This window comes from Hylobates moloch, unplaced genomic scaffold (genome assembly GCF_009828535.3).
Source record: "Hylobates moloch isolate HMO894 unplaced genomic scaffold, HMol_V3 SCAFFOLD_6, whole genome shotgun sequence".
Taxonomy (NCBI): Eukaryota; Metazoa; Chordata; class Mammalia; order Primates; family Hylobatidae; genus Hylobates; species Hylobates moloch.
This window is the reverse complement of record NW_026652281.1, coordinates 17990959-18135137: the sequence shown is the minus strand read 5'-3', so window position 1 is coordinate 18135137 and position 144179 is coordinate 17990959. Positions and strand designations below refer to the sequence as shown.

Here is a 144179-nt window from a genome sequence, read left to right as displayed (position 1 = left end):
AACAAAGGTCAATTCATCTGAGATTTAAGGAAAAAAAATGAGACAACCTAGGCAAAGAGCACATAAATCTCCTGATACATTTCCAAAATCTGGTGGTTTACCAGGGTAAGAGTTTTTAACAGGATGTTTGAGTTGAAGAGTAAATTAAAGATGGTCAGATCCAGTGGCAGAAAATCAGTAAGGACACAGCTGAACCCAACAATGCTATCGATCAGCTGGATATAATTGACATGTATAGACTACTTCATTCAACAACAGCAGGAATACACATCCTTTTCAGGCTCCCATGGGACGTTCATCAAGCTAGGCCATATTCTGGGCCATAAAACATACCTTATCAAATTTAAAATAATAGAAATGATACAGTGTCTGCTTTCAAACCTCTATGGAGTTAATCAATAACAGAAAGACAATATAAAAATCATAAAATACACAGAGATTAAACAACACACTTCTAAGCAATAAATGGGTCAAGAAAGAAATATCAAAAGAAAAATTAAAAGATTTTGAACTAAGTAAAAATGAAAACATGACTTACCAAAATTTGTAGAATGTAGCAAAAGCATTGCTTAAAGGGAAATTTGTGTCATTGAATGCAGATATTAAAAAAGAAGCAATATCTGGCCGGGTATGGTGGCTCATGCCTGTAATCCCAGCACTTTGGAAGGCCAAGGCGGGTGGATCACCTGAGGTCAGGAGTTCAACATCAGCCTGACCAACATGGTGAAACCCCGTCTCTACTAAAAATACAAAAATTAGCCGGGTATGGTGGTAGGTGACTGTAATTCCAGCTACTCGGGAGGTTGAGGCAGGAGAATAACTTGAACCCGGGAGGTGGAGGTTACAGTGAGTCGAGATCATGCCACTGCACTCCGTCTTGGGAGATGGAGTGAGACTCCATCTCAAAAAAAAAAGCAGAAATACCTAAAATTAGTCACGTAAGTGTCCACCTTATAAAACTAGAAAAAGAAGAACAAACTAAATCCAAGGTGAGCAGAAAAAAAGAAATAATACACATTAGAGAATAAATTAATGAAGTTGAAACCAGGAAATCAATAAATAAAGTAGACAAAACCAAAAATTGGTTCTTTGAAAAGATCAATAAATGTGATAAGTTTCTAGCCAGGCTAACTAGGAACCAAAAGCACAAATTACTAATATCAGAAATGACAGAAGGGACATCACTACATAAGTGAAAGTATCATAAAGGAATAACATTAACAACTTAATGGCCACAAGTTTGAAAACTAAAATGACATGGACAAATTCCTGGAAAGACACAATCTGCAAAAACTCACACAAGAAGAAATAAATGATCTAAATAGATCTACATTATTAAAGAAATTGAATCAAGAATTAATAACCTTCCAAAACAGAAAATATTAGGCCCAGATATGTTCGCTGGTGAATTCTACCAAATATTTATGGTAGAAATTATATCAATTCTCTTCAATATTTTTTGGAAAATAAAAACGTAGGGAATACTTCCTCATTTATTCTATGAGGACAGAATTTCCCTAACACCATAACCAGACAAAAATTACAAGAAAACTATAGACCAGTATCTCTCATGAACATAGATGCAAAAACTCCTCAAAAACTTTGGCAAATCAAATCCAACAATGTATACAAAGAATTGTACACCATAACCAATTAGTGTTTATCCCAGGTAGGTGAGGCTGATTCAACATTCAAAAAGAATTAATGTAATTCATCACATCAATAGGCTAAAGAAGAAAAATTGGCTGGCACCATGGCTCACACCTGTAATTCCAGCACTTTGGAAGGCCAAGGCGGGCGGATCATGAGGTCAGGAGATTGAGACCATCCTGGCTAACCCAGTGAAAGCCCGCCCGTACTAAAAATACAAAAATTATCCGGGCGTGGTGGCGGGCACTTGTAGTCCCAGCTACTTGGGAAGCTGAGGCAGGAGAATGGTTTGAACCCAGGAGGCAGAGCTTGCAGTGAGCTGAGATGGTGCCACTGCACTCCAGCCTGGGCGACAGAGAAGGACTCTGTCTCAAAAAAAAAAAAAAAAAGGAAAAAAAAAAAAACCTATTTGACAAAATTCAACACCCATTCATAATTTTTAAAGAAATCTCACTAAACTAGAAATAGAGGGGAGCTTCCTCAACTTGATAAAGAATATTTTTTAGACACTGACAGCTAACATATTTAATGGTGAGAAACTAGAAACTTTCTCACCAAGACCACGAACAAAGTAAGGATGTTCCTTCTTACCACACCCTTTCAACATTATACTGGAAATCCTAGATAATGCAATAAAACAGGGAAAGGAAATAAATGGTATACAGATTTAGAAGGAAGAAATAATCTTTTTTAGCAGACAATATGATTGCCTATGTTAAAAATTTGAAAAAATGACAAAAATTCTTCTGGAATGAATAAATGGCTATAACAAGACTGCACAATATATAAGGTTCATTTACTAAAAAAAAGTTGCTTTTCTACATACCAGCAATGAATAAGTAATATTTGACATTACAAACACAAAAAAGAAAAATTATAAAACTCTGTTGAGAAAAATCAAAGAAGCAAATAAGTGAAGAACTATTCCATACTCATAGGTAGGAAGATTCAGTATTGCCAGGATGTCCCTACTTTCCAATTTGATCTGTAGGTTCAGTACAATCCCAGTCAAAATCATCCCAAGTTATTTTGTGGATATTGAAAAACTAATTCTAAAGTTTATATGGACAGGCAAAAGACCCAGGATGACCAACACAATATTGAAGAATTTGTGTTGGGGAACTGACACTAACTGATTTCAAGACTTACTATAAAGATACTGTAATAAAGACTGGGATATTGTTAAAAGAACAGATAAATATATCAGTGAAATAGAAGAGAATAAACCCACGTGAATATCACCGACTAATCTTTGACAAAGAAGAACAAGTAATGTGGAGAAAAGATAGTCATTTTAACAAAATGGAACTGGAAAATTTAAATATTCATGTGCAAAAAAAAAAATGAATCTAGACACGCATCTTAAACCCTTCACAAAAATTAACTTAAAATGGGTCACAGATCTTTATTAGTAATTTCTGAAAGCTAGAGGCAGCCAAGATTTCCTTCAGTAGGTAACCTAATAAATCAACTGTGATACATCCAGACAATGGAAGATTATTCAGTGATTTAAAAATGAGCTATCAAGTCATAAAAAAGACATGAAGGAAACTTAAATGCATATTACTAAGTGAAAGAAGCCAATCTGAAAAGCCTATGTGTACTGCATGATTCCAACTATATGACACTCTGGAAAAGGCAAAAGTGTGTCGACAGTAAAAAGTTTAGTGGTTGCCAGGACTTGGAGGCTTGGAGTTATGAATATGCAGAGTACAGAGGATTTTTAGGACATTGAAAATACTCTGTATTTTACTATAGTGGTGGATACATGTCTTTTAACATTTGTCTAAGCTCATAGAATGTATAACACTATGGGTAAATCCTAATGCAAACTATGGACTTTAGGTGACAATGGGATGTCAACATAGGTTCATCAACTGTAATGCATGTACCACTCTGGTGGGGGATGTTGATAATGGAGGAGGCTATGCATATGTGGGGAAAAGGGGTATACGGAGTATCTCTTTACCCTCCTCTCAGTTTTGCTGTGAACCTAAAACTACTCTTTAAAAAATATTTTAAGTGAATTAAAATAGTACCTTCAAAATATGGGAGGCCAGATTTTGAACAAAATATCTGTGAAAGCCAGTAACTTAGCAGACTTTTTTTAATAACATGAGCCAGTTGAACAAGTTTTTGCAAACCACTGAAGAAAATGTTTTGACTTCACTTAACAAATTTGTTAGCTCAAAACAAAATAGAATCTTTAGGGGAAAAATGCAGCAAAAGGAAATCTTAAAAGGCTTCCACAGCTTCTTGGGATTGAGAGTGGGAAAGATATCAGCAAGTCTCAAGTCATATAAAAAACCACCTGGAAAAACTGAAAAACAAATCTAGATGGTGGTTTCCCTCTCATTCAACATAAATGTATGGTTAGGTGAGGGATCATTTTTCTTAATCTTATGCTGATACTGACTTTGAGCAAGAGAAAGCACTTTATGAGATGCAGCTAATCATACATTCAAGACAAGATTTATTGATTTTTACCCTAGATGAGTTCTAGATTTCTGTGAAAGAAGCATTTCTTGCCATTTGTAAGAAAACAGTGGACATTTTTGCTGTGGTTTTCAACCTCTTTCATGTGGGAGGAACAGTTTGCTTACTTATAAAAATCAAGAGCAAGAACAGAATAAACTCATTTCAGTACGAAATGTGTAGTTTTGTCATGTTTGATTATAAAATAAACTGATCAGTAACTATGTACAGGTTTTATGTGACAGAGTAACATATTTTTAGTTTTAGTTTCAAAAACAGTGTTTTATACGCATGCATAAGTCAAACAGACATCATTTAAAAATATATATGTTAATATCACACAATATTAAAATATTTAATATTATTAACCCCGAGGTACGTATTTGAACCTCATCATGTTACTCACAAAGGTATTATTTTTACAAAGTCCTATATGAAATTTTGTCTTTGGCCACATTTAATTCATATTTATTTGCTTACTATTTGTTAGTATTACTATTTATACTTTGCTGATAAATTTTAATGCAATAAATTAATTTACTTTATTTTAAATCTAATAGGCATAATTGTAAAAACTAAAATTTCACTTTAGCTTAAGCCAGTTATTTAACAAATTTATTTGTCTTGTGGATTTCCAAGTTTTATGAAAATAGAAAGATTTCATGAAAGTAAGCTATGTCTCCAATATACATAAAGCAAAAACTGAAAGAATTCTGAAAATGACTATTCAACAGTGTTAACTGGGGACTTTAGTACCTCATTCTAAATAATGGGTACACCAAAAAAAGGATATAGAAATAACACCTATCTTTATAGAGCACTCTAGGCAATAAGTGGAATTTATATTCTACTGAAGCACAAATTGAACATTCTACTTGGATAGACTACATGCTATGCCATAAAATAAGTTGCAATAAATAAAGGACTAAAATCAAGCAAAGAATATTTTCCAACTACAACAGAATTAAATTTGAAATCAACAACAGAGGGAAATTTTGGAAGTTTGTGAATGTGTGGATATTAATAACACACTCCTAAGTAACCAAAACACAAGAAATAATAAGATAAATTAGAAAACACTGTAAGATGAAATAAAACAAAATTACAGCATGCTAAAAATATGAGATACAACTAAATCAGTGTTTAGATAGAAATCTGTACTTTTAAACACTTTAAAGAGAAGGTAGATCTTAAAATAACTTCTACCATATGAAACTGGAAAAAAAAAGAAGAGCAAACTAAACTCAAAGCAAGTTAAACAGAGGATATACTAAGGACAAGAGAAGAAATAAATGATAGAGATAAAATAAAAAGAATAAACTTTTTAAAAAACGGTTCTTTGAAAGATCAACAAAACTGATAAAACTTCAACCAGATTCACCAAGATTAAAGAAGAGAAAACATGAACCACTAAATCAGAAACAAAAGACAGGAACATCACTAATTATCTTAAATAATAACATATTAGTAACATGTTACTATGAACTACTATTTGTCAACAAATTAGATGATTCTGATGAAAAGGTCAAATTTATAGAAGGACACAAATAATCTAAACGGACTCAAGAAGAAACAGGAAATCTAAATAGATCTATATAGCAAGTAAAGAGATTAAGTAATTATATATATAACAGCAAAGAAAATTTTAGGACCAGAGGACTTCACTGTTGAATTCCATAAAACACAAAAGACTAATGAATAGCAATCCTTCCAAAACTCTTCGTCAAAACAGAAAAGGAGGCAACATATCTCAAGTCAATTTATTGAAACCAGTATTATTCAAATTCCAAAAACAAAGGCATCACAAGAAAGCAAAATACAGATTAATTTCTTTCTTTTTTTTTTTTATTATTATACTTTAGGGTTTTAGGGTACATGTGCACAATGTGCAGGTTTGTTACATATGTATCCATGTGCCATGTTGATCGGGAAATCAACATGGAAAACAGATTAATTTCTTATAAATGAAGTGCAAAAATCCTAAATAAATTACTAGCAAACTCAATCCAGCAACACATAAAAACACCATGATCATGTGGGATTGATCTCAGGAATGCAAGACAGCTCAATACGTGAAAATCAATCAATGTAATATATCACCTTAATAGAAGCAAAGGATAAAAACCGCCTGATTATCTCAAGAGATACAGTATTTTACAAAATTCAATGCCCTTTCATGATTAAAACAACAACATTCAACAAATTAGGAAAAGAAGGGAACTTCCTCAACCTAAAAAAAAGAAATATGTGGAAAAGCTACAGCTAATATCACAGTTAGTGGTGAAAGAGTGAATATTTTTCACAAAGATCAGAAACAGAACAAGCATATTTGCTTTCACTACTGCTATTAAACTTGTTTGTCTGTTTGTTTCTTTTTTGAGATGGAGTCTTGCTCTGTCGCCCAGGCTGGAGTGCAGCGGCAGGATCTCGGCTCACTGCAAGCTCCACCTCCCGGGTTCACGCCATTCTCCTGCCTCAGCCTCCCGTGTAGCTGGGACTACAGGCGCCCACTACCATGCCCAGCTAATTTTTTGTATTTTATTAGAGACAGGGTTTCACCGTGTTAGCCAGGATGGTCTCAATCTCCTGACATCGTGATCCGCCCACCTCAGCCTCCCAGCTCATGCTGGGATTACAAGCATGAGCCATCTGCCCGGCCAGTTTTTGTTTGTTTGTTTGAGATGGAGTCTCGCTCTGTCTCCCAGGCTGGGGTGCAGTGGCATGGTCTTGGCTCACTGCAACCTCCGCCTCCCAGGTTCAAGCGATTCTCCTGCCTCAGCCTCCTGAGTAGCTGGGATTACAGGCTAGGCACCACCATGCCCGGCTAATTTTTGTATTTTTTGTAGTGATGGGGTTTCGCCATGTTGGTGAGGCTGGTCTCAAGCTCCTGACCTCGTGATCCCCCTGCCTTGGCCTCCCAAAGTATTGGGATTACAGGCATGAGCCACCGCGCCGGGACTACTATTAAACTTTTTAACTGGAGAGCCTAATCACAGCAATTGGGTAAGAAAATGAAATAAAGGCATCCGTTATCTTGTATACAGATAATCCTAAGGAATCTACAAAAATAATTACTAGAGCTAATAAACCCATTTGCCAAAGTTGCCTGACAATCAATATACAAAAAAATAGTGATATTTTTATACACTTGCAATGAAGCATCCAAAAATAAAACTAAAAACACAATTCCATTTATAATGGCATTAAAAGGATAAAAGACTCAGGGATAAATTTAACAAAATAATTGTAAAATGTGTCCACAATTAAGAATTAAGTTTTTTAACTAATTAAGGATTAAGTTTTTAAAATATTGTTGAAATAGATTTTAAAAATCGTAAATAAATGGAAAGATATCCTATGTTTTTGGATTAAAGACAACATTTTTAAGATGACAACATTCCACAAATTGATCAACAGATTCAATGCAAACATAACAAATTTCCAACTGCCTTTTTTGCAGAAATTGATCAGTTCATTTTAAAAGTCATATGGAAATGCAAGAACTCAGCATAGCCAAAACAATCTTGAAAAACAGAGGAATAAATTGTGTAGGGAGACTTCCTGAAACTATTGCTACAGAATAAAAGATGAAATGCTCATGATTATTGTAAATACAAAATTGCATGCAGGATTGTGTAAAGACAATGCCAGGTTGGACTGCCAGAATGAGCCAACAGCGCGTGATGTGCTTCCCCCTGCAGAGAGCCTATGAATGGATGTGCAGTCAGGGAGGTTTCACATCACCAAGATTCCTATCCTAGAAAAGCAGATATTCATAGCTCTGGGAATGGAATGAGACCCTTGTGGACAGCCTATAAACGGATGCATGGCGGGGCGCCTGACCATATGGATAAGATAGGGCTATAAATGCCCTCATCTTGCCACGGCTCTTCTAGGCCTCTTTAGGGTTAAGGCATACTCCCTTCTGAAAATTTCTGGTCTAACCAGTTGTCTAGCTTCACGTCCTGTTTCCATGGATTGTTTGTAACCAGCTTTTGTTGCAATTGTTACTGCTGATCAATATCTTGCTAATCATAGGTTATGGAAAGATTGTGTTTCTGTTTTAAGGCTCTGTTAGAAATTACTGATGCACACACTATATTGTAAATTCTTATCTCTGTATACTGTACTTCTACATACAAATGTACTGTACTTCTACATACAAATGTTATGTTAAAGAATTACTTCATCCCCATGTGACCATCTCACCTCACAATCAAATGACCCTAAATCCCTCATTAACCTACCCCCACCCTCACTAAACTTAATAATAAATGCTGGTATATCCAGTGCATTGTTGGCACCACAGGACCAGAAGGCGGTGACCCCCCCTGGACCCAGCTTTCACTATCTTGTGTGTGTCTATTATTTCTCAACCTGCCGATCTGCCTGGGAACAAAGAGAGAGCCCCGTTGCATTGCAGGCTGCTGGCCAGATCTCGCAATAAAATTGGAGGACTCAAACTTCCCAAATTCAAAACTTACGTCAAAGATAGAGTTAATGAAGCATAAAGCATACATAAAGCACAAATGACAAAGAAAAAAACTAGATAATTTAGATAAACAGAACTTATTCAAACTTAAAACCCCTTCTGTTTGAAAGGACAATATCAATACAGTTAAAAGACAACCCACAGAATGGGACAAAATATTGCAAATTATATATCTGACAAGAAACTTGAATTGGAATGTATAAATGATTCTTGCAACTTGGCAATACAAGGACAATTAATCCAATTTTAAAATGGTCAAGATCTAAACTGACATTTCTTCAAAAGAGATATGGAAATGGTCAATAAATACAAGAATGATGCCCAAAATATTACTTGATATAGTTTGGATGTTTGTCCCCTCCAAATATCATGTTGAAATGTAATCCCCAGTGTTGGTAGTGGGATCTGGTGGGAGGTGTTTTTACACTGAAATCAGCTGTATTTATTTTTTATCCACTTTTCATGAGCTTGAAAAAGTGTCCAGTTCTTACATGTTTTCTGACATTCAATTTTGGTGATACATTCAATATTTCTACCTGGGTAGCAACATAACGTAATTAGAATAGATTACTTTTTAATGTTTTGAATTGAATACATAATACAGAAAAGTGTGTATAAGATATGTCAGGTATAAAGAAACGTAATGGAAAACATTCACATGTCCATCCTGTTTTTTAAAAAAAATTTACGTAATCTTTAGAGTTCTTCGCATTCTTCCTCATCCTATATTTCATCTACAATTTTTGCAGTACGTTTTCAAGTTTTTGTGTAGTGTTTACATTGTTCCCTTCTGTAAATTCATAATCTCCTGTATTAACTTTTAAAGATTGTACAATTTTTTGTTTTATGTTTAAATGTTTATGATTTATGTTTAAATCTCCAATTGCCCAAAATAGTTGTTTGCATATTTTATGTAGTATGGGACTTGATCTTATTTTTCACTACCCAACTAACCATTGTTTTACTAACATTTATTGAAAATTCAATTTTCCACTTATCTGCAATATCAGCTATTTTCTAAATCACTTCCATGTTCATATTTAATCAGTCAATATATTTATTCCCATACCAACACTACACTCAATAGTTTATTAATATAACTTTATAGAGTTTTTTAAATATCTGATAAAGCAAGTCTCCTGCGTACACATAGCTTATTGGTTCACATTCAAGAATTGTATTGCCAATCTCTTTGGCATGTTGATTTCCTTTCTTTTGGTTATATACCCGGCAGTGGGATTGCTGGGTCATATGCTACTTCGAATCTTAATTTTTTGAGAAACCCTCATGCTGTTCTCCATAGTGGCTAAACTAATTTATATTTCCACCAACAGTGTACAAGTGTTCCCCATTCTCCAGATCCTCATCAGCTTCAATATTGCCTGTCTTTTGGATCTGCCATTTTAACTGGGGTGAGATGATATCTTAATATAGATTTGATTTTCATTGCTCTGATTAATGATGCACTGTTCATATACCTGTTGGTCACTCATATGTCTTTTTTGAGAAAAGTCTATTCAGATCTTTGTCCATTTTAAATCAGATTATTTGACATTTTCCTATTGAGTTGTCTGAGCTTCTTATATATTCTATCAATCCATTGTCAGATGACTAGTTTGCAAATATTTTCTCCCATTCTGTGGGTTTTCTCTTCCCTTTGTTAATTGTTTCCTTTACTGTGTAGAGGCTTTTTAAATTTATGTGAGTCCATTTGTCTATTTTTGTTCAGTTAACTATGCTTTTGAGGTGTTACACAAGAAATCTTTGCCCAGACAATTTCCTGAAGAGTTTCTCCAATGTTTTCTTTTAGTAATTTTATAGTTTCAGGTGTTAGATTTAAGTCTTTAATCCATTTTGATTTGATTTTTGTGTACAGCAAGAGACAAGAGTCTAGTTTTATTCTTCTGCATATAGATATCCAGTTTATGCAACATTATTTATTGCAGAGACTATCCTTTCCCCGCTGTATGTTCTTGGCACCTTTGTTGAAAATGAATTCTTTGTAGATGTGTGGATTTATTTCTGGGTTCTCTATTCTGTTCCAATAGTCTATGAGTCTGTTATTATGACAGTGCCATACTGTTTTGATTACTATAGCTCTGCAGTATATAATTTGGAATCAAGTAATGTGTTTCCTTCAGTTTTGCTATTTTTATTCAAGATGGTTTTGGCTATTCTGGGTCTTTTGTGGTTCCATATAAATTTTAGGATTGTTTTTCCTATTTATTTGAAGAATGTCATTGGTATTTTGATAGGAATTTCACTGAATCGGTAGATTGGTTTGTATACTATGGACATTTTAACAATATTGTTTCTTCCAATCCATGGACATAGACTATCATTCCATTTGTGTGTGTGTTTTCTTTTTTTCTTTCATCAATGCTTTATAGTTTTCTTTGTAGAGCTCTTTCATTTATTTGGTTAAGTTTATTCCTTGGTATTTTATTTACAGCTTTCATAAAAGGCATTACTTTCATGATTTATTTTTCAGATTGTTCACTGTTGGCATATAATATAGAAATGCTCTGAATGCCTGGAGATCTGCCTGGTTGTGAAGCAGAGAAAGACCCCTTGCACCCTTTCTGCACAGAAATGGTAGAGGGCCTCATGTTGCTAGTCCATGTGAATGGGTGCTTCAAATGCCTGGAGATCTGTCTGGATGTGAAGTGGAGAGGGCTCCACTGCACCATGATCTATGCACAGGAAGGGTGGATGGCTTACACTGCTGATTTGAGTGAGGGAGTGCTCCAAATGCCTGGAGATCTGCCTGGGTGTGGAGCGAAGAGGACATCACTGTACCACAATCTATGTATAGCAAGAGTGGGACAGCTCAGGCTGCTGTTCCAGGGAAGTGTGTGCTCCTAATGCCTGGAGTTCTGTCTGGGGGTGGAGTGAAGAGGGCCTTGCTGCTCTACCATATCCGGGGAGCAGGCTGAGGCACCCAGCAATGACACATGCAGATCAGTTTCACATCTCTAAGCTGGCCATGGCTGCAAGTCTCACTACCGAGGAGAAACTGCAGCCATTGCAGCACTCCTCCTGTCCCAGGCCTGAGACGGGAGAGAGCACAGTTCCAGTGCCTACTGCTGAGGTGCTTTCCACAATTCTGGCTGTGCAGGCCCCTAACCTGCTCTGGAGCAAGTGCTCCCATTCCTGCCCCAAGGCAGAATGCCTGCATGGCCATTCTTTGTCTGGGTTGCCAAAGAGCAACTGACCTTTTATGTCCCTTGGATTAACAATGGCACACTGCTCTAAATCCTGGGTCTGGGAAAATGCCTGCACCTTTTCCTGGTGTCTTTTTCTCTCAGTGCCTCCAAGCCTCTCACCATGTTATCTCTCCAAGCCTTGAGAGAAACAAAATGCTCTCCGTAGGCCTAGGTTGCTCCAGATCCCCAGAAAGACGGTGAGTCACAGAGGAAGGCTCTCTGCCTCTCTCACGTACTGGGACTTCAATCATTTTTATCAGCCAGATGCTGTGATGCGGGTTGTTTGCCTAGGTTCTGTTCCTTGGGATCTGGGGTGTCATCCACAGTTCTGGTGGATTCTGATTTTCCATCTTGAATTAAAGCTCAAAGTGATCTTTATGCAATATCTTGCTATTTCCAAGTGTCTGAGGCATGCTAAAAACCTCTAATCAGACATCTTATGGAAAAAAGAAAAAAAAATACTCTCTTTCCTCCTTCCTTGCTTCTTATCATCCTTTGTGTAAAAGTGATTTTCTCTGGTAGTGTTTTAATTTCTTGCTTTTTATTTTTAGTGTGTCTGTTTTACGTTTTTCACCATGAGGCTTGCAAATAACATAATTGGCTACATTATTACTGATTACAACTTAATTCTGGTTATAAAAAAACAAACAGAGAAAACTAAACAAAAAAACTACACTTTTCATTCCATGCTCCCCCCACCACTTTTTGACTTTTTGTTGTTTCTATCTTTTTGCACTATCTCTCTCTTAAAAAGTTGTAATTATTTTTGATAGGTTTGTCTTTTAGTCTTCCTACTCAAGATATGAGTAGTTTGCACACCACAGTTACAGTGTTAGAGTATTCTGTATTTGTCTATGTACTTATTGTTAACGGTGAGTTTTGTATCTGTGGATGATTTCTAATTGCTTGTTAACATCCATTTCTTTCAGATTGAAGATGTCCCTTTAGCATTTCTTGTAGAACAGGTCTGGTATTGACAAAATCCCCCACCTTTTGTTTGTCTGGGAAGGAATTTTTGCCAGGTATAAAAGGATAATTTTTTTTCCTTCAGCACTTTCAGTATGTCATGCCACTCCCTCCTGCCTATAAAGCTCCTCTCTTTGTCTTCTTCTGCATTATCTTTTAAAATTTCTCCATTAATATCATAATGTATATTCATTTTTTTAAAAAACTTAATGGTCACTATTGGTTTTATTGTCTAAAATCAATAATAACTTTATCTTCCTTTTGAAAATCTTAGAACACTGTTGTTCCTGAACTCTTTATCAATTTACGTGCTATCTTATTGCTGTTTGTGTTTGTTCCAAATTGGTTTTTATCTCTTAAGGTGTTTTACATTTTTATTTTATATTTAGATATCAGTGTTTATATATATTTTTTAACATACTAACCACTTTCTCAACTCTTCCTTTTATATTGTGTCTCAGATCTCCCATCTGGGAATCTCTTTTTCTTCTGACAGAAGTGTATGTTTAAATAGTCTTTTAATGAGAATTTTCTACTGGAACACAATTTTTCTTTGTCTGAAATTTTTTTTTACATTTACAATATTAAAAGATATTTTGTTGGATATAGAATTCTGTGTGGACAACTACTTCTCTCAGCATGTTGAAGGTGACATGCCACTGACATTTAGCTTCCAAGTGATGTTTTAAAATTAACTCATCCTTCATCTCTAGCTACATTTTATAACTTATCTTTGCATTAGAAATTTGGCAGTTTTATTTTTAATGACTTTATTTTTATTTTTCTAGCTTTATATAATTAGGCTTAATTCTGTACCTCCAAAAATATTCTTAGCCATTGGCTCCTCAAATATTGCCTCTACTGCATTTTCTCTCTCTTCTCTTTCTAAAACTCCTACTATGGTATTGGGCAACCTACAGTCCATAACCACTGACAAAGATTCTCTCCTTGAGGCAACTAATCACAATCCTCTGGGCTCTTTTACAGACTAGGCCCCGTCCTTAAGAGTCCGATTTTAACAAGAATACTGTTAAGTCCATTTAGCCAGAATCCCTTATCCTTGACATCTGATCATTCTCAATATCTGACCAAATTCCTCATACCCTACCATCTCCAAGGTCTGATCACACTGGCTTGCCTTGAGCAAGTATCATGCTAGATAGGTTTAGCAGAATCCCCGCCCCCAAACTTACCCTGTTGTTTCCACTTAGTAATGACAACTCCCTCCTGCTCACACCTGCACACTCTGCTCCTTGGCTATTAATTCTCATTTTTCTTTGTTGTACTGAGAGTTGAGACCGATCTTTCCACCCTACTGCAAAGCCCCATTTCAGTAGTTTCTTTAATAATGATAGCCCTGAATAAAGCCTGCCATGCCATTTTAACAAGTATCAGAATAATTTTTTCTTTCACACCACCTATGTAGTGTGAATTTTGGTAGCAATATATGTGAGGAGCAGCTTGTAGTTATGAATTCTGAGAGTTTTTTTCCTCCTACACTCAGTGCCAGAGTTTGAGACAGGAAATTTTCTTTAAGGGTAAAATTTACATTTAGACTGTATGTGTAGCACTTAGAGGTATCATTTTAATGGTGATGATCTTCCACTAGACACCTCAAATTTAGTGGGCCCTGAGCTTGGCTTTCTAACCCCTGAATTCTAAAATGCTTCAAACTAAAACTCGATTTAAATTTATTTGGTAAATGTTCTTAACAGAAAAAAAATCAGCTTTCATATTTCATTTACCTTTATCAGCATATTATTATTGCCTACTTTTTTGACAGTTCTTGGATTCATATAAAATGATTATAAAATAAATTTTTTTAGAATTTTTTAGTTGCATACAGTTGTTAGATCTGTTCAGAGAATATGCTGCTATACTGTTGGCAGGTCATTCATGACTTGATAAAAAGGCTTTATCAAATATCAGACAAAATTTACATACATGCTGTTCATCTGATCTGTCAATCTGGAAACTATGTTTACCAAACAAATTATTTTAATTTTTCATCACATTCTAACTCAATTCACCCTCATTCCTAGAAAATGCATTTTTATTTAAAGTTCATAAACCATCTGCACAAAAATCTTTTTCTGGAATTTGCCTAAGTGTACTTTAAATGTATTTAACAGTAGTATATGAAATCCCCCTCTTCTGTGTCTGAAAATCTGGGACAACATGTGCTAGTGTTTAGATATCTGGCGGATGTTTTATAACCAATGGATTCCTCAAACCTACTAAAAATACTTGTGTTCAAATCTGATGAATATATTTTCTTGATACTCCTCTGTAACTGACTTAAATTATCTGAATACAGGTGCTTTTTCATTTACAAAGTTGTACTATCTCACTGTTCTATATAGTAGCTCATGTTTTAATCATTCCAAAATAGTTGTAATATCTGTTCTATTCCTTCTAATTTGAAGATAATTCTACTAGATGGGGAAGATAGAAGTAAATACAGCTTGTACAGTATTCCTTTTTCTTCTCTGCCTTCACCAAATTTATAAAACACTGAGTTGGTCCCTTCTATTTTATTTAATTCACTCATATACTATAAATCATCTTTTGTTTCCCTAGTTTTTTTTCACATGCTATAAAATATTTTCACCACTGGTCTAATGAATTTTAACTTCAAACATTGAATGTTTGCCTCTAACATTGGTGATGCTTTTTCATGAGGTGCCTTCTATTTCCTAATTTTAAACCTTAGGTTATCAGCAATTTTCTCATTTGGGCAATTTTTTAAAAATTGTTTGCTTCTTATCCTCATGTGTGTTTTATAAAACTTTATTTTAAGACTTTAGAGGTTTTTTGTCATGAGAAAAAATAATAACTTTTCTCATATTTTAAAAAAACTGATTTCCTAACACCTAGTATACATTTACCCATATCTGACTGTGTTAATTACTCAATTAATTTTATGGTCAGAATCATCAAAATTCTATGTTTATTTTCTCTCAAACTTTCTATTACTTTCACATCATTAGCCATTTCTCCTTTAATTCCAGAAATAAGTCCAGATTAACAATAACCCTTGCTCCTTTTTCTAATTTCTAAAATCAATTTTGGTTAAAGATTACCATTAGATGTCCAGATACTTGGCACATTTTAGTCACTGTTTTGTTTTGCTGCTATAATTATCCATATTCTCTAAGTGTCTAGAATATCTGTAGCCTATTTATTTCCCCAACATTATTACTTCTTTCTTCTCAGTGTATACTTGCCTGTAGGCTGTCAGCCCCTTCGCCTACTCTTCCCAACAAGTTCTTGAATTGTCGTGCACATATTTTTAACCTCTAGTGCCAATTTATTTTCAATTTTTATAATCAATCCATAAATAGTGCTTCAAAAGTCTCAAATATACTCATAAAAATTTGAATTTTGTTATTTTAAAAATCAATCTTACTCTATCACGTACAATCTATGCAATTAAGTACAAATACATCTATGACATAGGTATTGTAAGTATATATCTATGGCATATATATGACATATGAACATTGTCCTGTTTATCATCTTTAGTTTCTCTCTGATAATTACTAAAGTTTTTTATACAATTTTTTTATTCCTAGTTACAATACAACTTTATCCTATATAGTATGTGGTTGTCCAGTATAAGTCAGGATTGTGTTCTTCTCTTGGATTCATATTTCACTTTAATGCTTTGATGAATTCAATATATTGCCTGCCAAATGTTAATTCTAATTTTCTAAAGAGCACCTTGACTCTTGGCTGTAGACCACCACTCAATATTTTAGTCATCATCTATGAAATAATCTTTTCTGCAATGTCAAGTATATATTATTTGAGTTATTAGTTCAACACCTATGAAGTAGTTTCTGGGGATGAAGTGCTGTCAACACTCACAGGATTTCTACCCTAATGGTGGGCAACTACTATGAGGGAGACAGTAAATGACTAATCACATACAGTAATTACATAATGTGACTAGAGCTATAAGGAAATACACAAAAAGATGTTACAGGGAGAAACCAAAAAAGAAGAAATTATATGAGACATGGATATAACTGTAAAAAGTAGACCTCAAGTAGAATAAAATATTTTTTAAAAATTATTGTTCTTCATCCACTCTGTTTCCTTTCCACTGTTTAAAGAAGACTAGGGATCCATCAGGTCAGCCCAAAAACTCCTTAACCTGATAAGCAACTTCAGCAAATTTCAGGATACAAAATCAATGCGCAAAACCCACAAACATCCCTATACGCCAACAACAGACAAGCAGAGAGCAAAATCATGAGTGAACTCCCATTCACAATTGCTACAAAGAGAATATAATACCTAGGAATACAAATTACAAGGGACATGAAGGACCTCTTCAAAGAGAACTACAAACCACTGCTCAAGGAAATAAGAGAGGACACAAACAAATGGAAAAATATTCCATGCTCATGGATAAGAATAATCAATATCATGAAAGTGTCCATATTTCCCAAAGTAATTTATAGATTCAATGCTATTTCCATCAAGTTACCATTGATTTTCTTCAGAGAATTAGGAAAAAACTACTTTAAATTTCATATGGAACTGAAAAAGAGCCTGTATAGCCAAGACAATCCTAAGCAAAAAGAACAAAGATGGAGGCGTCACACTACCTGACTTCAAACTATACTACAAGGATACAGTAACCAAAACAGCATGGTACTGGTACCAAAACAGACATATAGACCAATGGAACAGAACAGAGACCTCAGAAATAACACCACATATCTACAACCATTTGATCTTTGACAAACCTGACAAAAACAAGCAATGGGGAAAGGATTCCCTATTTAATAAATGGTGCTGGAAAAACTGGCTAGCTGTATGCAGAAAAATGAAATGGGATGCCTTCCTTACACCTTATACAAAAATTAACCCAAGATGGATTAAAGACTTAAATGTATAATCCAAAACCATAAAAACCTTGAAGAAAACCTAGGAATAACATTCAGGACATAGGCATTGGGAAAGACTTCATGACTACAACACCAAAAGCAATTGCAACAAAAACCAAAATTGACAAATGGGATCTAATCAAACTAAAGAACTTCTGCACAGCAAAATAAACTATCATCAGAATGAACAGGCACCCTACAGAATGGGAGAAAATCTGTGCAAGCTACACATCTAACAAAGGGCTAATATCCAGAACCTACAAGGAACTTAAACAAATTTACAAGAAAAAAAAAAAAACAACAACACCATCAAAAAGTGGGCAAAGGATATGAACAGACACTTCTCAAAAGAAGTCATTTATGTGGCCAACAAACATACAAAAAAAAGCTTATCATCATTGGTCTTTAGAGAAATGCAAATCAAAACCACAATGAGATACCACCTCACTCCAGTTAGAATAGTGATTATTAAAATGTAAGGAAACAACAGATGACAGAGAGGATGTGAAGAAACAGAAACACTTTTACACTGTTCGTGAGAGTGTAAATTAATTCAACCATTGTGGAAGACAGTGTGGTGATTCCTTAAGGATCTAAAACAAGAAATACCATTTGACCCAGCAATCCTATTACAGAGTATATACCAAAAGGATTATAAATCATTCTACTATGAAGACACACGCATGCATATGTTTATTGCAGCACTATTTACAATAGCAAGACTTGGAACCAACCCAACTGCCCATCAATGATAGACTGGATAAAGAAAATGTGGCACATATACACCATGGAATACTATGCTATGCAGCCACAAAAAACAATGAGTTTATGTCCTTTGCAGCAACATGGATGAAGCTGGAAACCATCATTCTCAGCAAACTAACACAGAAACAGAAAACCAAACACCACATGTTCTCACTCATAAGTAGCAATTGAACAATGAGAAAACATGGACACAGGGAGGGGAATATCACACACCAGGGCCTGTCGGAGGGTGGGGGTGGTGGATGGGGGAAAAGTGGAGGGAGAGCATTAGGATAAATACCTATGCATGTGGGGCTTAAAACCTACATGATGTGTTGATAGGTGCAGCAAACCACCATAGCATATGTATATGTAACAAACCTGCATGTTCTGCATATGTATCCCAGTACTTAAAGTAAAATAACATTATAAAAATAATAATAAAGGCCAGGCATGGTGGCTCATGCCTGTAATCCCAGCATTTTGGGAGGCCGAGGTGGGCGGATCACCTGAGATCGGAAGTTCAAGACCAGCCTGGCCAACACGGAGAAACCCTGTCTCTACTAAAAATACAAAATTAGCTGGGCATGGTGGCACATGTCTGTAATCCCAGCTACTCGGGAGGATGAGGTAGGAGAATTGCTTGAATCCAGGAGGCGGAGGTTGCGGTGAGCTGAGATCACGCCATTGCACTCCAGCCTGGGCAACAAGAGCGAAACTCCATCTCAAAAAGAATAATAATAATAATAATAAAATTTAAAAGACTAGGTATACATTTGTTCCCATATGAGTTAGTTGAAGCCAAAGAGTTTGAAAATTTTAGAAGGGCTCTTGAATACATCAGTAACAAAGACAATAACCACCACTGATGAATCTACATATATTTCCATATCTACATTAGAGACTCAATAACCACGAAAATTCATTTTTCTCCATGGGGCTGTTAGAAGGAGTCACCCATTTTTAATGTGCACCCATTTGCTCATCTTAAGCTTACATTGGATACTTTTTGATATTATTTCCTCAGAATATCCAAATTTACTGTCCTGTTCAATGGGTAAAAATGGCTCAAATAGTGATTTTTTCCCCTTCTCTTTCTTCTCCATTATGTTATTTCATTCATCAGCCACTTTGACACATTTTTTATTCCTTTAGACTACTTCTTTTGTAAAGTCTCTTCCATCTTGTCTAGTAAAACTTATCATGCTTTTTTAAAAAGTAAAAAATAGGCGTTTTTCAAGATCAATAATTATACTCACAGTGTTTAGTAATTCTCCTCCCAGTCTAGTGTAGGAGGCTCATAGAAAAACATCTACCCTGGCCAGGCGCAGTGGCTCACATCTGTAATCCCAGCACTTTGGGAGGCCGAGGTGGGCATATCAGGAGGTCAAGAGATCAAGACCATGTGGTCAACATGGTGAAACCTTGTCTCTACTAAAAATACAAAAATTAGCTGGGCATGGCCCAGTGCAGTGGCTCACACCTGTAATCCCAGCACTTCGGGAGGCCGAGGTGGGCAGATCACGAGGTCATGAGATCGAGACCATCCTGGCTAACACGGTGAAACCCCGTCTCTATTAAAAATACAAAAAAATTAGCTGGGCATGGTGGTGGGCACCTGCAGTCCCAGCTACTTGGGAGGCTGAGGCAGGAGAATCACTTGAACCCAGGAGGCTGAGGTTTCAGTGAGCCGAGATCACGCCATTGCACTCCAGCCTGGCGACAGAGCAAGACTCTATCTCAAAAAAAAAAAGAAAAGAAAAAAGAGAAAAAAGAAAAACATCTACCCTGATGGGTCCATGCATTCAACTCTCCAGAGGACAACCAGTCAAGTGATTGAACAAGAACTAAAATTAAGTCTTAGAATTCCAAGTCAAGTGATCTTTCCAATATACAACAGAATGAAATGGAAATTTGATAAGTTGCCAGGTTGTCAGAGTTCATACTGAAACTTGATGTTCCCTCATACTCACTTTTATTAGTTTATAGGCAAATTGATCAAGTACAATGGTGATTTCCAAACTTTATAAAGTTTATGCAATGTAGGAAGAGTCTAGGGCTAACAAAAAAAAATGGCATAACATGTAACAATTAAAATAATTAACCAAACATTTAGTAAACATTCTAAAATTATTATGATTCAACAAATATGTCAATGTATAGTTTCAAGTAGTTGATATGATCATAAATGAAAAGGCTTAATTATCTCTCTTAATATCAATGCTTTTACATTTCATACTTCTTACAGCTTTTGTTAAATATCCCTGGAGATGGATGGTAACATGGAATTATGCACTTCAAACGTAAAGCCTAATATGGTTTGGCTGGGTCCTCACCCAGAATCTCATCTTGAATTGTAATCCCCACAACCCCTATGGTCCCCAAGTGTCAAGGGCAGGACCAAGGGTGGAGGTAATTAGAACATGGGGGTGGTTTTCCCCAAGCTGTTCTCATCATAGTGAGTGAGTCTCACAAGATCTGATGGTTTTATAAGCATCTGGCATTTCCACTGCTTGCACTTCTCCATCCTGTCATCCTGTGAAGAAGGTGCCTGCTTGTCCTGTGCCTTCTGCCATGACTGTATGTTTCCTGAGGCCTCCCCAGCAAAGTGGAACTGTGAGCCAATTAAATTTTTTCCCTTTATAAATTACTTAGTCTCGGTTATTTCTTCATACCACTGTGAGAAGGGAGTAATACAAAGCCACAGTGCTTTCTCCCAATCTATCAATATTATACCCGTATATCTAAAAGTTGAAATTTTAAAAATTAAGTAACAGGTATAAATATTAGGAAAACATTTTTCAATATTAAACTATTTTATATTTTACCAGTGGAAATGTGAAGTTCTATAGATAATGAGCTAATCGTTTCTTTCCTATAATAAGCACTAGGTAAATTCACTCTTTTACTGCTTTGGAGATTTTGCATAAAATCTTGATAGCTATGATATAATTTTGCTCTGATGTATATTATTTTCTCAGGTTATGTTTCCAAATTATTTGGGGGGAATTTTAGTCATAACTTTCAGTAAAATAATAAAATAGGTTATCTACTAGTCATAGATTAATAATAGAAAGTTGGAAAATTTAATGTTTCTCACTATGAAGGAAAAAAATAAACTTAATTAGCACATTAAATTGTTTTTGAAAATTAATTAGTGAACTAATTTGGCAAAGGCTTTCCCATCTTTTCAGAAAATCAGGCATGATGACAGATGAATATATACCTGTAGAAAACTTGATTTTATTATTTATTTTACATGCTATTATCTCTCCAAATTCCCCCCATTTTAGAATAGCAAAACAGCATATAAAAGTGACTAGTGTTGAACTTAGTGGCATGTCAGGATGCTTAATGGAAAAGACAGAATGACAGGGGCACAATATGCAAGCAAGCTTTCTAGAGGCCTGTGTAAGTCCATATTCATGCTGCTGAAAAAGACATACCCAAGACTGGGAAGAAAAAGACGTTTAATTGGACTTAAGAGTTCCACATGGCTAGGGAGGCCTCAGTTCATGGAGGCAGGTAAAAGGAACTTCTTGTATGGAAGCAGCAAGGGAAAATGAGGAAGCAAAAGTGGAAACCCCTGATAAACCCATCAGATCTTGTGAGACTTATTCACTATCATGAGAATAGCACAGGAAACTCTGGGCCCCATGATTCAGTTACCTCCTCCAGGTCCTTCCCACAACACGTGGGAATTCTGGGAGATACAATTCAAGTTGAGATTTGGGTGAGGACACAGCCAAACCGTATCATTCTGCCCCTGGCCCCTCCCAAATCTCATGTCCTCACATTTCAAAACCAATCATGCCTTCCCAACAGTCCCCCAAAGCCTTAACTCATTTCAACATTAACTCAAAAGTCCACAGTCCAAAGTCTCATTTGAGACAAGGTAAGTCCCTTCCGCCTATGAGCCTGTAAAATCAAAAGCAAGCTAGTTACATGCTAGATACAATGAGGGCACAGGTATTGGGTAAATACAGCCACTCCAAATAGGAGAAATTAGCCAAGACAAAGGGGTTACAGGGCCCATGCAAGTCCAAAATAAAAATGGGGCAGTAAAATTTTAAAGCCCCAAAATTATCTCCTTTTACTCCAGGTCTCATATCCAGGTCACACTGATGCAAGAGGTGGGTTCCCATGGCCTTGGCCAGCTCCACCCCTGTGGCTTTGCAGGGTACAGCCTCCCTCCCAGCTGCTTTCACGGGCTGGCATTGAGTGTCTGCAGCTTTTCCAGGTGGACAGTGTAAGCTGTTGGTGGATCTACCATTCTGGGGTCTGTAGGACGGTGGTCCTCTTCTCATAGCTCCACTAGGCAGTGCCTGAATAGGGACTCTGTATGGGGGCTCCAGCCCCATATTTTTCTTCTGCACTTCCCTAGCAGAGGTTCTCCATGAAGGATCTAACTCTGTAGCAAACTTCTGCTTGGGCATCCAGGCGTTTCCATACATCTTCTGAAATCTAGGCGGAGGTTCTCAAACCTCAATTCTTGACTTCTGTGTACCCACAGGCTCAACACCATGTGGAAGCTGCCAAGGCTTGGGACTTCCACCCTCTAAAGCCACAGCCCAAGCTGTATGTTGGCCTCTTTCAGCCACAGCTGGAGCAGCTGGGACACAAGGCAACAAGTCCCTAGGCTGCAGACAGAATGGGGACTCTGGGCCTGGCCCACAAAACCACTTTTTCCTCTTGGGCTTCCTGGCCGGTGATTAGAAGGGCTTCTTTGAAAGTCTCTGACATGGTCTGGAGACATTTCTTCATGGTCTTGGGGATTAACATAAGGCTCCTTGCTACTTATGCAAATTTCTGCAGCCAGCTTGAATTTCTCCCCAGAAAATGGGTTTTTCTTTTATTTCACATTGTGAGATTACAAATTTTCCAAACTTTCATGCTATACTTCCCTTATAAAACTGAATGCCTTTAACAGTACCCAAGTCACCTCTTGAATGCTTTGCTGCTTAGAAATTTCTTCCAGCAAATACCCTAAATCATCTTTCTCAAGTTCAAAGTTCCACAAATCTCTAGGGCAGGGGCAAAATGCCACCAGTCTCTTTGTTAAAACATAACAAGAGTGACTTTTATTCTAGTTCCCAACAAATTCCTTATCTCCATGTGAGACCACCTCAGCCTGGACCTTATTGTCCATATTCCTACCAGCATTTTGGGCAAAGCCATTCAACAAGTCTCTAGGAAGTTCCAAACCTCGCCACATTTTTCTCTCTTCTTCTGGACCCTATGAACTGTTCCAACCTCTGCCTGTTACCAGTTCCAAAGTTGCTTCCACATTTTTGTGTATCTTTTCAGCAACACCCCACTCCCAGTACCAATTTACTGTATTACTCCGTTTTCACACTGCTGATAAAGACATACCCAAGACCGGGAAGCAAAAGATGTTTAATGGACTTACAGTTCCACATGGCTGGGGAGGCCTCAGAATCATTGTGGGAGGTGAAAGGAACTTCTTGCATGGCAGCAGGAAGAGAAAATGAGGAAGAAGCAAAAGTGGAAACCCCTGATAAACCCATCATATCTTGTGAGACTTATTCACTATCATGAGAATATCAAGGGAAAGACTAGTCCCATGATTCAATTACCTCCCCTTGGGTCCCTCCCATAACACATGAGAATTCTGGGAGATACAATTCAAGTTGAGTTTTGGGTGGGGACACGGTCATATCAAGACCACTGTTTGTGAGTATGCAAGAACAGCTGGTATAAACTCTCAGACTTGTTTTTCTTGCTCTACTTTATTCAGATAAGTTCTACAAAAAGAATATGATTTCTATAGGTCAAAAAGGTCAAAAGCATTAGGCTCCATCAGGCTAGTAAGTACACTGAAATATAAGGTTTCTTGAGTACTAACAACTTTTTTCAATATTGAAACAAATGTTAGTAAACAATCACACATGCTTTCTTAGTCCATTTTCATGCTGCTAATAAAGACATACCCAAGACTGGGTAATTTATACAGGAAAGAGGATTAATGAACTCACAGTTCCACATGGCTGGGAAGGCTTCACAACTATGGCAGAAGGCAAGAAGGAGCAAGTTACATCTTATATGGATGGCAGCAGGCAAAGAGAGAGCTTGTGTAGGGAAACTCCCCCTTATAAAAATATCAGATCTCATGGGACTTTTCACTATCATGAGACCAGGATGGGAAATACCTGCCCCCATGATTCAATTACCATCCACAGGGTCCCTCCCCCAACACATGGGAATTTTAGGAGCTACAATTCACGAGATTTGGGTGGGGACACAGCCAAACCACATCACATGCAAATTAATCTTCATAATTTTATGATTTATAATTATATCACTAACAATGTTACATGCTCCTTATGGATAACTGGAAAATATACTATAGGCAAAATTTAAAAACTTAAATCTCTTAATATTACCAACTAGAGATGTCATTTTAGTGTATATTTGCAATGGACCGAACAATTACATCCCCCTAAAACTCGTAGTTTGAAATCCTATCCCCCAAGGTGATGGTGTGAGGAGATGGGGCCTTTATGAAGTCTTTATAAAATTATATTAGTGCTCTTATAAAAGGAACCCTAGATACATCCATCGTCCCTTCTACCACATGAGGATGCAATGAGAAGGTGCCAGTTGTGAACTAGAAAACAGGCCCTTAAGATACTGAATCTGCCTAGGATTTGATCTTCGACTTTCCATTCCCTGGAACTGTAAGAAATAAATTTATGCTGTTTATGAGCTACACAGTTTATGACATTTTATTATAACAGCCTGAACAGACTAAGATAATTTTTTTCTATTTTTTGAAATATAATTTAAAATTGTCACCACAAAGTGTTGTTTTCTTTAACCTCATCCTTGCTCCTCTTTTTCTCTTTCAGTAAAAATGTCTGTGCTGTGTGAAAAGATAAAAAAAAAAAAATGCAGGTAAGAAAATCATGTTCCATGGTTGATGATAGAACATAAAGCATTTTTTAAGCCACAAAATTGTGACAACACTTTCTGAAATGATATTTGATAATTACTCATCAGACACCTCCTAGAAATAGGAGCCAATCAAAAGTCCATGCACTTAGTTTATTGTCTAGTCAAATTTGAGTCAATAAGGTTTTGGAAAACCTTTCTGAAATTAATTGCTCTAAGTCTTTTCTACTTTAAACCCATCAAAATGATGACAGTGATGATAGTAATTTTACCAGGCAATAAATGTAAACCATGGTTTCTTTATTTTACTTATAAATAATAAATGCCTTCCTTTGTAATATAATTGTCAGTATGGGGCCGTTTATTACTAAGCACTGAGATACAAAAGTTTTATGAGCCAAAAGCAAAACAATCTGTGTGCTCTGTTGGTCAAATTACTCTTGAACGTTCAATGGATTTCCTTGAATTTCAGAAAGCTTAATGAGTTATCAGAGTTATCAGAATCATAAAATGAACACAACCATCAAATTGCAAATACAATTTAAAAACAGAACTTTATCTTTACTTCACAAACCTCATGTCCCTTCCCAGTAACTAATAATCTTACCACCCTTTCCATTCTTCAATTGTATTCTGACACCTGACACCAAAAATTAGTTCTGAACTTTATGTCAATGGAATCTAACACATATTTTCTTCTTCATTTTCTCATATTATATGTGTAAGTTTCATCCAAATTGCTCTACATAGCAGTAGACTATTCAATTTCATTGCTGAGTAGCATTCACTTATATAAATATACCACAATCTACATATTAATTCCAGTATGAATATGCTGCTGTAAATATTCTAGTATATGTCATTTGACCCACACATGCACTCATTCTTTTGAATATTTAGTTAAGAGTGAAATTGTTGAATCATAGGTTATGTTATATGCTCAAATTAGTAAATTCTGACAAAAAGTTTTCCAAACTAGTTGTACTAACTTACACTGCCAACAGCAGTACAAGAACGTCTTAGTTGCTTGACATATTTACCAAGATTTTTGTCAGCATTTTAATTTTATTTTTAAAAATACATTGTCAGTATTTTTAAATCTTAGTAATTATCATGGGTGTATTTCATATGAATTTTAATTATCATTTCCTGATAACTATCTGGGTTGAGAATGCTTTCACATTTGTTGGCAATTTTGTTGTTTTTGTAAAGTGTCTGTTCATATATTTTTCTGTTTTTCTATTGGGGTGTCAATCTTTTTTCATAATGATCTGGTAAAAGAGATTATTGCGGATTGTATGGTTTGCAAATATCTTCTCCCATTACACACCTTGACTTTTCACTGGTTTAATGGTGGCTCTTTATGAACAGATTTTCCTAACTTTAATGTAGTTCAGTTAATCAGTCATGATTTTTATACGTTTTATGCTTTGTATGTCCTGTTTAAGAAATTTTCAGACATCCCCAAATCAAGAAGGTTTTTTGTGTATGTTGTGTTCTAGGTGCATTATTATTTCTCTTTTATATTTAGATGTATAATTCTCCTGCAATTAACTTTTGTATATAACACAAATAATGGGTAATATTTAATACTTTTTTCTTTTTGGATGTCTAGTTTATCCAGGCTTTTATTTTTTATTTTTATTATTATACTTTAGGTTTTAGGGTATATGTACACAATCCACTGCCTGGCAGTAGCACCCTTATCATAAATCTAATGTTTATAAATGTGTTCATTTATAATTAGAATATATTCCATCCTATTGGATAATCTGACTGTCCCTATAGAAACACCAAAATATTTTTAAATAATGTGGGCTTTTCAATAAAACTTGCTATCCAGTAGCATGCATCTCTAATTTTGTTCTCCTTTAAGAATATATTTACTATGCTTAGCTCTTTATATTTCCATATAAATTTTAGAAATTGTATGTTAGTTTTCACCAAAAGACCTACTAAAATTTTGAATGAGATTGCATTAGAGATCAATCCTGAGACTTTTTTTTTTTTACCATATTGAATCTTTCACTTCATGAACAAGGTAGTCAGGTAAAGCCCAAAAATGTCACCTGGCCTAATTTTCTGGGCCATCACCCTTCCTCCACTGTGTACTAAAAATTATTCCATCACAGGCATTTGTCTTATGGTCAGGACTGAAAATATAAAATGCTAAAACTGAGCACATTCAGCCTCTGTTCAATATAATTGTGCTTTTAAGAAAACTTACAAGGGCAAACATCAAGTTGCAAAATCTGTCATTTCAGTGGGTTAAAGGCTAAGAGAGTTTCAGATTTGCAATAACATAGTAATTTTCCCTGTTTTAATTTCAAATGTGAAAGGTATTTGTATAGTTCAAAATGTTGAACTATAAAAAGCAAACATCACTATTAGGTAATCAGTTATCTGATTACACAAAGCTTTTGCTCAGGAATTATGGACTCAATTTTTCTACCACCATAACAATACAACGTTAGCATAGTGCCTGTTATCAGCTCTGTTATCCATTGAAATGATAAACACAGACAAAGTCATTGGGACAAAGCAACTTTGTTTCAAATGAAACATTTTTCTTAACATATTGTTAGCTTTTGATCTTGAAGCTTTATTTCATGCATATATTCAACAAATATTTATTGACTACTTACACCAATTCTAGCAACGTCATAAAATGAAAACACGGTTACTAGTTTGGCTGGGAAGATAAAATTCACAGATGTGAACTTTATAAACATGAAAAAAGTAACAAATAACGGTTTTCTTTGATTAAGTTACCTCACATTGGTCTCCTCCTTTTTTATTATTTAGGCTGCTTTATCCACTGCCATGGAAGTATGCTGTAATCATGCTTACCTCTATACTTGTACACAATGCCTCTCATTTCTACTTCCAAACACAAAAAAATAATCCCACCATCATGTCTGAAATACTGAGTTCAACGAATCCACTTATAAGCATCCTCTATGCTGAGCTTCGTTTCCCCATAACCACATACCAGAATGAGCTCATTAGATTTACATGTAGGCTTGTGTACATTCTACAGTTTCTATGTGAGTGCATAAGAAAACTCTACAAACCAGAAACACAGAATTGAATATGGACACTTTTTATCCTCTCATTCCAATACTACCACTCTAATGGTTTTCACCTTCACCATTACTTCTTTTTATCACTGAGTGATATGTATGTAAACAGAAACTGATATAAAAACTAGAGAAAGTCTTTGACACTATGCTTTTTTAACTTCTGGTTCTCATTCCTTCCAACATTCAAACTGCATTTTCATTAATTGACACTGGAAGACACCTCGGTCTTTGACACAGACTAGCTAAGGATGACTTCTGTTCTTTAAAATCAAATAATTCTACCTACTCTATGTTTCAGATATATTGAACTACAGTTTTTCTCTATGACCACTGTTTTTATACAAATGCATTATAGCACCTATAAAAGAGTTGTATTTTTCTTTGTTCATGATTCTCTATCCATCACAAAATTCTACTAAATTTCTTGAGGAAAATTATTAAGTCCGGTTAATTTCTGTGGCTTCAGCATATGCCACAGAGTTCAGTAAACATTTGTTTAATTGATGAATGAGTGGGTAAATGTATACCCACTCAATTTAAACTATTTTTACTGTAATCTTTCCTGGTGTTTTTATAATGTTTTACTCCATTATTTGAGCAAAGAATATGTATCATCTGTTTTCTTCATCAAATAATATCTCAAAACATTTTTTCTTTCATTATATTTCCTCATCTCTCTTTTCACTTCTTGGGCCAATACAAGTAAAAAATATTTCCATTTTTCACAGGGATTCAAACAGTGTCATATACAGAGGAAATAAACATATGGAATTTATCAAATAATTCTTAATTAGATAAGAATCACAGGATTTAAAACTGCATAAGTATATAGTCATATTTTAGTTACTTATAAACACTTGAATGGATTCCATAAAGTGCCTCGTCTAAGGAAACACAGCTTATTCATAGGGTTGAGCTAAGATCGAAAATCAGCCAAGTTCAACAATTATAATCAGCTGAATGAGGGCAAAATACAGGCTTTCTTATAACGTTATTTTTAGTCGGTAGCTATGATTTAACTTGTGCTTCATGTAAGTTATGCTTGAAACTTAATTTATGGCTTGATAGTTGACATGGTTTGGCTGTTCCCACCCAAATCTCATCTTGAATTCCCACATGTTGTGGGAGCAACTCAATGGGAGGTAATTAATCATGGGGGCAGGTCTTTCCCATGCTGTTCTCATCATAGTGAATAAGTGTCATGAGATCTGATGGTATATAAGGGGAAGTTTCCCTGCACAAGCTCTCTCTCTTTGCCTACTGCCATCCATATAAGACATGACTTGCTCCTCCTTGCCTTCTGCCATGATTATGAGGTCTTCTCAGCTATGTGAAACTGTAAGCCCATTAAACCTCTCTTTCTTTTGTAAATCGTGCAGTCTCGGGTATATCTTTATCAGCAGCATGAAAACAACTAATACAGTAAATTAATACCAGTAGACTGGGGAACTGCTAAAAAGATACCTGAAAATGTGGAAGCATCTTTGGAACTGGGTAGCAGGCAGAGGCTGTAACAGTTTGTAGGGCTCAGAAGAAGGCAGAAAAATGTGGGAAAGTATGGAACTTCCTAGAGACTTGTGGAATGGCTTTGACCAAAATGCTGATAAGAATATGGACAATGAAATATAGGCTGAGGTAGTATCAGATGGAGATGAGGAACTTGTTGAGAACTAAAGCAAAGGTGATCCTTATTATGTTTTAGCAAAGAGACTGGTGGCATTTTGCTGCTTCCCTAGAGATCTGTGGAACTTTGAACTTGAGAGAGATTATTTAGGGTATCTGGTGGAAGAAATTTCTAGGCAACAAAGCATTCAAGAGGTGACTTGGGTGCTGTTAAAGGCATTCAGTTTTAAAAGGGAAACACAGCAAAAAAGTTTGGAAATTTTGCAGCCTGACAATGTGATAGAAAAGAAAATCCCATTTTCTGAGGAGAAATTCAAGCCAGGTGCAAAAATTTGCATAAGTAACAAGAAGCCAAATGTTAGTCCCCAAGACAATCGGGAAAATGTCTCCAAGGCATATCAGGGGTCTTCATAGCAGCCTCCCCCATCACAGGCCCAGAGGCCTAGGAGGAAAAAATGGTTTCCTGGACCAGCCCCTTGGTCTGCGACTATGTGCAGCCTAGGAGCTTGGTGCCCTGAGTCCCAGCTGCTCTAGCTGTGGCTGAAAGGGGCCAACGCAGAGCTTGAGTTGTGGCTTCAGAGGGTGCAAGCCTCAAGACTTGGCAGCTTCCACATGGTATTGAGCCTGCAAGTGTACAGAAGTCAAGAACTGGGGCTTGGGAATCTCCACCTAGATTTCAGAAGATGTATGGAAATGCCTGGATATCCAGGAATAAGTTTGCTGGAGGGGCAGGGCCCTCATATAGAACCTCTGCTAGGGCAATGTGGAAGGCAAATGTGGGATGGGAACCCCACAAAGAGTCCTCACTGGGACATGTGCCCTGGGTCCCAGCTGCTTCAGCTCCAGCTGTAGCTAATGGGGCCAACATACAGCTCAGACTGTTACTTCACAGGGTACAAGCCCCAAGCCTTGGCAGTTTACATGTGGTGTTGGGCCTGTGGGTACACAGAAGTCAAGAATTGACGTTTGAGAACCTCAGCCTAGATTTCAGAGGATGTATGGCAATGCTTGATGTCCAGATAGAAGATTGCTGCAAGGGTAGGGCCCTCATGGAGAATCTATGCTAGGGGAATGTAAAAGGGAAACATGGGGTTGGAGCCCCCACACAGAGTCTCCACTTGGGCACTACCTAGTGGAGCTGTGAGAAGAGGGTCACTGTCCTCCAGACCCCAGAATGGTAGATCCACTGACAGCTTGTACTGTGCATCTGGAAAAGCCACAGACACTCATCATCAGCCCACAAAACCAGCTGGCAGGGAGGCTGTACCCTGAAAGCCAGAGAGGCAGAGTTGCTTAAGACCATGGGAACCCACCTCTTGCATCAGTGTGACCTGTATGTGAGACATGCAGTCAAAGAAGGTCATTTGGAGCTTTAAGATTTGACTGCCCTGATGGATTTTGGACTTATGGAGGCTGAAGCCCCTTTGTTTTGGACAATTTTTCCCATTTGGAATGGCTGCATTTACCCAATACCTGTACCCCACTGTATCTAGGAAGTAACTAACTTGCTTTTGATTTTACAGGCTCATAGGCAGAAGGGACTCCAATGTCTCAGATGAGACTTTGGACTGTGGACTTTTGAGTTAATGCTGAAATGACTTAAGACTTTGGGAGACTGTTCGGAAGGCATGATTGGTTTTGAAATGTGAGAACATGATGATATTTGGAAGGGGCCCGGGGCAGATGTTATGGTTTGGCTGTGTCCCCACCCAAATCTCAACTTGAATTCCCACATGTTTGAGAGGGGCCCAGTGGGAGGTAATTGAATCATGAGAGCAGGTCTTTCCCATGCCATTTTTGTGATAGTGAATAAGTCTCATGATATCTGATGATTGTATAAGGGGGAGTTTCCCTACACAAGCTCTCTCTCTCTTTGCTTGCTGCTGTCCGTATAAGACATGACTTGCTCCTCCTTGCTTTGTGCCATGATTGTGAGGCTTCTGCAGCCACATGAAACTGTAAGTCCATTAAGCCTCTCTTTCTTTTGTAAATTGTGCAGTCTCAGGTATGTCTTTATCAGCAGCCTAAAAATGGACTAATACAATAGGAAACATGAAGTTAAGCTGCTCTTGTTCTGGAAAAGGAGGGAGATGGTGAATACCCAGCAATGAATTGTCTCAACTAACACAAAAGAAGAGAGCAAAAAGAAAGCAGAGCTTATAAAAGGAGGAACTCAGATAACTAAAATCTGTAAAAAAAAAAAAAAAATTAAAGTCAAGAAATAATTCTCTCTTAAATGGATTAAAAATCACAGGTAATGTGTTCATAAATAGTCCATGGAGATTTGGCCATTGGCAAGTACTGATTATTAATACTAGTTTGAGATAGGAAAGATTCAAAGGGCCCTGAGGTTGCTGCTTAAAATAAATTAAAATAAATTTCCTATATATTATTCACAACTTATAAATGAGCATAGTCCTGCAGGCCAAATCTGAGAAAACATCAGGTCAGGCATAAAAAAAAATCAAATTGCAAGCATGAACAGTTTTCAATAATAATTGAAAACACAATTTAGTACCAATCCTTTGGGCTACTGATGTTTGCTGCCAAATTATGTGTCATTTGTATGGATCTCATTTTTTTATTGGAAGAGCTTTTTTATTGTTGAATTTTACATGGTAGAAGATAGATTTGTGGGTAAAGTTTAATTATTTTAAAAAGTGTTGGAAAGGGAAAAATGCTTAAAAAATAAGCTATCCAAAGTATCATGTGGACATTATGAATATCTTAAAATGTACATTTGGGAAACCAGGAATAAAAGATTGGGGACAAGCATGCTCAAAGGAATTTTACACTGAAATTTCCTATGAGGGCCTTATGTTTTCCTTTGCACTCAATATTCTTCATATATCTGCTATTTACAGCTGTGGGATCTGTGGGATCTTATCAATGTTTGTTATTTGACCCTTCTTCTGGTTTTCATATTGTCAGCTATACTATTAACTACTACTACTAAATGACCTTACATGCCCCCAATAAAACATAAGAAAAATGAAATATTCTGTCACTTCTCACCTCATTGTCCTTCTCCATCAAAGTCTGCTATGATGAATGTGGTTCTTCTGCTTTTCTTTTATCCTGCCTTCACAGTCATAAAACCTAGTTCATCATGTTTCCTTGGGGCTCAACCCAGGATTTGGAACACAGCACATGAACATAATAAATATTATGAATCCTCAGATTAAGATGATAAACTCAAGATTTAGATTAGATTAGATTAAGATGATAAACTCTTCCTTCTGCACATTTAAAATATAAGAAAAGGGAAGATAAAAAAATAAATAACATTTTATAACACTATTAGAAAAAAAGAAACAGTGCTGTCAGAGGAACAGAAAATGTGTAGATGACTGGAAAGATAGAAATTTAATAGATTGCTTTCAGTTTTGGCAACATGGCTGACTAAGCTAATGTGGAATTCCTTAGAATGAACTGGACCCCTATGTTTCACCATATATAAAAATTAACTCAAGGTGGATAAGGAATTAAATATAACACCTCAGGCTATAAAAATTCCCAAAAAAAAACATAGGAAATACCATGTTGAATTGGCCTTGGCAAAGAATTCATAACTAAGTCCCCAAAAGCACTTGCAACAAAAACAAAAACTGACAAGCAGGACCTAAACTAAAGAGTTTATGCACAGCAAAAGAAACTATCAACAGAGTAAACAGCCTACAGAGCGGGAGAAAACATTAGCCAACTATACATCCAACAAAGGTCTAATATCCAGAATCTATAAGAAACTTAAACAATTTGACAAAAAAAAAACAAAGAACCCCATTAAAAAAATGGTCAAAGGACATGAACAGACATTTCTCAAAAGAAGACATAAATGCAGCCAACAAATATGTGAAAAAAAGCTACGCATCATGAATTATTACAGAAATTCAAATCAAAAACACAATAAGAACCATCTTATACCAGCCAGAAAGGCTATTATTAAAAACTCAAAAAATAACAGATGTTGGTGAGGCTGCAGAGATAAAAGAATGCCTATATACCACTGCTGGGAGTGTTAGTTCAGACACTGTGGGAAGCAGTTTGAAGACTTCTCAAAGAACTTAAAACAGAACCACTATTTGGCCCAGCAATCCCATTACTTGGTATATACCAAAAGGAAAATAAATAATTCTACCAAAAAGACACATGCACTCACATGTTTATTATAGCATTATTCATAATAGCAAAGACATGGAATTAACCTAGATGTTTATCAACGGTGGACTGGATAAAGAAAATGTGGTGTATATATATATATATACCAGGAAATGCTACACAGCCATAAATAGAAAGAAATCATGTCCTTTGCAGCAATATGCATGCAGCTAGAGGTCATTATCGTAAATGAATTAATGCATAAACAGAAAACAAAATACTGCATGTTCTCACTTTTAAGTGTGAATTAGACATTGAATACACATGGTCATAAAGACAAGAACAGTAGAAACTGGTAACTACCAGAGAGTGGAGTGTCAGAGACAAAGGTTGAAAAACTGCCTATCACTACCTATCAGGTACTATGCTCTCTATCTGAGTGATGGGATCATTCATACCACAAACCTCAGTGACATGCAGTTTGCCCACAAACCTGTACATGTACTCCCTGGACATAAAAGCTGAAATATATATGGTGTATATATATATAGATAGATAGATAGATACAGTCATTAAAATATATATATTTATAAAATATATAATATAAAATGTTTATAAAATATATATTATATATTATTATATATATAAATATATAATTTATAGTTATAACATATATAATATATAAATAAATATGTATTACATATAACATGTAATATATATAAATATATAGAGAGAGATATGGTGGTTAAAATATTTCTAAAAAATTATATATGTCCATCTGCGTATGGTGGCTCATGCCTGTAATCCCAGACTTTGGGAGGCCGAGGCGGGTGGATCACGAGGTCGACAGATCAAGACCATCCTGGCCAATATGGTGAAACCCTGTCTCTACTAAAAATACAAAAATTAGCTGGGTATGGTGGCACGCACCTGTAGTTCCAGCTACTTGGGAGGCTGAGGCAGGAGAATCGCTTGAACCCAGGAGGCGGAGGTTGCAGTGACCTGAGATCATGCCATTGCACTCCAGCCTGGGTGACAAGAGCAAGACTCCATCTCAAAAAAAAATTATATATGTCCATAGCTCAGATAGCTCAGCTCAAAAAACAAAACAAAACAAAACAAAAAAAGAAAGAAGAATTTCCAAGTGCTAGAATAAAAGAAGACACTGCTAACAGGAGAGTTCATCTTTTTTCCATGATTATCAAATCAATGCACAGGGATTTTAAGAAAATATTATGAAACAATATAAACAGTGATTGAAAAATCCCTATTATTCTTGGTCATCAGAAATAAATTCTTTTGGCAGTTTTGGAAATATTCCATTTGATCTTATTCTTTCCTGCATTTGGTAACATTTCTATTTATTTACTCACATACAATAATGCATGACTTATAATTCCAGATATGTAAAATTTGTAAATAGACAAAACCTAAACTAATTACAAAAACTAAAAACTGATTCCAAAAATAGTTCATGCAATGTATACTTCTTTGCAAGTTACTTTTTTCACTTAGTAACTCTTGGATTTCTTCTATATCTGTCCCTATAGAACTACCTGATTATCTTAACAGTTATTTAATATTTGCAGGGAATATTAGGAATCAACTTTTCATTTAATTTAAAACTCACAATAGATTTTATGTGCAATACTTTCAGTGGCCAAATTAGAGTTAATGTTCTGAAAATTATTCAGCAAAACATTTCTCATTTTCATATAATTACATTTATCGCTTCAGTTATCTCTTGTGAAGTTTTCAAGTGAAACAACTTCTCAGAAGGCATATGTAAAAATTTAAATTTTATATACTTTAAATTTCTTTTTAAAATAAACTTTTTATCAAAGTAAAATATACATACATAAGAGTACATAAATTGTAATTGTTCAGTGAAGTGAATATTTTTTAACTTTAATGTTCAGGGTATAAGTGCAGGTGTGCTACATAGGTAAATTTATGTCACGGAGTTTGTTGTACAGATTATTTCATCACCCAGGTATTAAGCTTAGTACCCCTTAGTTATTTTTCCTGATTCTCTTTCTCCTCTCACCCTCCACCCTCTGAAAGGTTCCAGTGTGTGTTATTCCCCTCCATTTGTGCATATGTTCTTATTATTTAGCTGCCACTTATAAATGAGAAGATGAAGTGATTTTTTACCATGTAAACATTATCATGAAAACTGTCATTCCTATAAAGACATAGAATATTACCAGCACCCTCAGAACTCCTATCCAGTTACCAGAAAGTTAACTATGAAAGTAAAAGCACTCAATTAGTCATGTCTGCAATCATTTTTAATTTGAACATCTGGGAACAGAAAGCAAAAGTCTGGCTGCATTTCTATTTTGATATACGTACATGAATTAATGAATAGCTCTTAAAATTGTCTGGAAGAATTATTCTCAGGGCTCACTATAAAGTAGGAGGAATCACAGTAGCCACAGAGAGAGAGAGAGAGAGAGAGAGAGATGCCAGACCCATGAGGAACAACCTATGATATAACATTTTAGAAGCAAGAATAGGCATGTAGTCCAATAATCTTCAAGAAGTTTTAGTTGATGCACTACCCTTCCAATGAAATTGTATTATATGTGTAGAAGATGAGATAGAGCACTCAGTTCAAGATGGTACATGGACTACACGTACATCTGTCTCTCATTACTTCTGGAATTATCTTAATTCCACAATAAAAGAATTAAAAAAGAAATGAAAGCCACCCATTTGGAAAACTTTTCTTTATCTGCACAATGTGAGAGCTAAACTAGATGTTCTCTAATATCCTATCTTGCTTTAATATTGAATTTTATTATTTTTCTAAAGCTATGATTTATATTCATATTGCTATGGAAAATAAGTGGGCATTATTTTATGTGAATAGGTAAAAGCATTGGTGACAAGGGAAAGGTGTGAGGAAATATTGTGTTGAATCATTTTATGTGCATGGTCAAAAAAATCTTATGAGTAAGTTTTTCACACATTATTAAAATCAAAATTAAAAGCATTCATACTTACCTGATAATGAAAGTAAAATTTCTAATTTTCAAAGTAGCTTGAATCTATCTATCCGTTTATCCATTAATTACCGAAAAAGAAATCTCAGTGTTGACCGTGCAGGGAACTTAACAATATAGGTAAGAGAGGTCAATTGGGAGAGTAATGAGGGCAAATGAGTGAGAGAGAGAGAGAGAAAAGGAGAGACAGAGACAGAGACAACTTCCCTAAAATATATTTTGTGTCAAATGCATTTATTCTAGTTTACAGTAGAAAATGTCTCACGATCTAAAAATCCTATGTCATTCTCTCTTTTCCCAGTAATCTGTATACACATTGCTTTACAGGAATTATATAATTTATTCATCATAAGGGCCAATGAAATAGCTTTTGCATTTCATTGCTGAATAAAGTAGAGGAGTACCATCGACAAAATGGCAGAATAAAACTTTTCAACATTTGTCCTATTGCAGAAACATAAATTTGAACAATTATCCATGTACAAGAGTTAAGGATATAGGTGAGAGATTACAGCACAAAAACAAGAAAAGACACATTGAAGAGGGCAGAAAGTACACACCGACATTACCTGTGTCACCCCTCCCCCAAGCCCTGGCAGCAGTAGGGTAAGAAATACTCTCCATGTGGGGGATGGAGAGTAAAGTCAGCACTTCACTTTGCCAGGAACTCCAGCACCAGGCCCACACAAGTGAATCTTGATGTCAGTCTAGCCCCAGTAGACCCAGTCTCCAGGCAAGCTCCTGCAGCCCCAGACTTCAGAGAGCACCCACAAACACAGACTGGAGGCCAGCCCCCATGGATACAGGTTCCAGCCTGCCCAGACTCCAAGCTTCCCCCTATGGCCCGCATTTAGTAGACCCAGGTTCCAGGCCTGCTCCAGTAAACAGTGGCTGTAGCGTGCCAATATAGCCACTGCAGACCCAGGATACAGGCCTGCCACGTCACCAGGCTGGCTACCAAGTCCCAGACTCCAGACCAGTCATGTTCCCAAGTTCCAGGTCCACTCCAGCAGATCCAAGATTTGATCCACCTGATAGACTCCAATGCTGGTTTAGCCCCTGTGGTCCCAGGCTCCGGTACTGCCCCTGCAGATCTTGGCTCCATGTTGGCCCCTGTGGACTGAGGATCCAGTCTCAACCTCTATGGACTCAGGCTCCAGGTCAGCTCCAATTGACTCAGGATTCAGGCCCAATTCTATAGGCCTAGGCTTCAGGCCTACCCCCATGGTTCCAGGCACTAAATCTACCTACACAAACCCAGGTACTAGGCCAGTACCTGTGGACTCAGGACCAGGACCACCCCTGTGCCAGAGTGACCTTTATAGAGTCAGGTTCAAGTCCTACACCAACACCAGGTCAGTTCCTATGGATCCAGACCTCAGGCCAGCCCCCATAGACACAGGTTCCAGGCTCACCCATGCTGACCTAGCCAGAAGGCCCACCCCACTGGACACCAGAGCCTGACCAGCCCTAAACCAAGGCTTCAGATCTGACCCCACAGACCCAGTCACCAGGCTAACTCCAGTGCATCCAGGCAACAGGACTGCTCACCTGCTGACCCAGATAGCAGGCCAGCCTGCCCAGGGACTTAGTAGCAAGCTTGCCTGCAGATCACATGAGATGGCCCACCAAGAATCACTTCACCAAGCTGACTGGTAAAGAATCTTTCCTGAGAGAGCCAGTCTATAAAGTGACTACTTTTTCAAATGTTCAGACTTCAGTGCAAGGCCACAAAGGTCATGAATAATCAGAGAACATGCCAAAGAAAAAAAATATGAATAAATATCCCTATAGAAATGAATATCCATGAACATCCTGACAAAGAATTCAGAACTGAATTACTCATCTTAAAGAAGCTCAGTGGCCCCCAAGAGAACACAGACAACTAAATAAAAACAGGAAAATAGTGAACAAATAAAACTAGAAGTTCAACAAAGAGATAGAAAAAATAAAAAGAAACCAAACAAATTCTGCAGCTTAAAATGACTGAACTGAAAAATTCCATAGGGAGCTTCAACAGCAGGCTGTATCAAGAAGAAGAAAGAATTAGTGAACTCAAAGACAGATTATTTGAGATTACCCAGGCAGAGAAATAAAAAGAAATAATAATGGAAAAGAGTGAAGAAAGCCAATGGGACTTATGGGACATTATCAAGCAAGCCAATACAAATATGGAATTCACAGAAGTATTAGTCAAACAGAAAGGGCAAATATTATATATGAAGAAATAATGACAGAAAACTTCCTAAATTTGGAGAGGAAAATGAATGTTTAGATCCATGAAGCCCAAAGAATCCCAAATAGATTAAATATCAAGAGATTTTTACCAGGACACTTTATAATCAAACTCTCAAAAGACAAAGACAAAGAAAGAATTTTGAAAGCAGCAAGAGAAAAGTCATCAAATACAAGCGAACATTCATAAGACTATCACGGATTACTCAGCAGAAACCCTGAAAGCCAGAGGAGAGTGGAATATGTACAAAGTACTGAAATTAGAAAAACAAACAAAAAAAAAAACTGCCAACAAAGAAAACTACTACAAGAAAACGTAGAAAAAAATTCTTGACAGTGGTTGGGCAATAATATTTTGGATATGACACCAAAAGTACAGGCCACAAAAGCAAAAATAGGCAAATGGGATTGCATCAAATTAAACAGTTCTGCATGACAAAGGAAGCAATCAAAAGTGAAGAGACAACCTACAGAAGGGAAAAAAATGTTTGCAAATCATATATCTGATAAGGGGCTAATATCCAAAATATATAAAGTACACAAACAACTCAATAGCAAGAAAACAATCTAATTTAAAAACAAGCAAAGAACCTGAATAAACATTTCTCAAAAGAATACATACAAATGGCCAACAGATATATTTAAAAATGTTCAACATACCTAGCCATCAAGGAAATGCAAATTGAAACCACAATGAGATACCACCTCACACCTGTTAGAACGGCTGTTGTCTAAAAGATAACTGATTTTTAAAAAATAGCAAAAATGTGGATAAAAGGAAACCCTGGTACACTGTTCGTGGAAACTTAAATTAGTACATCTATTATGGAAAACAGTATAGAGGGTTGCCAAATAATTAAAAATAGAATTACCAAATGATCCAGCAATTCTCTTCCTGTGTATATACCTAAAGGAATTGAAAACAGTATGATGAAGAGATACTTGAACTTCCATGTTTATTGCAGCATTATTCATAATATCCAAGATTAGAAATTAACCCAAGTTTCCATCAAGGGATAAATGGATAAAGCAAATGCAGTATATATACACAATAGAACACTCTTTAGTTTTTATTGAAAAAGAAATCTATGTTTGACAACATGAATAAATCTGTTGGACATTATGCTATGTGAAATAACCAGGCACAGAAAGACAAATACTTCAAAATTGTATTTGTATGTGCAATCTAAAAATATCCAACTCACAGAAGCAAAGAGTAGCATGGTGGCTGCAAAGGGCTAGGGAAGGGGATGAGGAGAGTAAGAGATGCTGGTCAAAGGGTACGAAGTTTCAGTTAGACATGATGAATAAATTCTGGAGACCGATTGTACAGTATGGTGACTATAGTTAATAATGTATTGTATACTTGAAAATTGCTAACAGAGTAGATCTTAAATGCTCTCACCAGAAAAAAATGATAACGATATTAGATGATAGATGTGTTAATTAGTCTGATTTAATCATTTCCCAAAGTATGCTTATATCAAAACATCACATTGCATCCTGTAAATGTACAAAAACTTTTATATGCCATTTATACTTTAATAAAACTGAGGGGGAAAGTTAAAAAGAAACTGAGGTATGATTTCCAGGATCATTAGGATGAATGGCAGAGCCGAGGAGAAATGGATGTACTCCTGTGAAGGTCACATTGTTATCCTCTTTAATATGTTGTCTTTTGCATTCCTGTCAACAGACCACTCCCTGTGATTACTGAAGAGGGGCAAAATGAGACTATTCTACAGGCACTCTAGGAAATGATACGAAATGTCAATGGAATAATAGTAATTATTTATTTTTATTTTTATTCTTTTGAGATGGAGTCTCACTCTGTTGCCCAGGCTGGAGTGCAATGGCATGATCTTGGCTCACTGCAACCTCCGCCTCCCAGGTTCAAGCGATTCTCCTGCCTCAGCCTCCCGGGTAGCTGGGACTACAGGCATGTGCCACCACGCCTGGCTAATTTTTGTATTTTTAGTAGAGACGGGGTTTCACCATGTTGGTCAGGCTGTTCTTGAACTCCTGACCTCGTGATCCACCCATCTCAGCCTCCCAAAGTCCTGGACCTCCACCTCCCGGGTTCAAGCTATTCTCCTGCCTCAGCCTCCTGAGTAGCTGGGGTTACAGGCACATGCCACCACGCCTGGCTAATTTTTGTAGTTTTAGTAGAGACAGGGTTTCATCATGTTGGCCAGGCTGTTCTTGAACTCCTGACCTTGTGAGCCACCCACCTTAGCCTCCCAAAGTCCTGGGATTACAGGCATGAGCCACCACGCCCAGCCAATAGCAATTATTTATAATTTAAAGGTAATCCTTCCTGTATTCTATTCTTTAAACATTCCTTTTTAACAAAAATGAATATTTATTTAGAAAGAGGGAAATCACAAAACTTACGCATTTTAAAAAGCTGACAACACAAACATCACGCCTGAAAAAATAACAAAATATTTTATAAATTGTTGTTATGGATCATCTATTGCCATTTATCTACATTTTTAAAGACTTTACATTTTTAGAACAGTTTTAGTTTATAGGAAAATTGAGAAGAAAGTACACAGAAATCCCATATAGCTCCTACCTCCACACATGCATATAGCCTTCTCCATTATTAATATCCCCCACCTGAGTGGTACATTTGTATAATTGATGAATCTACACTGACGCATTATTACCACCTAAAGTCCATAATTTACATAAGAATTTACTCTTGGTGTTATGCATTCTACAGGTTTGTATAATGGTGTGTATCCATTATAGTATCATACAGAATATTTTATTTTATTTAACTTTTTATTTCAATAGGTTTGGGGGTACATGTAGTTTTTGGTTACATGGGTAAGTTCCTTAGTGGTAATTTCTGAGATTTTAAGATTTTAGTGCACCCGTCACCTGAGCAGCATACATTGTATCCAATGTGTAGTCTTTTATCCCTCACACTTTTCCCAACCTTCCCCCCAGGGTCTTCAAAGTTTATTATATCATTCTTACGCCTTTGTGTCCTCATAGCTTAGCTACCACTTGTAAGTGAAAATATACAATATTTAGTTTTCCATTCCTGAGTTACTACTTCACTTGGTATAATGGCCTCCAGCTCCATCCAAGTTGATGCAAAATATATTATTTCTTTCTTTTTTATGGCTGAGTAGTATTCTATGGTATACATATACCAAATTTTCTTTATCCACTAATTGGTTGATGGTCACTTAGATTGGTTCCATATCTCTGCAATTGTTAATTGTGCTGCTATAAATATGCATGTGCAGGTGTCTTTTTCATGTAATGACTTCTTTTCCTTTGGGTAGATACCCAGTAGTGGGATTGCTGGGTTGAATGGTAGTTCTATTTTTAATTCTTTAAGGAATCTCCATAATGTTTTCCATAGTGGTTGTACCAATTTACATTCCCACTAGCAATGTAAAAGTGTTCCCCTTTCAACACATCCATGCCAACATCTATTGTTTTCTGACTTTTCAATTATGGCCATTCTTGCAGAAGTAAGGTGGTATCTCATTGCGGCTTTAATCTCCATTTTCCTGATGATTAGTGAGCTTGAGCACTTTTCATAAGTTTGTTAGCTGTTTGCATGCCTTCTTTGAAAAATGTCTATTTTCAAGTAGACATTTTGAAATGCCTATTTGAAATGTCCTTTGCCCACTTTTACATTAGATTATTTGCTTGTTTTCTTGCTAATTTGTTTGAGTTCCTTGTAGCTTCTGGATACCAGTCCTTTGTTGGATGAATAGTTCATGAACATATTTTCCCACTCTGTGGGTTGTCCGTTTATTCTGGTGACTATTTCTTTTGCTGTGCATAAGCTTTTTAGTCACATTTATTTATTTTTGTTTTGTTGCATTTGCTTTTGGGGTCTTAGTCATGAATTCTTTGCCTAAGTCAATGTCTAGAAGAGATTTTTTTTAATGTTATTTTCTGGAATTTTTATGGTTTCAGGTCCCAGATTTCAGACTATTATCCATCTTGAGTTGATTTTTGTATAAGGTAAGAAAGAGATAGGGATTCAGTTTCATTTTTCTACACATGACTTGCAGGTTTTCCCAGTACCATTTATTGAATAGAGTGTCTTCTTCCCTAATTTATGTTTGTGTGCTTTGTCAAAAATCAGTTGGCTGTATTTGGCTTTATTCCTGGGTTCTCTGTTCTGCCTATTTTTATACCAGTACCATTCTGTTTTGATAACTATAACCCTGTAGGATAATTTGAAGTCAGGTATGTGGGCTCTTTTTTTGGTTCCATATGAATTTTAGGATTGGTTTTTCTAGTTCTGTAAAGAATGATGATGATATTTCGATGGGAATTGCATGGAATCTGTAGATCACTTTGGGCAGTATGGTCATTTTCACAATATTGATTCTTCCCATCCATGAGCATGGGATTTGTTTCCATTTGTTTGTGTCATCTATGATTTCTTTCAGGAGTGTTTTGTAGTTTTCCTTATAGAAATCTTTTACCCCCTTAGTTAAGTACATTTCTACATATTTTAGCATTTTACAGCTGTGGTAAAAAAGATGGAGTTCTTGATTTGATTCTTGATTGTTGTTGTATAGCAGTGGTACTGATTTGTGTGCACTGATTTTTATATCCTGAGGCTTTACTGGATTTATCAGATCTAGGAGCTTTTTGGATGAGTCTTTAGGGTTTTCTAGTTGTACAACCATATCATTGGTGAACAGCGACAGTTTAACTTGCTCTTTTCCAATCTGGATGGTCTTTATTTCTTTCTCTTGTCTGATTGCTGTGAATAGGACTTCCAGTACTATGTTGAAGTAGTGAAAGTGGGCATCCTTGTCTTGTTCTTGTTCTCAGGGGGAATGCTTTCAACTTTTCACTATTTGATATGATGTTGGCTGTGGGTTTGTATATGGTTTTTATTACTTCGAAGAAAGTCCCTTCTATATCTATTTTGTTGAGTAATTTTGATCATAAAGATTGCTGGATTTTATTGAATGCATTTTCTGTGTCCATTTAGACAATTACATATTTTTAAAATTCTGTTTATTTAGTGCATCACATTCATTGACTTAACGTTTGTTAAACTATACCTGCATTCCTGGGATGAAACCCAGTTGATTATAATATATTACCTTTTTGATGTGCTGTTGAATTCCGTTAGCTAGCATTTTGTTGAAGATTTTTGCATCTATGTTTATCGAGGTTATTGGTCTGTAGTTTTCTTTTTTTGTTATGTTCTTTCTTGGTTTTGTTATTAGGGTGATACTGGCTTCATAGAATGATTTAGGAAGGATTCCCTCTTTGTCTATCTTTTGGAATAGTGTCAATAATATTGGTACCATTTCTTCTTTGAATGTCTGGTAGAATTCAGCTGTGAATCCATTTGGTCTGGAAATTTTTTGGTAGGCATTTTTTTATTACTGATTCAATCTCATTGCTTATTAACGTTCTGTTCAGGGTTTCTATTTTTTCCTGATTTAATCTAGGAGGATTGTATATTTCCAGGAATTTATCAATTTCCCCTAAATTTTCTAGTTAGTATGCACAAAGGTGTTCATAGTAGTCTTGAATGATCTTTTGTATTTCTGTGGTATCAGTCGTAATATGTCCAGTTTCACTTCTACTTGAGTTTATTTGTATCTTCTCTCTTCTTTTCCTGGCTAATCTTACTAATGGTCTACCAATTTTGTTTATCTTTTTGAAGAACTAGATTTTTGTTTCATTTATCTTTTGTATTTTTTTTTGTTTCAATTAGTTTCATTTAGTTCTGCTCTGATCTTTATTTTTTTCTTCGTCTTTTGGGTTTGAGTTTAGTTTATCCTTGTTTCTCTAGTTCCTTGAGGGATGACATTAGATTGTCAATTTGCACACTTTCAGACTTTTTATGTAGGCTTTTAGCATTATAAACTTTCCTCTTAGCAACACTTTTGCCGTATTCCAGAGGTTTTGGTAAGTTGTCACTATTAACATTCATTTCAAAGAATTTTTAAATTTCATACTTATTTCATTGTTAACTCAAAAATCATTCAAGGGCAGATTATTTAATTTGTATGTGTTTGTAGAATTTTGAGAGTTCCTTTTGGAGTTAATTTCCAGTTTTATTCCACTGTGGTCTGAGAAGATACTTGATATGATTTTGATTGTCTTAAATTTATTGAGACTTGTTTTGTGGCCTATCATATGTTCTGTCTTGGAGAATGTTCCATGTGCTGATAAGAAGAATGTGTATTCTGCAGTTTTTTGGGAAGAATGTTCTATAAATATGTTAAGTTCATTTTTTTAGGGTATAGTGTAAGTCCATTGCTTCTTCATTGATGTTCTGTCTTGATGACCTGTCTAGTGCTGTCAGTGGAATATTGAAGTCCCCACTATTATTGTGTTGCTGTCTATCTCATTTCTTGGGTCTAGTAGTAATTGATTTATAAATCTGTGAGCTCTAGTTTTAGGTGCATATAAATTTAGGATTGTAATGTCTTCTTGTTGGACTAACACTTTTATCACTATATAATGTCCTTGTCTATTTTTATTGTTGTTGCTTCAAAGTCTGTTTTGTCTTATACAGGAACAGTTACTCCTGATACCTTTTAGTTTCCATTTGCATGGAATATCTTTTACCACCCCTTTACCTTAAATTTCTATGAGTCCTTTAGTGTTGGCTGAGTTTCCTGAAGATGGCAGATATTTGGTTGGTGGTTTTTAAAAATCCATTCTGCCATTCTCTATCTTTTAAATGAAGCATTTAGGCCATTTACATTCAACATTAATATTGAGATGTGAGATACTGTTCTATTCATCATGTTAGTTGTTATCTAAATACTTTCATGCCATGCCCGTCTGCCCACAATGCTCGGTGTCCAGCTCCTGCACTTGTGTCTGAAGCGCACTTCCCACTCCCCCCACCAGGCTGTGTTCAGAGGAGTTCATCCCCACTTGGGATTATGAAATTATATCACAAAATTCAGTTGGGAGCTTCTTTCACACTATGACTCCTCCCTCCCTTGAGCTGGAAGGAGTCCCAGGGTGACTTGCACTGCTCCCTAAATCTGTTCCTGCTCTGGGTACGACTAAGGTCTTCTCCCATGGCCTAAAGCTTCAGAATCCCCACTGAGCATATGTGCTTGCAGGCAGGCTCTCCCCACCTCACACTCTAAGAACTTACTGTTTTTCACCGGTCTCATGGAGTAAGCTGCAGCCTGCCATTTCTTTTATAGGGTGTGTAGATTCTTTTGGTTTTCCTGCTAAGCTCTTGAGTTGGTTCTTGGAAAAAATATTCACAGTGTGAATCTCTACCCACTATTCTGTCCTTCCAAATGAGAGAGGCACACTAACACTGTCTCCAATCTACCATCTTTAAAAAGTATTTTATAATGGTATTTTAACTACCCTAAAAATCCTCTGCGCTCATTATATTCATCCCTCCCTCTCCCACACCCTGGCAATCACTGATCTTTTTACTGTCTCCATAGTTTTGCCTTTTCCAAAATGTCATATAGTTAATATGCAGCCTTTCACATTGGTTTCTTTCACTTAGAAATATGCATTTAAATTTCCTCCATGCTTTTTCATGGCTTAATCACTCAACTTTTTAGCACTGAATAATATTCTGTTGTCTGAATGTATCATAGTTGATTTATCCATTCATCTACCAAGGGACATCTTGAAGATTTCCAATTTTTGCTAATTACAGATAAAGCTGCTATAAACATCTGTGCACAGGTTTTTTGCGTGGACATAAGTTTTCAAGTCCTTTAGGTAAGTATCAAAGAGTGTGAATTCTGGATTATATAATAAGAGCATATTTAGTTTTGTAAGAGTCTGTCATGTGATATGGAACATCTTTTCATATGTGAACATTCAATTTGAAAAGCTAAAAAGGTTAGAAAATTTTTCAAAATTAAAAACTATTAGCAATGAATGATGCTCAAATAATATTTCTATATCAATTGCGTTGTACTTTAATATGTATTCAGAATAAAGATAGATCCAATACATTTTTATAATTAATCTATATTACAGTTTATGACACCTCTATAGTGCATAATCTTTATATTTATAAAGCTTGTTACCTAAATGTAATTTTAATAATCACAGGGATGTAAAATGATACAACCTGTTTGGAAAACAGTTTGGAAGGTACCCTAGCGAAACAAAAGCATATATTTATACAAAGACTTGTACATAAGTGTTCATAGCAGCTATATTTGTAATAATCAAAAGGGCAAGAAATCCAAATGTTCATAAACATGTAAATGGATAAACTGTTGCATATCCAGATACACTATTCGGTAATTAAAACTAATGAGCTATTAATACATGCTACAAACTTGGATGGATTTCAAAATAATTATGCTCAGTGAAAGAAGCCTGACACACCCTGTCCCCCACCAAGAAAAGAGTACCCACTGTATGACTCCACTTATACAAATTCTAGGGAGTGCAATTTAAGGTACAGTGACACAAAGCAAATCAGTGTTTGCCTAGGGATAGGAATGAGAGTAAGAGAAGATTACAGAGGTGTACAAGGAAACTTTTAGAGATGACAGATATGTTCGTTATCTTGATTGTGGTGGTGATGTCACAGATCTATGCAGATGTCACAACTTATTAGATTGTACACTTTAAGTATTCTGTCAATTATTCTACTTAAAAAAAAAAAAAAAACCTTTCCCAAACCATATCATCTGTATTCCTTTTGTCTTTCTGGAGCAGAATCTGAATATCTGAAACAAATATCTTATTTTCCTTCTCTTAATATTATCCTAGACAATCTCAATGTACATATCACAAGGAGTAAATATTGCTTTGTGTAAAGAATAAGAACACTTTAATATGCCAAACAATTTTAATCTTTATTACATTATCTATCAACTAATCTTAACACAGATTCCGCCTTATTCTTAACATGCAATTTATAGACCAGATGGATATGGAAAACAAGTATAATATTTTCCATGGAAATTTAACCCATTCTAATGACTCACTATGGAGAACAGGTGAGACAAGATGTCTCGTCATCCAATATGCTCTGACCTCATACAACAGCTGCCTTTTTGATAAACTAGTTGGCCTTTCTACTGTTTCTTATCAAAGAGTAGTAATGTCCTTCAGTCCTCCTCCTGAGCTCATTTCAAGTGCAACTGAATGGAAAGTAATGACACTGAGAAAACAGGACTCCAAGAAGGTCATTCCAGTTCTACCACAAATTGGCAGTCGCTTGGTGAAAGTCCTTTAGTATTTATGAGCCTTGTTTTCCATACAGTGTGGTAAAATAAGGATAATCACACCTACTCCATACAACTTTACTGGTTTGAGTTCAATAAAGGTACAGAAATATTAAAGTCTTTTTTCAGAGTTCATTCTCTTTCCTACAACACTACAAAGTGCTAGGCCATGCTGTACTGTTTCTGGTAAACTTACCATGGGTATATTATTACTCTCTTGCATTATAACTTATTTTCTCCCTTCACAGGTAATTGTTTCACATGTTTAGATATTATATTCTCTGTAATTTTTCCTTTAAAAACCACATATACTTCCAGAGCCCATACTAGCACTGCTGTACAGTTGAATTAAAGTCTAAGACCCAGACAGCCTATAATTCTGCTCCTATTTTTCAGTTTCCTAGGTTTTCCCTTGGATGCCTTGGTGCTATTCAAGTACAACATATCATGCACACTTTTTAAAACCAAAGTATTATTCTTTATACCACTAGGTCAATTCATTAAACATAATTTCCAATTACCCACACTTAGCACCTCAGCACTAAGCATTGCACTATGCCCAAACAAGAGCCTCAATAAATAACTATTGGTTTTGTGCACTCTCTCTCCCTGTTAAGTATCTCAGCATGGCTCAAAACACCACATAACTTTGGATGTAGCTAAAATGATGTCCATGGAAAGCTAAGAGTGAAAATCAAGGATGTCAATGACCACAGGTTATGTTTATGGGACAGTCTCCATCAATGCTGAAATGTTGTGGCAGACTAGGTATTTTACAGAGCTTGTGGGTACAGTTGCACAGTGTTATAATCCCAGATAATGTTTACCAACTACAGCTGAGTATTAAGCAGGTGACCGTCATCATCATAGACTCCCAATAGCGATCACAGAGTAAATGAAAGACAGAGTTTGAGAGCAAAATTGAGAGATTTGGAGAGGTTTTCAGCTACAGCAATGGAAAAAAGGTAGCTGAATAGAGAGGGTAAGTTTCTTAGAACACAGTAGGCCAGGCGCAGTGGCTCGTGCCTGTAATCCCAGCACTCTGGGAGGCCAAGGCGGGCAGATCATGAGGTCAGGAGATCGAGACCATCCTGGCTAACACAGTGAAACCCCGTCTCTACTAAAAACACAAAAAATTAGCCGAGCGTGGTGGTGGGCACCTGTAGTCTCAGCTGCTCGGGAGGCTGAGGCAGGAGAATGGCATGAACCTGGGAGGCGGAGCTTGAAGTGAGCCGAGATTGCACCACTGCACTCCAGCCTGGGCAACAGAACGAGACTCCATCTCAAAAAACAAACAAACAAACAAAAAAAAAGAATACAGTAAAAGCAGGAACATAGTTGAGGATTCTGTTAATCTGGCAGGCTGCATAAATTTGCTAGCCCAAGTGATTTTAAGGCTATTTGTAAAGCTGGCTTTAATGTACCTTAATAGGGATTCATTAAGGAAATGACTTGTTACTATTCATGTGTTTAATGATGATGGCATATTTCCTTAACTAGACACACAATTGATTGCTTTAAATATACAGCTCTCCAAGGCTATTTCTATACTTTGTTGCATAAGATAAGCTTACTTAATAGAAATGTTTCTATTCACTGGGAAGAGATGTCGTTTAACCACCTCTAGTTTAAAAATACACACACTACGTGTAAAAACAATGATTTTCTTATTATTTTTTTGGTGTCTTTATATTTCATTTTGGTTACTTAAGTGACACATGTCAATGCATAAAATGAATTATGGACAAGGGAAATGTTCAGAGACTTATGGCTAACATATTTCTTCTACATTGTAATTTTCTCCTTCTTGCCTTTATTATTGTGACTGTCTCTATTAGCATGACTATCTTAGTTTAATTATTTTTATTATGCTACTGTGAAAGCAGTTTAGTGATGGTTTTAGTCCTGGTGACTCCATCAATAAGCCTGCAATAAGTAGTGCACATTTAGCATATTAACATCCTTGATGTTTCTGGAATGTATCTGGAACTATCTCCCACATCCCATATTTGCTTGCTTAAGAAAAGTTAATGCCAAAGAAAGGCACTGTCATGGAGTGAAAGAAACCTAGGTTAAGATTAGAAAAATACCGATTCTACTTCTTCTGCTATCTGAATAAGCTTGAGAAATCATTAAATACTATATAAGCCTAAGGTTCCCTACCTGTAATGCAGAGATAACACTTTCACTATCTCACAGAGTTGTTGTGAGAATAAGATACATTCATTTCACCAAGTACTTATTCTCCTATGCTTACCATAAAGTCTGGCATTCAGTATGGCATAGAAGATATATAATATAAATAAAAAGATGTATTGTGGCATCATATTAGGCCACTACTTTCCTCTAGGCATAAATTATGACACCTAGGGATCTGGTAGTCATATTAATTCTTTCTGGTAGTAAAGGACATTCAAGTTTGCGAATCTACAGCTCCTTTGTTGTCCCTATAGGACAAAAGAAGGTTGAAAGGTAAAATAAGGAAGAAAAAAACAGACAAGTATAAACAAAGCAAAACAAAACAAAAAACTGATGTAGCAACATTAACATAAAGAAAGCTCATTTTATTTACTTATTATCACTTTTTTATCATGTTGTACACCTTAAGTCTAGACAATAAAAAAATTACATATGTATATATATGTGATTACGTATGTATGTAATCATATATATTGATTACTACAATCAAATTGATTGATCATTTTCCATAGTTATCCTTTTTTGTGATAAGAGCTCCTAAAATCGACTCTCTTAGCAAATTTTCAGTAAACACTACAAATTTTAACAATACTCCTTGCAGTATACATTAGGTGACTAGATTTATTCGTTCTACCTAATTGTAAAATTTTACCTTATTTCTCTCCATTTCCTTTCCCTTTTTGTGACTGTTAATCACCATTCTACTCTCTGTTTGTGTTTATTTCACTTTTTGGTTTTTTTAGATTCCACATATAAGTGAGATCAGACAGTATTTTTCTCACTGTGGCTGGCTTATTTCACTTAGCATAAAGTCCTCCCATTCCATCCATGCTTTTGCAAATGGCAGGATTTTCTTCTTTTTTTAAGACTGAATAATAATTCTTTTTTATATACACCACATTTTCTTTATCCATTCATCTGTTGATGAACACCTAGGTTGTTTCCATATCTTGGCCATTATGAATAATGCACATTAAAAGGCAAAAATGCAACTAGAAATTAAGTATCACCATAAAATTTTAGAAGGTATAATTCAATCTTCTAAAGATACGATCATCTTAAATTGATCAAGACATACAAAACAGATATAAGAAGAAATAAATCCACCATTTGATATTTGCTGAGAAATTTTAAATACATTTATCTTGGTCATTGATAGATGAAGGAGACAAAATAATCAGTAAGTACACAGAAGATTTGAAAATAGCTAGATAGGTGTATAGAACTAGGTGCTGAAGAATTAGAAAATAAAGATTATTTTCAAGTACATATGGAACATATAGAAAAATTGCCTAAATATTAAGTAATGGCCAGGCACGGTGGCTCACGCCTGTAACCTCAGCACTTTGGGAGGCTGAGGTGGGCGGATCGTGAGGTCAGGAGTTCGTGACCAGCCTGACCAACATGGTGAAACCCCGTCTCTACTAAAAATACAAAAATTAGCCAGGCATGGTGGCGCATGCCTGTAGTCCCAGCTACCAGGGAGGCTGAGGCAGGAGAAGTGCCAGGAGGTGGAGGTTGCAGTGAGCCGAGATGGCGGCCCTCACTCTAGCCTGGGTGACAGAGCGAGGCTCCATCTCGAAAAAGGAAGAACAAATGAAGTCATAAGTGAAGTGATGCTTTCAAAGAAGCTGTATTATTGATTGCATTGTTTTGCAACAACAAATTAAGATATAAATTGATAACAAAATGAGTTATCCTACACATATTTTGAAAGGTAAAGTGCCAAATAAGTCCTATGTCAAAGAAAAATCATAAAATACATTTAAGTTTAAAAGTATCTTTAAAATATGTGAGAATGTCAATATTATATTGAGTATATGTTATATGTCAGGCAGTGCTCTAGGACAGGTGACCAAAATAGAGAAGCTTCCTGCTGTCATGAAAGTTTACATTTTTCTGGGGAGGGGTAAACAATAAATTAGATGCCAGAAGTAGTCAATATTAAGTAGATAAATAAAACTTGAAAAATAGAGAGGGAGTGCTAGGGGAGAGTGAGAGAAAAAATGTTCAATTTTAAACGGAATGGTTAGAGAAAATATCACTGAGAAGATAATACTGAAGCAAAGACTTACAGAAGAAGGAGCCAGCCATGCAGAAGTGTTTGAGGGAAGAGCCAGTGTTTGAAATACACATGTGTGGGGGTGTATCTGTAGATTTTATTTCTGATTTAAATCAGATTCTCCTAAATGCAGGATAAAACTGCAATAAAGGAAGTTAATTCCTACAACATATCATATTCATTTAATTTGAAAATGTTTTATAGTTATAAGTCATTCACCTTTCTTCTCTTTAGCAGTCTATGGATGATTTAGCTTACTAAAATGGAATTTTTATGCATTTCCTATGATGCCATTTCATCATTTTGCTATTTCTAAACTAGAATATTCAATTTACTGTACATTTGGGCTAATATTGACTAGGGATATAAAGTAGCAATTGCCTGGCCAGTTGGCAAGGTAAAAACATATTTATAAAAGCAATTCAGGGATGTACTTGATGTTAAGGGTTTTAACAATTTTTCATCACTACCATTGTCTTCTTAATACAAATTGTAAGGGACAAGTGAACTGCCTCTTTTGCATTTCATGAATGCTCTGCCTATGCAGTCTTGCAAGTTCTAAGTAATTCTACCCTTGGAAAGAAATGCCACGTACAAAGATACAGTTCTCCAAAATTGGCTACTTTGATCCTTAATCTACTAGATTTTTAACACTCCAGACAGAACTTTAATATCCACTAGTCCCTGTTTAAATATTGCAATGAAATTCAAGGTTATATATAAAATGTAAATGAATGCTGGTGGTTTAGAAGAAAATCGTGTAGGGTTGGGTGTCTGTGTTAAAAGCAGCTTCTTAAATCAACAGATTTGCCAATGTATGATTATTGCTACTTGAAAACAAATTAAGACTGTAGATTTTGGCATCAGATAACTGAATCCTGAAACTACCACTAATAAGGGTTGTTATCTTACACAAGTTATTTGACTTCTCTTAAATTTGGCTTATTCCTCTGTAAAATTGGCATAATAATAACTACTATCAAACATAATTGTGAAGGGCAGAGAAAGATGATGGACTAGAAGCCTACACCATTCATTCCCCCTGCAGGAACACTAAATTTTAGCAACTACACCCAAAAAGCACCATTACAAGAACTAAAAATCAGGAGAGCAATCACAGTACCTGGTTTTAACTTCATGTCATTGAAAGAGACATTGGAGAGGGCAGGAAAGACAGTCTTAAAGCACAGCTGCCACCCATCCCCCATCTCCTGGCAGAGGCCATGCCAGTGGAGATTCTCTGTGCTTGGGACAGGGAGAGCACAGCATTTGTGAGGCTTTACATTGAACTCAGTGCTGTCCTGTCCCAGTGAAAAGCAGAACTAGACTGTATTCCACTGACATCCAACCACAGAAGGAGCATTTGGGCCAGCCCTAGACAGAGAGGAATTGCTCATCCAAGCAGTTGGAGCTTGACTTCCTGCAAGCCTCGCCATTGTGGGCCAGAGTGCTTTGGGGCCCTAAGTGAACTTGAGGGGCACTCTAGGCCACAAGGACTGCAATTCCTCGGCAAGCCCTAGTGCTGGGCACACAGCCAGTGGACACTAGGCACACAGCCAGTGGGGGTGACATGTGACCTATGGAGACCCCAGCTGAGGCAGCAAAGGTGTGCCTGTCCAGCCTACCCCCTAACCCTCCAACCCCTCACAGTAATTGTGCAGTGGGGAGAAATTTGTGCACATGGGAGATGGATAGGCAGTGACTGGGGGATTTTATATTGAATTAAGTGCTGTCCTGTCACAGCAAAGACCTGGCAGAATTTATCAACTGCTGAATAAAGAGTCCCTTGGCTCTGAATAACCAACAGTGATACCCAGGTAATATGTCATGGGCATTGGGCTCTGACACATACTGGCTTCAGGTATGACCCAGCACATTCCAAGCTGTGGTGGCTATGGTGAAAGATTCCTATTTGAGAAAAACAGTGGGAAAAGTGAAGGGGGCTCTGTCTTGTACCTTAGGTACCAGCTTAGCAACAATGGGGTAGAGCATAGTGGGATAGAGCAGACTCTTGGGGTTTTTTATTCCGGGTCTAGGTTCTTGGTCAGCATTTTTAAATCTTCCCTGGCCCAAAGGGTGAGTCCCAAGCCTGGAAGCATTCATCACAAGCTATCTTCAGACAGACTTGGTCTTTAAGTAAACATTGGTAGTGACCTGGCAGAACCCCCCCATGGGCTGCTAGTGGTGATGGCCACAGGGAGAAGTTCTTTTGCATGCAGAAAGGGGAAGGAAAAGTGCGAAGGACTTTGTCTTGTGGTTCAAGTGCCAGCTTAGCTCCAGTAGACTAGAACGCTAGGTGAATTTCTGAGGTTTTAGATTTTAATCTCCGGCTTCTAGAAAGCATCTCTAGACCCACACAGGGCCTAGGAGAACTTGCTGCCATGAAGGGAGAAACACAAACCTGACCCACCCAGGGCCTAGAGAAACTTGACGCCACAAAGGGAGAAACACAAACCTGGCTGGTTGTACCACTTGTTTATTATAGAGCCCTAGGGCCTTGAATGAACTTAGGTGGTAGTCAGGTAGTGGTTACAGTGGGCCATCAGTGAGACACAGTGTTGTGCTGGCTTCAGGACCGAGCCAGCATAGTCACAGAAGTCGTGGCCAAGGGATACTAGTGTCACCCACTCCCAGCTGTAGGCAGCTCAGCACAGAGAGATTCCATTTCTTGGGAGAAAGTAAAGGAAGAGAACAAGAGTCTCTGCTTGGTAATCCAGAGAATTCTTCCAGATCTTATCCAAGAACACCAATGTAGTACCTTTATGAGTCTACAAGAACTGCATTACTGGGTTCAGGGTCCAAGTTCCTGTGAATACCTGGAAAGCCTTCCCAAGAAGAATGGGCGTGAAGAAGCTCAAACCTAGAGTTTTATTGTAATCTCCCAAGGTTACAATAAAGGCCTAACTCTTCAATCCCCAGACGTAGACAAATATCTACAAGCATTAAGGTCATTCACAAAAACATGGCCTCACCAAATGAATAAAGCATCAGGGACCAGTCCTGGAGAAACACAGATATGTGGCCTTTCAGACAAAGAATTCAAAATAGCTCTCAAGGGGAAATTCAAAACACAGAGGAGGAATTCAGAATTCTATCAGGTAATGTTTTTAAAATAGACTGAAATAATGAAAAAGAATCAAGTAGAAATTCTGGAGGTGGAAAACGCAATTGACATGCTGAAGAATGCATTAGAGTCTCTTCGTAGCAGAATTGATCAAGCAGAAGAGAGAATTAGTGAGCTTAAAGATAGGCTATTTGAAAATATACAGTCAGAGGAGACAAAAGGAAAAAGAAGAAAAAAAGAATGAAGCATGCCTACAAGACCTGGAAAATAGCCTCAAAAGGGTAAATCTCAGTTACTGAACCTAAAGAGGAGGTAGAGAATGAGATAGGGGTAGAAAGTTTATTCAAAGGGATAACAGAACTTCCCAAACCTAGAAAAATGCATCAATATCCAAGTACAAGAAGGTTATAGAATCCCAGGCAGATTTAACCCAAAGAAGACTATTTTAAGACATTGAATATTAAAAACCCCAAAGGTGAAGGATAGAGAAAGGATCTTAAAAGCAGCAAGAGAAAATAAGCAAATAACACAATGGAGCTCCAATACATCTGGCAGCAGACTTTTCAGTGGAAACCTTACAGGTCAGGAGAGAGTGGCGTAATATATTTAAACTACTGAAAGAAAAAAAATTTACCATAGAATAGTGTCTTCAGCAAAAGTATCCTTTAAGCATGAAGGAGTAAAAAAAACTTTTCTAGACAAACCAAAGCTGAGGAATTTTATCAACACTAAACCTGTCCCACGAGAAACGCTAAAAGGAGTTCTTCAATAAGAAAGAAAAGGTCATAAATGAGTAATAGACAAATTATCTGGAGGTACAAAATTCACTGGTAATTGCACACAGAAATACACAGAATATTATAACATAGTAATTGTGCTGTGTAAATATTGTTATTGTAAGCAGAAAGACTAAACAGTGATCTAATCAAAAATAAGTACAGTAACTTTTCTATATGTATAGTATAATAAGACATACAGAGAAACAATAAAAAAATTAAAAAGCAGGGGGACAAAATTAAAGTGTAGAGTTTTTATCAGTTTTTTCTTTTTCTTTTTTATTAGTTTTTTTTCTATTAGTTTTTATTAGTTTTCTATTTGTTTATGCAATCAGTGTTAAGTTGCCATCAGTTTAAAATAACAGGTTATAAGATAGTATTTGGAAGCTTCATGGTAAACTAAAATTGAAAAACATACAATGGGTCCACAAAAAAAATTAAAAGCAAGAAATTAAATAATACCACCAGAGAAAAGTACCTTCACTAAAATGAAGACAGAAAGGAAAGAAAGAAGGAAGACAAGACCAGAAAACCAATAACAGAATGGCAGGAGTAATGCCTTACTTAGCAATAATAACAATGTCCGTTAATGAACTCAGCTGTCCAATCAAGGACATAGGCCTGTAATCCCAGCACTTTGGGAGGCTGAGGTGGGCAGATCACTTGAGGTCAGGAGTTAGAGACCAGCCTGGACAACATGATGAAACCCTGTCTCTACTAAAAATACAAAAATTAGCTGGGCGTGGTGGCAGGTGCCTGTAATTCCAGCTACTTGGGAGGCTGAGGCAGGAGAATCACTTGATCCCAGGATGCAGAGGTTGCAGTGAGCCGAGATTGCACCACTGCACTCCAGGCTGGGAGACAGAGTGACAATCCATCTTTAGGGAAAAAAAGAAAGACATAGAGTGGCTGAATGGATTAAAAAAGCAAGACCCAGTTATCTGTTGACTACAAGAAACACACTTCACCTATAAAGAAACAGACTGAAAATAAAGGGATGGAAAAAGATATTGCATGTCCATGGAAACCAAAAAAGAGCAAGACTTACTACAGTCATATCAGACAAAATTGATTTCAAAACAAAACTATAAGAAGAGACAAATAAAGTCACTGTAAAATGATAAAGGAGTCAATTCAGCAAAAGGATATGATAATTTAAGTATCTATGCACCCAACATTAGAGCACCTAGATATATAAAGCAAATATTATTAGAGCTAAAGAAAGAGAAAGATCTTAATCCCATAATGGCTGAACACTTTAACACCCCACTTTCAGCATTAGACAGATCTTCCAGACAGAAAATCAACAAAGAAATGTCAGACATAATCTGCACTATAAACTAAATGGGCCTAATAGATATTTACATAGCATTTCATCTGAAAGTGGCAGAATATAGATTTTTCTCCTCACCTCATAAATCATTCTCCAAGACAGAACCATGTGTTTATTTATTTATTTATTTATTCATTTATTTACTTATTTATTTAACTTCAGACAAGGTCTTGCTCTTTTACCCAGGCTGGAGTGCAGTGGCATGATTACAGCTCACTGCAGCATCAGCTTCCCAGGTTCCAAGAATCCTCCCACCTCAGCCTCCGAAGAAGCTGAGCAACTGGGACCACAAGCACACACCACCATGCCCAGCTAATTTCTGTATTTTTGGTAGTCATGGTTTCACCATGTTGCCAGGCTGGTTTCAAACTCCTGAGTGCAAGCAATCCACCTGCCTTAGCCACTCAAAATACTGTAATTAAAGGCATGAGCCATCACACCCAGCCAAAGATAGACTACATGTTAGGTTACAAAACAAGCTTTTAAACATTGAAAAACATCGAAGTGATATCAAGCAACTTCTCTGACCACACTGGAATAAAACTAGACATCAATACCAAGAGGAATTTTGGAAACTATACAAACACATGGAAATTAAACAATATGCTCCTGAATGTCCAGCAGGCCAATGAAGAAATTAAAAAGGAAACTGAAATTTGTTTTTGAGACAAATGGTAATAGAAACACAACATACCAAAATCTATAGGGCACAAAGAAAGTAGTATGAGGAGGGAAGTTAATAGTTATTAGTGCCTGCTTCCAAAAAGAAGAAAAACTTAAAATAAGTAACCCAATTATGCATCTCAAAGAACTACAAAAGCAAGAGAAAGGCAAACCCAAAATTAGTAGAAGAAATAATAAAGGTCATAGCAGAAATAAATACATCAGAAATGAAGAAAACAATAAAAAGATGAATGAAACAAACAGCTGACTTTTTGAAATGATGAATAAAATGGGCAAACCTTTAGTCAAACTAGGAAAAAACAAAGACCCAAGTAAATAAAATCAGAGATGAAAAGGGAGTTATTACAACTGATAGTGTAGAAATTTAAAGGATCATTAGTGGCTACTGTCAGCAACAGTATACCAACAAATTAAAAACTCTACAGAAAATGGCTCAATTCCTAGACACATAACACATAATCAATTAACCTACCAAGATTGAACCAGGAATAAATCCAAAACCTGAACAGACCAATAATAATGAAATCAAAGCTATAATGAAAATTCTCCCAGTAAAGAAAAGCCCAGAGGCCAGGTGCAGTGGCTCAGGCCTGTAATCCCAGCACTTTGGGAGGCCAAGGTGGGCAGATCATGAGGTCAGGAGATCAAGACCATCCTGGCAAACATGGTGAAACCTGGTCTCTACTAAAAACAAAAAATAAAAAAAAATTAGCCAGGCATGGTGGCACATGTCTGTAATCCCAGCTACCCGGGAGGCTAAGGCAGAAGAATCTCTTGAACCTGGGAGGTGGAGGTGGCAGTGAGCTGAGATCACGCCATTGCACTGCAGCCTGGGCAACAGAGAGAGACTCTGTCTCAAAAAAAAAAAAAAAAAAGAAATGCCCAGAAACTGATCACTTCACACCTTAATTCTACCAAACATTTCAAGAAGAACTAATACCAATTCTACTTAAACTATTCCAAAAACTAAAGGAAGCAAGAATAGTCCTAAATTCATTCTATGAGGCCAGTATTACCTTAATACCAAAACCAGAAAATGATACAAGAAATTACAGGCCAATATCCCTGATGAATATTGATGCGAAAATCTTCAGCAAAATACTACCAAACCAAATTTAATAATACATTAAAAAGATTAGTTATTGTGACCAAGTGGGATTTATTCCAGGGATGCAAGGATGGTTCAACATACATAAATCAATAAATGTGATACACCATATCAACATAATGAAGTCCAAACCATATGATTATTTAAATTGATCCTGAAAATCATTTGACAAAATTCAACACATCAAAGGAACATACCTCAAGATAATAAAAGCCACATACAACAGACCTACAGCTAGTATCATACTGAATGAAGAATAACTGAAAGCCTTCCCTCTAAGATCTGCAACATGACAGAGATGCCCACTTTTACCACCATTATTCAACATAGTTCTGGAAGTCCTAGCTAGAGCAAAAAGACAAGAGAAAGAAATAAAGGATATACAAATTGGAAAGCAAGAATTCGAATTATCCTTGTTTGCAGATGATACGATCTTACATTTGGAAAACTCTAAAGCCTACACACACACACACACACACACACACACACACACAACCAACACTATTAGAATTGATAAACAAATTCGGCAAAGTTGCAGAATACAAAATCAACATACAAAAATCTGAATCATTTCTATATGCAGTGAATAACCTTTAAAATAAATAAAAAAGCAATCCCACTTACAATAGCCACAATTAAAATTAAATACTTAGGAATTAACCAAATAAGTGAAAGATCTCTATAATGCCAACTATAAAATACTGATAAAAGAAATTGACAAGGACACCAAAAAATGGAATGATATTTCATGTTCATGGATTGGAAGAAAGAATACTGTGAAAATGTCCACACTACCCAAAGCAATCTACAGATTAAATGCAATCCCTATCAAAACACCAATGACATTCTTCACAGAAATACAAAAAAATTCTAAAATTTAAGACAGAATAGGCAACACTATCCTGAGCAAAAAGAACAAAACTGGAGGAATCACATTACCTAATTATACTACAGAACTGTATTAACCAAAACAGCATGGTACTGGCATAAAAACACACATATAGAACAATGGAACAGAACAGAGAACCCAGAACTAAATCCATACACCTACAGTAAACTAATTTTTGACACAGGTCCCAAGAACATACATTGTAGAAGGAACAAATGCTGCTGGGAAAACAGGATATCCCTATGCAAAAGAATGAAACTTAACCCCTATTTCTCACTATGTACAAAAATCAAATCAAAATCAATTAAAGACTTAAATCTAAGACCTCAAACTACGAAACTACTATAAGAAAACTTTGGGGAAACTCTCCAGGACATTGGTCTGCGCAAAATTTTTTTGAGCAATACCCCACAAACAAAGGCAACCAAAGCAAAAGTGGACAAATGTGGTCATATAAAGTTAAAAAGCTATACAGCAAAGGAAACGGTCAAGAAAGTGAAGAGATAACATACAGAAAGGGAAAAAATATTTGCAAACCACCCATCTGACAACAGATTAATAACTAGAGTATATAAGGAGTTCAAATAACTGTATAGGAAGCAAATCTGATAATCTGATTAAAAATGAGCAAAAGATCTGAACAGACATTTCTCAAATGAAGGCATGCAAATGGCAAACAGAAATATGAAAAGGTGCTCAACATCACAGATCATCAGAGAAATACAAACCAAAACTACAGTGAGTTATCATCTCACCCCAGTTAAAACGGCTTTTATTCAAAAGATAGGCAACAAATGCTGGTGTGGAGAAAAGTGAACCCTCATATATTTTGGTGGGAATATGAATTAGTGCAACCATCTTGGAGAAAAGTTTGGAGGTTCCTTAAAAAACAAAAAACAAAGAGCTACCATACGATCCAGTGGTATGGTTATATTCCCAAAAGAAATAAAATTGGTATATAAAAGAGATATCTGCACTATCATGTTTATTGCAGCACTGTTCACAATAGCCAAGGTTTAGAAGCAATCTAAATGTCCATCAACAAATGAATAGATAAAAAAATGTGGTCATATACACAATGGAGTACTATTCAGCTATTAAAAAAGAAAGAGATCCTGTCATTTGCAACAATATGGTTGAAACTGGGGATAGTTATGTTAAGTGAAATAAGCCAGGCACAGGAAGACAAACTTCACATATGCTCACTTATTTGCGGGTGCTCAAATTAAAACAATTGAACTCATGGAGAAGAGAATAGAAGAACGGTTACCAGAGGCTGGGAAGGGAAGTAGGGGCTGGTTAGAGAAGTGATGATGGTTAACATGTACAGAAAAAAATAGTTACAAAGAATGAATAAGACCTAGTATTTGATAACACAACAGGGTGACTATAGTCAACAGTAATTTAATTTTACATTTTATAATAATTAAAAGAGTATAATTGGATTGTTTGTTACACTGAGGATAAATGCTTGAGGGATTGCATACTTCATTTTTCTATTACGCCATTATTACTTATTACATGCCTGTATCAAAGTATCTCATGTGTACCCCATAAATATATACACCAACTATGTATCCACAAAAATAAAAAATATATAATTGTGAGAATTAAACATGAAAATATATAAATATACTTACATCATATTGTAAGTATTTAATAAATGTTAGTGTAACATATGTTTAATGGAATGGACTTAATAAAGTGCAAATACAAAAGAACTCCTGTATTAGGATTCTCGAGAGAAACAGAACTAAAAGAATGTGTGTGTGTGTGTGTGTGCGTGTGTGTGTGTGTGTGTGTGTGTTGGCTTACATGATTAGGGAGGCTGACAAGTCCCAAGATTTGCAGTTGGCAAGTGGAAACCAGGGAGAACAAGTCTAGTTCCAGTCTGGAGGCCCAAGAAGCAGGAGAGCTAGTGGTGTAAGTTTCAGTTTTAGTCCATGTCTGAAAGTGAGGGAAGACCAATGCTCCAGCTTGAAGACAGTCAAGTAGAAAAAACAAATTCTCCTACATTCAGCCTTTTTGTTCTATTCAGCCTTTCAACCAATCGAATGAGGCCCACCCACATTGGGGAAGGCAATCTGCTTTGCTCACTCTACCTGATTCAAATGTTAATCTCATCCAGAAATTCTCTCAGACACACCCATAATAATGTTTAACCAAATATCTGGGCATCCCATTGCCCAGGCAAGTCATAACACAATATTAGTCAACAAAACTCCTTTCTCTCTTTATTGCCCTCATACCTGCGATGACATCTCTTTCCTACATTTGAGACATCTTGGATAGAACCCATAGATTTTATTCATTTTAGATTTCAAACATAAATCAAAATATTATTCATCTTCAGTTAAATATTTGCCCTCTTTCCTGCTTATGACTGAGCAGGAAGCAGCAGAGAAAAGAGAGCCTGAGGCCTCTTCCACATTGGCATGCTCCTCCTGGTGTCTACTACAGCTGACTCCTTCAAACTTGAGGTGGGGACTGGAGAAGAATGGTTACATGATTTTAATTTACTTAGTTTGTACTGTTTATAGTTCCCTCTTGGCTCTTCAACATCCTCTGTTTCAGCAGGCATCCAAAAAGCCATAATGGAAAATATTGATGTATTTAAATACAGTAAAACTTAAAGACATGTACACCTCCCCAAACAGCAGACACTTTATTTAAAAAGCAAATGACAAACAAAAATATTTTAAAATGCAACAGGAAATATTTTTAAAGCTATTTTTAAAAATCAAAGAAAAAGGCAAATATTTTATTAAAAAAATAAAATATGGTAAAAAAGGATGGCCAGTCCTTAAAGACATAGAAATGTCCAATAAAAATCCCAGTTTTTAAGAAGAAATTCAGAGTTACTTATTAGCTATGAAAACATTGATTACTGCCTTGTATTGTGCAAATTTTAGGACATTTTTTATTTATAAAAATTGAAAAGTTATATTGATTTCATATTTATTTTGTGTAGTAGTACTTAGCACACACCTGATACACAGTAGGTGTTAACTAAATGGTAAGTATTGCTATACAAAAATGTTAAATAAGGCAAATAATTAAATGAATATAAGCTTTTTTTCAACTAAGTTGAAAAAATAAAATAAACATTTGATGGCAATTCTTTGAATCAGTAATTTGTACAGATTCTTGGTCACAGAGCAAATGTTTAGAAATTTTATGGTGAGCAATTTGATGTTCTAAAATGCTCATATCCATTAAGTATGTGGGTGAAAATGGAATAGGTAGGATGGGAAAGTGGGGCTGAGAGAGAAGTAATGGAGGGGACAATGTTTCTTGAGTATACTATTTTGTATTGTTGTGACTCTTATATCCATGGTAATGATTCACATACCCATCAATCAATCAAATCAATCAAACCAGATGTGTATGTGGTGGTTAAGAATGGTAGAGTAAGATAAAATAAAGAGTAACAACCGAATCTAACTCTATTAAAAATTAATAATAGACCCACACTTAAGAAGGTATAGAAGGGAAAAGAGCTATGTAATTTTGGAAAACATCGTTTTAACTAAAACTGTACAGTTTTGACAAATTGTAAAGGTTTTTAATTAAAAAATACAACACACAAATATTTGTGCTATTTAGTAAATTTGTTTCTAACACAGTTATGAATTAACATTTCAATTCTGAATCAACTGTATGTGTATACTAGGATTGAGTAAATGAGTAAGTATATTATGAATAATGAGGGATGGGTTTCTCACTGTCAGAAAAAGGAGTCACAAATAAGGAAAAGGGGAAGGCTAAAATAAACCCAGTGACAATGTGTTGCAACTGGAGCTATCGTTTTGAACTCATGGTGCAAAAGTATCAAAAATTGTTATTTTGTAAATACTAGCCTCATTCATCTCTTCCTGTTTGAAAATATAAATATGCTTCTGTATACCGCTGCTTTGATTACTTTCCATTACTGCCTCACATAACCTCTGGAAGTTGACAGTTCCCTGACTGACCTAGTGCTTGCAACTCTGGTAGCCTAATATTAACAGGTATATGACTCTGTGGAGAACTTATTCAGAAGTAGGAACCTGAAAGAAGTACAAGATCTTCATGATTCTGCTTATTATGAAGTTCTTTATTACAATAGTAAAATGCACATGTGAATATACAATGTATTTATAAAACAAATAAATCAATATAAAGAAATAAGATTTAGAAATGTATGCATCTAAGTCTACTAATCAGTTAGCCTTACTTCTCCTTAAATTCAATGGCTAACTAGCACTCATGTAAATTCCAATTTTTGCCTCAAAGAAAAGCTTGACTTCTCTCGCTCATATTTGGATACCCAAAAGTTTCTTCTTAATTTTAGTATGCTATTCTCACTTCACTCTTCAGAGCAGATATTTTCACTTGCAGAGCTAGAAGAAACTCTAGCAGTCAATTCTTTCAACCAACCTCATTATTCTTCAGCTGGTATTAGCTGCTTTGCTCCTAACTCAGCTTTAACAAAGACCTTAATTCGGTATTTCAGCCTATTATTCCTTGTTCCAAGAAATCTCTCAATAAATGTAATGGCTCCGTGAGAGAATATATTATAACATATTTTATTTATGCTTCCACTTCTTGCATAGTGTTTGGCCAAGAGAGAATGGTCAATGTTAACTGAATGATTTAAATAAATGAATAAATGAATGAAGAAATCAAATAATATCCCTATACTTTTTGTACCTCCTCTCTGATCTTTATTTCAGGGCTCAGAAATGGAAGAGAAATAGGACTCTATCTTAAAAAAGGGCTTTTGGTTCATTTTCTCCCACTTAAGGAGAAAAAATGGTTTTTTGACAATAATTTTATGCAACTCAATTAGCCTCTTAAGTTCTTTATCATTGTTCCATTAATATTTTATTCATCCAATGCTAAAATTCTGAAACATTGATAACTGTCATAAGAGAAGTTTGTGTGTGGCCAGGTGCGATGGCTCACGCCTGTAATCCCAGCACTTTGGGAGTCCGAGGCGGGCGGATCACGAGGTCAGGAGATTGAGACCATCCTGGCTAACACGGTGAAACCCCGTCTCTACTAAAAATACAAAAAATTAGCCGGGTATGGTGGTACGCGCCTATAGTCCCAGCTACTCGAGAAGCTGAGGCCAGAGAATGGCGTGAACCCGGGAGGCGGAGCTTGCAGTGAACTGAGATAGCACCACTGCACTCCAGCATGGGCTACAGACCAAGACTCCGTCTCAAGGAAAAAAAAAAAAAAAAATCAGTTTGTGTGTATGGCCAATCGTTTCCCCCGAATAGCTGAAAATACAATTTATAAACTAAAATATGTTTTAAACAATGTTATAAAATGGAGTCAATTCAAACATTTACTATCATGAGTATTTCTTATTTTGCCCTTAGTATTTGTATACATTTTCTTTTGCTGCCATAACAAATTGCCACTGACTTAGTGATTTAAAATAACACAAATTCATTACCATACACGTCTGTATATTAGAAGTCAGACACAGGTTTTAATGGATGGAAGTTAGGGCTGCATTCCTTTCTGGAGGCTCTAGGAGGAAACCACTTTCTTGTCTTTTCAAGCTTCTAGAGACCACACCCATTCCTTGGCTAATAGCCTCCTCCATCTTTAAAACCAGCAATATTGTATCTCCCTTATCTTTGGTCACATCTCTCTGACCGCAGCTGGAAAAAGCTCTTAGGTTTTAAGGACAAGTGTAATTAAATTAGGATCACCTGTGTAAGCCAGGCCACTCTTCCCAGTTCACTCTTTATAACCTTAATCACATCTGCAAAGTCTCTTTTAGGACACATATTTAAAGGCTCTGAGGCCTAGGAGGTGGACATATTTGGGGTGCCATTATTCTGCCTACCAAAATATTTATTAGAAATTTTAGAGAACTATTGATAGAGAGAATAGACAGAGATCGCAGAGCTCTAACCTTGAAGAATAAAGGAGGATGTAGTTTTCAGGAAATAATCTTCGATTCATTTATAATTTCATCCTGGACACTTTTTCCTATAGGACCTCTTCTTTTTATGGCTAACCTATCTTCTTGTCATCGTAAAGCTTGTGAGATTTAATCCTAGTCTCCCAGGTACAGTTCATTTCTTCCCGTGTTGTCTCACTAACACATTCTGGTTCATAAATCCAGGATCTGGATACAAATAATAGTGTCAATTTCATTGTTTCCCAGATTTATTTTCAACTCTCAGTTGTGTGCAATTTACAATTTTACATAGACCCTAAGGCACCATGAATGAAAAAGCACTTTAAACAGCATAAATCTTTATAGAAATGTAATATTACTATACCTAAGCCTAACAGGAAATTGAATATAGACTCATATACTTGATATAGATATACTTATGGCTGCTATTCTGAAAGGCATTTTCTCATGGGTTATACTGCACAAAGTCTCTGTAAATGCCACTAAAATAAGTCATAAGAAAATTACTGCATACTTCATATAAAAGCTGTTGATATATTATATTCTTTTATTTACATTAGACTTTCTATGTACCATAATCAGCTACCATGAGGAATTTTGCAGCATATTCTTTCTTTATTTATTTTTATTATACCTTAAGTTCTGGGATACATGTGCAGAACGTGCAGGTTTGTTACAAAGGTATACACGTGCCATGGTTGTTTGCTGCACCCATCAACCCGTCATCTACATCAGATATTTTTCCTAATGCTATCCCTCCCCTAGCCCCCCACCTCCCGACAGGCCCCAGTGTGTGATGTTCCCCTCTCTGTGCCCATGTGTTCTCATTGTTCAACTCCCACTTATGAGTGAGAACATGCGGTGTTTGGTTTTCTGTTCCTGTGTTAGTTTGCTGAGAATGATGGTTTTCAGCTTCATCCATGTCCCTGCAAATGACATCAACTCGTCCTTTTTTATGGCTGCTGTTCTGAAGGCATTTTCTCATGAATTGTACTGGACATAGTCTCTGTGAATGTCACTAAAATAAGTCATAAGAAAATTACTGCATACTTCATATGAAAACTATTGACATATTATATTCTTTTATTTACATTATACTTTCTATGTACCATAATCAGCAAGAGCTTCATGGCCTATATTATAATCCAATTAGCTCATTCATTTTTATGTTTTGAAAGGATCTGAAATCAGAATCTACTATGTTCTTTCTCTCTCCTTCGCAGAGTGTTTTGGTTGTTGCCATGTCTGAATGCAGTAATCTCCAGGATTAGGGGAGTTAGATTGGAGGAAGCTGCACATTTGTGCAATAGCCAAACAAGGTATAGATTAGTTTAGCCTGATTGTTGTGGAAATTCACAAGTCAATATTTTGATAGGTAATTTATACTAGGGATTTGTTACAGATTGAATTTACTCATGTGCTTTTGATAGGTACTTGTCATTTGTTATTTCCAATCAACAGTGGTAAGGGCAACAAGAAAAAGAGGAACTATTTATAAAACTTTTCTTTCCCTCACCATTCTGGAGCCAGTAGTGTTCTTTGCTTACCCCTTCTGTTTATTTTTATTTTGATTTATTGGGCTGAGCTCAGAATTTCAACCACAGCCTTAAAGGCTAATATAAAACCTAAATGTAACACCACAGAATTGACAGCAGAAATGGCAAAAAATAAAAAGAAGAAGAAGAATGAAAAATAGAGAAGTCAATTTATTAGAATGTCTTATATTTACCCACTTTACTTCCTAAAATAACTACCTTACTTTTCTGGAAAGAAATTGTTCCTATTTATTTTGGTTTGGTAGATTATCTGCATGTGTGACTTTCACTATATTTTTCCTTCAGGAATGACAAGTGATGCCATATTGAAGAGGAATTGTTCTCTGTGCCCAATTAATTATTTCAGTAAAATTTCTTCATGAACAGCATCACTCACACTGACTGCTTATGAAACCATTAAGTCCTGGCTCGGAGTCACTGTTGGATGTCATAGAGAAGTTCATATCAATCTTTCTTTTCATTGGCCTTGAAACAGTCCTTAGGGAACCATATGAACTGCAGTATATTTTTAAAGGATTTTCTTGGATTTGATTAACAAAAGAGCATAAAACTGAGATATATTATTTGGCAGTGAAAAAACATTTCTTTTAAAATGCAAAATTCAAAGTTGAAGTGTCACAGAATGGGCACCAGGAAGTTGTTTGTTGACAGAACACTTAAAACTTTTTTTTCTCACTTATGCTGAGGTGAAAAATTGAAATCTGCAAAGGGAATAGTTAGGAGAATGGAGATTTGAGTTCTTGAGCTGGTTCACTGTGTTCACTAGTGATTAGTGGAAAAGTAGTAGCTTCAAAGCAGCAGCCTAATATTGCTGCTTTACCTGCATACATAGTTCTTGGAGATTTCTTTTTGTTATTAACTAAACCAAGAAAATAATGTTGTTTTTATTTCCTCTAGTAAAAGTCCCAAATCTTATTCTCTAACTATGCCATAGGTAAGACATCTTTTCACAATGAAATGGACACAAAAAAGAAGCCTAACTGATGAGAACAAACTTTTTGTCATTTCAACAGATTGTCAATTCCTGGTAAATATAGGACCTATAAACAGCACCTCCACAATCCAGATGACATAATGGCTTGGGATGAAATTATTGCAGTCATACAATTAATTGCTATACTTCATAATCTGCCATGGAAATACAATAAACTCATTACTGTGTTTTACACATTCTTTTATGGTGTTGTTTTTGGGGGTTTTTTTTTTGAGACAAGGCCTGGCTTTGTCGCCCAGGCTGGAGTGCAGTCATGCGATACCGGCTCACAGCAATCTCTGCCTCTAGGGCTCAAGTGATTCTTCTACCTCTCAATACCAAGTTTTAAAAGTTAACGGCCGGGCGCGGTGGCTCACGCTTGTAATCCCAGCACTTTGGGAGGCCGAGGCAGGCAGCTAACGAGGTCAGGAGATCGAGACCATGATGAAACCACGTCTCTACTAAAAATACAAAAAATTAGCCGGGCGTGGTGGCGGGCGCCTGTAGTCCCGGCTACTCGGAGAGGCTGAGGCAGGAGAATGGCGTGAACCCGGGAGGCGGAGCTTGCAGTGAGCCAAGATTGCGCCACTGCACTCCAGCCTGGGCGACAGAGCGAGACTCCGTCTCAAAAAAAAAATAAATAAATAAAATAAAATAAAATAAAATAAAAAGTTAACAAAAACTTCATGTGTGTTAGTTTTTAGAAAAAGTTGTTTACTCAGAGGTTGCAATACTACATTTCATTTTGCTTCCAAAATGTAGCTACAATCTCAACAAATTATTCTGCTAAGTGTTTAGATTCAGGTCTAAAAATGCCTCCAGTTAAGAAACTTTCAAACTCACGTGCTTTCCAGACATGCCCAGGGAATATAATTCCCCATGAGCTGTTTTCCCGTTTGTTCCACAGTATGAGACAGAAGGCTTACCCAAAAAAGTTAGAAGTACTACAAACCATGGTGAATTTAGTGATAGAAAATGACATGGAAATAGAAAATGGCATAAGACTGTAATAAGTGATAAGTGAAACTTAATTAAATGTAAAATTTAGTAGCAATGAAGTATGCTCCTTCTAGCAACAAATCACATTGAAATGGAGCAGATGTCACCCATTCTGCTACAAGTACGTGGAAATACAGACAAAACATATTTTTAAATAAGTAGAAATTGAGACCCCAGACCTTAATGACCTGCATTCATTAAGTGTGCAGTTATGTAGGTTCAGGTATCATGAAGAGAAGTGTCCATAAAGTTTCCCAGGGCCATAAAAGCAGAAGTAGTTTCAACCTGCTCCATAGTGATGTTTTCAAATCACAGTTCACAGGGGATTCCCAAAGAATAGACAACTCTTGTGGCAGTTGAGCTCATATTAAAATAGTATACATTATGCAAGAAAATGAAACACACTGAGGAAGAATCAACAGATGCAAGAAGCCAAAAACTAGCATCCTAAGAAGTGGAAAAAGGAAGAAAACCTCAAGGAGATTGTGAAATAGATATGTTTCAAATGTTTAAAGAAGTAAAGGAGCTGAAAACACAATTTTTTTAATTATAGTACCCTTTAAAAAGGCACTATACAAGAGAAAATATATTTATTAAAATAACTAAATAGAAGTTTTTGAAATTAAAAATGTAAATATTGAAATTCAAAAATGTAATTGATTAAATAAGCAACAAACTAAACACAACTGAAGAGATAATAAGGAAGTGGAAGATAAATATAAGGAAATTACATAGAGGAAACAATGAAATTAAAAGACATGAAACACAGCTGGGTGCAGTGGCTCACACCTGTAATCCCAGCACTTTGGGAGGCTGAGGTGGGTGGATCACGAGGTCAAGAGATCGAGACCATCCTGGCTAACACTGTGAAACCCCATCTCTACTAAAAATACAAAATAATTAGCCTGGCGTGGTGGCGGGTGCCTGTAGTCCCAGCTACTCGGGAGGCTGAGGTGGGAGAATCACTTGAACTAAGGAGGTGGAGGTTGCAGTGAGCCGAGATCGTGCCACTGCACTCCAGCCTGGGCGACAGAGCAAGACTCCATCTCAAAAAAAAAAAAAAAAAAAAAAAAAAAAAAAGACACGAAAGACAAAATGAGTAATTTAGCATAGTGGAAACCCTCCTACCTTGTTATTTTTGGGAAAAAGTTTTACATTATGTGAGATAAAATTGAGGATGCAAATGGCAGCAATTATCCTTCTAGGTTTATATACCAAAATATTAAAAGCTACCCCACAAATATAAGGATGTTTATTGTATCACTTCATAATAGCAAAAAAAATCAGAACATAAACATTTATCAACTGAGAAATATGGTTGGTCCTACTACTTCATGGGTTCCGTATCAGTGAAGTCAATCATTCACAAGTTAAAAGTATACATATTTTTTAATCGCATCTGTACTGAACAAACTTTTCTTTCTTGCCATTATTCCCTAAAAAATAAAGTTTAACAACTATTTACATTATATTAAGTTCTATAGGTAATCTAGGGATGATTTAAAATATACAGGAGGATGTGTATAGGTTATATGCAAATACTACGCCAATTGTATCACTGACTTAAGCATCAGTCAAAGGTCAGTTAAGAAAGTCCTGGAACCAATCTCCCAAGGGATGATTGTACACAAATAAATTAGAATCCATACTGGATATATTACATTTAATTAAAATATATTTCATAAAATGTGTATGTGTAATACCAAATATCACCTTCATGTAAGATTTAGTTTAACTCTAAAAGGGAACTAATATGGAAAAACACAGGATAATTTTTAGTTGTTAATTCGAAAATGCTTTTTAATAATTGGTTTAAAATTAGAAGAGCCTTTCGGAAATAACCTATTGGAGGCAATTATTTACCCAAGGTACAAAATAAAATCAGACCCTTCAGAGTTTCATTTGGTGGAAAGAAGGGGAAGGCTAGGAAATAACAGCAGTGATGGAGTGCGTGGCGAATGCATGGCTAATTCTCAGATGCTAATACCTGAGAGTTCCCTCCTCTTACAAAGCTAGAAGGAGCCAATAATCTAGGGATGGAGGAGGCATTGCTGACTGGGTGAGAGCAAAAAGAAGTAACCGAAAAGATGCTATATTCCCAGATGAAACAAATATGAGTCATAAAACAGTTCTTCAACTCCTATATGAGAACCCTGGCCACCTTATCTGGAACTGTAGCAACAAAGGCAGTTGTTTTCTAAAGCTCCTAGTAAAGATGGTGGGCTCTTGAGGTGAAAATTAAGCATATGGTTTTCTGAATCTTAACAAATTTTCCTCCTTCTGGAGACTAATCATGGTTAATTTCCTCATTCCTCTATTATAGGAATGATGCCATAATTATAAAGGGAGGGGACTACATGCCTGCATGGAAACAGATCTGTGTTTATGGATTTTGAGGCCTAGTCACTCTGTTTCTAACAGAGAACTAAAGAAGACTGCAGCTGAGAATTCTTTAGAGTTGAAAATAGTGGTAACTGTCCCAAATTACCACATGCAATTGCCAGCTATACTCCTAAACAATGGCCCCACTTTAGGAATATAACAAAAAAATTCTTGTAGCTTTCCTTTAGAAAATGTAAGTGTTACCCTTTAATACTGTCTTGAAAGTCACTGGATTTCAACCTTATTATGCACTGTTAATCTTACTGGTATCTAAAACAGAAGTTCCATCATTTCCCAAACAGACTTTGTGTTAATGTCAAGACTCATTGGGATATACCTCAATTCTTTTTGAAATTTTATTTTAATTAACAAATTAAAATTATACATATTTATTGTGCACATGATGTCTTAATATATGTATACATTGTAGAATGGCTCAAGCAAGCTAATTAACACATGAATTATGTCGCATCCTTATTTTTTGTGGTGAAGACCCCTTCAAATCTACTCGCAATTTTCAGTAATACAATAAATTGTTATTAATTATAGTCATCATGTTGTACAATAGATCTCTTGGACTTGTGCTTCCTATCTAACTGAAATGTTATATACTGTGACCAACATCTCTCCAAAATTCCCCCATAGCCCCAGCCCCTGGTAGACCACCATTCTACTTTCTAGTTTTGAGTTCATTTTTTTAGATTTTATGTATAAATAGGATCATGTTCTAGCTTGATCTTTCTGTGCCTAGCTCATTTTACCTAACATGTCCTCCAGGTTTGTCCACATTGTTGCAAATAATAGGATAGCACTCATTTCTAAGGCTGAATAGTATTCCATTGTGTATATTATACCACATTTCATCCATTCATCCACTGACAGACACTTGGGTTGATTCTAATGCTACAACGAATGTGGATGTGCAGGTATCTCTTTGATATGCCAATTTAATTTCCTTTAGAAATATACCAACAGTGGACTTATTGGATCATATAGTAATTCTGTTTTTAATTTTTTAGGAACCTCCATACTGCTTTCTATAGTGACTTTGCTAATTTACATTTTCCCCACATCCTTACCAACATTTATCCTTTGACTTTTTTATAGTAGCCATTCTAACAAGTGTGAGGTAAGTATCTCATTGTGATTTTAATTTGCATTTTCCAGATAATTAGTGAAGTTGACCATTTTTTTCACGTACTTGTTGGCCATTTGTATGTCTTCTTTTGAGACATGTCTATCCAGGTCCTTTGCCCATCTGTTAACCAGGTAGTTTTTTTTTCCTTGCTATTAACTTGAGTTTCCTACACATTTTAGATGTTAATTCTTTATCAGGTATATGGTTTACAAATATTTTCTCTTATTCTGTATGTTATCTTTTCACACTATTGATTGGTTTTCCCTTGCTGTGCAAAAACTTCTTACTTTAAATCAATCTCATTTGTCTACTTTTTATTTCGTTTCCTGTGTTTTGGGGATCATAGCCAAAAAATCATTGCCCAGACAAAATGCCATGGAGCTTTTCTCCTATGCACTCTTAAAATAGTTTTTCAGACCCAGGTCTTAAGTCTAAGGCTTCAAATTATTTTGAATTGACTTTTGTATATGACATAAGAGTCTAATTTTATTCTTCTGCCTTTAGATATCCAGTTTTCCCAAACCATTTATTGAAGAGACTGTCCTTTCCCCATTGTGTGTTCTTGGCACCTTTGTCAAAAATCAATTGGCCATAAATGCCTGGATTTATTTCTGGGCTCTCTATTTGCCTATTTGAAATTTTTATGCCAGTTTTATGCTGTTTGGGTTACTATAGCTCTGTAACATATTTTGAAGTCAGCTGGTATGATACCTCCAACTTTGTTCTTTTTGCTCAAGATTGCTTTGGCTATTTGGGTCTTTTGTGGTTCTACACAAATTTTAAGATTGTTTTTTCTATTTCTGTGAAAAGTGGCATTGTAATTTTGATGAAGATTACACTAAATCTATTGATCACTTTGGGTCATATTGATATTTTAACAGTATTTTTAATCTATAAACAAATAACATCTTTTATTTATTTTTATCATCTTCAATTTCTTTTATCAATGTTTTATAGATTTATTGCACAGGCATTTCACTACCATAGTCAAATTTATTCCAAAGTATTTTATTTTTGTACATATTATAAATTGGATTTTTAATTGACTTCTTTTTTGGATTTTTTGGTTACTGCATAGAAATGCTACTAATTTTTCTTGGCTGGTTTTGCATCCTACAACTTCACTGACTTCATGTAGTAGTTCTAAAAATTTTTGGTGGTGTCTAAAGGATTATATATATAAAATCCTATACACACACACACAAATATGATCATGTCATCTGTAAACAAAGAACAATTTAACTTCTTCTTTTCCAATTTAAATCTTCTTTATTTCTTTCTCTTGAATAATTTATCAGGTTAGAACTTCTAGTACTATATTGAATAGAGTGGCAAGAGCAGGCATCTTGTTCCTGATCTTAGAGGAAAAGCTTTCAATTTTTCACCGAGTATGTTATTAGCTATGGGTTTGTTATACATGGCCTTTATTATGTTGAGACACATTCATTCTATAGCTAATTTGTTAAGAATTTTTATCATGAAGAGATGTTAAATTTTATACAATGCTTTTTCAGCATCTATTGAGTCATTTTGTCTCAGGGAAAGTTTCTAAGTACTTTGTTCAAAAAAAAGTTCTGAATATTTTTCAAAGGGTTATAAAAAAGTAAAAATTTCAGATGAAGTAATAAATCTATGTGTGTTAATAAGATCTGATGAACAAAATAAGAAATGTTTCAGTCAGAATCAACTAAAGTGGAGTCCTTGCAGGTATGAGCATTTCCATCAATTCACTGAACATGCAGAATTAACTATTTAATTATTAGAAGATTTGGTTAATTCCCCCAAAAGGGCTGGAGTGGATGTTATGTTTCATTGTGGTTGATTCCAGGGTCCTGTTACTGATGTACAGAAGAATGTTAAACTCTTAACATTCATTTGACTTCCTGGCATTTTTCAATCATCCAAAGTTGAAAATTGATTAAAACTAATATTTTCCTTAAAAACACACATTACATCTTATGTCAACTTCCCTTAAATGAATACCTTAAAATATAAACAAGCAAAGAGGAATTCTTCTATTCAAAGAAGAAACTATTTAGAATAATTCAAACATCAGCTCATTTAAATCAACAAAGGTGAAGTTGGAGATATGAGCATCCTCCAATCCTCAAATCACTGAGAGAGGTCATTATTATTTCCATTTTAAGAGTAAGGAAATTGATATATAGAATTTATGTGGCTTCTCTGAGGTCACATAGGTAACAAGCGGTGGAGGCACAATTCAAACCCAGTATTTCAGGAGGTTCCAGTGACTAGCAATTAGGAACTATTCCAGGGAGGGAGGCAGTGCAACACACAGAGCTCTTGCTGACTGTTCTCAAACCCAAGCTACACAACTTGCTTTCTGTGTAATCCTGGTAACTGATTTTCTAACTCTAGAAATCCCCTAAATACAAATGAAGAGGATAATAATATTTAATTATGTATTTGTGTTGTTTTAAAGTTATAAGAGAAAATTCATGTAAATTGCCTAGCACAATATATAGCACATCCCAAATGCTCAATGGATTATCTATCTCATTGTGCACAGAATTAGACATTATCATAGGGAGGAAGATTTCTGGGTTTGTCTGAGGAAATATCGGTGTACAGGGTAAAGGAGCTATAGATATAAAGCTTCTTCTTGAGAATTTGGTCAACACAAATTCTAATCAATGATGTAACATATATTATGCAATGTTTGACATTTTTTCAATTAACTTGCAAGGACCTGGAGGATATCAAAATGAAAGACATTACATCTGTCTTCAAGAAAACCTCTCCTGGTCTGGTTGTAATAAAGACAAATAATAAATATAAAATTCTAAATAAAAGAAGTAAAAGCTGTTCAAAAGGAATACACAAAGTCTTAAAGGAGCTAAGAAAGGGCATCAACCTAAAGCTTGAAAAATCACACACGACTTTTCAGAGTCTACATGTCATTTGATATATCTTAAAAGGAATCCAGGGTTGGAGAGAGGATCAAGATGAAGCTGAAGACTTAAGGAAGGGTCATATATTGAAGAATAATAAGTAGTAACCTAAAGATTCAATTTTATCCTCTGAACAATAAGCATTCAATGAAGTATTTTAAGCATGAGATGAACACAGCTATATGCACACTTAGAAAGTCCTTCCAAGAATGGATATTAGTTATTAATAGATTGAAGATACACTATATTGAGTGGATTAAGTTTGGCTGCACTTAACAGAAATCACAAAATAGCAGTAGCTAAGTGCAAAGGTAGGCGGATACAAGATAATGTATTGGCTTCACTATCACCATCGTGAAGGACCTGTCATCTTTTTCTGTCATCCTTTTAGTGTTTGGCTAAAATTCTCAAGTTCAGCCCCAGATGATAACTGGGGTTGTACTGAATATTCCAAAATGGAACAGAATCTGTTATACAGATTATACAAAACAGAGAAAGAACTATTGAGTAGTTAACTAGCTGTATGCCTGGGTAACATTGATAGATGCTGTTAAAATAATTCAGAAGAGTTCTAATGAGAACTGGCACTTGGCAGTATCTGTGAAAGTACAAAGAAGGGAATGAATTCCAGAGATACTAAAAATGTTAGTGGAGATTTTTTCAATATTAGCAATTTGCTAAGTAATTGTGATTTTGGCTTTTGCTTTTAAGTGGAAATACCAAAAGTACATAAGGGAAGAACATTTTCCATTTTGTACCTGATGAATTTGAAGTCTATAGGGGCATTTAAATATATATCTACACCTATATCTCTTCTTTATTTAGCCTATAAGAAAAGAGGTAAATGGATGGGAGCATATACAAATACATAGAATAAGGGAGATATAAAGACGTGTTACTATAAGTATAGTTCAGAGTGAACAGTCAGTGGAAGGCAGGCAGCATAGTATAAAAAAGCCTGTTATGACGATACTAAAATTCTTTGAGTGAAACACGGCTAAAAAGGAGTTTAAAATATCAGAAAGGACCAAATGGCTTAAAGATAATTGCTATATACTTGTCCCAATCTAAGGAAGAATCTGTATTTATCAAATATCAACTATGTGTCACCTGCGGTAGCAGTGCTCTGCATAAATTGTCATAAAATAGCAATAATAACTAAGATGTGTTTCCTGTTAGTAAGCACCATCAAATAGCTTTGTGTGATACAATTTATTTAATCTGTACACTAACTCTATGAGATAGATACCATTATCTACAACTTTTAGGTGAGAATATTCAAGTACAGAATGATTAAGTAGATTGCTTAGATTTGTAGTTAATAGAAGTAACAGGAACCCAAATTGACATAGTCTGCCTCCAGAGTTTGCATTTCCAAGTAATGCACTACACATTCTTACCACAGCTATCAGAAGCATTTTATTATTATGCAAAATTTACAGATGAGAAAATTATGGCTTACAGATGTATCAACATTAGTAATTTTGATTTCTTCTGTAAAGCAGATGGTCATATAGAACACTTCGGGTCTTTCTATTATATTTACAATGCAGAGGTGGCTCCAAAACTGTATAACAAATAAATATTTTGGTTTTGGATCTGAATCATTTCTCATACCAAATACTCAAATGATACAATATCTGTTTAATTTTGCTTAGTTTTCAAAGACTTGATCTTAAATCAATATGTACATGAATCAAACATTTCCAACTTGCATTTGTTCTTATTCTTAATGTGTTGGTGAAGATAGGAATGTGATTTATGTCTGAAATTATACTTTTCAACAGAGTAGGAAAGTTTTAAAACAGTTTTTAACAATTGTGAATGGGAGTTTGCTCATGATTTGGCTATTATTGGCGTATAGGAATGCTTGTGATTTTTGCACATTGATTTTGTATCCGGAGACTTTGCTAAAGTTGCTTATCAGCTTAAGGAGTTTTGGGGCTGAGACAATGAGGTTTTGAACAGACACTTTTCAAAAGAAGACATTTATGTGGCCAAAAAACATATGAAAAAAAGCTCATCATCACTGGTCATTAGAGAAATGCAAATCAAAACCACAATGAGATACCATCTCACAACAGTTAGAATGGCAATCATTAAAAAGTCAGGAAATAACAGATACTGGAGAGGATGTGGAGAAATAGGAACACTTTTACACTGTTGGTAGGAATGTAAATTAGTTCAACCATTGTGGAAGACAGTGTGGCAATTCCTCAAGGATCTAGAACTAGAAATACCATTTGACCCAGCAATCCCATTACTGGATATATACCCAAAAGATTATAAATTATGCTACTGTAAAGACACATGCACATGTGTGTTTATTGCAGCACTATTCACAATAGCAAAGACTTGGAATCAACTCAAATGCCTATCAATGATAGGCTGGATAAAGAAAATGTGGCACATATATACCATGTAATACTATGCAGCCATAAAAAAGAATTAGTGTATGTCCTTTGAAGAGACATAGATGAAGCTGGAAACCATCATTCTCAGCAAACTAACACAGGAACAGAAAACCAAACACTCCATGTTCCCACTCATAAGTGGGAGTTGAATAGTGAGAACATATGGGCGCAGGGAAGGGAACACCACACACCAGGGCCTGCCCGGGGGTGGGGGGCAAGGGGAGGGATAGCATTAAGAGAAATACCTAATGTAGATGACGGGTTGATAGGTGTAGCAAACCACCATGGCACATGTATACCTATGTAACAAACCTGCACGTTCTGCATATGTATTCCAGAACTTAAAAATATATATATAAAAAATCTCAAAAACAAACAAAAAAAGTTTTTAAGGCCAAACTGTGATCCTTTCCCAGACGGCAACATGGCCTACTTATGTATAATGATAGTTTTTATTGCTTATATCCCATACTTTAACACTGATATTGAACACATCAAATGTTAATGTGTGATCTGATACCAATAATGATTTACTTAGCACTTAAACTGCTTATATTGGATGGCACCTGAAAAGTATAAGAACAACTGGAGTCAGAGAAGGGAAAAAGAGTAAAACACAGGAATTGAGTCTTCAACTGCGAAATAGTTCCCATTTTTACCTGTGCGTTCAAAATAAAAGAAACTTTTCACTTATAAGTTGGAACTAAAAACTGAGCACACATGGCCATAAACATGAGAACAATAGACACCGCAGACTACTAGAGAGGGGAGGGAGAGGTGGGGGTTGAAGAACTACTTATTGGGCACTATGCTCACTCCTCGGATGATGGGAACCGTATCCCAAACCTCAGCACTGCAGAATATACCCATGTAACAAACCTGTAAATGTACCTCCTGTATCTAAAATACAAGTTGAAGTTCTTTTTTAAAAAAGAAAAAATATGAAAGAACCAAACACAAAAATTGTAGTTCTGAATCCTGTTTTATAATTTCATCACATATTTTTGGTATACTTCTACTTAGAATCACCAATCTGCTACAGAGGCAAAGAGTGACACAATTTTTAGATAAGTGAAAATGCAGATTAATATGTAGAGAGTAAATTATACAATTAATCATATTAATAATTGTAGAGTTGAAGATTAACACCATTTTTCCTATAATAAACCTATTTATCTCTGAAAAAGTAATAACCTATGTCATATTTTATTATAAAATAATATATTCTTGTTACAATAAATGAAATAGAGTTACATACAAATAAAACCCTTATCATCTGAACACTCATTTTTCTCCTTCCATATATATAAAGTTAGTAGCTTATTATATATTCTCCATGTACTTACAAACAATACAAGCATTATGGTATGCACTTGTTTTCAGGGTTTTTGTATTTTATAAAGACATAAAATTATGCTATAAATATTACAACTTTAAAAACTGAATTATCACTTACCATTGCATACATACATTTTTATTTTAATAAATATTAGCCAGTTGGTTACAAAAATGCATGTAACAATCTCGTTTCCACTTTCCATCACCAAGTATGAATGTACTATTTTCTTCCCACTCCTGTCAGGAATAGTTGAAATCTTTCTGTACAGTTTTTGCCATTTCCTTTTAGCTACTAGTCAATGTGATCCTCTTACATTTTTATTGGATATTTGAAAGTTCTCTTCTGGGATATCTTATCTTGTTTGTTAATTGTTCTATTAGATTAGTTGTCTAGTTTTGCATCATTTTAAGAACACTTTGGTGATAATAGACATTAAGCATTTCTCATTTCACACACTCATATATGCAATATGTATGTATACGTACATACAAATCTATGATTTGTCTATTGTTTTCTTTTGTGGAATTTTTGCAACAAAAATTTTTAAATAGTCATATATTTCTCTTAATTTTTGTTATGGCTTTGCAATTCACAATCTTGGTTAAAACTAATTTAAATTCCCACCAGCAGTGTATAAGTGTTCCCTTTTCTGTGTAGTTTTGTTTTTTTTTCTTTTATTGACTCTTGCATAGTCACCATTATGACTGATACAAGATGGTATCTCATTGTGGTTTCGATTTGCATTCCTCTAAGGATTAGTAATAAGGAGCAGTTTTCCACATGTTTGTTGTCCACTTACATGTCTTCTTTGGAGAAATATCTGTTCATGGCCTTTGCTCATTTTTAACTGGATTATTCATTTTTTGATTGTTGATTTTTAAAAACCCCTTGTATTATAGATCCTGGGCAATAGATCTTTGTCAGATGCAGAGTTTGCAAATATTTTCCCCCATTCTGTGTGTTTTCTGTTTACTCTGTTGATAATTTTTTTACTATGCAGAAGCTCTTTAATTTAATCAGGTCATGCTTGTCGATTTTTGTTATCATTGCAATTGTTTTTAGAGACTAAGCCACAAATTCTTTGCTAAAGCCCATGTCAGGAAGGTTATTTCCTAGGTTTTCTTGTAAGATTTGTATAATTTGAGATTATAAATTTAAAGTATTAGTACATCTTGAGTTAATTATTATATAAGAGTCCAGTTGTATTATTCTACATATGGCTAGCCAGCTATCTCAGAACCATTTACAGAATAAGGAGTCTTTTCCCATGGTTTATTTTGTCAACATTGTCAAAGATCAGATGGCTGTAGGTGTGTGGCTTTATCTCTGGGTGTTCTATTTCGTTCCATTGGACTATGGTCTGTTTTTGTACCAGTACCATCCTGTATTGGTTACTGTAGCCTTACAGCATAGTTTAAAGTTGGGTAATATGATGTCTCTGGTGTTGTTCTTTTTGCTTAGGATTGCTTTGGCTATTCAGGTTCTTTTCTGGTTCCACATTAAGTTTAGAATCATTTTCTCAAATTCTGTGAAAAAAATGACCTTGGCATTTTAATAGAAATGGCAATGAATCTGTAAATTGCTTTGGATATTAGGGCTATTTTAAAGATATTGGTTCTTCCAATCCATGAGCATGGATTACTTTCCCATTTATTTGTATTATCTGTTATTTCTTTCAGCAGTGTTTTGTAACTCTCATTGTAGATATTGTTCATCTCCTTGGTTAGATGTATTCCTAGGTACTTCATTTTTTTGTGGCTATTATAAATGTGGTTGTGCTCTTGATTTGGCTATCAACTGTAACAATATTTATGTATAGAAAAGCTACTGACTTTCGTACATTGATATTGTATCCTGAAACTTTACTGATGTCATTTATCAGGTATAAGAGAATTTTGGTGGAGTCCTTAGGGTTTTCTAGATATAAAAGCATATCACCAGTGAATAAAGATAGTTTGACTTCTTCTCTTCCTATTTGGATGCCTTTTATTTCTTTCTCTTGCCTGAGTGCTCTGGCTAGGACTTCCAGTACCAGCAGTGAGTGTGGGCACACTTGTCTTGTTCCATTTCTCAAAGCAAATGCTTCCAGCTTTTGTCCATTCACTATCATGTTGGCTGTGGATTTGTCACAGACACCTCTTATTATTTTGAGATTTGTGCCTTCAAATGCCTAGTCTGTTGAGAGTTTTTATCATGAAGGGATGTTGGATTTTATCAAAGGCTTTTTCTGTACCTATTGAAATAATCATATAGTTTTTGTTTTTGATTCTGTTTATGTAATGAATCATATTTATTGATTTGCATATGTTGAACCAACCTTGCATTCCAGGCATAAAGCCTACTTAATCATGGTGAATTATCTTTTTGATGTGCTTCTGAATTTGGTTTTCTAGTATCATGTTGAGGATTTTCATGTCTATGTTCATCAGGGACACTGGCCTGTAGTTTCCCTTTTTCATTGCATCTCCACCATACTTTGGTATCCGGGTGATGCTGGCTTCATAAAATTAGTTAGGAAGGAGCCCCTCCTCCTTGATTTTTTGGAAGAGTCTCAGTAAGATTTGCAGCGGTTCTTCTTTGTGTATCTGGTAGAATTTGACTGTGAATATATATGATCTAAGACTTTTTTGGTTGGAAAGTTTTCTAATTCCTTACTCAATTTAGGAACATATTATTTATCTGTTTGGGTTTTCACTTTCTTCCTGGTACAGTCTTGGTAGGTTGTGTGTCTTGGAAATTATCAGTTTTCTCTAGATTTTCTAATTTCTGTTCATAGAGGTGATCATAACTGTCTCTGAGTTTCTTTTGTATTTCTGTGGGGTCCATTGTAATGTCATATTTGTCATTTCTGATTGTGTTTATTTGGACCTTCTCTCTTTTTTCTTTGCTAATCTACCTAGTGATCTATCAATCTTGTTTACCCTTTCAAATAACAAGCTCTTGGTTTCTTTGATCATTTTAGTGATTTTTGCATCTCAATTTCTTTCAGTTCTTCTCTTATTTCTTCTCTGATTTGTTCTTTTATTCTAGTTCCTCTAGGTGTGATGTTAGGTTGTTAATTTGAGATCTTTCTAATTTCTTAATGGAGGTATTTAGCACTATAAACTTTCCTCTTAACTCTGCTTTAGCTGCATTCCAAAGACTTCACTAAGTTGTCTCTATTTTTATTAATTTCAAAGAAATTTATTTCTGCCTTAACTTTATTTTTTACTAGAGTTATTTCAGAGCAAGTTGTTTAATTTCCATATTTTGTGTAGTTTTGAGACATCATCTTAGCACTAATTTCTATTTTTATTGTGCTGTGTCCAAGAGTGTGCTTGTACAATGTCAATTTTTTAAAATTTATTGAGACTTGCTTTATGATTCAGTATGTGGCCAATCTTCAAATATATTCCACGTGCTGATGAGAAGAATGTATATTCTGTGGTTATTGGGTATACTATTCTGTAGATTTCTTTTGGGTCCAGTTTGTCAAATGTCAAATGTAAGGCCAGAATTTCTTTGTTTTCTGCCTCAATTAGGTGTCTAATGCTGTCAGTGGGATGTTGATGTTCCCCACTACACTTATGTGGCTGTCTTAATATTTTCTTAGGTCTAGAAGAACTTGTTTTATGAATCTGGTGCTCCACTGTTGGGTGCATATATATTTAGGATAGTCTTGTCAAATTGAACTATTTATCATTATATAGTGGCTTTTTCTGTCCTTCCTGATTGTTGTTGGTCTAAAGTCTGTTTTATCCGATATAAGGACAGTAGCTCCTGATGTTGGTTTTCCATTTGTATGGTAGTTATTTCTCCATCCCTTTACTTTGAGCCTACTGGTGTTATCACATGTGAGATGGATCTCTTGAAGACAACAGATGTCACAAATATCACATTATTTTGGAATAAAATTTCTATTATCAGACCCCAAAGATTTCCAGATAAGAAAACTAATATCTTATAATCCCTAAAATAATAGCCAGTGTTACATTTGATAATTATTTTGAAACTTAAAAATAAGAACAATACATAACCTTTATCTTCTTGTTCTCTTTTGTTTTCACTTCTTCATTCTCATGCCAATCTCACTTATTTTCTCAGATACTCCCTGCCTGCTTACATTGATAATATAAATGCAGTCTTATTATCATAAGACTGTATGTGTAGGACAAAGTAATCAAACAATTGGGTGAAAGTGGTCTTGTTTGTAAACATAAATTTGCTGCAATTTTTTCCAATTGACATGTTGTTTGACTAAAACAGCAAATCCATTTGGGTGAAACTGATTATTCAGTCAGTGTTGCTTTTACAAAGCATCAACTTATCTATCAGAAAACAAAAGCATTGTTACTTTTCACCCCAGAGCTATACACTCCCTAGAAAGTATGACTTCATCTTGAAGGCATGCCATTTCTGCAGCCTTAATGAGATCTGTGGAAATTGAAATGACGGGTATACAATCCTTCATAGGCAGCAGAAGACAAGTTTTCCAAACCTTTAGGTGATGTAGCCATTAATACTGAAGATTTTTTTTTCTCATGGAACGTGGTTATATTTTCTATCTAGAGAAGTTTATATAAGAAACTCAAAATCAACATTTCTAAATGTTTCTATTGTGCCAAGAATTGCTCTAAATACTTTATATTTATTAACTCATTTAGCCTTCACAGGAAACCTATGAGGCATCTATATCTGAATATATAATTATTATCATCACTAGTCACACTTTATAAATAAAGGATTTATAAAATGATCATCTAGCAAGTAATTTGAATGAGAGGTCAAAACTAGGCAGTCTGTCTTGAGTGTGTGTGTTTCATCACTATCTTATACCACTTATAAAGACAACAAGAACTAAAAGATTTATTGTTTTTCTAAAAACTTCCTCTGCATTAACTTTTAATGTGTGCAATCAAATCAAAATTTCTAATAAGAACAATAATAACGACAGCAGCAACAACCAAACCCCACATCAAAAATAGCTGGTTACTTCATAAGAAAAGGATAAATGAAAAAAGTATGCATACCTAGATTGTGTATTTTAATATCTTTTTTTTTAGGCCACAGTAAGCAGGAAGATTAATATTTCTGTGCTTTGCATCACAAATTATACCACTTGATATATTACCACTTTTTCTGATGATGATTTTGAAATAATGATTTTTAAATTCGTACAGTGAATAAATGCCATTTTGCTGATTAAAAAGAAATGAAAAAGGAAAGCTACTTACTCTCCTTTACTGATTCTCTCATTGAATTAATATGTATTGAATACACACTCTTCTTGTCTTACACTGTAGGTGTTGTTTTTACAGCTAAGAAAAAGGTCCCTGTTATAATGCAGTTTGCATTCTAGTGGGAGAGGCAGATAGAAAAGAAGTAGTTAGGCAATATAGTGTAAGATAGCGATAAATACTAGAAAGGAAAGAAAGCAGGACAAAGGGAAAGTGAATCCAGGAGGGAAGACTCTGGGAAAATGACATTGAAGTAAAAACTCAAATTATGAGTAGCAACACATATAGTCTGAGCAGAAGGGCAAGCGTAAATAAATGCTCTGAGGTGGGGACTAATCTAACATGTCCAGAGCAGTTCAGAGAGCAGTGCAATGGCAGAAAAATGAGGGAGGGGACAGTGGTAGATGTCGAGGTCAGAGAGATAGGCAGGGACCAGATGGGTGGCAACTTGTGAGATATGATACAGATATGAGTTTCATCCTATGTGTTTCACTGAAGAGTTGCAATCAGGACCATGATTTGATTTGTTTTGAATATGGCTACTGTGTAAAGACAAAACTATAGCAGGCAGTGGGAGAGGGCAGAACAATCAGCAGGTCACTGCAGACATCCAGGCTAGAGATGATATTGCTTGCATAAGAACGCTAGTAATGGAAGTGGGGAGAAGTGGAGATTCAGAATCTATATGAAGGTAGAGAAAACAGGATTTGCTGATGGATTAAAGGCGGAGTAGGAAGGAAAACAAAAGATCAAAGATGATCCAACTGCTTCCTTCCATCTGTGTGGAAGAAAAAAGAACAACTTGAATGAATAGCAAAACAGCCTGAATTCAGATTACAATTATTACAGAATTTTAAAATTAAGTAAATTTGGAACATCATACTGTTTTCATTTCCCATTAAGTTTTTAATTCCAAATGGGTTTTCAACAAGATTTCCATTGCTTTTCTTCTTTACCATTCAATTATTTCAATTTATTCTCCTTGCATAAGAAGGAACCTGTGGGCAATTAAATCCACTAATATTAATTTTTCACTAGTCTATTTGGTTATTTTTCTGGCTAAAGTAATTTTTTTAAATTTTTTTTTGAAACGGAGTCTTGCTCTGTCGCCCAGGCAGAAGTGCAGTGGCGCAATCTCGGCTCACTGCAAGCTCCACCTCCCAGGTTCACGCCATTCTCCTGCCTCAGCCTCCCGAGTAGCTGGGACTACGGGCGCCCGCCACCACACCCGGCTAATTTTTTTGTATTTTTAGTAGAGACGAGGTTTCACCATGTTGGCCAGGATGGTCTTGATCTCCTGACCTTGTGATCCGACCGCCTCGGCCTCCCAAAGTGCTGGGATTACAGGCTTGAGCCACTGTGCCCGGCCTAAAACAATTTTTAAAACATTTGCAAAACTGAACAATCTCAGTAATCTTTAATGCATTTTACTTCTAGTTTTTCTTTAGCAAGGTGCCTTGCATAATCAAATTTTCAAAAGGCTACTGTGTTTAGCTTGTTAATACTTACATTTTGAGCGGTTTTGAGTGAGTTTCCTAATCCTGAGTTCTAGTTTGATTGCACTGTGGTCTGAGAGACAGTTTGTTACAATTTTTGTTCTTTTACGTTTGCTGAGGAGTGCTTTACTTACAACTATGTGGTCAATTTTGGAATAGGTGTGGTGTGGTGCTGAAAAGAATGTATATTCTGTTGATTTGGGGTGGAGAGTTCTGTAGATGTCTATTAGGTCCCCTTGGTGCAGAGCTGAGTTCAATTCCTAGATATCCTTGCTAACTTTCTGTCTCATTGATCTGTCTAATGTTAACAGTAGGGTGTTAAAGTCTCCCGTTATTATTGTGTGGGAAACTGAACAACCTGCTCCTGAATGACTACTGGGTACATAACAAAATGAAGACAGAAATAAAGATGTTCTTTGAAACCAATGAGAACAAAGACACAACATACCACAATCTGTGGGACACATTCAAAGCAGTGTGCAGAGGGAAATTTATAGCACTAAATGCCCACAAGAGAAAGCAGAAAAGATCTAAAATTGACACCCTAACATCACAATTAAAAGAACTAGAAAAGTAAGAGCAAACACATTCGAAAGCCAGCAGAAGGCAAGAAATAACTAAGATCAGAGCAGAACTGAAGGAGATAGAGATATAAAAAAATTCAATTTATTCTGCTGGCATAAGAAGGAACCTCTGGGCAACAAAATCCCTCAAAAAATCAATGAATCCAGGAGCTGGTTTTTTAAAAACATCAACAAAATTGATAGACCGCTAGCAAGACTAATAAAGAAGAAAAGAGAAGAATCAAATAGATGCAATAAAAAATGATAAAGGGGATATCACCACCTATCCCACAGAAATACAAACTACCATCAGAGAATACTACAAACACCTCTATACAAATAAACTAGAAAATCTAGAAGAACTGGATAAATTCCTGGACACATACACCCTCCCAGGGCTAAACCAGGAAGAAGTTGAATCCCTGAATAGAACAATAACAGGCTCTGAAATTGAAGCAATAATAGCCTATCAACCAAAAAAAGTCCAGGACCAGATGAATTCACAGCCAAAATCTACCAGAGGTACAAGGAGGAGCTGGTACCATTCCTTCTGAAACTATTCCAATCGATAGAAAAAGAGGGAAGCCTCCCTAACACATTTTATGAGGCCAGCATCATCCTGATACCAAAGCCTGGCAGAGACACAACCAAAAAAGAGAATTTTAGACCAATATCCCTGATGAATATTGATGCAAAAATCCTCAATAAAATACTGGCAAACTGAATCCAACAACACATCAAAAAGCTTTTTCATCATGATCAAGTGGGCTTCATCCCTGGGATGCAAGGCTGATTCAACATATACAAATCAACAAACGTAATCCATCACATAAGCAGAACCAAAGACAAAAACCATGTGATTATCTCAATAGATGCAGAAAAGGCCTTTGAGAAAATTCAACAGCCCTTCATGCTAAAAACTCTCAATAAATTAGGTATTGATGGGACATATCTAAAAATAATAAGAGCTATCTATGACAAACCCACAGCCAGTATCACACTGAATGGGCAAATACTGGAAGCACTGCCTTTGAAAACTGGCACAAGACAGGGATGCCCTCTCTCACCACTCCTATTCAACATAGTGTTGGAAGTTCTGGCCAGGGCAATCAGCCAGGAGAAAGGAATAAAGGGTATTCAATTAGGAAAAGAGGAAGTCAAATTGTCCCTGTTTGCAGATGACATGATTGTATATCTAGAAAACCCCATCGTCTCAGCCCAAAATCTCCTGAAGCTGATAAGCAACTTCAGCAAAGTCTCAGGAGACAAAATCAATGTGCAAAAATCACAAGCATTCCTATACACCAATAATAGACAAACAGAGAGCCAAATCATGAGTGAACTCCCATTCATACTTGCTTCAAAGAGAATAAAATACCTAGGAATACAACTTACAAGGGATGTGAAGGACTTCTTCAAGGAGAACTACAAACCACTGCTCAACAAAATAAAGGAGGACACAAACAAATGGAAGAACATTCCATGTTCATGGATAGGAAGAATCAGTATCATGAAAATGGCCATACTGCCCAAGGTAATTTATAGATTCCACGCCATCCCCATCAAGCTACCAATGACTTTCTTCGCAGAATTGGAAAAAACTACTTTAAAGTTCATATGGAACCAAAAAAAAAGCCTGCATTGCCAAGTCAATCCTAAGCCAAAAGAACAAAGCTGGAGGCATCATGCTACCTGACTTTAAACTATACTACAAGGCTACAGTAACCAAAACAGCATGGTACTGGTACCAAAACAGAGAGATAGACCAATGGAACAGAACATAGCCCTCGGAAATAATATCACACATCTACAACCATCTGATCTTTGACAAACCTGACAAAAACAAGCAATGGGAAAAGGATTCCCCATTTAATAAATGGTGCTGGGAAAACTGGCTAGCCATATGTGGAAAGCTGAAACTGGATCCCTTCCTTACACCTTATACAAAAATTAATTCAAGATGGATTAAAGATTTAAATGTTAGACCTAAAACCATAAAAACCCTAGTAGAAAACCAGGCAGTGCCATTCTGGCCCTAGGCATGAGCAAGAACTTCATGACTAAAACACAAAAAGCAATGGCAACAAAAGCCAAAATTGACAAATGGGATCTAATTAAACTAAAGAGCTTCTGCACAGCAAAAGAGACTACCATCAGAGTGAACAGGCAACCTACAGAATGGGAGAAAAATTTTACAATCTACCCATCTGACAAAGGGCTAATATCCAGAATCTACAAAGAACTTAAACAAATTTACAAGAAAAAATCAAACAACCCCATCAGAAAGTGGGGAAAGGATATGAACAGGCACTTCTCAAAAGAAGACATTTATGCAGCCAAAAAACACATGAAGAAATGCTCATTATCACTGGCCATCAGAGAAATGCAAATCAAAACCATAATGAGATACCACCTCACACCAGTTAGAATGGCGATCATTAAAAATCAGGAAACAACAGGTGCTGGAGAGGATGTGGAGAAATAGGAACACTTTTACACTGTTGCTGGGACTGTAAACTAGTTCAACCATTGTGGAAGACAGTGTGGCGACTCCTCAAGGATCTAGAACTAGAAATACCATTTGACCCAGCCATCCCATTACTGGGTATATACCCAAAGGATTCTAAGTCATCCTGCTATAAAGACACATGCACACATATGTTCACTGCGGCACTATTCACAATAGCAAAGACTTGGAAACAACCCAAATGTCCACCAATGATAGATTGGGTTAAGCAAACGTGGCACATATATACCATGGAATACTATGCAGCCATAAAAAAGGATGGTTCATGTCCTTTGTAGGGACATGGATGAAGCTGGAAACCATCACTCTCAGCAAACTGTTGCAAGGACAAAAAACCAAACACCACATGTTCTCACTCACAGGTGGGAATTGAACAATGAGAACACTTGGACACAGGAAGGGGAACATCACACACCGGGGCCTGTCGTGGGGTTGGGGGAGGTATAGCATTAGGAGATATACCTAATGTCAATGATGAGTTAATGGGTGCGGCACACCAACATGGTACATGTATACATATGTAACAAACCTGCACGTTGTGCACATGTACCCTAGAACTTAAACTATAATAATAAAAAAGAAACTGAAAAAAATCATACCAAAAAAATTACGTTTTGAGTCATCTTGATTTATAGCTCTTGACCTTCAAAAGAAATGCTCAAGTGGAGAAAAATACATAGTTTCTTATCATTCAGAATAGTGAAATTCCTAAAGGTAGGAAAAATTAAGGAATATGATTGCCTTCAGCCCTGCCTTCAGCAGTAAACTTGTGACTCACCTGTAATGGAAAGGTCATATAATATGGAATATGCGGCAGCTGAATGAATGTGTGACAACAAGAACCTGAAGCTGTTCTTGGATCTACAATGTCCTATTTATTCTATGCCCAACGCTTGGAGCTTGACATTTTTAACGGTACATCTGAGCTGAACTAAGAGGAGAAAGCCAAAACAGCATTTTGGTTTAAGCATAAGGACTTTTGAAACAATTTCAGCAATCATCTCAAAGCATAGAAATGGTTCCAATATTAATGCAATCACATTCTCTTGCTGTGGCCAACAGTCTCTGCATATTGAATGGGTATTTACTGCTCGTCTCAAGTGAACCAGGGAATTATGCACTACGTTCCTGTTCTTCAAACAAGAAAGTCTCCTCAGCTACTCCTCAAACTTTTCCTCTCTGCAGTTGAAGGGGCTACATTGGATTTTCTAGGAAGTAAGATAGATTTTTCTAAGTGGCTCAACCCTATAGCAACAAACAAGGCTGCTACAGCTTCACATGGTGCCTCAATACTCCTTTCAGCTGGTGGAAACTGCATTCCAAAACCAGATGAAGATTATTTACCTTAGTCTCCAACTGTTTGATCTGGAGTTTGGCCAATCACCCCTCGCCATCAGCTTTCCTCAACCTTACTGACCTCACTGTAAGTCTCAAGTCTTTGCGGTGTTTGCTTTACCTGCCATGTTTTATAATTTCAGCCAAGAATGGCAAAATAAAAAAAACTTATATTTATTAGGTAAGAATAAGGCTTCTAAACTGAATGAATTTCTCCCAAAAAATTTGCCTCAATTAAGGCTTTCTTGATGAAGAAAAACATAGTTCTATGGGTCTAAATTACTCAGAGACTGTGAAAGATCAGGATGGGAATAGGAGAAATGAGCAAAGGAAAGCATGAAGAAAAGTAAAAGGAAGAGGAAGAACAAGCATAAAGGAACAAAGATGAGGTGGGGGAAGCTCCATGTGCTGTGTGTGAATGTGTGTGGCATGGGTGAGTGCTCAGGGAAATCAGCACCAAAGAGTAAGTCATTTCTATTTTCTCAACATTTAAAATATAGACTATATACCTGATGTGCACTTGAGTGGCATTAATTGATAGTGATTTACTTTATTAAAAGTATCATATTCACCATTATGCTTTCAATTCAGTTATAAAGTTGCACTGAATGACCTGTTCATTTGGATTCATTTATGTTCAAGAGGAGGAATGAAATAGAATAAAATATAAATAAATGTATTTTCATAATTGTCATTAATTATTTTAAACTGAGCAAAAATGTTTTCCTTATGTCTCACTTTAGGAAAAATTCTAAATGAAAATTTAACCTCATATATTAGAGAGGGAAAAATGTTTTGTCATTTAAAAAATAATTAATATACTCTTTTTAAAGTAGGATAGGAAATAAGATTCTCAACACATAATGTGACTTCTCAATTTTAAACTCATATCTGCCAAGGATATTTTCTTGGTCATGTTCTCCTCTCTGAGCTCACTCTAAGCAATGCCTTTCAGTTTCACAACTTTAACTCTCACTTTGTAGTGGGTAATTTAAATTTCCTCTCTAGGCCCTGAGCTCTAAATATAAACCTAGAACTGCAGCATCCCTCCTACCTAAAATCAATATTTTAAATTTCTTCAATATTCATCTACTAGGCCGGGCGTGATAGCTCACGCCTGTAATCCCAGCACTTTGGGAGGCCGAGGTGGGCAGATCACGAGATCAGGAGATGGAGACCATCCTGGCTAACACGATGAAACCCCGTCTCTACTAAAACCCCGTCCCTGCTAAAAATACAAAAACAAAATTAGCCAGGCATGGTGGTGGGTGCCTGTAGTCCCAGCTACTCCGGAGGCTGAGGCAGGAGAATGGCGTGAACCCGGGAGGCGGAGCTTGCAGTGACCCGAGACCTGCACTCCAGGCTGGGCAACAGAGCGAGACAACATCTCAGAAAAAAAACTAGACAATATGACAGCACCACCCTTCTGTTCAAAAATTAAACTTGTAATGAATCATTATTATGAAAGATTGTTCAGTCTAAACTCCCCATTTGATTCATCAAAACTGTTCAAAGTTTTGGTCTCAGACTCTCTTTGTAATTTCCTTCCACCACTATCTTTCCTGTACATCATATTCCACACAATCTGAGGTTGCTATTTGTCATGGACATCTTGCAGTTTCTCTCTGTGTGCCTGATCATCTTTACTCCATAGGGCAGCCATGGACATGTGCCCTTCAGATCTCTTTAAGAAAACCTGCTATAGGGAGCAGAGTTAACTGAAAGCCTGCAGCAGCCAGTCCTGTGAATGCTGAGACCACATTTTCCTGGGGCTACTGTTAACCAGTGACTCAGCATAGTAGAATTATGAGTGCTAGCCCATTTCTGCCCTGTGCAGTATGTCTCAAATAGGCAACTTTGATTCATGGAACCCCCATCATCCTGCCTGAGACTTTCTGAGAACAATGCTACAGCCTAGAGCTCTTCCTATCTAATTCTTCCCTCTCTCGTTTTAAAAAGAACAGACATGCATCATGTTCTGAGGCTTTCTTAATCTACTCTTACACCTTCACTCTTTATTCTTCATAAGTGCCTCCTCTAATAAATGTCTAGTACACATAGTCCCATGTTGGTGTCTGCGTCTCAGAAGACCCAAGCTGAAAAACACTTCTCATCTCTGTGTATCTACTTCTACTCATCCTGCAAGATTGAATTCAAATACAATTCATCAGCAATTCTCCAATTAATTATCTGAGAGCAGCTTTTTCTCCTCTGATATATCATATCCTTTCATTCCTCTTTTTATGGTATTTTATTCCTTTAAAAATGTATGAATATGGGATGTCTGCACCCACAGCGGCAGTGGCTGCTGTGCATGCCAACCTATGCGTGGTGGCAGCTGGGAAGCCCAAGGTTGGGCCTCTCTCGCAGGTGCTGACCTAGCGGGGTTGTGAGTGGACAGTGGCCTCAGTGGCCAGCCAGCCAGGTTGAGGCTTTGGATAACAGAGCAGAGCCTGGGCCCAGGCCTGAGCCAGGGCAGGATAGGTGCCCAACAGCCCCTGGCCCACCTGGTGGGTAGGGCAGCAACAGTGGCCTCTTTAGATGGAGAGAGCTTTGCACTGTACTTCACCTCTAATGCAGAATTTGATGCTGTAATCGGATACTTAGGGGATATTATCAAAGATGACAAGTTCTAGTTATTAGAGAAATTTCATGGACAAGTACTACTGGGAGTTTGCAGATGCAGAAGAAAATAAACTCAACTTCATGCCTATTTTTAATGAATATATTTCTTTGGTAGGAAAGTATGTAGAACAGCTGCTGGAGAGGATTCCTGGATTTAACATGGCAGTTTTCACAGCAACATTACAGCACCATAAAGATGAAGTGGCTGGTGACATATTCAACACACCGCTCACATTTATCGATTTTTCTGGCTTTTAAAGAAATATTTCTGGACTACAAAGCAGAGAAAGCAGGCCAGGGACTGGACTTAAGCAGTGGTTTAGTGGTGACTTTGCCGTGCAAATCATCTTCTATGCCAGCTTCCCAGAACAATCTGCTACACTAAGTTCCTGCCTCCAGGCAATGAATGGGAGCATTCTGGATGTTACTGGCCCAATAGGCCAATAGGCTCAGCTAATTGTGACAGAAGAGTACATCTTAGATAGACTGACTCTGCTCTGCAACTCTTCATTCATGTTAAGTATTGATGGGTCAAAACCAAAATGATCTGACATTCCTAGACCTGTTTCTCCTGAAACACTTTTCTGTATTTTATAACCTTAGTACTCTTCCCCAAGTGCTCAGTAACCCTAGTATTCGTCCCCTCCCCAACTAGACACCTCTTTCAGGTGCTCTGAGTCAGATTCCTCTGGAGCAAGCCCATGTCAAGCATTCCACCTAGCCGGGCCCTTCCCGCAGTATATGTGTTGGTATGTCAACACGTCTACCATCACGAACACTTATTGTCCTGGCAGGCTCTGCATGAATCTCTTTGTAAACTCACAGTTCTTTTTTATATGAGTCAGAGTTTCAGTCCTTCAGCCTCAATGGGGCTTTTGAGTATTTGGGAGTACTTATCTAGGGTGTTCCTCAAGCCAGCTGCCTGCCTTGAGATTTCCGAATCTCCCATGTTCACAGCTTCTCTTGGCTATAGGCATCAACAGAAACAGTGAAACTGTATCAGGACTGTTTCTGGAAGTCTTTTTGAACGATTATTTTTGAAAAAATATAGATGAATATGCAGGCTAACCTAGTAAATATAATCTTGAAATTTCCATGATTACCCACTTAAAGATCAAAGTATCCTATGCCGTGTGCTTTTTACTTGTTAATGCTATGAAGACAAAAATGCTTTCTATATTGGTGTTCAATTATATCTTACTGAGCACCAATGAATGTATACTGTGTGCTGGAAGTAGACCAAAAGATATTCTGTTATTATAGCATGTTAAGTGTGTTTATGCATGATTGCAAAAAATGTTTTCCATATAAACCAGTTTGTTAGATTTTTCTGTTGGGGTAGGTAGGGACTCCGTGATTTCTTCTTCCTGTCAAAATCTTTCCTATCAAGATGGTGTTTCACTAGCCTAGCTCAACATGAGTAGGAAATAGTAAACAGCTTTACTGGTCATCTGTCTGCTTTGGTTTAGTACAATGTTTGGTAGAATATTATTTATCAGAAATCACATATGTCACATCTGTATAAGAAGAAGAAACATAGTTGTTCAAGCCCCAATGTGTAACTTTGATTTTTTAAAGTAAAAATAAGAATCTGTATTGAATTTGGATATTCTGGTTTTAAAGGATTAGTTACAAGCTATATATTTTTCTGTACTGATGTGTTGCTTATTTATACTTTGATACCATGAGTAGAAAAAAATACGAATATGTTTTATGCTGAATACTAACATAAAATAAACCATTGTCTGCAATAATTTAAAGACAATTATCCTTATCAAAAGAGAGTAAACATATAGGCCAAGATTTGAAAAATGATTGGTGAGCTTAACTTGAAAAACCTGGGTAAGCATAAAACTAATTTGAATATCATAATGATTCCTTCATGTCTGACAGTCTCCTGAATGATATGTAGTTGTATGATTACCCGTAAAATATCTTTACTCTTCAAGGAAAATTGACATTCCAGGAATTAGCAACAAATCAATCCTGTAGATTCCCATTCTCCTTGCTCATCAGTGTAGTCATGGAAGTACATGTACTCTACTTTGAGATTAATAGTACAGGACTATCATGTTTGTGGACACCAAGATTCATATGAGGATCTTCTACTCTTCATCGTTTGATCTTTCTTTTGCCTCCCTTTCTTTCTTCCCTATTGCAGCCTATCACTCTACCCTTCTCTCCTTTTCCTTCTTCCATTCCTATATTTTACTTTCATCACTCTAACATAAAATGTAATACAGCATAAAAAGAACGCTAACAGGAGAACGACTAGGTGCCATCAGAGGACAGGAGATTATTTCTGAAGACAGGATTGAGAAGGTACATCGTGAGCTCTGTCTTTAAGAAAGATTAAGGGCCAGGTGTGGTAGCTCACACCTGTAATCCCAGCACTTTGGGAGGCTGAGGCAGGCAGATTACCTGAGGTCGGGAGTTCAAGACTAGCCTGACCAACATGGAGAAATCCCATCTCTACTAAAAAAAAAAAAAAAAAAAAAAAAAAATTAGCTGAATGTGGTGGTGCATGCCTATAATCCCAGCTACTCAGGAGGCTGAGGCAGGAGAATCGCTTGAACCCAGGAGGCAGAGGTTGTAGTGAGCCAAGATTGCACCACTGCACTCCAGCCTGGCCAAGAAGAGCAAAACTCTGTCAAAAGAAAAGAAAAGAAAAGAGAAAAGAAAGAGGGAAAGAGAGAGAGAGGAAAATTTCTAGGCAAAAGTAACATTTGCAGTAATAGAAATAAAGAAAGGGACATATTACTTGCTGGTACTGGTGAAGATTTTAAGATTTTATATGTATTAATAGATACATATTAAATATACATAGATAATATAATACATAAGACAATAAAGTTTATATTGCAAAGAATAGGCAAATACATCTTTTATGTCAAAATAGTACCTTTGAAAATTTTCCTGATAGTAATACTGAACTGATGGAGGGTTTAGGCTGGAGATAAAGAATAAGATTTAGATTTAGGAAAGATAATTTTTCTGCTGGTTTAATGGTGGACTAGGGGAGAGGGCTTGAGTAATACCTGGCATAAAACAGATAGTGTACCAATATGTATTTTAATACGTAACTACATTTGCAAATAAACATACATGCAGTCTATTCATACAGGAATTTATTGACATCCACTGAAATGCTTAGCACTGTAGCATGCTCAAATTATTATAAAATATTTACTTGGATATTACCTTAGCTTGGAAATTAGTTCATACATTCAAATAATTACTAAGTTATATGAAATGTGGACCATCTCCATAATAGTGGTTTTAAAAAGGTAATACTCATGGAGTGTGAATCAAGTAAGAATGTTGTCATAGGTCAATGTTAGCAAGGAATCCTGGTAACTCACAAGAAAAAGTCTGTTTATGATTGAGGCTAGCCTTGGACTGCAAAGAATTATTTAAAGGGAAATTTGGAGGATTTATTTATATTACCACAAAATTGGAGGAAAAAGCAGCAACATTATTAGTAAAGAATCCTCAAACATGCCTCCTGAAGCCCTCCTATGCCAGAACTCTCCTAGATGACTCATGTTGTAAAAAATATTATGCATTTCAGAACATCTGGAACTTCTGGTAGGACTGTTATCTCAAGCATAGCTGTAAGGGCCTCTCCTTAAGATGTGGGTGCTGCCTCATGGTGCCATGTTGGTAGCCAGTGATGATTAACATTAATTTCATTTCTCACCCAATAAGAATTCATCAGCTTCCTTGTTAAGTAGATACTTAGAAAACATATTTTTATTTGAGCTTCACAGTAACTCTATGAAATATCTATTATTACTCCCATTTTATAGGTGTTTACATTGTAGCTCAAAAGATGTTAAATAACCTGCCAGTTATCACAGAGCTAGAGACATGTGGAGTAGACAATAAAACCCTGGATTGACCAACTCCGATGCCTTTCTTTTAGAGCATTCTAGAATGCTGTCAATCTAAACAAATATTCATAACTCAGTGTCATAGTTCTATAGATAAGTGTAAACATCAAACCTCAGGTGTGAAAGATATGTACCTCCTATAGATAGGGTAGAGGATGAATGCATGAACTGGATCTCACCACCCAAGATCTAAAACATTACATTAATAAAACTTATAACAATCCGTCCTACATTCCTACTTTGACTCTCCATCATTTTCTGACACATACACAGACACACACACAGTCCAATAAGGCATGATTTGAAACTAATAATTTTTAAAGGGTAACCTTATAAGAAGACCCAGTAGCCTATTCCAATATGTAGGAAGACTTTCAGAAAAGCATATGGAAATTTGATGAACTGGTTTAACATATCCTGCCTTCTGCAAAGTAAAGAAAAATAATACTTTGCTTTTAAAAAGCACGATGACAGATTAATGCTTTACAGATGACTAGAAGGTAAATACTACTTTAAGACTAACTTTGAAGCTGAGAGGCTATTATTTAGAAACTCAAAAGAATAGTACAAAGGCAATATGAATATTTGCAAACTCAAATAGAAAAATTTATTTTCCAAAAATGTCATTTTAATTGACAAGAACATGAGATGTCCCAAATCAAATCCATAGATCTGGATAAGTTCAGCAAATGGACATTAAAAATACAGAAATCAGCAGCAACATGATTAACTGATTATAAGTAAATGGTTTTACTGGTATCAGAGTTAACATACTATTAAAATGTACTGAAATAGTCATACTTGCTGTTTGCTTTTGTTTCCCACTGATAGCAATTAAATAAGAATTATTTAATAATTTATTCAATCTGTATTTATTACATGCTTATCAGGCATTGTTCTGGTTTGGCACTGTGGGTAAAGCAATGAACATGAGAGAAAACTCACTGCCCTTTGTGGCTTATATTATGGTAAGGAGAGGCAGAAAAACGTTTCCCATCAATATACAGGATAGGTAAGGACAAGTGCTATGAAGCAAGGAGTAGAGAGACTGCCAGGGCGGGTGTCTCTTTATATAAGGTAGACAAGATGAGCCTCTCTGATATGCTGAAAGTTGAACAAAGGCCTGAACTACATGAAGAAGTAAGCCATGCAAATATCAGGGGAGAATGTTGCAAGGAGAAAGAAGAGCAAGCACAATGGCCCTGAGTCCTTAGTGAATTAAGAAGCATTAAGGGAGTCAAGTATAGCTAGAACACAATACGTAAGGGGGCATGGAGTTAGAAAAGTACTGGGTTCAGATCACATAGAACCTTGTTGGCCATTACAGGAGATGTGACTTGACTTTTGCTCTAATTAAGATAGACAGTCATTAAGGGCTTTGAGAAAGTGGTGCATAGCATCTGACTTATGATTCAAAAGTATCTCTGGCTACTATGGTATGGAAAATAGATTATAGAGTAACTGAGAGACTAGGGAAGAGGTCATTTTCAGTAACCCATATTACAGCTATAATGCCCTGGTTTAAGCTAAGAGTCAAGATGGTGAAATGTGATTAAATTCTGGATAGAGTCTAAGGGCAGGGCCAAGATTTGCCAGTGGATTCAGTGTTAGGAATAAGTAAAAGAAAGAAAAATAAAAGGATCACACTAAGAATTTTGGCCTGAAAAACAGTTAAATGGAAGTGTTTCTATTTCCTAATATGAAAAGACCATGTTGAAGCTAGAAAATTCAGTGTTCAATGTTGGGCACTTTAAGTTTTAGTCATGTATTAGACATCCAAGCAGAGATGTTAAGTAGAGAGTTGGATATGTGAGTCGGGGGTTCAGGGGAGAAGTCTAGACTGGAAATATGAATTTGGAAGTAATCAACAAAAATGTCATTGAAAAGCAAGATATTAGATGAGGTCATAAAGAAAGTAAATGTAATATATACTTCCATGTTGAAGTTAATGTTTAGTTATCAGAAATATGGGTTACTATTTCATATAAGGTGATACTCTGGCTATACATACAAAGTTACTAGTATTTACTAATTGGTTTTAATAATATACTCAGTAAACATGACTTTTTATTTTCAAGTGATTTTACTTTTAGTTTTCCTAGCTTATAGAATGATTTTTAGGCTCTTTTATGATAGGGCAATGTCTTAATTATTTTGCCTCTTCCCATAATGCTTAGTAAAACATTTGACATAAGCTTCAATAAATGTGCTGAATTCAAAAATATATAGATATGAAAAAATCAAAATGAAGACTCCAGATTATTTATTATGATATACCTACAGCTTGGTGCTCTAATAAACATGCAAATGTAAAAATATGATTTCACCTGCACTCTAGGAGTTTCACATTTGTTATTCTCCCTCACATATTCTATTTAAAAACAGAATGCCATTTTGTGATAGAATTATAGCTGCTGGTGTTCCTGGGACACTGAACTGCTGTCAATGCTATAATAGTATAATAATTTATTGATATTTATAGTAACACTATAGGAAAAGTTGTATTATGACTATTTTATCACTTTAAATAAAAGAAAACAAATTATGCATGCAAGATTGAAGACTAACAAGTTGATGAACTTGGATTCAAACCCATGTCACAGTTTAACTTAAGAAACCAGGATTTTATTTTTATTCTACCATCACTCTTATCTGAGAAGTCTCTAACAATCATAAACTAATAGGTGTGAGACTGAAATATGATAGAAAGCATGTGTTTGAAAAAAATCAAGAAAGAGAGCAAGAAAAAAAGAAATTCAACCATACAGACAATGTAGAATATTGTCTCGATTCTTGCAAGCACGGAAAGAGAAGCACGATAAAGAATTATCCCCTTGTTACAATTGCATAGATATGCTTTAAATTTATAATAACCAGGTTTAGAAAGCCATGTTGAGTCTTTGCTCTTATAGCTGTCACTCCAGATATTGACTTAACATTTGCCAAGTACCTACTATGTACCATCTCCAGTGCTAGAAGCTGAAAGCAGGAAGATAAATAACACATGGTCCCTAGTAGGCAAGGAAGTTTGCAGTTTATTAAAAGAGATAAATGAATAAACAAAAATTATAATAAACTGAGTAAATGCTTATGTAGGAGGTTTACATAGTTACTTGATTACATAGTGGCAGCAACTAACACACTTCCTTGAGAATGTGATGCCTGAGCTGAATCTTGAAGGATGAAAAGTGTTAACCAGGCGGGGAGGGTACTCCTGGAACAGGGATGGTACAACCAAATGTCTGTTCAACGAACTGCAAGCAGCTCACTTTGGCTGATCAGATAAGGGTTAGGGAGGGTGAGAGTGAGTGGTGATACATTTTCAGGGATGAGACTGGAGAGGTAAGTAGGTGATAGACCATAAAAGTCTTTCTAATTCATACCAAGAAATTTGGACATTGGCCTTGAAGAATTTCTAGCTTGAGAATGACATGGTAAGAGTCATAGTTTAGGAAGCCAATTGGCTGAAGTGTATAGAATTTACTTGAAGAATGGATAAGGCTATTCATTCACAGGAGGAAAGATTATTGCTTGTTGCAGTAATCAAGGTGAGCAAACATGATGCTCTGCATCAAGGGAGATGGAGAGACACATATAGCTTAGAAAATTTAGAATTGATTAGAATTATTGGCTGGATAGATATGAGAGGAAGGATAAGCCCAATTTTCTAAGCTTTGAGAAAAGACTGTACCATGATCTAAATTGGCAAATAAGTTAGAAGAACTGGCAGGAGAAGGGTAGTTGAATAATGATGAGCTTTGTTTTTGATGTTTTGATAATGAGAAGCACAAGCGGCTTGTTTGTGCAGAGCAGTGCAAATGTATATAATAAGTCTTAATCTCAGAAGAGAGATCTGAGTAGCTGATACAAACTTGAGAGTCACAATTGAAACAATGGGTATAGATGAGACAAACTCTTAGAGAGCAAAGAAGAGTTGAGAAGGATAATGAAGGGTAGCATAATAGAAGTGAAGGAAAGGAGGGGACAGGAAGGAAGGTGAAAAAAAAGGGAACAGAAGGAGAAGGATAGAGTATTGGGAAATCCTAATATTTAAGAGGCATGCCAGAGGCCTGAGAAGGAGTTTTAGAAGGATACATTTGAAAGTTCAAAGGAAAATGGGAAAATGTATTGTGAGAAAATCTGGAGAGGAAATTACTTCAAAAAACAAGGCCGGGTGTGGTGCTCACGCCTGTAATCCCAGCACTTTGGGATGCTGAGGCGGGCAGATCATTTGAGGTCAGGAGTTTGAAACCAGCCTGGCCAACATGGTGAAACCATGTCTCTACTAAAAATACAAAAATTAGCCGGGTGTGGTGGCACACGCCTGTAATCCTAGCTACTGGGGAGGCTGAGGCTGAAGAATTGCTTGAACCCGAGAGGCGGAGGTTGTAGTGAGCTGAGATGGCACCACTGCAGTCCAGCCTGGGTGACTGAGTGAGACTCCATAAAAAGGAAAAAAAAAAAAAAAAAAAAAAAAACACAGGCACACAAAGACAAATGCCATGTAATTTCACTCATGTGGAATCTTAAAAAGCTGATCTCATAAAAGAAGAGAACAGAATGGTGATTACCAGGAGTTTGGGTGGTTAGTGGAGAGAGAAGATGGGGAGAAGCTGGTCAAAGGACATACAATCACAGGAGGAGTTTTTAAAATGCCTACAATAGGCAAACATATAGAAACAAAAACTAAGCAAGTGGTTACCTGGGGCCAGGAGTAAGAGGAAAGGAGAGGAGGGGAGGTGAGAAATGGAGAATGACTACTAATGATTGTGGAGTTTCTGTATTGGACGATGAAAATGTACTAAAATTGGCTGTGGTGGTGGTAAAATTGGCACAGTTCTGTGAACATGTTAAAAACTAATGAATTGTACATTTCAAATGGATGACTTGTATGATATGTGAGTTACATCTCAATAAAGCTGTTAAAGGATTAAGACAAAAGTTAGAGCTGCATCATACAAAGATATATTAGTAACTCTCTCATTCTCATCTATCCCATAGAGCTGATAATATGTGAGATTTACTCTGTAATAAATTAGAAATGCAATAAAATCCATAGGAAAGGTGGCAAATAGAGAAGCAATGACTACAAACATGGCTGTGGCTGAATTTAATAAGCCTCTGAAACAATTTCAAAATTGCAAATTTAAAGTTTGAAACAAATTTATATTGAATAGAGCATAGAGGTTATTCCTCCAGTTCTGGGAGTTTCCACTTTTAGCAGAACATCTTCCCATCCTGACACTGCTCTTTGCTTTCAGGTTGGCAACATTTCAAACCTGTCCATTTTCACTTAGACATGTTCCAAAATTTAGACGGCATTCTTACATTGGAAGCAGGCTGACATATGAACCTACAGTTACATGGGCACAAACATTTAAGGGCATCTTAATTTCTTCTTCTTGATCTCAGGTTTTCAAAGACCTTTCTATATTCTTTTTGTTTTCTCAGTGCTAAGGTGACAAATTGTCCCAAAATTCAGCACTTGAAGTCCAGCTTAGTCTGAAGCAAACCAGGAAGGTTGTTCACACTAACAGAATACTATAGTCTAGTACTATATACCATGCCTAAAAGATCTACACTTCACTCAATTAAGGCAGCAGAAAATTAATACACATAAAAGTAAACCTCAGTTAAAAAAAAAAAAGTCAAGTGAAAAAAAATAAACAGAAAACCAGAATTTCAAAACAAAATGATAAGAACCAATCACACAATCAAGCTAGAACTAATTATGCCAAGTGCTCGTATAAGAAGTAAGAAAAGTAAGGTTGTTTTCAGGGAATATTTTTCATATGGGAAAAATAACAAAGCAGACACATGATCCACCACAGTGTTTAGATTAATTTTTCATTGGTAGTATACACTATGTTTTTGTTATTCTTTTACAGCTGCTGGTGTGTCTTATATGATGACTTTAATTCTCATGTTAAATGGTTATTATATCTTTATCATTCCCTTCAAATCTGTCAATTGCTTTGTATTCGTTTTATTAGTTTTTCCTGTGGTCAACTCATATTCTTCTAGGTGAGATATCAGAGAACAAATGGTGGTATGTGATGTTCCTTAGGTCAATGTGCTGTGGATGAGACAGCAAAATAATTACAGCTAAATATAAACAGCTCTCTTTCCTCAGAGGCTATGGATACTGTAATGGAGACCACCATATCTCCATTAAAATAGCTAACAAATCAGGAATAAATAGATTTTATTCTAAGTATTCATAACCTCTCAAGACCTGCCTAAAAATTTCAAACTAACATTATGAGCAACAATTTTTTTACAAAATCATATTCAATTTTCAATGAGTAGAAAATATCTCCTAATCAGTATATATCAATAATTATATTTCTAATTTGTTTAAACCTATAGAATAACCTATAATTCCATGATTCCCTGATTTGCCGAATAAATGGCCTTACTTTGTTAAATGTTAGGCTTCCCCCCAAGTTGCTTTTCTTCAGCAGCTTGAATTACTGCCCAAACTTAATTTATCCCCCTCAGTTACAAATATCTAGAGTCATCATCCAAAATGTAGTCTCCCATTAATACAACTAATTAGACAAATATACACCAGGCCAGGCGCAGTGGCTCACGCCTGTAATCCCAGCACTTTGGGAGGCAGAGGCAGGCAGATCACGAGGTCAGGAGATCGAGACCATCCTGGCTAACACGGTGAAACCCCGTCTCTACTAAAAATACAAAAAATTACCTGGGTGTAGTGGCGGGTGCCTGTAGTCCCAGCTACTTGGGAGGCTGAGGCAGGAGAATGGCATGAACCTGGGAGGCGGAGGTTGCAGTGAGCCGAGATCGCGCCACTGCACTCCAGCCTGGGCGACAGAGTGAGATTCCGTCTCAAAAAAAAAAAAAATATACACACACACACACACACACACCCCCCAAAGTTGTAGGACAAAAACCATTTTAAGTGAAATTGCATTTCTATTTCAAGACTTCCCAAATAAACTAAAATATCATTATTTTCATTTCCCTTTTCCTTGTATTAATTCTAAACAAATGTAATCTCATGTGGTCAGGTTTTAATTTACCTTATGCTCTAAAGCCTTTATCCTTCATTTATGTCCTCGCTCACAGTGGTTACAGAGAAGTGGCTAAACAATGAAAATGTTATACTTGGAACAACTGTTTCAAAGATAATTTCCATATATTAATTTATTTACCATTTACCAAAACATATTTTAGGTACTGAGAATACATTGGTAAATAAAAATAGCCAAATATTCATCTCATTTTACTTAAATTTTTATTCATTCAGGGGTTGAGGGGTAAGCATTAGAAATAAACAAATAAATAGTACAAACTACAGATAAGTGATTTGAACAAAATAAATTTGCATCTGTGGTCAGGAGAGGTTGAAGACTACTAGTTTGGTCAATTAGAAAAGCTGAGACCTGAAATGCTAGAAGGAACCAACCATGCTTCAAGTGGTATAATTAGAGAATTCCAGCTAGAGGAACAAGTAAACCATTTCTAAGTTTAGAACCTTTATGTATTTTAGAAATAGGAAAAAGAAGATAAGGATAGCTACAACACATTAAGTGAGGACAAGAGGATAAGAGCTGAGAGAGATTAGAGGTTGAGATATTCAGGGATCAAATTATTTTAGTATTCAATCATATATTAAATAGTAGACTGTATTCTAAGAGTCATGCAAAGTGATTGCTGGCCAGGCAGGAGAGGGGTCTAAGGAGAAGAGTAACAGGAATTAATTCAGATTTATAGTGATCACTCCCAGTTTTTGCTTGGAGAGTGAACCATAGATAGTGAGAGAAACACATTCACTAGTCCAAACACAAAGAATGGACTCAGAGACAAGAACAGGAGAAGCGAGACTTTTAATGGCGGTCTTGCAAGATCGGGTGTATAGTAGGCAGGCACACCTGGGGCAGTTACAGCAGGTAATTTATCTCCTAGCACACAAGTCCCTCCCCAGTTCTTCACTGGTTGAGTACTATGGAGTTACAATTTTCCCAGACATTGCCTAAGTTTCATTATCCCCCTTGTAAGGTTATACCCTGGTCCCCTTCCCCACTTAAATTTCGATTTCTTAATAATGAAACTTTCTTTCCTTTTATGCGCTGACCCCTCCTCTACATTCTGTTGACTTACTGTTAACTTCTAGGTGCATGAGCCATGTGGTTTGCCACATCCTCAGACTGGCTGCCAGTACTTAGATTTATCATGTCTTGAAAATGGACCATTTAAAATGTTTTCTCACAAATTCCTTTCTCTTTTCTATCTACTTCTTTGGTCTCATTTGCATCTAAACCCTTTTGGTCCTCGAATCACTCTAGAAGTTGTTTATTTTCTTCCCCATAAGAGAGTGAGTTTAATTTGATTTCTAATAGTAGCAGGCTATTTTTCTGGTAAGACATGGGCATTTGTTTATTAACAGCTATTTTAATTAATTTCTGTGCTAGTCCACCCACACAGGGATAATGCAACACCCCACTGCTGTTAAGACTCCTGCCACAATTATGAGAGATTTAAGGATTGAAGCTACCATGCCTTTCTGTTTTCCAAATCATCCTTCGAGCCAACCCATAAATAGATCATCAATTCCAGCATTTTCTGCCAGTCTGTTGGCTAGAGTTGTCAGTCCTTGTAAAGCTTTCATGATGGTCCCAACTGGGGCAGTATTTTTGGGAATGAAAGTACATTTCCCACCAAGCATGACATATACGACCCCTTTTTCTGCTAGTATTATGTCTAGTTGAAGCCTGTTTTCCCAGACCATTCGAGTGGTGGTATCTAACTGGCTAGCCAACCCCTTGAGGGCATCCCAAGTATAACTGATAAATCTCTGTTGATTACAATAGATGTAGTTAATCCAATCCACATTTTTATTAATAGTTGACCACCAGAAGAGTGCTGACTCAAACCCAGCAGCTATTTGGTTTGCGGCCTTACATTTATTAGGCACCCCCACAGGGACTCCTATCAAGTCAACATACAAATTGAGATCAAAAGAATTTGTCAAATCTCTCCAGTTTTGGTGGCCAAGTGGGTTTTCAGGTATTTTATGGAATTCCAGGGTGAAGGGAATGGCCAGCTGGACTAAAGCACAAATCCCAGTCCAATTGGATGGTAACAGGTTACAGAGGTTCCTCTTCCCACAATACCACCAGACATCAGTCCAGGGTATGTGGAGGCTGAGTAATTGCCATTGCCTAACTTACCGGTGATGTTTAGGATGTGGGTACAAGTCAATAGTTCTCCCATGGGCTTATTGAACTCTGCCCCCTGCCTCAAGAGGCAAGAGGAGTGGTTCATATTCCCTATAGAGAATGAGGGGATTGCTATGGGATATGACCTTTGCAATACAGGAAAGAGCAATGATAGACTCTTACAAGTCTCATTTCCCCATGCAGCATTGTCTTGGTGTAGAGCCAACATGCAATGCATTTCTTCAGGATTGGTAACCCATCCTAGGGAAAATGGAACCACCTGTGCTTGAGGTTGTCCCACAGCACATGCATAGCAGTTACTCTTGTTGAGGGCTTGTACTGAAAATTTGACCCATTTGACTATATCCTGTACTCTCTCTCAGTTTCTAAGGTTTGCCTTAAATCCTTTACCTCAATTATTTCTATTCTTTCAGGGTCATTATTTGGTGAACTAAGGTGTTTATTGGGGTCAGGGGTTGGAGTAGTCCCAGGCAAATGGGAGGTTGAGTTCTTGATTAGTTTGAGAACAAATCACCCTAGGGTGTCTTTCCCTGTGATGTTTGCCCCTAATCCATATACCCAAGACACTACTTTTGGTTCTTGGTCTAGAACAGCTGGATTGTCAATGGTGATGAGTATAGGATTGCATTCTAAATTCTGGCAGTTATTTGGTGGGAAGCCCTTGGATAGATGTAGTTTATTCTTTAATGGTCTCCAGCTAGGAGTTACCCACCCCATGTTTACTGTCCAACCCTGAAATTGGGTAGTCCGCCATACATCATCCCAGCTGGGGCAAGCTGATGCCCTACTGTAACCTGTGTCTGGTTGAGGGCAAAGATATTTATATGCCTGTGAGAGCTGTCTCTGATTTTCCAAATTCCCACAAGGTAAGATGTGGTAGGCATCAAATCTTATAGTCTAGGGTGCTACCATCTTGGTTACATTAATTACCAATCTGATTGGGTAGGGAGGAGTCCCCTGCCAGTTTCCATTTTAACCTTCTGCTCTTTTTCTATAGTAGCCCATCCCAGCCATATTAACTTCCATAAATGAGGCCAGCCCACGTTTTCTTTTTAGATTTTTATGAGAGTTAACTTTAAGGGTTCCTAGGTGACCCATGCACTTTTCATTGGTCTTTCTCTCTCCCTTCTGGGGTCTCTTTTACCAGTCATTTGACTCCAGTATAGTGAGTCCACCCCCATTCAGCTCTTCTCATGGCTGTCTCAGTGGTCAGAAGCACTTGACAGGGACCATCCCTGCTTGGGTGGAGCTTATCTTCTTTCCAGGTCTTAATCAGTACCAAGTCACCAAGCTGGAAGTGGTAACCATGAACTCAAGAGGCAGAGTTTGAGTTAGAAGTCCTTTTAACCTGAGGGATGACAGGGTGGAGGAAATGGCCAGTATGTAATTTCTTAAGAATTGATCCTTGGTTTCCACAGTAGGGAGATCTGTAGCTCTGCCTAAATATGGGAGCCCATATAATAACTTGTAGGGGGCAATCCCATCTTTTCTTGGAGCTGTCCTAATGCTAAGGAGTGCTATTTGGAGACATTTGATCCGAGGCATTTTAGTTTCTAAGATTAGTTTGGTGATATGCTTTTTGAAAGTTTGATTCATTCCTTCTACCTTTCCAGAGGAAGGAGGATGCCAAGGGGGTACGATAATCCCACCTAATTTGTAAACCTTCCATAATTCCCCTTAACACCCTTGAGGTAAAGTGGCGCCTGTTGTCTGAATCAATATTTTCTGCCAGGCCAAATCTAGGTACAATCTACTCTAATATTATTTTGACATTCCTGGTGGTGGCCATGGGAAGGGGAAAGTCTTCCACCCAGCGGGAAAGATGATCTACGATCACCAGTAAATACTTTAGTCTTACTATTTTGGGCATTTCTCTGAAATCTACTTGAATGCTTTGAAATAGTCTCAGTCTGGGAAGTCTTCCTCCCATGGCCTGTTTTCCAATCAACACTTTGTTTATGCTTTGACAAGTTACACAACTTCCACATACTTGTTTAGTGAGGGTCTAAATCCCTATACACACATAATTCCTATGTATTGCATCACACAGAGCCTGGGGTCCCCAGTGACTCCCTTTGTGTAATACAGACATTAGTTCTCTCATCAGGGGTTGTATCATTTCTCTCCCAGCAGGAAGTACCCATTTCCCATCTTCAGTTTGAGTGACCCCTATCCTGTCTAATTCTTCCTTCTCCTCTTTGGTAAATTGGGGTCTTAATCCTACCTTAGAGATGTCTGGGATCAGGCTAAATAGTCTAATTTCTTCCTCCAGAGAAGCTTGCTTAGCAGCTTCATCTGCAAGCCCGTTTCCTACAGCTTCTACAGTATTCCCTTTCTGATGATCATTTACATGACCTATGGCTACCTCTGCTGGAAGCAGGAGGCTTTCTAAAATCTGTTTGACCAGTTCCCCATGTACCAATTCCTTTCCCCTGCTATTTATTAGGCCCCGATTTGTCCCGATTTTTCCAAAAGTGTGTAATACCCCATGAGCATATTTAGAATCAGTATATATAGTGCCTTCTTGGTCTTCAAGGAGCTTTAGGGCCTGGTTAAGAGCATGTAATTTACAGGTTTGAGCCAACCAGCCATTAGGTAATCTACCTTTTTCACATAAGGAGTGTTTATTCTCATCAATGACAGTGTAACGATTATGTCTCTTGCCATCTATTACTCAGGATGACCCATCCACAAACAGCACATCATGTAGTGGAGCTTCTTTAAATTCTGGTCTAACTTTGATTTGGTATTCTAAGATTTGTTTTTCTTTATTCTTTTTTATCATACTTTAAGTTTTAGGGTACTTGTGCACAACATGCAGGTTTGTTACATATGTATACATGTGCCATGTTGGTGTGCTGCACCCATTAACTCTCATTCAGCATTAGGTATATCTCCTAATGGTATCCCTCCCCCCTCCCCCTACCCTACAACAGGCCTCGGTGTGTGATGTTCCCCTTCCTGTGTCCATGTGTTCTCATTGTTCAATTGCCACCTATGAGTGAGAACATGCAGTGTTTGGTTTTTTGTCCTTGTGATAGTTTGCTGAGAATGATGGTTTCCAGCTTCATCCATGTCCCTACAAAGGACATGAACTCATCATTTTTTATGGCTGCATAGTATTCCATGGTGTATATGTGCCACATTTTCTTAATCCAGTCTATCGTTGTTGGACATTTGGGTTGGTTCCAAGTCTTCACTATTATGAATAGTGCCGCAACAAACATACCTGTGCCTGTGTCTTCACAGCAGCATGATTTGTAGTCCTTTGGGTATATACCCAGTAATAGGATGGCTGGATCAAATGGTATTTGTAGTTCTAGATCCCTGAGGAATCACCACACTGACTTCCACAATGGTTGAACTAGTATACAGTCCCACCAACAGTGTAAAAGTGTTCCTATTTCTCCACATCCTCTCCAGCACCTCTTGTTTCCTGACTTTTTAATGATCGCCATTCTAACTGGTGTGAGATGGTACCTCATTGTAGTTTTGATTTTCATTTCTCTGATGGCCAGTGATGATGAGCATTTTTTCATGTGTCTGTTGGCTGCATAAATGTCTTCTTTTGAGAAGTGTCTGTTCATATCCTTTGCCCACTTTTTGATGGGGTTGTTTTTTTCTTGTAAATTTGTTTGAGTTCATTGTAGATTCTGGATATTAGCCCTTTGTCAGATGAGTAGATTGCAAAAATTTTCTCCCATTCTGTAGGTTGCCTGTTCACTCTGATGGTAGTTTCTTTTGCTGTGCAGAAGCTCTTTAGTTTAATTAGATCCCATTTGTCTTTTTTGGCTTTTGTTGCCATTGCTTTTGGTGTTTTAGACATGAAGTCCTTGCCCATGCCTATGTCCTGAATGGTATTGCCTAGGTTTTCTTCTAGGGTTTTTATGGTTTTAGGTCTAACATGTAAGTCTTTAATCCATCTTGAATTAATCTTTGTATAAGGTGTAAGGAAGGGATCTAGTTTCAGCTTTCTACATATGGCTAGCCAGTTTTCCCAGCACCATTTATTAAATAGGGAATCCTTTCCCCATTGCTTGTTTTTGTCAGGTTTGTCAAAGATCAGATGGTTGTAGATATGCAGCATTATTTCTGAGGGCTCTGTTCTGTTCCATTGGTCTTTATCTCTGTTTTGGTACCAGTACCATGCTGTCTTGGTTACTGTAGCCTTGTAGTATAATTTGAAGTCAGGTAGCGTGATGCCTCCAGCTTTGTTCTTTTGGCTTAGGATTGACTTGGCAATGTGGGCTCTTTTTTGGTTCCATATGAACTTTAAAGTAGTTTTTTCCAATTCTGTGAAGAAAGTCATTGGTAGCTTGATCGGGATGGCATTGAATCTATAAATTACCTTGGGCAGTATGGCCATTTTCATGATATTGATTCTTCCTACCCATGAGCATGGAATGTTCTTCCATTTGTTTGTATCATCTTTTATTTCATTGAGCTGTGGTTTGTAGTTCTCCTTGAAGAAGTCCTTCACATCCATTGTAAGGTGTATTCCTAGGTATTTTATTCTCTTTGAAGCAATTGTGAATGGGAGTTCACTCGTGATTTGGCTCTCTGTTTGTCTGTTATTGGTGTATAAGAATGCTTGTGATTTTTGCACATTGATTTTGTATCCTGACAGAAGCAGCGACAAAAACCACATGATTATGTCAATAGATGCAGAAAAGGCCTTTGACAAAATTCAACAACCCATCATGCCAAAAACTCTCAATAAATTAGGTATTGATGGGACGTATATCAAAATAATAAGAGCTATCTATGACAAACCCACAGACAATATCATTCTGAATGAGCAAAAACTGGAAGCATTCCCTTTGAAAACTGGCACAAGACAGGGATGCCCTCTCACACCACTCCTATTCAACATAGTGTTGGAAGTTCTGGCCAGGGCAATCAGGCAGGAGAAGGAAATAAAGGGTATTCAATTAGGAAAAGAGGAAGTCAAATAGTCCCTGTTTGCAGATGACCTGATTGTATATCTGGTATTCTATGATATTTAAGCAGTTATGGTCTGATGTCTCTTTGTTCTCCTCTCCTTTCTATAGGAAACTGGCTAGATTCAGGCAAGTGTCTGTTGTTATGACCAAATCATCTTTTTCTACTAATATGGCTTCATATTTTAGAATCTGAGAATCCATTAACCATGTCCTGGCTTTTTAATTTAATATATTCCTGACCTGGTCTGGGGTGCTTACTATTAGGGCCCCACCAAACGTTAGCTTTTGACTCTCCTCTACCAGCAGGGCTGTGGCAGCTATCATACATTCAGGCCACCTGCAAGAGACAGAATCAAGAAGCCTGGAGACAAAAGCAACAGGTTGCCTCTTCCCTCCCAAGGTTTGAGTGAGCAATCCAAGGGCCACGCCCTGGTCTACTGTTACAAACATATGGAATGGTTTCTCTAACGGTTGGAGAGCCAGGACTGGGGTATTAAAGAGGGCCTGCTTTAGCTCCTTCATTGCCTGAATTTCCTGTGGGGACCATTACCAGGGATTGGGTTCCTCCTCTAGTAACTTGAGATACAGAATTTTCGTCTTTTGAGCATGTGAGTCAATCCATAACCTACAGTAACGAGTTAAACCAAAAAATTTTCAGAGATCTCTCTTTGTCTTAGACAAAGGAAGACCCACTATTTCCAATAATCTCTCTGGGTTTATTCTCCACTTCCCTTCATTAATCAGGCGTCCTAAATATTTAACTTCTTTTTCTACAAACTGCATTTTGTTCTTAGAGACTCACAATCCCCTTTCTCCTAGAAAATTAAGCAAGTTTATGGTGGTTTCTGATACCTTGGCCCGCTTCTCCTCAGAAATTAAAAGATAATCTACATATTGCAACAACTGGGTTCCCCTGGAAGTTTGGGATTCCTCCAGGACTTTTTCTAAGATTTGAACAAATAAATTTTCTAAGATTTGAACAAATAAATTTGGGGCTTCCATGAAACCTGGTGGCAGCACAGTCCAGCAGTACTATTGTTTTCTCCCAGTTATAGGATTTTTCCATTCAAAGGCAAAGAGGTCCCTACTCCTGAAGTCTAGGGGACATGCCCAGAATGTATCTTTAAGACTCACCACACAGAACCACTTATGTTCATAGGGTATCTTCCTAAGGAAAGTGTAGGAGTTAGGCATCACAGGGTAGCGGGTCTGAACAATTTGATTTATAGTCCTTACATCTTGCACCAATCTATACGACCCTCAGGCTTTTGACTGGGAGAATTGGAGTATTGTATGGTGACATGCAGGGTTCTAATAATCCATCTTTAATCAATTCCTCTATTACCAGTTAGAGACATTTTCTCCCTTCAAGAGATATGGGATATTGTTTTCTGCAAACGACTTCTTCTGCTTGTTCTAGTTCAATCTGTAAGGGTGTGATAGTTAACCCTCCCCTGTTGCCTTCCCTAAGCCACACAAGGGGATTAATTTTTCTTTCCCCCTCCTCTGTTAGGAGGCCCATCATTACTTTTATTTTTCCTTCCTCTATTCCTAATTCTACACCCAATCTCACAATCAGGTCTTGACCCAGGAGGTGAGGTCCTGCTCCAGGAACATATAAGAGGGACTCCTCAATTTGTTCTGGTCCCAGTCTAATTAACATTTTCTTGAATATCAGAACCTGAAATCCCTCCCTTTTTACTCATGATACTGTAAATTTTTTGTTAGAGAGTTCTGTACCCCTTAGTTGGTGAATTAGGGGAGAGCAAGCCACCTCAGTATCAACCAAAAATGTCACTTCCTCTCCCCTGGCTCCCACCTTCAAATTTATCAAGGGTTCCTGGTGGGACCTACTCTGAAGGAACCCCTGACCCCCCCCCAGTCTTCATCAATGGTTATGAGGGGCCACCTTTTCTTCTTTTTTCCATTCAGGACATTCTGTCTTAAAATGCCCTGGCTTTCCACACTTGTAACATCCACTCATAGTTTTAGGAGCTTTTCTCTGCATTTCTCTTCTTTCTCTGTGTCTCTTTTCCCTTGTCTCCTTCAAGGGGAATCTTGATCTAACATTTTTCTGACTACCTCTTCCACAGTGGAAACCATGATTTTTTCTTTTTGTTTCTGTTTCTCTTCCTCTCTCCTTACAAAGACCTTCTTAGTTTCTCTCAGTAATTCCTCAATCGGTTTCTCATTCCATCCAACAGTCTTCTGTAATTGTTTTTTTGTAATTTCAGGCCAGGTCTTAGTTACAAAGTTAACCATCAAAAGGTCTTGCCCTGCTGGGTACTCTGGATCTAATCCAGAGTATTTTCTCATCTGATCTCTGAGCCTCTGCAGGAATACAGAGGGAGTTTCCTCTTTTTCTTGTTGAATCTCAAATGTCTTTGAGATATTTTGTGTCCTAGGAGTAGACTCTTTGATCCCTTTAATTATTAGTTCCCTGAGGTCCTGCATTTGGGCCTGGTCCCTGGGATCATTATTATTTCATTTGGGATTGACATTTGGAAATTTTTGTTTGGCTGGCAAGACTCCTTGCATGAAAGATGTCGCCTCACCCAAATGGTCATGGACACTCTCCCAATCATTCCCCTTTCTTCTCCTGTGAACAGGATATTCATGATAGACATCATTTCAGCCCAGGTGTAAAATTCTAAGTTCACATTCTTTTATATTAAAATATCATTAAAATACTTATATAAAGTAGCAAATATGTATGATGAACAAATCTAGAGATCTAATGTATAACATGAAGACTATAGGTACTAAAATTATACTGTGTATGGGATTTATTCTAAATGAGTACATTTTAGATGCTGTTGCCACAAAACAAAAATAAAGTTGATAACTATGTGAGATAATGAATATGTTAATTTGCTTCACTATAGTAATCATTTTACTGTCTATATGTATCCTATCATAATATCATGTTTTATACCTTAAATATACACAATAAAATGTATTGAAAATAAATAAAACCACACTTTGTTATTTTATTTTCATTAAAGAATTACACATATACAAAATGGTGCAAAATCATAAAGGTACAGCTCAATGAATTAGCTCAAATGAAATACACTCATGTAAGATGAAAAAATAGAACATTTCTAAAATCTGCAAATCCCTGGTCATAGCTCCTCCAATCACCACTCCTTCAACCTCTTGAAATGTATCCACTATCCTATTTCTAATATAACAGATTAGATGTGTGTGTGTGTGTGTGTGTGTGTGTGTGTGTGTTTTGTAATGAATAGAATCATATTGAGGTAGAAGACTAAGAGAACTTGTTTTCTGGTCACAACCCTGCTGACCAAAACAGGATCTTGTCCACACAAGATAAAGTGAAGAAATTGGCAGGAACCATAAGATAATAATCAGGGTGATCCCCAGCTGCCATCATTGCTCATTAGCATAAGACAATACCACCAGTTCCATGACAGCTTATAAATACCATGCAACAATCCTGAAGTTACCACCCTTTACCATGGTAACAATCTGGAAGTTACTGCCCCTTTCCTTAAAAGTTCTAAGTACATTTTGGGAGGCTGAGGTGGGCAGATCAGGAGGTCAAGAGACTGAGACCATCCTGGCCAATATAGTGAAACCCCATCTCTACTAACAATACAAAAATTAGCTGGGCATGGTGGCACGCACCTGTAGCCCCAGCTACTTGGGAGGCTGAGGCAGGAGAATCACTTGAACCTGGGAGGCAGAGAGTTGCAGTGAGTTGAGATTGTGCCACAGCACTCCAGCCTGGCAGTAGAGTGAGACTCCATCTCAAAACAAGCAAACAAACAAAAGTTCTAAGTAATCTACCCCTCAATACCTCAATATCCATTGACCCACCTTTTAATTTGCATGCAATTGACAGTGAGTTTACATGACTATAAATACGGTTTCCAAAAGACTACACATGGCTAACTCCGGGCCCACCACCTATGAGTTAGCCCTGCTTCAGAAAGAGCAGTACCATTCAATAAAATGTTGCCATCTAACACCACCAGCTTGCCCTTGAATTCTTTCCTGGATGAAGCCAAGAATCCTCTTTAAAGCCCCAGTTTGGGGCTCACCTGTGTTGCATCATCTGGCAGCAACAAAAGGATGAAGATGGCAAGTGAGAGGCAGTGACAAACACAGCAGTATGACAGCAGAGACAGCAGCAATCATAGTCTTTTGGCAACTGTATTTATAACATGGATCTCCACCATTCTGCAGCGCCCTTATGATTAAGGAGGAGTATCTGATCTCCAAGGAAGGAATGAGGTAGGAGACCAACAGGACTTGTTTTCTTGTCACAAATATGCTGATCAAAACAGGACCTTGTCCAGACAGGATAAAGTGAAAAAAACTGGCAGAAACCAGCAAAGGGGGATGAAAGCAATCCCTGGCTGCCCTCATTACTCATTAGCATAAGACACTCCTATCAGTGCCACAACAGTTTACACATGCAATGGCAATGACCCAGAAGTTACTACACCTTTCCTAAAAAATTCTAAATAACTTACCCCTCAATTTGCATTGACCCACCCCTTAATTTGCCTGTAAGTGAAAGTGGATTTACATGAGTATAAATGCAATTGCCAAAAGCCCATACATTGCCAACTCCAGGCACATTGCCTGACGAGTTAGCCCTGCCCAGCAAGAAATAACCATTCAATAAAAATTTGCTGTTGAACACTACTTGCTCACCCTTAATTTTTTTCCTTGGTGCATTAGTCCATTCTCACATTGCTATAAAGAAACTCTTCAGACCAGGTAATTTATAAAGAAAAGAGGTTTAATTGACTCACAGTTCTACAGTCTGTATGGGAAGCATGATGGCATCTGCTTGGCTTCACAGGAGGCCCACAGAAACTTACAATCATGCCAAAAGGCAAAGGCGGATTAGGCATATCACATGGCCAGAGCAGGAGCAAGAGAGACAGGGGGAGATGCTACACACTTTTAAATGACCGGATCTCATGAGAACTCACTCACTATTGGAAGTATAGTACCAAGGGATGGTACTAAACCATTCCTGAGAAAACCACCCCCATCATCCAATCACTTCCTACCAATCCTACTTCCAGCATTGGGGATTACAATTCAATATGAGATTTGGGAAGGGAAAACATCCAAACTATATCACTGGATGAAACCAAAAACACTGCAGGATAAGCCCCAATTTGGGGGCTTTTAAAATTGTGAAATTATATATGATTAACTCATGTTCATTTATAAAATCATAAATTACACAGCATACTTTTGGTAGATTACAATTCCGCTTTCAAATATGTGGCTGAGTTCTGTTACTATGCGTTTTCTTTCTCCTGGTTGTCACTTACTGATGTCTTGGCCATAAGGAAGGTAAAATGAGAAAGTGGATCAACTAAAGGTCAGATGAGTCTTGGATCTCAAATAGAAATTTCAAAGAGAAGGTACAAAAGACAGCAATGATTAGTAGTCCACCTCTCAATTAGTCAGATTTAATTTCAAAAAAGAAAGTTTGAGAGAATACAACCTAAATTATTTTACTAACAGTATTTTCTTAGTCATACTGTAGGTTGGGTTAAGTTAAACATGGTAAGTAAATAATTATTTCTTTTGGTAAACCATTCACTTGGTAAGCAAAGAAATAAAAATTTGCCTCATGACAAGTGCATCAACTTCCAATTTGGGGACAATTATATATCAACATTTCATACAGCATATCTTTCAGTAATTACCCACACTGATGATCTTCTATTTTATTGTCCCAGAGACCACTAGTTGCTAACTGAATTTTTCTTCTGCTCCTTCCCTAGGATTAGAACACATTTTCTTTTTCTGCTGAAACTGCCTTATGGTAAAGCAGCTAGGTTGTTTTCCATGTGGGTCTCTGCCCCTGCTACTCCTCACTGGTCAGGGCCTGCTGACCTCGGGCCACAGCACAGTCACACTACCCACACCTGAGCACTCTGGCAGGTGGCAGCTCTGCATTTCTCTGGGACAGAGCTCCTAGAGGTAACAGACCAGCCTGTCATTTTTGCCACTGCTGAAACACGTCTCGCCACCTGCCCAGTATCTTTTTCCTGTGAGCCCCCGAACCCCTGCTTTTCACCAGGTAGGGCCCCTGGCTCAGGCCTGTAGTGCAGCTGCCCCATCTCTGGCTGAACATTCCCATTAGTACAGCTCTGGATTTCACTGTGGTGGAGATCCCAGAGGCAACTGTAAGTCCTTCTACCACTGACACTGTGGCAGTACCACCCTCGCTGCCCTCCGTCTGGGAAACAAAGACTCTGCTTTGCTGGCACTTCCAGTACTCTGTAGCTGCCATACAGAGAGGAGTCCAGTTTTTCTTCCCTGTGAGCCCCTGCCGCCCCTGCTCTTCAGCAGGCAGGGCCGTCAGCTCAGGTACACAGTGCAGATGCCGCATACCTAGCAAACATTACCACTGGCAGTGGCTCTGTGTCTCTCTGGGATGGAAACCCAGGATGGTGGCCCCCACCTTTGCTGCAACCAAGCTGAGAAAGGAACAAAGAACCTGGGTGCTTTACTCGCACTTCCAGCAAGCCATGGCTGCCTTACAGAGAAGATGTTAGAGTTGGTAGCTACGCAGACATGAGAAGGGCAGGAGAGGGTACCTCCAGGGAATCTCAGGCAGCCATCAAGTGATGATCAGATGCTTGTTAAACTATCTCTCTATAATAATAATTGGTTATAGCTGGCACCAAGGACAGGTCATTTCAATAGACAGAAAACACCTGAAGCTGGTGATTAGCAGCTTCCCAATAAGATCTCAGGAGTTGGGTGAGTGGGCTCAAGCATATGCATTAAGAGGCAAAATGGAGGAGCTTAACTGGTATATGATCTTCCTCTAGGAACACTCAACTGGTAAGGGAAAAACTCCTCAAATGAGTGTACACACAACTTCAGTAACCACATTGCACATGTCACCTCTCCTAAGTGCTGGCAGGCTGCTGCACAGGTGAATAGCCCACCCCAAGGGAAGAATCAAGGGAGAAGAGATGCAACCATGCCTATGTATAAAACCCTAAGTCAAAGGCCAAATATCATGCTTCGATCTCTCAAGTCACCCACTTGGTCCTCTTCCAAGTGTACTTTACTCTCTTTTGTTCTTGCTCTAAAACTTTTTTAATAAACTTTCACTCCTGCTCTAAAACTTGCCTCTGTCTCTCACTCTGCCTTATGACCCTTGGACGAATTCTTTCCTTCAAGGAGGCAAGAATCAAATTGCTGCAGACCCATATAGAATCCTCACTGCTAACAAAGAGGCCAGATTATATTTCCTGTAATCCCTCCACCACCCCTGCTCTTCACCATGCAGGCCCCCCTGGCTTAGGCCCACAGCACAGCTGCCACACCTGGGCTTATCATTCTAATAAGAATAGGCAGCAGCTCTGCATTTCTCTGTGGTGGAGCCCCAAGAGACAAGTAAAAGGCCTTCCGCCATTGCCACTGCCAAGGTCCTTTCCCCTGCAACCCCCAAGCTGGGGAGGAAATAAAAAGCTTGAACTCTCTCAGGGATGCACAGCAAGGGAGTCCAAGCTAAGATCTGTGGCCAGCATTCACATGGGAGAGGAGCATACACTCTCAGAGCACTGAGAGGGATCATGGCTTCAATCATGAGGAAATACAGAGGAGCGACATGGCTAAGATCCTACCTACTGACCATTATGCTTAAGTGACATCAACTGGATCACAGCCCAAACTTCAACACCAAAAATTACTTTGCTAATATACCCTCCTATGAAACCAGGTACAAGAATTCAGCCACAAGTAAAGACCTTGCACAAAGCCTCAGCCTCGGAAAACATTCAGAAACTAAGTCAACTGACTATACTCAAATTACACTACAGTTAAAGGAACATCAGCTCACACAGATTAGAAAGAACCAGCACAAGATCTCTAGCAAATTTTAAAGCCAGAGTCTCTCCTTACCTCCAAAGGGCAGCACTATCTCCCCAGCAATGGTTCTTAACAGACTGAAATAGGTGAAATGACAGACACAGAATTCAGAATCTGAATGACTACAAAGATTATCAAGTTTCAAGAAAAGTTGAAACCAATTAGAATGAATCTAAGGAATTCAGTAAAATGATTCAAAAGAAAGATGAAATAGCCACTTAAAGAAAGAAACAAACTAAGCTGATAGAGCTGAAAAACTTGCTACAAGAATTTCATAACACAATCAGAAGTATTAACAGCACAATAGATCAAGCTGAGGAAAGAACCTCAGAGCTCAAAGAACAGTTAGTCCAATTAGTCAGGCAAATATAAAGAAAAAAATGTAAAAATTATCACCGCTGAGAAATATGGGATTGTTTAGAGACAAAATCTATGACTCATTGGCATTCCTGAAAGAGGGAGAAGGAGATCAAACAACTAGAAAAAAAATATTTGAGTATATTGTCCATAAAAATTTTCCCAATCTTGCTAGAAATGTCAATATGCAAATTCAGGAACTTCAGAGAACCTCTGCAATATATGGTATAAGACAAACATCCCCAGCACACATAGTCTTCAGATTATTCAAGGTCAATGTGAAAGAAAAATTATGGAAAGTGGCTAGAGAAAATGGGCAGGTCACCTATAAAGGGAACTCCGCAGGGCTGACAACAGTGGAACTTTCAGCAAAAACCCTGCAAGCCAGAAGAGATTTGGGGCCTATATTCAGTATTCTTAAAGAAAAGAAATTTCAACCAAAAATTTCATATCTGGCCAAACTAAGCTTTATAAGCAAAGGAGAAATAAAATTTTTTAAGACAAGCAAGTACAAAATAAATTGTTATCATCAGACCTTCCTTACAACATGTCCTTAAGGAAGTGTTTTACATGGAAACAAAACACACTGAATGTAAATGGGCTAACCATCCCACTTAAAAGCCAGAGTGAAAAATTGGATAAAGAACCAAGACTCAACTGTATGCTGTCTTCAAGAGACCCATTTCACATGGAAAGATATCCACAGGCTTGAAGTAAAGGGATGGAGAAAGATTAAGCAAATGGAAAACAGAAAAAGGCAAGGATTGCCATTCTTATTTCAGACAAAACAGACATTAAGCCAACAATGATCAAAAAGCACAAAGAAGGACATTAAATAATGATAAAGGGATCAATTCAACAAGAATACCTAACTATCCTAAATATATATTCACTGAACACAGGCACACCCAGATTTATAAAGCAACTTCTTAGAAATCTATGAAGAGACTTAGATAACTGCACAATGATAGTAGGAGCCCTCAACATCCCACGGACAATTTTGAACAAATCTTCAAGGCAGAATACTAACAAAGATATTTGGAACCTAAACTTCATGCTTGACCAAATGGACCTAACAGACATCTATAGAACACTACCTCCAACAAGAACAGAAAATACATTCTTCTCACTTGCACATGGTACATACTTTAAAATTGACCACACACTTAACCATAACGCAATTCTCAACAAATCCAAAAAAACAAAAATGATACCAATCACACTCTTGGACCACAGCATGATACAAATGAAAATTAATACCAACAAGTGCCCTTAAAACCATAAAAATATGGAAATTAACAACTTGTTCCTAAATGACTATGAGTAAAGAATAAAATTAAGGCAAAAATAAAAAAATCTTTAAAACTAATGAAAATAAATTCACAACATACCAAAATCTCTGGGAGACAGCTAAAGCATGGTAAAGAAGAAAGTTTATAGCACTAAATGCTTACATTAAAAAGTTAGAAAGGTCTCCAATTAATAACCTAACATTACACCTAGCAGAACTAGAAAAACAGGAGCAATCTAATCCCAAAGCTAGCAAAAGAAAAAATAATAACCAAAATCAGAGGTGAACTGAATGGAATAAAGATGAGAAAAATCACACAAAAGATCAACAAAACTAACAATCGGTTCTTGGAAAGAATAAATAAGATAGATAGACTGCTAGCTAGACAAAGAAAAAAATGGAGAAGATTCAAATAAACACAATTAGAAATGAAAAGGCAATATAACCACCGACCATATACAAATACAAAAAACACTCAGAGACTACTATAAACACTTCTATGCACACAAACTAGAAAATCTAAAAGAAATGGATAAACTTTTAGAAACACACAACCTCCCAAGATTGAACCAGGAAGAAATTGAAACTCTGAACAGATCAATAACAAATTCCAAAATTGAATCAGTAATAAGAAACCTACCAAACAAAAAATGCTCTAGACTATACAGATTCACAGCCAAATTTTACCAAATATATAAAGGAGAGCTTGTACCAATCCTACCAAAAGTATTGTAAATAATTGAGGAGGAGGGATTCCTACCTAACTCATTCTATGAGGCCAGCATCACTCTGATACCAAAACCTGGCAGAAACACAATATGAAAGGAAAACTTCAGGGCAGTATCCCTGATTAACATAGATTCAAAAATCCTCAGTAAAATACTAGCAATCTGAATCCAACATCACATCAAATAGCTAGTCCACCATGATAAAGTAGGCTTTGTCCCTAGGATGCAAGTTTGTTTCAACATAAACAAATCAATAAATGTGATTCATCACATAAATACAACTAAAGAAAAAAAGCACATTATCATCTCAGTAGATGCAGAATAGGCTTTCGATAAAATTCAACATCACTTCACGTTAAAAATTCTCAACAAACTAGGCATCAAAGGAACATATCTCAAAATAATGAAAGGTATCTATGAAAGACTCACAGCCAACATCATACTGAATGAGCAAAAGTTGGAAGATTCCCCTTGAGAACTAGAACAGGATAAGGATGCTCACTCTCACCACTGCTATTCAACATAGTACTTGAGTCCTAGCAGAATAAGCAGTCAAGAGAAAAAATAAAATGCATACAAATAGGATGACAGGGAGTCAAACTATCCCTCTTCACAAAAGATATGATTCTGTACCCAAAAGCCCTCATAATCTCTGCCCAAAGTTCTTAGTTCTGTTAAACAACTTCAGCAAAGTTTCAGGATACAAAATCAATGTTCAAAAATCAGTAGCATTTCCATACACCAATAATGTCAATAACCTCTAAGCTGAGAGCCAAATCAAGAACGCAATCCCATTCACAATGGCCACAAAAGGAATAAAATACCTAGGAACAGAGCTAGCCAAGGAGGTGAATGATCTCTACAACAAGAATTACAAAACACTGCTTACAAAAATCAGACATGACACAAACAAATGAAAAAACATTCTATGCTCATGGATAGGAAGAATCAATATTGTTAAAACGGCCATAGTGCAGAAAGCAATTTATAGATATTTACAGGTTCAATGCTATACCTATCAAACTACCAACAACATTTTCCACAGAATTAGAAAAAAATATTCTAAAAATCAGTTAGAACCAAAAAAGAGCCTGAATAGCTAAAGCAACCCTAAGCAAAAGGAACTATACTACAAGGCTACAGTAATCAAAACAGCATGGTACTTGATATAAAAACAAACACAGACAAATGGAAGAGATTAGAGAACCCAGAAATAAAGCAAGCCACACACCTAATACTATCTGATCTTTGACAAACTGGACAATAACAAGCATTGGGGAAAAGACTCCATATTCAATAAATGGTGCTGGGATAACTCATTAGCCATATGCAGAAGAATAAAACTGGAACCCTATCTTATACTATATACAAAAATCAACTCAAGATGGATCAAATTCTTAAATGTGAAACCTAAAATTATAAAAACCCTAGAAGAAAACCTAGGAAATACCATTCTGGACATCGGGCCTGACAAAAATTTCATGACGAAGACTCTAAAAGCAATTGCAACAAAACAAAAATAGGCAAGTGGGACCTAATTAAACTAAAGAGCTTCTGCACAGCAAAAACAAACTATCAATAGAGTAAATGACAATCTACAGAATGGGAGAAAATATTTGCAAACTATTCATGCACCCAACAAAGGTCTAATATCTAGAATGTATAAGGAGCTTAAACAAATCCACAATTAACAAACAACCCACCCCATTTTTTAAAAATGGGCAAAGGATATGAACAATCACTTCTCAAAGGAAGACATACATGCGGCCAACAAGCATATGAAAAAATGCTCAATATCACTAATCATTAGGGAAATGAAAATCAAAACCATAATGAAATACCATCTCACACCACTCAGAATGGCTATTATTAAAATCAAAAAATAACAGATGCTGGCAAGGTTGCAGAGAAAACGAAACTCTTACACACTGCTGGTGGGAATGTAAATTAATGTAGACACTGTGGAAAGCAGTCTGAAGATTTATCAAAGAACTTGTAATAGAACTTCGACTTGACCCAGTAATCTTATTACTGTGTATATGCCCAAAGGAATATAAATCATTCTATCATACAGACACATGCACACATACGTTCATTGCAGCACTATTTACAATAACAATGAACGACATTGAATCAACTTAGATGCTTATCAATGGGTGAACTGGATAAAGAAAATGTGGTACAGATATACCATGGAATACTATGTATTCATAAAGAAAAATGAGATCATGCCTTTTGCAGCAACATGAGTGGAGCTGGAGGATGTTATCCTAAGTGAATTAATGCAGGAACAGAAAACCGAACACCCAAATGCCATGTGTTCTCACTTATAAATTTGAGCTAACTATAGAGTACACATGGTCACAAAGAAGGGAACAATAGACACTTGGGTCTACTTGAGGATGGAGGGTGGGAGGAGGGTGAGGATTGAAAAACTGTCTCTCAGATATTATGATGACTACCTGGGTGACAATATTATTCATATGCCAAAACCCCATGACACACAATTTATCCATGCAACCCACCTACACATGTATCCCTTGAATGTAAAATACAAGTTGGAAAGAAAAAAAATGTTTTAAAAACCCTTTTTTAAAAACATTACGCGCCTGCATTTAAACCTGTATTTCCCAGCTTTCTTTAGAAATAGTAGTAGCCAACGAGATAAAAGCAGATAGTTAATTGTAAGCAGGTATTTAGAGAAATGTTCTTTAGAGTTGGCTCACTATATTTGAAATGTGTCCCTTTACGTTTACCCTTCCTTCTTCATGCCTCAAAGAAGAAAACCTCTGTCATTATGGTTCCTTGAGGCTATTTTGGGAGATGAAAAACGGCAAACAAAAGAGAAGTTGGGTAACCATACCATACCATAATAGTATATCCTGGGGCTGCTAACAATAACTGCATGCAATCTGATTCTCATAACTTTCATTCACAGCTCTCTACATTAATTATAATCTCCCATCTCTGTATATTTACAAAAATAACTCACAAGGTAAAATTTAAGTTTTGAAATATAAAAACAAAAAATGTAAGTTATTATTCTAAACATAGCTATAATTTTGTGATTTAATACTAACAACTAAAGTATAATAGTCCATTTATAATATAACAGCACAAAAGGATTCATTATCTTCTTCATGGAATATATCTATATCTTTAGATACGTGTGTGTGTGTGTGTGTGTGTGCACGCGCATTCAGGTTCAGGTTTCTAAATTATTTTTTACTATGTTCCAGTGGACACTTGTGACCTACTTGCAAACAAAAGCACAGGAAAACACTTTCACCTCTCATTTGCAATATTATCAACATTTTTGCTCCTGCTTAGTTTTTAGATACTTTGTTCTAATATTTCCCAAAGTTATATCTCATGATTCATCATAGTTTAGATAATGTTTAAAAAAAATGAACTATTAATATTTAAACTTGTGCAGCAATCAATATTAATGAGAAAGTTTCCATTTGCCTTTAAATTCTGTCAATTATTTCAAAAAATTAATCCTTCAGAGTAGAACTGTGAACTACATAATTCTTTTTTTTTTTTTTCTGTTGAGACAGAGTCTCGTTCTGTTGCCCAGGCTGGAGTGCAGTGGCACGATCTCAGCTCACTGCAAACTCTGCCTCCCGGGTTCATGCCATTCTCCTACCTCAGCCTCCCGAGTAGCTGGGACTACAGGTGCCCAACACCACGCCTGGCTAATTTTTTGTATTTTTAGTAGAGACGGGGTTTCACCGTGTTAGCCAGGATGGTCTTGATCTCCTGACCTCGTGATCCACCCGTCTTGGCCTCCCAAAGTGCTGGGATTACAGGCGTGAGCCACCGTGCCTGGCCATCTTATGACTCTTAATTATCAGAAAGTGAAGCTTCAGTAATTTTCATCCTTTAATTGTAACAGGAACTAATTTAGATAAAATGCTTACTATAGCTTACATTTGATAAGCCTGTGTAATAAGAACCTGCTTTAAAAAATAAACCTTTTTTCAGGGAGTATGTAAACAGATAAAGCAAACATTTTATACCTGTAATTTTCAGATAAGATCCAAAGAGGCCAGACATCTGTCTAACGTTACAAGCAAATAAAAAACTTGGAAATATAGTTCATATGCCCTAACATGGGTATGTTTTTTCCACAATTTTCCTCTATGTTTTTACTCCTATAATGACCAGATTAGTGAGAGAATCTATATACTTGACTCTCTTCAAATATGAAAACAAATATACTACTTGAACATTTTCATTTCAGCTTAACATGAAATTGGATAAAAATCAAACAATTGTGAGAGCTATAAACACACACCAACACAACATATGGATATGTTTTATCCCTGAGGATGTAGCACACAGAAAATGAATTTTTACAATATATATTAGAAACGTAAAGAAATTGAAAAATACTAATACCTGAGCTGTTTAACATACCTTTATAAAATAGCTTACATTTAAAACACTGATGAAACTAAGAGTTGGTGAAAAGGTGGAGCAACTGGAAGTCTCTGTTAATGCACTTGAAAAATGTTGCAACCACTTGGAAATGGTAGTTTTATAAAGTTATATGTAAACCTATCACATGACTCAGCCATTTCACCCCTAGAAATGTGAAAGATTATAGCCATACAAATGCTTGTACATGTTTCTAGCAACTTTACTTTTAACAGCTAAGACCTAAAAACAACCCAAATATTCAACAGGTGAATGGATAAACCAATTGTTATATATTCATACAATGGAAATATACTCAAAAGTAAAGAACAATGAATTGTTGATGTGTACAACAACATGGATGAATCTCAAAATAATTATGCTTCAGGAAAAGAGCCAAAGAATAATACATACTATATGGTTTCACTTTATATGAAATTCCAGAAAATGCAAATGAATCTTTGGTGACAGAAAGCGGATCAGTGGCTGCCTGGAGATAGAAGGGGGTGACTATCAAGGAAACATTTGAGAATGAAAGGTATGTTCTGTGTGTCTATGTGTGTGTGTGTGTGTGTGTGTGTGTGTGTGAGAGAGAGAGAGAGAGAGAGAGAGAGACGTAGAGTCTTGCTGTTGTTACCCAGGCTGGAGTACAATGGCAGGACCTCAGCTCACTGCAACCTCAGCCTCCCGGGTTCATGTGATTCTCCTGCCTCAGCCTGCTGAGTAGCTGGGACTACAGGCGTGCACCACCACACCCGGCTAATTTTTATATTTTTAGTAGAGACAGTGTTTCGCCATGTTGGCCAGGCTGGTCTCGAACTCCTGACCTCGCAATCCACCCGCCTCAGCCTCCCAAAGTGCCAGGATTACAGACGTGAGCCATTGTGCCTGGCCTCATTTTCTTAAATGCAGTGATGGTGTCACAGGTCTATACATACATCAAAAATAATAAATTGCATAACTCAAATTTTAGCAGTTTATTGTAGGTTGTCAATTATATTCAAATAATCTGTTAAAATAAATGAATTCTACCAGAGGTACAAGGAGGAGCTGGTACCAATCCTTCTGAAACTACTCCAATCAATAGAAAAAGAGGGAATCCTCCCTAACTCATTTTATGAGGCCAGCATCATCCTGATACCAAAGTCTGGCAGAGACACAACAAAAAAACAGAATTTTAGAACAATATCCCTGATGAACATCGATGCAAAAATCCTCAATAAAATACTGGCAAACGGAGTGAAACAGCACATTAAAAAGCTTATCCACCATGATCAAGTAGGCTTCATCCCTGGGATGCAAGGCTGGTTCAACATATGCAAATCAGTAAACGTAATCCAGCATATAAACAGAACCAAAGACAAAAACCACATGATTATCTCAATAGATGCAGAAAAGGCCTTTGACAAAATTCAACAGCCCTTCATGCTAAAAACTCTCAATAAATTAGGTATTGATGGGACGGATCTCAAAATAATAAGAGCTATTTATGACAAACCCACAGACAATATCATACTGAATGGGCAAAAACTTGGAAGCATTCCCTTTGAAAACTGGCAAAAGACAGGGATGCCCTCTCTCACCACTCCTATTCAACATAGTGTTGGAAGTTCTGGCCGGGGCAATCAGGCAGGAGAAAGAAATAAAGGGTATTCAATTAGGAAAAGAGGAAGTCAAGTTGTCCCTGTTTGCAGATGACATGATTATATATTTAGAAAGCCTCATCATCTCAGCCCAAACTCTCCATAAGCTGATAACCAACTTCAGCAAAGTGTCAGGATACAAAATCAATGTGCAAAAATCACAAGCATTCTTATACACCAATAACAGACAAACAGAGAGCCAAATCATGAGTGAACTCCCATTCACACTTGCTTCAAAGAGAATAAAATACCTAGGAATACAACTTACAAGGGATGTGAAGGACCTCTTCAAGGAGAACTACAAACCACTGCTTAACGAAATAAAAGAGGACACAAACAAATGGAAGAAAATTCCATGCTCATGGGTAGGAAGAATCAATATCGTGAAAATGGCCATAGTGCCCAAGGTAATTTATAGATTCAATGCCATCTCCATCAAGCTACCAATGACTTTCTTCACAGAATTCGAAAAAACTACTTTAAAGTTCTTATGGAACCAAAAGAGAGCCCACATTGCCAAGACAATCCTAAGCCAAAAGAACGAAGCTGGAGGCATCACCCTACCTGACTTCAAACTATACTACAAGGCTACAGTAACCAAAACAGCATGGTACTGGTACCAAAACAGACATATAGACCGATGGAACAGAATAGAGCTCTCAGAAATAATACCACACATCTACAACCATCTGATCTTTGACAAACCTGACAGAAACAAGCAATGAGGAAAGGATTCCCTATTTAATAAATGGTTCTGGGAAAACTGGCTAGCCATATGTGGAAAGCTGAAACTGGATCCCTTCCTTACACCTTATACAAAAATTAATTCAAGATGGATTAAAGACTTACACGTTAGACCTAAAACCATAAAAACCCTAGAAGAAAACCTAGGCAATACCATTGAGGACATAGGCATGGGCAAGGACTTCTTGTCTAAAACAAAAAAAGCAATGGCAACAAAAGCCATAATTGACAAATGGGATCTCATTAAACTAAAGAGCTTCTGCACAGCAAAAGAAACTACCATCAGAGTGAACAGGCAACCTACAGAATGGGAGAAAATTTTTGCAATCTACTCATCTGATAAAGGGCTAATATCCAGAATCTACAATGAACTCAAACAAATTTACAAGAAAAAAAAAAACCATCAAAAAGTGGGTGAAGGATATGAACAGACACTTCTCAAAAGAACACATTTATGCAGCCAAAAGACACAAGAAAAAATGCTCATCATCACTGGCCATCAGAGAAATGCAAATCAAAACCACAATGAGATACCATCTCACACCAGTTAGAATGGAGATCATTAAAATGTCAGGAAACAACAGGTGCTGGAGAGGATGTGGAGAAATAGGAACACTTTTACACTGTTGGTGGGACTGTAAACTAGTTCAACCATTGTGGAAGTCAGTGTGGCGATTCCTCAGGGATCTAGAACTAGAAATACCATTTGACCCAGCCATCCCATTACTGGGTATATACCCAAAGGACTATAAATCATGCTGCTATAAAGACACATGCACATGTATGTTTATTGTGGCACTATTCACAACAGCAAAGACTTGGAACCAACCCAAATGTCCAACAACGATAGACTGGATTAAGAAAATGTGGCACATATACACCATGGAATACCATGCAGCCATAAAAAATGATGAGTTCATGTCCTTTGTAGGGACATGGATGAAACTGGAAATCATCATTGCCAGTAAACTATTGCAAGGACAACAAAACAAACACTGCATGTTCTCACTCATAGGTGGGAATTGAACGATGAGAACACATGGACACAGGAAGGGGAACATCACACTCTGGGGACTGTTGTGGAGTGGGGGGATGGGGGAGGGACAGCATTAGGAGATATACCTAATGCTAAATGATGAGTTAATGGGTGCAGCACACCAACATGGCACATGTGTACATATGTAACAAACCTGCGCATTGTGCACATGTACCCTAAAACTTAAAGTATAATAATAATAAAGTAAAAAAAAAAGAAAAATCAGGAAACAACAGGTGCTGGAGAGGATGTGGAGAAATAGGGACACTTTTACACTGTTGGTGGGACTGTAAACTAGTTCAACCATCGTGGAAGACAGTGAGGGGATACCTCAAGGATCTAGAACTAGAAATACCATTTGACCCAGCCATCCCCTTACTGAGTATAAATCGAAAGGATTATAAATCATGCTGCTATAAAGACACATGCACACATATGTTTATTGCGGCACTATTCACAATAGGAAAGACTTGGAACCAACCCAAATGTCCATCAATGACAGAATGGATTAAGAAAATGTGGCACATACTTTTCTTAATCCCCATGGAATACTATGCAGCCATAAAAAAGGATGAGTTCATGTCCTTTGTAGGGACATGGATGAAGCTGGAAACCATCATTCTCAGCAAACTATCGCAAGGACAGAAAACCAAATACCACATGTTCTCACTCATAGGTGGGAACTGAACAATGAGAACACTCGGACTCAGGAAGGGAAACATCACACACTGGGGGCCTGTTGTGGGGTGGGGGGAGGGGGGAGGGATAGCATTAGGAGATATACCTAATGTAAATGACGAGTTAATGGGTGCAGCACACCAACATGACACATGTATACACATGTAACAAACCTGCACGTTGTGCACATGTACCCTAGAACTTAAAATACAATAAATAAATAAATAATAATAAAAGCCAAAACATAAAAACAGCAAAGTTTCAACACTTAAATAAAAGTATTTTTCTGGTTTAGAATTTTAAAAAGTAAACATACAAAGTACAATGACAAAAGTGAAAGCTAGAAATTTTCACTACATTATTTTTAATTGTTGAACAGAAGTCACAATAAACTAAGGCAAAGACTCAGAAAATATAAAGCTTGTTTCTAAATTAACTTCTACAGTTATTTTGAAAAACATGGCTAGATTTCATCATTTCACAACATATATATAGTTTAAAACATCTTGATGTACATAATAAATACATACAATTTTACATGTCAAGTAAAACTAAATTTGAGCACTCCAGCCTGGGCGACACAGCTAGACTCAGTCTCAAAAAAAAAAGTATAAATAATTAAAACTTCATTTGAAAGTAGAAACAGGATATGAGTAGGCAATTCACAGAACAGGAATCAAAAGTGATTGATAAAATGCTGAAAAGATGCTCACCCTTACTGGTAACTATGGCAATGGAAATTAAAATGATCATGAGTTACTATTTGTACATAAGTAACTGATAAAAATGTTAAAATGCTGATAAAATAAAATATTGGCAAAGATGTGTAACAACAAGAAACTTTACATTGCTTGTGCTTGTTTAAATTTGTTTAACTGTTTTCAAGTTATTGATGTATCTTTTAAATTGGAAGACGTACATTCTTTATAAGGCAGCAAATCCACTAATAGGTATGTACCCTAGGAAAATTCTAGCATAAGTGCACAGAAGACATGCATTACATTGTCCTTTGCAGCATCTGCAATATTGAAGGCTGTAAACAGCCTAACTGTTCATCAAACAGGAATTGATAAGCCTTCTTAAAATGTATTACCACATTAGTTTAAAAAAGCAGTTTTCAACCAGGGGTGATTTTGTCCTTTAAGGATCATTTGGCAGTGTCTGGGGACATTTTTGGTTGTCACACCTGGGAGTGAGGATGCTCCATTGCCATGGTTACCAGTAATGAAAGAATGAGCATCTTTTAAAGGATCTTTTCAGTGGGTAGTGGCTAGGGATGCTGCTAAACATCCTACAGTGCACAGGACTGCCTCCTTCACAACAAAGAATTATCTGACCTAAAATGTCAATAATTCCAAGGATGAGAAATTGATTTAAATGAAACTATATTTCTATGTATCAACATGACTGTATCACAAAAGAAAAATATAAATAATATTATATATGAGTTTCAAAAATAAGCAAATCGGTACTGTATGTAATGTATAGCCATATATTGATTATAACTTTAAAAACATGCATGGAAATAATATATGAACACTAGTACTGGCTTATTTTGGGAACACTGGAGAATAAAATAGTGTTGGTGGCATTTAGCTATTTAGATTTTTAAAAATAAATAACATATCTGTAGCAAATAAGACAAAATATCTAGTTTAGTTAAATATGGATGGTAAGTCCTTGAAACATTATTATAAAATTGTTTGTATCTTTAATATCTTTTTTTTTCTTTGAGGCGGAGTTTTGCTCTCATTGCCCAGGCTGGAGTGCAGTGGTGCTATCTCGGCTCGCTGCAACCTCCACCTCCTGGGTACAAGCAATTCTCCTGCCTCAGCCTGCCAAGTAGTTGGGATTACAGGAGCATGCCACCACACCCGGCTAATTTTTGTATTTTTAGTAGAGACGGGGTTTCACCATGTTGGCCAGTCTGGTCTCGAACTCCAGACCTCAAGTGATCCACCTGGCTCGGCCTCCCAACTGCTGGGTTTACAGGTATACTATCATTTTTACTGTTAAAAAAATAAAGACCTCCTTACTGAATTCCTGAATTTTTTTTTAAAGAAGCAACTCTAAAAAAGCACCATAAGATGGAAACTAGAGCTTAAAGAATAAGGAAAATAACTTTTAACACTATTTTATCAGTAAAATCATAACATAAAGCCAAAGTCATATTTTAGAACCATTTAAATAAAATTACCTTTTGTTAAACTCAATCAAAAAAGGAGAAAAGATAAATTAATATTAGCATAAGGGAAATATAATGCCAACAAGATAGAGGGATATTACAGTAACAAAGTCACCCACCACAAAAATAAAAAGCAGAGAATATGAACAATTAACAAAGGAGAAAATAAGTATGCAATAATGATAACTTCATAATGGAGCAAGAATAATGTCAATAACCTAAAATATGCAATCAAAAAAGAATTGAAAATGTATACAAAGCAATTAAATATTACATAGTCATTTTAAAAGATGTTATAATGTTTAAAGACAGTTTTTTAATACAGGGAAATTATTTATAATATTAAAAATTTTAAACAGTAAATACAGCATGATCTTAAGTATATAAATAATTGAAAACAAAAGGTTGAAGAGCAAATATGCCTAAATGCTAACTATATTTACCTGCAAGTGATAGGACCATGAGCGCTTTGTTCTCCCTCTTGCTTTTTTATAAGTTTTGTATGTTCAATGATTTACTATATTCAAAACAAACTTAAAGCTATATTATCAGCCCTGCCTGTGCCATAAAGTCTTATTATGACTCTTAATTTAATATTATTTTTATCTTGAATTATATAAAAGCATTAGACTAATGATAGCATATTATTTGGGAGGAGGACTCATATGATTCAGACTCATAAAGTGTGATTCAGATGTTCACCTTGTGAAATGATGGGTACCCTCATGTCCCCAAATTAGCAACAAAATACATGATATGTTCACTATAAAACATAACTGTAAGTAACAGAAAATTCATCTTCCAGGACAAAGAATCACTTGTATTGAGGAGCAGGAAATGGGCTCTGATGCTCTCTGGGACCAGCCTAAAAACTCTGTCACTGAAACTAAGATTCCTACTCAATGACTCAAGCAGCTGTGATGAACTGTGTAATCACAGCTGGAGACCACTGGCATAACAACCAGTGATGCTACAGAAGCTATTTTGAAACAACAGCAAATTGCTGTTCTATGAGCATTAAGGCTGTACCTATTTCATACTGAAGTTCCATAATCCTGAGAAATAGAATTGAGCAATAAACAAAAATAATGCTACTTTAAGGCAAATGCAGTGTGACTCACTAAAAAGAATGTTATATATTTGTGATTCCTTATTCTGGAAAAGTGTCCATCACTAAAAACCAGGTATTATTAAAAGATAAAGATTTTCCCAATATATCAGGACTATCACAATCAGTCACTTGGTATGAATATGTCTATTGATTCAAAATCATCCTACTATTTTCTCTTCAGAAATTATTCTCCCCTTGATTTTTGGCCTCATCTTATCTGGATTCTTTTATCTTATCCTCAAACTGTATTAGTTTCCTTCACCATACTCTATTCTTCAAGCAATCTATTAACATGTGTATTACTTCCCCAGTAAAAGGCATATCTCTGGTCCTTTCCTCTCCTATTCTCTCTTCTCCCCTCTCCTCCTTTGCTACCCCTCTTTTCTCTTCTTGTTGTTTCAGTTACATTCATGCATTGCCTAACAATGGGGATATGTTCTGACAAATGCATCATTAGGCAATTTTGTCGTTGTGAGTACATCATAGAGTGTACTTACACAAACCTAAATGGCACAGCCTACTACACACCTAGGCTATACGGTATAGCCCATTGTACTAGGCTACAAACCTCTACAGCATGTTACTATGCTGAATACTGTAGGCAACTGTAACACAATGGTAAGTATTTGTGTATCTAAGCATAGAAGATTACAGTAAAAACACAGTATTATATATGATGGACCACCATCATGTGTGCCACAATGGACCACTATCTTATATGTAGTCCATTGTTGACTGAAATGTTTTTATGTGGTGCTTGACTGTATTATCTTACAAATATCTACTGGACATGTACAATATTCCAAACATTTTAAGTGCTTTATATGCACTATCAATTTCATCCTGATTTGATCCTGTAAACAATCTTATAATAATTTTTTCTTCCCTTTTAAGTGAAGACACTGAGGCAGACAGCATTTAACTTACTTGTCCAGGGTTACAAAAGTGCTAAGTGATACAGTTAACTAAGACACAAAACTATGGAGGAGAAACCTGTTTCTCACGAAGGTATACATTTTTTTCCACCTGATTGTATTATTCTGATGTCAAAGGTACTAATTAGTACATTTTCTGTTTATAAAAAATACTGTAGAAGAATGCTTGTTTGGATATTTTTGATCCTCTTATTTCCCATCTATTATGATACTACATGCTTAGGCCACAGTTCCGAAATCAAGATCCTTAAGCTGGTTCAACAGGGTCTCTTCAGTTTATAACTTCATCTGACGCATCATCTCTGTGTTCTTTATCATAGAGGCAGGAACAATTTTTCACAATCACTATAGGGATTTAGGATTAATCAGCCTAACCCATACTCCTCTCCATCAAATAGGCAAAGCTACAAGGTTGACATCAACTACTTATGACCCATAAATTATATATTCTAATTTACCCTTCCAAACTTGCAGGAGTTACTCATTTTCTAAAGTTCAACTTCCAAATGTCTAGTTAATCTGACTTTTATCAGCAGTGTGACTGTGCTAAACATGAAGGGAAGGAAAGTAAGACACTGAAGAGACCATTTCTGTCTGTACATCATTTTTCCTCCCCAAAACTTTGTATTGTGTGTCTTTTTCACTTTAGCCATCCTAGTGAGTGTGATTTTGTATAATATTGAGGTTTAAACTTGCATTTGGCTAATAACCGATGAGGCTGAACACTTTTCATGTGTTTACTGCTATTCGAATATGTCCTTTTATAAAATGTTCAAAACGTTTGCCCATTGGATTGTTTAACATCAATTTAATTTTTACATATTCTGGATATGGCACATATATTTTGGATATGATAAAAAATTCAAACATTTTTCCCACCCTGTGATTTGCCTTTCACCCTCTTAAGCATATCTTTGATACCATTAAGCTCATAAAAATTGAGTTTCTTAATTTTAATGTAATTCACATTATTTTTCCGACCTGCCTAGTTTTTTCTGTGTCCTATTTTTAAAAAATTGATCTCAAAGGCATTCTGTTTCCTTCCAAATATGTTATTTTACCTTCTATATTTAAATAAATAATCCATCTGAAATTGATTGATGTGTTTATTATAAACAAATGGTTAAAAATTATTTTTCTCCATATATTTATTGAGTTGACCCAAGAAAACCTAATGCAAATATTCTCCTTCCCCCACAGCACTACAATGCCACATCTGTAGAAAGTTGAGTGACCATATATGTCTGACTTTGTCTCTAGACCCTCACTTCTGTAGTATTCTAGTCCAAGATACATAACCCCCAGATATACCCAAAGGAATATTAATTGTTTTATCATAAAAACACATGCACAAGAATGTTCACTGCATCACTTTTCACAATAGCAAAGACATGGAATCAACCTAAATGCCCTTCAATGATAGACTAGATAAACAAAATGTGGTACATATGTACCACAGAATACTCTGCCACCATAAAAATGAATGAGATCATGACCTTTGCCAGAACATGGATGGACGTGGAGGTAATTATCCTTAGCAAACTATCACAGGAACAGAAAACCAAATATCACATGTTCTCACTTATAAAGGGGTGCTAAATGATGAGAACACATGAACACATAGAGGGGAACAACAAACACAGGCCTGGAAGAGGAACAAGGGTGGGAGGAGGGAGAGGATCAGGAAAAATAACTAATGAGTACTAGCCTTAATACCTGGGTGATGAAATAATCTGTACGACCAACCCTCATGACAGGAGTTTACCTATATAACAAACCTGCACATATACCCATAAACTTAAAATAAAAGGTAAAAAATAAATGAAAAAAAATCAGACAAAAATTAAGGGGCATTCTACAAAATAACTGACCACTATTCTTGAAAAGTGTCAAGGTCATAAAAACAAGGAAGGACCCGGAAACTGTCACAAGCTGAAGGAGACTAAGGACACCTAACAACTAAATAACATGTAGGATCCTAGATTGGATCATGAAACAGAGGAAGGACATTGATGGGAAAGACTGTTCAAGTCTGAATTGAGTTTGTAGTTTAGTTAATGATATACTACTGATGTTAATTTCTTGGTTTAGATTATTATGTTGTGGTTTTGCAAGATGTTAACATTAGCTAGGCTGAATGAAGAATACACAGAATACTCTACTCTTTTTTTAGATTTTTCAGTAAGTCTAAAAATGAGTAATAAAATGTAGTAAATTCTATTTTCCTACCCCTCAACATTCCTCAGAATTATATGCCCAACTTATGTTTTGATTATTTTGGTTGCTGTTGATGCGTTTCTGGAATATCTCATGGTTTCTTTTTTCTCATAATAAAAACAATAGTTCCATTATCCCCAAATTTATCCAGAATTTCTTCCCTATTGTCAAAAGTTTGGAAATCCATTTCCTCTCTTTTACAGAAAAAGGAATATGTGCAGATTGTGGCAGTAAGTCTGGGCCTATAGCATAACTTAGATCTTTAGTAGGTAATATTTATAGAGGATGTAAATTCTATTTACTTCTGGTATGAGTAAATATCTAGAGAATGCCTGTTTTTGTATTTTTTATTAACCTTATTCTTTTAATCTGAAGGTTTCTGTTTTCCTTCACCTTCTAGAAATTTGAAATTATATTCTAACATTTTAATATTGTATATTCTGAGGTTTTATATGAATTTATCTTATCACCAAGTTAAATTTACTCTGTCAATCATTATTCCATTTCTAATAACTTTTTCTTGTTTCCCTGTGTTCTCTTTTCATTACATCCTATTCTTTTATACTACAGTACATTCTAGACTCTTCTAACTCCTGAATAACTATTTTCCTTTTAGAGTTTGTTTTTTATTTTGGTCTTTTTATTTCTCATTGATTATTCTCCTTTCTGGTTATTCTTGATTTTTTTTCATATTCTTAATAAACCATAACATTATTAGTCTATACAATGAATATGGATTTTCCCCCGTTATTTTTTGGATAAAGCTGGGTCCCTGCAAGGCTTCACCACTGGAAGGTCACCTTAGGGTGCATATGCCTGTAGTACAATGTCAGACTGAGCACTTCCTGAATTGCAGCATGAGGAAGGCTTTTTTTCTCTGGAAACACTAATATTCACATTATAAGCCTTAAATTAAAGAAGAATCCTCAGGTTTTCCATCCAAGAATGAAACTCATTCTACCAGGGAGTCTAGTGACAGGGGTATGGGAATGGAATTGTAGTAAGAGAAACGAGAGGAGGGAAAGGAGAAGGTGTAGAAACTGATTAACTGTCATTCAGAAAGACCTTCAGCTAATGTCGGCTGTTTATTCCTCTTCCTAATCCTGGACCTATACTCATAACTATGACTCTTCTTGAAAAGAATCGCTTTCACCCTTGCCATGGCTCTAGTTTCCACTGCTTTGCTGTGCCTGTAAACCTACTTTAATTCACTTTTCTTCTTCAACAAATATATTAAAATTGCTTCAATGATTACTTCCTCCCAATCTCCCATCTATTAAAGGTTCATTCTCTCTTTTTTTGGATTTGTATAAAGCCTCTTCAAAGAAGTCACAGAAGAGTGGAGAAGAATGTTTGTGTGGCCACTCTACCATATTAAACATGAATTTTTAAAAAATGCATTTTAAATCCAGTTCCTAACTTCCATATGTATATATTATGTTCAAAGTATTAGAGGTTAAAGCAATAAATAGTATAAATAAGTTGATTATAGTTCATTATGGAAGCACAACACATCCAGAACTCTGAAAAAAGAATGATATGAAAATATAAAGCATTAAGAAAATAAATCATATAAACAAACATGAACCATAAATAGTAAAACCTTGAGATGACAAGGCAGGTTTTTAACTTTTATTTTTTAAGATATGCTATGCATATCTTTTCAGAATGTATTGAGCTGGCTACAAACTGCTACACACTGATCATAAGGCAATTTCAATTCTTTGTTATATCATGCTAGAAAGGGGCCACCACAAACAGAGGACACATAGGCCAGGGATGAGCAGAAACTGAGTAGTCCCTGTATCAGGGAGCTAATACCTTCTATCCTCTTTTGTTTCTCATTTACCACTTAGCTTGTTGAAAGGGGATAAATGAGCGAAAGTTCTGCCAGCTTAGAGATATTTGTGTGTCATTTTTCTTGGTGCTGACAACGTCACAATCCCCGATCTTTACCTTAAAATATTGTTACTTACAACAATACAAGACTTATATGTCCATATATTAAATACCTGGGTAATGGTGAGTATCTGCCACTTAATTTGGCAGTTCAGATGGCAGAAGTTCTTCATTTAAAGATAGTTAATTGGATGAGATGTGATGAGAAGCTTTTCAAAATTCCATTCAAGGATGAATCTCAGATGATAAGTAATAAAAGGATGAATTTTGCATTTAAACACACACACATAAGAAATGGAATTCAGAATAATGTAGTTTAGAATAGATTGCCTGTTCATTAATGAGAATTTGTGCTTTAATAATTCTCACTGAAATATACATTAAAAATTTAGTCTCTGAATCAGCCTGTTATTTATGTAAATGATTTAACCAAAGATTTATTGAAATGCATATTAGTCCATTAAAAATTCTTTATGAAGAAAATGATATTCAATGGCTTTGTGAGTCTTGTTAATGTTCCCATCCTGTGACTGACCTGCAGTTTCTACCATACCAAGACTCACAGTGATCACCGGGCACCACAGCAAATATAATCTCAAACTTTATATTTTTTATGACCATCTAAATGTTTGAACACTGACTAAATTTTGAATTTCTATTCATTTGCAGTAAATAATTATCATCATAACCCATTTAAGCTCTGATGATTTGGCAAGGCATGAAGAAAGAAAAGCAAAAAAGAATAAAACTTTCAGTGTTAACTTTTAAAATGCAAAATGAAACTAATATTTCAAATTTTAAGGGAAGACATCAATTTTTATCCATCATCATTTCTCTATTAAAATATGGAGAATTATGCAGTAATATATCAATAAAAATATTAATACTTTATATCAATTCATAGTTTACTTAATATCATTACTCGTTTTTAAGCTTCACAATAAACCTATGGGGTAAGTTTAAATATATCCATTTCAGACAGGAGAACAGAGTATAAATGGCAATAAGAATCATATCTGTCTTTCAAAACCAGGGAATTTTTACCAGTTGCTATGGTTTAAATATTTGTCCCCTCCAAAATGCATGTTGAAACTTAATTTCCAATGTGGTAGTATTGAAAGGTGTGCTATTAAGAGGTAATTGGGTCATGAAGGCTCTGCCCTCATGAATGGATTCATCCGTTCATGGATTAACGGCGTCATAAATTAATAGCCTACCATGGGAGTGTCATTAGTGGCTTTATAAGAGGAGAAAGAGAAACCTGGCTGGGCGCGGTGGCTCACGCCTGTAATCCCAGCAGTTTGGGAGGCCGAGGCGGGTGGATCACGAGGTCAGGAAATCTAACACAGTGAAACCCCGACTCTACTAAAAAATAGAAAAAATTAGCCGGGCGTGGTGGCGGGCACCTGTAGTCCCAGCTACTCGGGAGGCTGAGGCAGGAGAATGGCGTGAACCCCGGAGGTAGAGCTTGCAGTGAGCCGAGATTGCGCCACTGCACTCCAGCCTGGGCAACAGAGCAAGACTCCATCTCAAAAAAAAAAAAAAAAGAGAGAGAGAGAAACCTAAGCTAGTGTGCTCAGCCCCCTCACCATACAATGCTCTGCAGTGCCTCAGGAGCTCTAGAGAATCTCTACCAGCAAGAAGGCTCTTGCAAGATGCAGGCCCTCAGCTTTGGACTTCTCAGCCTTCATAACGATAAGAAATAAACTCCTTTCCCTTTTCTTTATAAATTACCCAGTTTTAGGTGATATAAGAAAGAGAAAACAAACTAAAACACCAATTAACAGTCAAATAATTCTCCATTATACTAAAGTTATCTTTATATTGCACATCATAACCTGACATAAATCATCTCAAATATATTTATTTTTTACTTTCCATCTAAATATTTGATATAACTTTAGACAAACTTTTAATAATACATGCAATCCTGATGTGGCAAACAGAGCATAAGCTTTGTATCATATGTTAACATGGTTTGTGCTGCCCACAGCTAATTGTCATTCAAAATACTCCTATATAAATTATGCCAAACTCAGGCCACTGTTTGTGGCTTTCATCCTTTCAATTCAAATTGGTAATACTTTAACAAATCCTCTCCACAACTTTCCCTGTTTATCTGTAAATGCCTTTCTGGCACTATCATTTTGCTTGTCCTATCAAGATACAGTCCCAAAAACTAAATGTATCAAAGGGTCATATATAAAATATTATCTGTTTTGGCATGTTCTTTCTCCTCATCTTTGTGAAACTTGAACTTGGGAATTTGGTTCCAGATAATTTGCACTGTTCTACTCAAGCAGGCTCTCTCTAAATAGCAGCAAAGATAGCACTGGACAATTCTAGGAAAACAATGTCTTTTTAATACTCTTGAACTCTCAGAAAGAGAGCTACTTTCACTTTTCCATGCAGCCAAATAATTCCAGGATGAAAATCTCTGCTAGGCTTTATCTGGATTTTGCCCACCTCTGGACTGAAAACATGGAAATACACCACTCTCACTGAAGCTGTTATCTCATGATAACTCCTGTGGCAGGGAGGCGTGATTGTCTAACTAGGCAGAAGAGGAGTAGCTCCAGTAAGGAATAGTGGAATTCTTACTACAAAGAGGGCAAATGAAGACTGAACAGGCAAAAGCATTTATTTACTCTATTTGCAAATATCTTTTAAGGACAAATGAGTGTCATCCTCTCTATGCAGCCTTCCCCATTTGTTCCCCTGAGATATCTATGAAACATGTTTAAGTAAACATTTATCACAGCATAGGGTGGCTGAGGCAGGAGAATCGCTTGAATCCAGGAGGTAGAGGTTGCAGTAAGCCGAGATTGCACCACTACACTCTAGCCTGGGTGACAGAGAGAGACCCTGTTTCAAAAAGAAAAAAGAAATCTCAGCAGAGTGTACCATTTTGTGTACTGATCTGACCTCTGTAGACCATAATTCCTTGAGGACTGAGCCTCTATCTTAGCCATTTCTGTATGCTCAATGCATACATAGTATTGAGCACAGAGTAAATCATGAAATTGTTCCTTATATTAGTATATGAAAAGCTTAAGTTCTTTGTCTTTTTTTACACTTGTGCATGTTCAAAATAGCATACACATGAACAATGACTTTAGCTCTGCAAAAAAATTATTTGCAGAAATATGATTTAAATATAATGGTTTTGGCTTTAGCAACAGATGGTGTGAAAACTGTGTCTGTTTCTTTTGTAGAATAGCTCCTGATGATGCAGTGCATTATGTGGATCAATGACCCTATTTGAAAACTTATTTGAAAGTGTATTTAAAATCTGACAGTGAAAATTACTCCTCATATTCATTGTTCACACAAAATACATCTCTCCTTATCATCTGCTATATTTTCTTTTGTTAGATAATGATAACTCAGTAATGTCTGCTTCCATTTCGCCTTGACTATAAAGCAACAAATAGATAAAATTAAAGCCTAATTGCCTTAGCCTAATTTAGGCTATTTTTCTAGTATAATTGTTTTCTAATCTAGTTCTCCAGTTAATCATGAATAAAAATCACCAAGGGCACTTGTTTAAAATGCATGTTTCTAGGCTCTACTCCCTGAGATTCTGATAATATCAACTACTAGTTTTTGAACTTTTGACTGGTTTGGAAATTGGTAAGTAAATATGCATGTTTTAATTCTTAAAAGAGTATAGGAACAAAATATATTTCCAAACAGAGGGATAAAGAACTTATAAAGAACATTACTGAGTCCTGCTTCATGTACCACCCAACTTGGTAAGACACTCCACCATGGGTTATCAGACACCCTATACAGGAGCGATCCTACTGGCATCAGGTTGGTGCCCCTCAAGGTCAGAGATCCCAGAGGAAGGAGCAGGCACCAATCTATGCTGTTCTCCAGCCTCCTTGAGTGACATCTGCAGGGGCTAGAGTGAGCCAGATGAATAGGGCCTGAAGTGAAAGCCCAAAAAACCACAGCAGCCCTACAGAAGAGGTACCTGATCATTGAAAGAAAAACAAACAGAAACCAAAAACAGCAACACAATAAAAAAGTTCCCGTAAAAAACCCATCCAAGAGTCAGCAGCCTCAAAGACCAAAATTAGACAAACTCATGCAGATGAGAAAGAATGAACAAAAAAAAGCTGAAAACCCAAAAGATCAGAGTGTCTCTTCTCCTCCTCCGTTGTGATCAACGCCTCTCCAGCAAGGCTGCAGAACTGGATGGAGGATGAGATGAATGAACTGACAGAAGTCAGCTTCAGAAGGTGGGTAATAACAAACTCCGCTGAGCTAAAGGAGCATGTTGTAACCCAATGCAAAGATACTAGGGGCTTGATAAAAGGTGAGAGGAGCTGCTAACTAGAATACCCAGTTTAGGGAGAAACATAAATTACCCGATGGAGCTGAAAAACACAGCACAGGACTTCATGAAGCATACACAGCTATCAATAGCCGATTCAACCAAGTGGAAGAAAGAATATCAGAGTTTGAAGACCATCTTGCTGAAATAAGGCATGCAGACAATTTTATAGAAAAAAGAATGAAAAGGAACAAATAAAGCCTCCAAGAAATATGAGACTATGTGAAAACACCGAACCTATGATTGATTGGAGTACCTGAAGGGGACAGGGAGAATGGAAACAAGCTGGAAAACACACTTCAGGATATTATCCAGGAGAACTTCCAGAACATAGCAAGGCAGGCCAACATGCAAATTCAGGAAATACAGAGAACACCACTAAGATATTCTATGAGAAGATAAACCCCAAGACACATAATCATCAGATTCTCCAAAGTTGAAATGAAGGAAAAAAAATGTTAAGGGCAGCCAGAGAGAAAGGCCAGGTCACCTACAAAGGGAAGCACATCTGCCTAATAGCAAACCTCTCAACAGAAACCCTACAAGCCAGGAGAGAGTATGGACCAATATTCAG

At 36.6% G+C, this 144179-nt stretch overlaps 1 pseudogene; it reads left to right on the top strand.

Moving 5' to 3' along the window:
* The first annotated feature begins 38298 nt into the window (after positions 1–38298).
* LOC116470443 (ADP-ribosylation factor-like protein 2-binding protein) lies at positions 38299–94476 on the top strand (annotated as a pseudogene).
* Positions 94477–144179: the final 49703 nt, after the last annotated feature.